Consider the following 129,792-nt stretch of genomic DNA (forward strand, 5'->3'; position numbering starts at 1 on the left):
GAACAACTTGAACAAACTGATTTCTTAATTTTGGGCTCCCAAAAGTAGGGGTCATCTTATACATGGGGTCGTGTTATAAATGGAAAAATACTCTGTGTGTATTGCAGTTTTAGTAGTATTAAGACATATTCACCCTACCCTCCAGCTGAAAAGCCTCCTGGAATGGTTATATAAGATCTATACAAACGTGTCCCTGCCCTCAAGCATCATAAAACTGCTATGTTTTTATACTCACCAGCTTGAATAAAAACAGTTCAGGGAGAACAGGAGCCAAAGGGAGCTAGAATGGTGATAGGAGGCCGTGCATAATTTGTGGTCTTCAGCAAGTGTGGGTCAGTAAAGCTCACTGGGAAGCCTTCAGGGTGTGAATGCTAACAAAAGGCACAACTCTGGGATTTTCACCACGCCTTGCTCTCTGTCCTATAGTGCTTCAGTTCCTCAGAGCTCTTTTCAACCCACAATCTGAGTGAAGACTCCAGCCTTGGCAAGAGTGAATTCCGAGAGTTCTGCCCAACCATCCTGCAGCAGCTGGAGTCAAGGGCATGCACGTCTGAGAACCTGGAAAATGAGGAAGATGAGAGGACAGAGGAGGGGAAGCCCAGTTCCTCAGAAGGTGTGTGTGCAGTTATAAGCCAGCCAGCTAGGCTAGCAAAAGTTTAACAGCTAGTCTTTTAAAGCAAAAGCTTCCTGAGAAATGCCTTCAAATCCTGACCATCCTTGTTCTCCTGCAAGTTGCTGTAGAAATGGAATGCCAACCAGAACTGTAAGCAATTGTTCTTAATGGGGTTTCCTTTTCCAGGTACAGGTTGACATAATGCCCCATACACCCTACCCTTGTTGTGTCCTTGCCTAGGAAAAGTCAGTTGATCTAAAATCCACCCCCCTGGTATGATTTCATTGTGCTCCAAATTGAGCTGTCAGTGCTGTCAAGGCAGCTCCATGCATATGCTTGCTGCTGCATACTTACAGGTGAAAGTGGGCCTTTGGAAGTACAGGTATTGCTCTCAATGAAAGACAAAATTAGAATTGTTTAGGCTGTGGAGAAGAAAGCATGAGGTTTTATTCAGTGTTGGTCGTGCTCAGAGCAGACCTATTGAAGTTAACGGATATGACTAACTTAGATCTATTAATTTTAGTGGATATTCTAAGTAGAACTTAGCTTGATACCACCCATGGTGTTTACACCTTTACACACAATGGAACAGCCTATAGGCTGACTCTCAATTTTACTCCTGTCATTCACAAATTTGTGAATTCACAGATCTTCCTGTTTGTGGACAGGAAATGTGGGTCCACAATTAATGAACCATATATAACACACTTTCCCCTAGTTAGGGAACTATGCCAACCACCAGGTCCTATACTTGCTTACCTGAGAATAAGTCCCTTTAAACTCAGTGGAGTTACTTCTGAGTAGACACATACAGGATTGCACTGTATGACAAAATAGAGAACTTGAAAATACTATCTACTGAGAAGAAAAAGCTCAGTATATAAATAAGAGGTCGTCCCTGCTGGTGGGTATTTGCAGAAGAGCCAGTGATTACAACCGCTTTTGTAGATCTTAAGATGGGTATGAGTCATCATTGAGATGTTACAGGAATATTAAACAAAAAGGCAACAGGATAAGAAACAGTGTACTTTAAATATGTATGTGTGTGTTTGTTTGAAAAAAGGATTTGCTTAGTGCATACATTTTCACTGTTAAGTTTCCACTTTTATTTCACAGACCTTTTGAATTTGGGAGGAGGGGTTCCTTCTACACTTCCTCTGCCTGCTGTGGCTCCTCAGCCCAGCACTGGCAATGTGTCTCACAGGCAAATATGCAGAAATCCACACATCCAGTTGTTTACATACAAACTGCTGCTGCATATAAGGATCTGTGGATTGGGGAAGTAATTCTACCCTATGGTTAGAAGAGGAAAAGAGTTGGCTGCCTCAGACCCTCTCAAAGCCGTCCATGAAGAACATTATAAGAAAGCTTCACCTGCCTCAAGATCATCTCCCTTGCTGGAATCTGGCGCACAAACCTTCCAGATATGGCCTGTCACAGATTTTGAGTAACCTCGTAGATGTATACACACAAAAGGAGGTCAAAAATGACCCTAAAGAGTCTATTGTTGACATTCCAGAAATAAGGAAGTGAGATTAATGTAATATGATTATTCTTTTCAGCTTTCTTCGTGTTGTTCACAGACGTTGCCTGAAGCCAGAAAATTTGGGTCTGCAGTTAATGAGCAACATAAATTGTACACGTTTTATCTAAGGAGCTTTAAAAATGGTTAATCTAAATCTCTTTTTGCCAGTCAGTGAGCGATGGCAAGTTTCAACTTCCAACATCCTGGGTAATCTAAGCAAATTCCTCACTGATGTAACCTGAATGGCAGCATACTCTTCAGTTTTTGTTTTATGAACCTTGTTTTGTATCAAATTGTAACATTTTTAAGCAACCTGAAATCCTAAATCACAATTCCTGCTGCCTCTACATCATGTTTTCAGTTTCTTAATAGATCCTGATATTGAGTTGGTATTGAGTATAGCTCTCAGTACCAAGTTTGAGAAGAACTCAGAGGCTGCGCTTCTGTCTTCTGGCTATCCTAGTGCTGTACATCTTAAACTCCTAGAGAATTGCAATAAAACCTTATTTCCAGTGAGATCAACTTCAGCCTTCCCAGCTTTGGCTGTCTATAGAGGCCCCTTCCTGTTTTCAATTATTTGGGTAAACTGGCCCTCCTTTCTATTTGTTTCACAGTCTGGGGCTTTGGATTTCTCAGTGTTTCACTGATTAACCTGGCCTCCCTACTTGGCGTCTTCATCGTGCCCTGCACCAAGAAGGTCTTTTTCGCCCGAATCCTAACGTATTTCATCGCGCTCTCCATCGGGACATTGTTCTCTAACGCACTGTTCCAGCTGATCCCAGAGGTGCAGTAAGACACAGACACATGGACTGAGTCACAATCTACTTTTCCTGTCACTAAGTTCTCTGCTGATAGGCTGCTCAAAGTTTAGAGCAGGCATCCCCAACCTGCGGCTCTCCAGATGTTTTGGCCTACAACTCCCATGATCCCTAGCTAACAGGACTAGTGGTCAGGGATGATGGGAATTGTAGTCCAAAACAGCTGGAGGGCTGAAGGTTGGAGATGCCTGGTTTAGAGAGGGGGAAGCTTGCCCTGCCCAGGGATTCCTTTTGGGGATGACCTTTTCTCCTCTGAGCATCAGGAAGCTTCCTAAGATCAGCTGAGAGAAAAAGAGCAAATTCTCCTCCATGGTCCCTGTGTAGGCACATACATGAATTCTGTGCTTGCTCAGAGCACATCTTGGGAATTTTCTTGAGCCATAATGCATGTTTCCTCATTTCAAGGGCAGAAGCTTAGCACCACTCTCCTAGTCCTTGTTTCTTGCCGTTCACAGTCATCCAAAGCAGCAGTGTGACTTTAAAGTGCACCTTGTGGGTGTTGGCAGCGCTGGGAGGATTTTGCTTCTTGACCTCCATTCCACCATTGATGGAAAGGGGTTGATTGTGCTTTTAGTGAGAGGTTTCTTCACTTGTGCAAAAGTGTGAAAAGGAATGTTGGGTTTTTTGGTCATATCTGCTAACTAGCACAATATTTCTTTGGGAACGTTGTGAGGGCAACTTCACTGAAACAATGGGAAATAGTACCCTTTACCTAAACCTAGCCAGCTAAAGTAGATGTTGCCTAGAGTGACCTAGAGGAAGAGGTATACATTAATCTGGATCTATGTGTGGGCTGTTTCTGTAGGCTGAGTCCTTCTAGTAGTCAAGTTCATTCACTGGCCTGATGAAAGAGTAGGTAGGGGAAAAAGTGTGGCTGTCAGCTTCAGAGACTGTTTTGCAAAGGAACACCAATATTCTGGAGAAAGATCTTTTATGTTTTTTCTTGGCTTCTCTTTCAATAATTGATCTGATTTTACCAACAACAAAAGAAGAGGTTTCTTGAGCAGTGTTGGACTTTGCCAGATTTAATCTTGACATAATTTTGTTTGAATTGCATGTTCTGGGGCTGCTTAAATACAAACAAGAACACTCTACTTCCTGATTTTGGAGTTTGTAACCCTTGTCTCCTTCATTTGCTCTGTTTTTGTGAGGGCACAGTTTTTGCAGTTCCGCAAGCTTCTAAAATTGTGGGCTGAAATAAGACATTGGTTTGTCCATGGTATGAAAGAGCCACCCTTTGAACCCAGGACCACCTTTGCTGTCTGTCCTGGCCACCTCACCAACTGGCTTCTTCCATTGAAAAAGGCTAAGGTCACAAATCTTAGCAATACTATCCAGAATTTTTGAAGCTCCTATGTTGTATCGCTAATTTACTGCCTGTCCAAGGCATGACGTACTGTATTCCCTCTTGAATTTATGGTATTTTCAGCTCCAAAACTGTGCATCTGATGAGGGGGAAGGAATTTGTTGCTTGAAAACAAAACTATATTTGTGATCAAACTGTAACAGAAATTACTGTATATGCTTCACCTCCATGGTTAGTTGCCTGCCGTGGAAGAACAACTGGTATGCATTTGCATCACTCACTTAGTTGGACTTTGGGGACTTTCTGTAGTTGGGCAGCAGAGACTCTGTAATTCTACGGGTGCCCATCTGCTCGGTAGGTATGGCCACATGCGTATCATATGTACAGGCAAGTAACTGTTCACTCTGGCCAGGCAACAGACCATGATGGTGGGGGGTGTAGGATGCTGAGAGTAAAACAGGTGCTCTTCATGACACTGGAACTCTGGTATTGTCCCTGTGCTAGAAAAAAGAGGGGAAACGTGACTGGACAGCCCCACCAACAGTCTGGAGAGCTAGGGACGTTAAATGCTCTCGTCAGCTATGGTATGGACGTCTTACAGTTGTGATCTGAAGCATCACTTAGGGACGGCTTGAATGGAATTACAAACTTATGTACAAACTAATGTGCATTTATAGAGGCCATTTGTAGCAGGACTGTCTACAGAATACATGAGATATGGAGAGATCCCACTCTATAGAAAGCGAAAGTCTCCACCTTGCTTGTGAAGGGACTGGTCTCCTCCATATCTCATATGGGTGCAATTGTCCCATGATGAAACTACCACCTATTGGAGGTGCACAATTGTCTTTGCTGGAGTTCCAGAGCCAGAGTACACCAGGTACTCCCAGCATACTTAAAGCCATATCCAATTAAACATCAATCACTAATGAAAGTCTCCTCTCTCCCTCCCACCCTCTCTCCTCTCTCTGTGATTTAAATTCATTTCTGCATATTCCTGTGTCCTGACTTCCATGGCATTCATCCCGCCTGTGATTTCACGGGGGGCGGGGGCTGGCATTCACACCGCAGTCTGGGGTTATGGTTTCCTCTGTGTGACTGTCATCTCCCTCTGCTCCCTGGTTGGAGCCAGTGTGGTGCCTTTCATGAAGAAGACCTTTTACAAGCGACTGCTCCTCTACTTCATAGCTCTGGCGATTGGTACTCTCTACTCCAATGCCCTCTTCCAGCTCATTCCTGAGGTATGACTAGGGCCTCTTGGCCTTCCTTGTGTGGCTGTTTTTGTGTCATCTGTGGTGAGAGGAATTCTAGTAGAAAAGTGATATTGTGCTGGTGGTATTAGTCTTGGATGAGTTGTGAACTGTTTGGCACTTGAAAAACTTAGTGGGGCATTTCCTTGGGTTTTCACTCTTTAGAGTAGTGGTAGCCAGCGTGCTGCTCTCCAGAGAATGTTGAAATCTAACTCCCATTATCCCTGACTGTTGGCTCTGCTGGCCTGGGCTGACGGACATTGCAGTGCAGCAGCGCCTGGAGGGAAACTGAGCTGGCTACACCTGCTTCAGTATTACAATGTCAGAAGAAGTTAAAAACGGCTTGGAAGCTAACTCACACCTGACTGTAACAGTCTGAAAGCAAGGCCAGTTAAGATAATGACAGTCCCATGCTGAGAGGTCTTTGTCAATCTCATGCCTTTAAAGACAAGGCTCCTGTGCTAGCACATAAGGCTGCACAGATGACACCTGCTGTCAGGAGCATGTGGAGATTGCAGCTGTCCTCAGTGCTGCTTCCTGGGTGGTGCCATCCAATGCAGGGGGAGGCAGGCTAGAAACGAAGCTGTGGGGGAAGCCATGGGGTTTGGAGCCTCACAGTGCTTCCATAGCCAATATAAAGAGCTGGGTGCTGGTCCCTGGCTTGCAAGCTGGGAGGCAGAGAATAGAAGGGTGAGCAGAGCAAGCAAGGTAAAAACAGAATAAAGGGAGGGGAAAATAGGAGAAGAGCAGGTTGCATTGTCCTAAGGAAACTGAGGCTGAAGGAAAAGACAACATGAAGAACCGAAAACGGAAAAGGACTGCTAATCCTAATCATAAGCCAAAATAAGGGATGGGTGATGGTCGAAGAAGGTAGTTGTGTGTGAGGGTCTAGTTATGGTTTAGGAGCTAGACAGGAAAGTGAGAAGCCATTGGTGGTTGCACGGTGCCTTTGTGGTGCTCGTTTCCTCCTCATAAAATACCTGACTAACGTCAACATTCAACGGCATGTTCTTGGGAAGTTTTCCTTTGTAATGAAAGTGTTTGAGACAAAGGAGCATATCTTATCTAGAAAGGGGAGGGAAAGTGGCCTTTACACCATAAGAAAAAACTATAAGAAGGTCTGAGTCCTAGGAGGCAAGTCAATGAATCAATGGGTCATAGTGGAATCCCTCTTGTTCTTACACCAGGTGAGATACAAATGAGCTCTGGTCAGATGATCTTCTGCTTTAGGAAGTGGTAAAACTTATGCCTGAGTTGCACCACTTTGTGGATGTGGATTTACATGGCTGAATACTACTACATTTTTTTAATGCACCACATATAGAAAACTAGCCAATCAAACAGCAAGCTTCTGGCCTTGCTGACTTCTGTCAAACATGGTTTCTATACGAAAGGAACATGTGCCTGTGGAGAAGCATTCAGCAGTGTGAACCCACATCCCACTTGGCACAGCTGCAACACAGGTTTATTGCTGCCATAATGTGAATTCAGGGAGCAGCCAGCTGCCATCAAGATATACTTCTGTAGGTCAAGTGATAAATTCCTGTGCTCTGCAGCTTTTTACTTCCTCTTAGGCCTTCTCTTAGATTGAAACAGGTGGGAGGCAATGTAAACTGCATAAATGTGCTGTTATTTAAGTATACTTTTCACTTACCTTTTCTTGCCCCTACTCCACAGGCCTTTGGATTCAATCCTCGGGAAGATGATTATGTCTCCAAATCCGCTGTTGTCTTTGGGGGCTTTTACTTGTTCTTTTTCACAGAGAAAATATTGAAGATGCTTCTCAAGCAGAAAGACACGGTGAGGGAGGAACCAAAACACTTACTGATGAGAACTACTTCTGGTGCAAATTTCCCATTACTGTTCTTTTAAACAAATATTTGAATATTGCTTGGCATCAGATATAACAATGTCATAATTTTGAGGGACAGAAAGCTAAAGAAAATAAGACAGTAGTTTTCCCTTTAAATATATTAGAAGCAGAATTCTTTCCAGAGAATCAGCAGTTTAAGATGGTAGCTTGCAAACTTTTATGTGCAGTGAAACTCTTTTCCACACTGACCTGCCTGTTGAAGAGCCCTGATGGATCCAGTACCAACCCTGCACCTCCAGCTGCTTGGCGATGCATTTTGGAGAGTACCCTGGTTTTGTGTGGGGCAGCAGCCAGGCCTGTTGGCTGTCACTATGCGTGTGCCAGAATATATCCAGTACTCTCTCATGGCTGCATATTTCAGGGCACTGTTTGCAGCCAGCTGTTTTTCAGGGAAGCTTATTTGCCAATGCTGATTCCTCCAGAGCATTGCAGATAAACTAGTAGGATGCCATGCTTCTCTCTGCTTCTGACCAATAGCAGACAGCAGGGTGAGGCAGCGGCACTCACCTAACTTACAGTTGCCTGCATCATGGCTGGATGCCAAGAGAGGCAAGACGACAGCAAGGTCAGCACAATACGCATGCGCTAGCAGAGCCTATCGAGCGCTCCTGCCACCATGTGAGCTCGCCAGCACCTCACTTCTCTCTGTCCCAGTATGCAGCGGCAACCAGGTCAGGTGAGAGTCTCTGTCTCATCCTGCCATCGTCCACTGATTCTCATCTCTAGCTCTCAAGGGATCTAGATTGGAGAATAAATGTTACTGCTTCTTAGTCTCAGAAGCCCAGAGTCCATCCTGCAATCTGTCTTGCATCTATTGAGGCTATTCCAACTACATCTGCTCTTCCTTTCCATCTTTAGAGTGCTAAAAAAACCCTTCAGACTTTGTGGCGCCATCATAATGCCTAGCCTTTTCTCCTCCCCTTGCCCCCAGTACTTTGTTTAATATCAAGCCTGATACAGTGTTCCAAGGGACTTGCAAGCTTGCTCACAGTGTTCTGACATTTTGGTTGATGCTAAGAAAAAAATATTACCATACCATTACTATTCTGGATTTTATTTTATTTTGACCTAATGGACCCACATGGCCAGCTACAATTTTAAATGTTAAATAGTAAGTCACCAGGACAAACGGAGCTCTGAAAGAATGCATATATATCACCCCTCTGCCATCCTCGCTAATGGCAGTAATAGCAATCTTTACAAAAGCCTCCAAAGGTATTCCAGAGAGGCTTCCTTTTAGTACCATTCAAGTCGGTCAAAACGATAGTGTAAAATAAAACACTATAAACAGTTTAGAGACAATCCAATTCCTAACCACTTCCCTTCCTGTTCACTTCCTTCTCTTTTTTCTTTTTCTTCTTTTCTTCTTTTCCAGCCCCGTTCGAAGCCCTGTTCACTTCCTTCTCATGCACGCAGCCTTGTTCAGTGGTCTTCCAGGCCTTTCGGTTCAGTCCTTGGACTTTCAAACATTTGGTGCCCATAATAGCAGATTCAAAACAACTGTAGAACATTTGAGTTAGGGTAGTTTGCTCAGCTGCTTTAATGTTAACTGATAATGTATGGAACAGTCAACAAGGATATTGCAATGAGAAAGCATATCTCATAAACAGGGTCATGTCATGGAATGTTCCTTTATAGACGCAAATTAAAGTTGATATAACTGATTCCAGTTGAAAAAAGGCTTTTTATAGCCTACATAGCTAACATACTAAATGGAAAGCTCTTTTATGAATCAGTAGGCACAGAGAGTTGCTTTTCATGACAGAGAAGTCAGCAGTGAACTACCCTAAAAATACTATATTGTGGTGTCTGTGAACTGTGAGATCATAAAACTTGCAGATAAGTGTTGTGGAATTCAGCAAGTTACTAAAGAATTATAAAGAAGTGTGGTGTGTGGTGCCTTACTGGTGAAAAGCCAGAAAAATTTAATGTGAGGAACTGACGCAGCTGACAGTGGGGAGTATACCCTAAGCTGTGTTGGAGCAGTGTGGGGTGAAAGGTTACTTGCTGATCTGGCTGGCTTGCCCCAGCCATCCTGGGTGGCTTCCAACACAACAACATCAAACATTAATAGTAACAATCTGATCCAATATAAAAGTCACAATAACTTTAATAACGTACATCAAACATTCAACATGCATCAGAATCTTATAGTAAACAGTAAAATTAAACACCAGCAAATAATAATTAAACAGTTCACACTTATCAACTCCAATAAAGAATTAGCAATCTATAATCAATAAAAATAACAGCAATTCACATTGCATAAAATACCACAAAACATACAAGACCATCTAAAAGGATCAGACTGAGAAACAAAGACACACAACTTATAAAACTATTTTTTAAAAATATCCCTGAACTCCTCTCTTCCCAGCTGCTGCTGCTGCTGTCCTCAAAGTCATAGCCTGGGAAGGGCTGGGTGGGGGGGTTCAAGGCAGGTGGAAACGCCATTGCCTGATGAGGAACAGAAAGTCTCTCTCCCTCCCCTTCAGTTCTTCCATCTTTGTATCCCCCAGAGTCATCATGGGCACAGCCACTACAGCACTGAGACCCTTCCTTCCAAGAAAGACCAAGAGGAGGGGGTCACTGAAAAACTGCAGAATGGTGACTTGGATCACATAATCCCTAACAAGAATAGTGACCTGGAATGCAAGAATCCATCTGTTGATGAGAAGATTGTTGGCTCCTTGTCTGTTCAGGTACCTACCTATACTACTAATGTATTGCTTCCAGCCCTGCTGGAGATAAATTGTCTTAGTTTGCAAGAATCATAGAATCATAGAGTTGGAAGAGACCACAAGGGCCATCGAGTCCAACCCCCTGCCAAGCAGGAAACAAGAAATAGACTTAATGGGAAGACTGATCCAAGGTAAAGCACCTCATATGTATCTTAGTCTGCTTTTGTTGGGAAAGGGTAGAGGGAGTCTGCCTTTGGCCCATGCAGACATAACATCTGCTTTCATAACCAGTGTGCAGTGTGCTGTGACAGCTCCTGATGTCTGATGACTTACTTCTGCAGAAGCAGATGGATATTGGCACAATCATAGGTGGGTGGTTTGCACTGATGTACTGGCACAACATGGAAAATATCAGCAAACCTGATACCACAAAATTGTCAGGCAAACAGCTTGCTTGGGTAGAGTGGGGAGGTGAGATGAGGCAATGTTGGAAGTCTGTTTTCATTTGACGTTTTGTTGGTTAGGACATTGCTACTTTAAATTCCTTGCTCTGCTCCACATTTCCCAAAGCATCAGTGTGCTTTTGTATCTCCAGTTGTAGGCACTAGGTGGCCGTGTGTACACATTGTATGATGCCGGCTCCATGCAAGTGTGCTCTTGTACTGCAGGAGTTGATGAGAGAACTCTTAATTTCAAGCACTGATCTGCTGCCTTTTCAGGACCTCCAGGCTTCTCAAAGCACTTGCTATTGGCTGAAGGGCGTGCGCTACTCTGACATTGGCACCTTGGCTTGGATGATCACCCTGAGTGACGGCCTCCACAATTTCATTGACGGCTTGGCCATTGGTGCCTCCTTCACTGTGTCCGTCTTTCAGGGGATCAGCACTTCTGTGGCCATTCTCTGTGAAGAATTTCCTCATGAGCTAGGTATGTGCTCCTCAAACTCTGAGATGGGACTGAAGCAAATGCCAGGAGTGTGGTGTCTGGAAATTCTCTTGATGTCTACAGGACAAAACCATGTATACAGCCTTTTCTAAACAGAGGTGCAAGTGGGAGCACTTTCCCCATGCTTCAGAGGGGTGGCTGGGCCCAGCCCTGTGGGACTCCCTTAGACAGGGCCCCTCCCTGCTGAACTTCAGGCTCTTGACAAGGACTTTCCTGCTTCAGGTGGCATTTTAAGGTAGCTTTCTGATTCTGGGATAACTTTCAATTGTTCTTATTCTTTGTATTTTTTAAATACACCTTATTCTGAGTATTAAACAGGATATAAATACCTGAAGTAAATTAATGAGGTTGCAGAGTAGGGCTATTGAAGGTTGTGACCCAGGAATCACTTAATTTAGTGTTGGGTGGGGGAAGTCCCTTGAACAGTTAGTTAGTAGCTTAATATCCGTAGCAGATGGGTCAGAGGGGGCAGGGGAACAAAAGATACAGAAGTGTGGGCCAGATTCAGTTAACAAGTCACACTAGCGGAAGCCCACACTTGTCTCAGAATAAGGTTAGTTGAAACAAGTCACTACCCTCAGGCACAAATGGCTTTGTGGGCAGATGATTTGGGTGGAGGGCGCAGTGAAATTCTGTGTGCTGTCAAAGGATGCTGGAGCTCCTATTAACCATGTGCCAGAATACTATGGGGAAGCAGGCTTAACTCACCACAACACTGCAGGAACTTTGTTATTTTCTCCAAGTGTAGAGAAAATGAATGTGGCCTTCAGGCATCTCCTTTCTCTGGCGGGCCACAAGGAATTCATGGTAGTGTTTGAACAGCCTTCACCCACCTGGCACCTGCCACTTCCATCAGCATGGGCCACGTTTGTGAAGGCTTTGCTAGAAACTAGTTTTATGTACTTGTGTCCCACTGTGAACTGATCCCTCGAAAGGAGGATTAAACCAGACCAGTCAGGTGCTTGGAGGATTGTTAGAGTGGTCAGCAATCCTTCTGTTGGCCATGCAAGCACTGAGTGGGACTTGGGAGACTACAGCTCTCTTTGCAAGCCTTCCAGGTAGTTACCCCCCAAAGTTATCTGGTGATCTAGTTGAAGGAGGTGGTTGAAGTGCTTTAGTGAATTTGAGGTGTCTGAACTGTATATCATATATAGAGTCATTAGGGTTTAATGCTTAACCAACACTTTTGTGCATCACCATAAACCTGAGAAAGTATATCAAACAAATATTTTTGATTTGCAAAATGTTATTGTTGATTGAACAGGAATCTGATTAAACTTTGATCCCACTGACCTGATGCAATCTCTCCTTTTTCACTTCCTTCCCATTGCTCTTGGTCGTGCAGGTGACTTTGTCATTCTGCTGAATTCTGGAATGTCCATCCAGCAAGCGCTGTTCTTCAATTTCATCTCTGCTTGCTGCTGCTATGTGGGACTAGCCTTTGGGATATTGGCGGGCAGCCACTTCTCTGCCAACTGGATCTTTGCTTTAGCTGGTGGAATGTTTCTCTACATTGCATTGGCTGATATGGTAAGTCCTCAGTTTGGTACTTTCCTGTTCAAAGGAATCTTGATTCATCCCTGATCAAATATTATGTGGTCTTCCACCGCAGTTGGACCAAATGTGCCTGCAGTTTCAAAAAAGTTGGTGAGTCCTTGTCTAACCATTGCACAACATTGTTATATCCCATAATTAAAGAAATAGAGGCATTGCACATAGCATCTGGTAGATGCTTCCTCTGCAGACTTTGTAGTCCTAGCAGGTGCCCAATACTGAAGGGAGGCCCTGGCTAGCTGACACAGGTAGGGGCTGTTAACAGAGGGGGCATGATCCCTTGGCTGAGTTAGAATACTGTGGGTCAAACCTCAGCTGCCTTTGTGGTGGGGGGGGCAGGGAGGGAGTTGTAATCAAATCTGGCCCTGTCTGACCCATGTGAAGGGCTGCCCTGCCTTCAGGGGGCCTCAGCTGGGTGGGCAAAATAGAAGGGGAAGTTGGGAGGGGGCTAAAGCGTCACAATCCCACCATGGGGAAATGGCTGGAAAAGCGGTGTCCCAGTTCCCATACCTACTCTTTCCTTTTTTTATTATTATTTTATTTTATTTTATTTTACTTCTTTATTTCATGAGAGGGCATTTATGTGATTTTTGCTTATTCCCGGATCGTAACACCCGCCTAAGTCGGGAGTCACCTGTATCTATTTCACATTCCCATGTTGTGTGCTTCCCTTCAGATGGCAGGCAGACAGGCATAGGAGCTCTAGCTGTGTTAGGAATTAAATGGCATGTGGGTGTCCACATTTTCTGTAATACATCTCTCTGACTAATTTTGAAACTATCAGAATGCAGAGTTGTATCTTGTTGGTGGTGAGCCTCAATCCAGCTAAATTTGTGGCTAGGTTGAATTCAAACCAGATTAGACGATCAGCAAAGTCAGTCCTCAGGGAATGTGCAGGCGACCTTGGAACGGACAGCTCACGGAAGAACCCCGACGAAACCTAAGAGGAGGCGTGTAGTGGTGATAGGGGATTCCCTACTGAGGGGAACAGAAGCAGTGATCTGTGGGCCTGACAAGATGTTTCGCGAGGTGTGCTGTCTCCCCGGGGCTAAGATCCAAGATGTAACTGAACGACTGCAAGGAATCATAAAACCCACTGACAAATACCCTTTCCTCTTGGTTCATGTGGGAACCAATGACACTGCAAGCAATAGCCTCCAGAAGATCAAAAGAGACTACGAGGCTCTGGGCAGGAAATTGAAGCAATTAAATGCACAAATTGTCATCTCATCTGTCCTCCCAGTTGAACGACGTGGCCCAGGGAGGGAGGAAAAAATAGTGGAAGTGAACAGCTTGCTTTGCAAATGGTGTAAACAGGAACGGTTTGGATTCTTAGATCACGGACTGCAGTTTCTTGAAGATGGACTTCTGGCAAGCGATGGGCTGAACCTCACAACAGTTGGGAGGAATGTTTTTGCCAAAAATCTCAGAAACCTCATCAGGAGGGCTTTAAACTGACTAATGTGGGGGAGGGAGACAGTGCTCCTGAAGGTAGGAGTCTATCAATTGATGAAGATGATCATCCAAATGTCATAGACCAAATGGAGCAAACAGCATGCAGACCTAGTGGTGGGAGGAAAAAATCCTTAAATAAGAGACACGGGGGAATGATTAATGGACTTCAATGTCTGTACACTAATGCGCAAAGCATGGGAAATAAACAAGATGAGCTTGAGCTCTTGGTACAGCAAACTAAATATGACATAATAGGCATCACTGAAACCTGGTGGGATAAGTCCCACGATTGGAATGTAATAATGGGGGGATACAATCTATTTCAGAGAAACAGACCAGACAAGAAAGGAGGAGGAGTGGCGTTATATGTCAGGGATGTGTATACCTGTGAAGAGATCCAAGATTTAGAACCTCAAAGCCAAAGTGAGAGCATTTGGGTCAAAATTAAGGGAGAGAAGAATAACAGAGACCTCATTGTGGGAGTTTACTATAGATCCCCAAGCCAAACGGAGGACATATATGATGCCTTCCTGGAACAAATGGCCAAGCATGCAAAAGGAAGGGAGATAGTAGTAATGGGGGACTTCAATTACCCGGATATTTGTTGGATGTCAAACTCAGCCAAGAGCATAAGGTCAAACAGATTCCTCACTGGCCTTGCATACAACTTCATTGTCCAGAAAGTGGGAGAAGCAACAAGAGGAACAGCCATTTTAGATCTGGTCCTAACCAATGTTGATGACCTGGTTAGTGGGGTAGAAGTGGAAGGATCATTAGGCGCGAGTGATCATGCTCTTCTGAAGTTTACTATACAGCGGAAAGGAGCAGCCAAGCATACTAGGACTCAATTTCTTGACTTTAAGAAAGCCGACTTCATAAAACTTAGGGAAGTGCTGGGTGAGATCCCATGGACAGTAATACTAAAAGGAAAGGGAGTTCATGATGGCTGGGAGTTTGTTAAGAGGGAGATAGTAAAAGCACAACGTCAGGCAATACCAATGAGATGGAAACATGGAAGGTGCTTAAAGAAGCCAGGGTGGCTATCTAAAGAACTTTTAACTGAGTTAAGATTAAAAAAGGATGTGTACAAAAAATGGAAAAGGGGGGAAACCACCAAAGAGGAATTCAAACAAATAGCCAGCACGTGTAGACACAAAGTCAGAAAAGCTAAATTTTTGCACAGAATGAACTCAGGCTTGCTAGAGAGGTTAAAAGCAACAAAAAAGGCTTTTATGGGTATGTTCGTAGCAAAAGGAAGAACAAAGAAACAGTGGGGTCACTCAGAGGAGAAGATGGTGAAATGCAAACAGGGGACACAGAAAGGGCTGAACTCCTCAATGCCTTCTTTGCCTCAGTCTTCTCCGATAAAGAAAACAATGCCCGACCTGAAGAATTTGGAGCAAATGATTCAGCAAAGGAAACACAGCCCAGAATAAGAGGCCTGAGGGAGGCTTCCGGGACACTGCTGCTGCTGCTCTAGTGAGTTTGGGGTAGCCCAATGCAAAAATCCTGAGGATCCATGTGGATCCATGCTTTGTAACAACGTTTTTGCGCCATTGTGGCCCCATGAAACAGTGGGTGCGTGTGTGTTTTTGGTGCAGGCTGTAGCCATGGAAATGCTATGTGATCTGATGGTGAATTTGGGGTGACCCAGTGCAAAAATCCTGAGGATCCATGTGGATCCGTGCTTTGTAACCACGTTTTAAGTGGGGAGGGAAGGAAAAGAACTCAAGGAACAAGGAGCTTTTCCGCGGGGAGGAGGGTGGGAAAGAGCACTGTTGCTTTAAAGGTATACTTAAGGTATTTGCCCTGTGCCTGGGTTTTTGCCATTTAACAGTTTGCAGCCTTTTCCTTCCGCTCCTTGTTTTGAGGCAGAATAGATTTGAGCAAGTGAGGAGGACTTGGATTCCAGGGGATTCACCATTAGCTGTGTAAAAGTGCTCCTCCTTGCAGCCTGAACGATAAGCAGCCACCAGCAGCAATAGAATGGAGCACAAAAAAGCGGTAGGGGCACTAGGACCCAGACAATGCTCAAATCTATCCTGCCTGAAAACAAGCTGCTCCATCCCAGCCGATCAGCTGAGACACAGGGGGATTTGCGAAGTTTCCCCCTCTCCCTCATGCCCTCCCCAGCCTTTTTTTTTACTTCCTGGTTTTCACTGCGCTGGCTCAGAGCTCGAGGTGGGTTTTATTTTGCTTCTGGTTGTTTAAATTTTATCTTTCCTGCCGTCCCTCTGCAGCCTCATTGCTCTGATTAGAGAGCGCGCAGACCTTTGCTAGCGTCTCTCCCTCCTCCCGTGTAAGCGGCTGCTGCCGGCTTTGCTGCTATGGCTCTCCTTCCCTCCCTCCTCCCGGCTCCAGGTCGCTTTAAAGAAAGCAAAGTGAGAGCCTCGTAGAGCGTGTAAGCGGCTCCCGCTTTGCTTGACTGACGGCAGCCATGGCTCCGATCCGTGCATTTGCTCCATAACACGCACAGGCATTTTCTCTTACTTTCTCGGAGCAAAAAAGTGCGTGTTTTGGAGCGAAATTTACGGTAAGTTGGATAGATTGGAGCTCTCTGTCTTGAAAAGACTTGGTCCTGCATAAAATTAAGTTTTTATATCTGGTAGGAAATACTGTATAGCCTCTTGGAAGATATGGCTTTGTGTTTGCTACAAAACTAAATGTAATTTCTTTCTTCTCCCAATAGTTCCCAGAGATGAATGAAGTCAGCCGAGAGGATGAAAGGAGTGGTGGTGCTCTGATTGCCTTTGCCATCCAGAACGCAGGACTGCTGACAGGATTCACCATCATGGTGCTGCTTACCATGTACTCGGGTCAAATCCAGCTTGGATAGAGACATGCATCTTACTAATGGAAGGTGTATGGACTGTGTAAAGCACAGAATCTTCTCCAAAAATTACAAAAAGAGGCACTTTGATTAAGCCTGCTTCATGGATTCCTTCCTGGTTGACTTGCAGTGACTGATGAAACGCCCCACTGTTGGGTTAAGTGACCTAAGGACCACTTTATTGTGCTGCAATAGCATTCCCTCCTTCATCTTCTGAAGAACTCTGGAGGTGGAGGAAAGCTTCTAGCTTCTTTTTACCTCCTTAGGGGACTCAACCAGAGGGGTTCAAATACCCCATCATTCTTGGGCTGACAACAGACTGCTGTGTACACAGGTCTGTGGCAGTGTGGTTTTGATAGCAGAGAGCTCTTCCCACCTCTACATGCCCAAATTGCTTGAAGTTAGTAGATTAGAGTTTTAAATGGAGTATTGATGCTTAGTCAATTGGTTAGTTGGTTAGGTTTAAAAGATGGCTCAATTTTAAAAAGGGTAATACGGCTCCAGACTTCAGATAAAGTAAATAATACAAGAACTTACAAAAATAATGGGTGACAGGTATCCTCTTAGAGAAGGCATTTGAGAGAGAGCGAGAGGGAGGGAGAGAATGTGCTTGCCATGGAGCATGCATGTATGATCTAAACATGTAAGAATATTTTTATTCTAAAATACTATGCTTCATACAAATTATGCAATATGAGTAAGGTTCGTATGACTGACCTTAGATTTCTTTAATCAGGTAGCAGCGTTAGTTGTAAACTGTTAGGGACATATGAATGACTGTCCCCCTGGTTTAGGAGTCCTTCTTAACTCCCTCCGCTATGTTTTTAAGAGTGCCCCTTTTCCTTGGACACTGTGGGGCAAGATCAACCTTCCTCTTAATCTATTCTGTCTTCCTTTTGTTAGCCCACTGAGTTGCTTCTCTTGAAGGTGAGCTTCTGCAGGGCAAATGTGGCCGGGGTGAGTGCATTTATGCCCAGCAAAGAATGAGACATAAAGCAGTTGATTTGCATCCTCTGCTTGATGTGAAGGCCTTGGAGCAGTCTATGAACGTGAACCCCAGATTTGGAGAGGGGGTCTTAGGGAGGTTTCCTCCATGATTAGACTTTCCCAGAGTCACTAGGTGAACCAAAGTATGATTATCATATTGATAATATCAAGTCCTTCAGCTTAAGTGTAGTAAATTTTCCACCTCACAAATTCTCGTTGAGAATTTGTGAGTGTCTCATCACCAAAAGGAAAGCCTCGTTCTTTAGCAGAGAACAGCCATTCCTTGGTATGACTCCTAGAGTTTTTAATCTTTTGGGGCAATGCCTCTGTATCACCCTGTCTTGATGCGTAACGGAATGAATGTTGTCCTCTCTCTTTTCCTCTGAAAGGGGTTTGAGATGCAGAAAACAGTTGGATCACTTCCAATATGTTCCCCTATTATGGAAAGGCTGTATTGGGGCTGGATTCCACACCCACCAGGCCCAATATATTGTGGTGCTTGGGGTGGCAAATCCAAATTCCTCTTCCCTGGCAGCCACAGGAATGTCCTTCTGCACAAATGATTGGAAGCTTCTCAAGAGCCCTTAATATGATGCTCAACTTTGCTTACATGCTTTCTCTCATTGTAAGGCTACCTCTTCCTTCTTACCCAGGAATCAAGAAACTGAAACACCTTTATACTATTCTGAGGTCTAACGAACTCCTCCTCTTTCCAAGTAAAATGCAGATTGATTAGAAGATAGTAAGCGTTACCAATAGTCATGCAAGATTGGGACATGATCCATGGGTAGAATATAGCTTTTGCATTTCCAGTAAGGGGTGGGTTTACTATGCCAACCAGGCTTGGCAGTTCTAACCGGCAGGCAGAATAATTTGCACTGTCATTGGGCAGAGGGGGGAAGTGACTGCTGAGGATGTCTCTCTCCCCACCCCCGGCCTTTTGAACACTCGGCTGTGATGAGGGCTCAAACACCCACCATTTTTTGAAGGCTGCTTCTTAGGGCTTAATAGCTCTTGGTTTGTTGTTTGTGCCAATGAGCTTGGAGAAGAGGGGTAGATTCCCTCTTTCTGTTATAGGGCTCTTAAGGCCCACATGGGTGGGGCAGGGGAAAAATGGGACTGATGTTAGAAACACCATAAGCAAGCTCGGCCCCCCTGAAAACATTATAATACTATGGATTTTGATGTTTTTGCAGTACTTTTTTGTGATTCTGCAAATGTAACTATTGGTTAAAATTGCTGTTCAAACTTGGAGCATGCCTAAAAGTTGAGGCCCATGATAGCACAATGTGGAGAGCATTTGCTGGGGCATTGCTTATTGTCATAGTTAGGGGGGCACCAATTTGAGTTTCCCCATGGAGTTCTATTGCATAATGCTGCATTAGCTTTTAGAGGCATTGTGTATTCATTTTTTTATTAGGACAACTGGCCGTAATATAATAATGAGTTACACTTTCCTGCACAAAGAAAGTAATGTTTACTACTCTGCTGTGACTCTTGTGGATATTTTGAAAAAAATAGATGTAGATCAGAACTTTACAATATACCTGCATGATCAAATAGTCATTATGTCTTGAACCATCTTGCGTTGCTAAAAGGCATTAGCAACATTTCATTCAACAATCCATTAGTTCCATTTAATTCAATAATCACCATTTTCCCCTTATTGCTGCCACATTATTATTTCTAAGGCACCTTATATATATTTATGATTGTTATAGGATAAAATCTTTTTGATCATCACTTTTTAGTTTTGACTTGTCTGTGTGAGTCACTGTGAACAGGGAAACGCTCATTCAAACCTCCTGGTGGGGTTTGACTCCTCCCCTCTGGTACATTAAAAAAAATCAGACCAAAATGAAGGTCACCCTTTGTTCCTTAAAAAGTCAGAAATGAATTGCCCAGTACCCACTTTACAGTCCCCTATTTTGTTACTTGACAAGCAAATTTAGGAGGTCTGAAGTGATCATTCCAACATCTTTCTTCGTGGTTTTCATCCAGGAATTAACTGCTTTGAACAAATACAACAGTTTTTTCAGACTAGTAGCAGGGAGGTGATTTTCTAACCATTAAGATAGTTTTGGCATCCCTAAATGCAATAGTATGTATGTTAAGGTTCCTCCCGAGATCAGTCCAGTATTTAATCTGGATAGGATCTGTGTCCAGTATCTTCATCTCAACAATAATAGATTCCCCTTTGCAGCAACTTTCCGCTGTTTAATTCAGTTGTTTCTGTAGCCTCTAGCCTACTTTCTGTGTGGAGCTAATTAAATTCATTTTGTAGCAAAGGGGTGTTGGTCCTACTCTTGACAGCTGGAACAGTATATGAAAGTAATTATGAGATCACGTGCCGCTGGATCCTCAGAAGTTGGTCGTCCTGAGTTCAGTAGGGCCTGCTCTCAGGGAAGTGTGTGTAGAACTGCAGCCTTAACTCCTACGGACCTTAAGGAGGCTGTGGGTGCCATTATTGTACATGTAATTTTGAAGAATGGAAAGAGAAGGTACCATGTCTGTAGGTTATGCCAGAATAATTTGACCTTTGAGGGGAAAGGTTTTGAGAGGAGAGAAAGCAAAACTGACCAAACTTCAATTTGTATTTGTTTCTTTAATATGCTTGGTTTTCTAACATAATTTTCCCATCTCAGTATTTGAATAACTCAGGAGTTGTAAGAAAGTTTGTGGAAACAAAGAACATAACTTATGACACATGACTTGTAAAGTTATTTGTAAAATCCATAAATAAACTATATTCTGTAATGATTTTGTGAAGTGTGCTCTCCCCCCCCTTAGATACTCAGAGGAGAAGCCTGGAAGAAAGTCATTGGTGCTTTGTTACCTAGACACCTAAAAATGATGATTCTGGTCCCTGTAAATGTAAAATATTTTCCCAGCTTTGTTACTGAACAATGAGAAAAATATTCCTGTAGATACCCACTTGAGAGAATAGATTTAGAAAGTTGCATTTGGTGATGAACAAGTTCCCTGAAGGGTTTCTTTAATTTCACATTTATTTATTTATTTTTGGCACAAACATTCTCAGGAAGGCTAATAATAAAACAAAATCATTTAATAAAATGGCAGAAGACAACCAGGAATAGCAGAAAATGTCACAGTGGTTTTAAAGGGCAAAATAAGATCTTAAAAGTCTGGGAAAATAAAAAGGTGTCTGAATGGTACTGAAGAAGAGGTGAGCCTCTTTGGGGCGGGTATTCCAAAAGTAGGACATCAAATGGAAAAAGCTGCCTCCCCTGCTGCTACCTGCTTCAGAAGGTAGGAACAGACACAGGGAAGCCTTGGGTGGTGACTGTGGTGGGCATGCAGATTGCTGCTGGGAGGGGACCATAGCTGATGCCATGTATATCACATGTACCAGGCTCAACACTTCAAAACTCCAGTCAAAATGGTCCGATGACAAAGACCTTTACCTAGCGGGGCTTAAGGAATTCGGTCTTTGTAAATTCTAGTATTAACTGGTTTTCATAGCATCATACAATCTTCGAGTTGGAAGGGACCCCAAGGGTCATCTAGTCCAACCCACGGCAATGCAGAAAAGACTTTGACCTGTGCCTCCTTTTGTGCAGGCCAAAACATAGTTATCTTTCAGATTTCTTACTTCTCTAAATCTTGCAATGCAGTTTTCAGCTCAAAGAATGTGTCAAAATGCATCTTTTGAGATAAAATAAGTTCACAAATGCATTTTTGGGGATGGATTTTTAAAAAACATTGCAGATTAATGTGGAAACAGGGCTGAATGGACTTAGGAGCACATTCAGAACTGCAATTAACTGGAAATAGATTGTTCCACGCATCACTACCCTTGCCTCAGGCCCTGTAGAGTCACTGCCAACTAGTGTAGACAATACTAGGCTAGATGGACTACTTTCTAAGACCTAGTGTAAGTCGGCTTTCAATGTTCCTAACCACCAGCGCTTTGAACTGAGCTCAGAAACTGACAGGGAACCAGTGTGCTGAAGCAAGCAGTCTTGCATTACCTGAGTGTACGAAGTGGTAGAACTTTAATAGTCCATTTCTGCAGCCTTTATTATTAGTTATTTACTGCCCATAAGGAAACTGGCTTTGGTTGTAGTACTATGGTTTAAACAAAAGATGGCAGCAATGACTGTGTCTTAAAATCCATGTCCTTAGAGCATGAATTATGTGCACACTTGTGTCATGTATTTTATATATTTAACAGATGGTAGAGTATTACATTGAATAGCAATTGCTTGTTCTAAGGATGCTTCCAGATTTTCAGGTAACTGCTACATCAATATAGTGGAACCAGCAAATACTGTCCAGCATTTCAGATAGTAAGAGGAATACTCTTTTGTACTAGCATTGCCCCTGCTCTTACAATGGACATGGGGCCTGGTCTAAACATGCTCTTGCTTCCACCTTAGAGAGTGAAAGACTAGAGTGGTATCAGTAGTTCCAGGAACCCAGTTTGTTGTGAGATTTCAGGGCGGGATGTGCGTGTGTGTGTGAGAGAGAGAGAGAGAGATCTGAATTTGTTTGGGCCCTGGGTTGAAGCCAGGCTGGATGGGTGATATGGAAAAGGGAAATGTGTCAGAAGAAGGAATTTATATCCGCATTTATTACTTATTATTTTGTATTAATAGTTGTGTATATTTGTGACATTTGTTGTTGCTTTCAGTTTGCTGTGTACCACTTTTATAGATTAAGTAGAACAGAAATTGTCTAAATAAAGAAGACTCCCATCACTCCTGGAGAGAGAGGTCAAATGGGCCTTAGAAAGCACTGCTAATAACAAGGCCAGTGGAAGTGATGGTATTCCAGCTGAACTATTTAAAATTTTAAACGATGATGCTGTTAAGGTGCTACACTCAATATGCCAGCAAGTTTGGAAAACTCAGCAGTGGCCAGAGGATTGGACAAGATCAGCCTACATCCCAATCACAAAGAAGGGCAGTGCCAAAGAATGCTCCAACTACCGCACAATTGCACTCATTTCACACGCTAGCAAGGTTATGCTTAAAATTCTACAAGGAAAGCTCAAGCAGTATGTGGACCGAGAACTCCCAGAAGTGCAAGCTGGATTTCGAAGGGGCAGAGGAACCAGAGACCAAATTGCAAACATGCGCTGGATTATGGAGAAAGCTAGAGAGTTCCAGAAAGACATCTACTTCTGCTTCATTGCCTATGCAAAAGCCTTTGACTGTGTTGACCACAGCAAACTATGGCAAGTTCTTAAAGAAATGGGAGTGCCTGATCACCTCATCTGTCTCCTGAGAAATCTCTATGTGGGACAAGAAGCTACAGTTAGAACTGGATATGGAAAAACTGATTAGTTCAAAATTGGGAAAGGAGTACGGCAAGGCTGTATATTGTCTCCCTGCTTATTTAACTTATATGCAGAATTCATCATGCGAAAGGCTGGACTGGATGAATCCCAAGCCGGAATTAAGATTGCTGGAAGAAATATCAACAACCTCAGATATGCAGATGACACAACCTTGATGGCAGAAAGTGAGGAGGGATTAAAGAACCTTTTAATGAGGGTGAAAGAGGAGAGCGCAAAATATGGTTTGAAGCTCAACATCAAAAAAAGTAAGATCATGGCCACTGGTCCCATCATCTCCTGGCAAATAGAAGGGGAAGAAATGGAGGCAGTGAGAGATTTTACTTTCTTGGGCTCCATGATCACTGCAGATGGTGACAGCAGTCATGAAATTAAAAGATGTCTGCTTCTTGGGAGAAAAGCGGTGACAAACCTAGACAGCATCTTAAAAAGCAGAGACATCACCTTGCCAACAAAGGTCCATATAGTTAAAGCTATGGTTTTCCCAGTAGTGATGTATGGAAGTGAGAGCTGGACCATAAAGAAGGCTGGTCGCCGAAGAATTGATGCTTTTGAATTCTGGTGCTGGAGGAGACTCTTGAGTGTCCCATGGACTGCAAGAAGATCAAACCTCTCCATTCTGAAGGAAATCAGCCCTGAGTGCTCACTGGAAGGACGGATCCTGAAGCTGAGGCTCCAATACTTTGGCCACCTCATGAGAAGAGAAGACTCCCTGGAAAAGACCCTGATGCTGGGAAAGATGGAGGGCACAAGGAGAAGGGGACGACAGAGGACGAGATGGTTGGACAGTGTTCTCGAAGCTGCAAACATGAGTTTGACCAAACTGCGGGAGGCAGTGGAAGACAGGAGTGCCTGGCGTGCTCTAGTCCATGGGGTCACGAAGAGTCAGACATGACTAAACACCACCACCCTAGGCCATGCTACTTTGGTGCTGATTGGAGTTGGAGGCACACAACACCTTGAGATCACCTGGGATGTTTTGGAGGAACATTTCAGAGCCAGGTATTGATTCATCTCAGCAATGTCTACATTAACTCGCAGTGCCTTTCCAGGGATTCAGGCAGGAGTCCTTTCCAGCCCTACCTGGGGATGCTAAGGACTAAACATGGCACCTGCTGCATGCAAAGCGAGTGCTCTATGACTAGCAGAGTGCCCTAGGCCATGTTGCCCAAAACTCAAAATGAACCTTGCTAGCTGCAATATATGAAATACACTACATGGGCCCATATAGTATCACATACAAGCATGTGCATTAGAAATAAAATGTCTGTCACTCCATAATTTCCATCCCAATATATAATTCCTTGGGAACTAAGTGTGGAGACAGCTATCTACAGGTTTAAATCTAATTATTTTTAAAGGGCTTATTTCAAAGGCAAACAAAGGAGCGAGAATAAGGCTATGTACACACTATGCATTTTAAAGCACATGTGAAACATATTCTTTTCCTCAAAGAATTATGGGGACTTACTCTTACAATTCCCAGCAACATTAACAAACTACAGTACCCAGAATTCTTTGAGGGAATGTTATTTGAATGCGTTTTAAATGTAGTGTGTGTATACAACAAAAAAGAAAGGGGGAAGGGATCAAGCCCAGAACAGCATGACTATTAGATGTTGGGATTTATTTTTATTTATTAATTTATCTGCCATCTCACTTTTCATACAGATATTATGATTCCCAGAGCAGCTCACATTTCTTTATTTAGAGAGAGGCTGCGTCCTAAGGCTGACAAGCTAAAAAGCCAAAAAAACACAACAGATCGGAAATGGAAGGAAAAGGTAGAAGAGGAGTTTGAATAAACTATTCCTATCAGACAAGAACATAATTTCAGAATAAGGCACATAGAAAGCTGAAGGTTTCCCCCCACAACAACAAAATGAATTTTGTTAAATGAAACTGATACTGGGGTTTTTCCTTCAATGTGGCCCATGCCAGAGGGGAATAGGATAGTCTTGTTAGTCTGCTGTAGGGAAAATGGCAGCAGTCTGTGACAGCTCACAGTGTAATATTGCTGGTGTAAGCTTTTGCTAAGCCAGAGCCCATTTGGGCAGATGCCACCTCTGTGAGGTTACAAGGAATTACCACTGATACATGTCAGCAGGAGCAGATAAGTGGAAAGCCATTTTCCAGATGGGTAGCCCTGTTAAGTCTGTTACAGCACAAACACAAAAGGAATCTTCATGGGGCAGCAGCATTAAGTCTGCGGCAGCAAAAGAAATGAAGTCTCATGGCATTTTAAAGACTTGAATTTATTGCGGCATAAGCTTTGGTGGACTGCAGCCCACTTCACAGCTTAGTAGACTTATTCAGGCACCCATTTGTGGACTGGATCCTGTTTTCTCAGCATTTGATTCTCAATTTGGTGCATTTGTGTTATGTATACGGAAGCACTCTCCACCAGTAGCAGTCAGATTCAATCTGATCTGGATGGTGTACCTCACATCCATGGTTGCATCAGCCTATTCAATGAATAAAGCACAAGAAACCAGTAATTTTTAAACTAAACATGCTTATTTACAGGGGCATCAACTTGAATAAAATATGGGGGGGGGGAGGTAACTCCTGCCCCACATAATCGACCACATGACACGGTGCACACACATCAAGGGGGGCTCCCTCAAATATTTTAGGGGGGGCTGGAGACCCCTAGGAGTTGGCTCCCATGCTTTTTTATATGTGCAATTATATATATATGCAATATAGAAACTCTCTCCCCGAGCGTCAATCAAACAGGATTGCCAGCATCTTCAGCAGCCTTGAACCAAAGCAGAACAACCATTTGCAGCCCCCCCCCCCCGTTCCACGCGCAGGTCTCCGTCATCGGAGCAAAGCTCGGGGTTTCTCGCAGACACACCTCGGGCGGCAGAGCAGGAGCCGGGCCCCGGGGGGCTCTGGGCAAGGGCCTGGAGCAGAACGCCTGGCCTGACGGAGGAGCACGGCGCCGCGCGCCCGGCCCAAAGACAGAGAGCGGCGCCCGGCTTCGGGCCAGGCCCTCCGAGCGCGGCTTTCCTCGCGGCTCCAGCGGCGCGTCTCCTAGCAACCCTGCTTCCCTTCAAAATGGCGGCCGGAGGGAGGGGAAACCCGGGGCCGCAGCTTCGTCACGTGACCCAAGGAACCCGCTCCGGCCGCCGCGCAGGCGCGAGCGAGGCCAATCAGCACGGGGGCGGCGGGCCCAGGCCGGGTGGCTGGGCGCATGCGTAACGGCGCTGGGTGCGCGCGGGCGGGGGCGGGCGAGAGAGCGAGCCGGGAAGGAGCGAGGGGGTCGCCTGCGCCTGCGCGCTAGGCGCCGAGAGACGGCGGCCTTGACAGCTTGCGCCTTGTGTGCCGTGGAAGGGGCGGGGGAGAGCGAGCGCGCATGCGTGGTAGGGGCAGCTTCGGGGGGCTCGGGTGGAGACAGCCGCCGCCGCCGCCGCCGCGGCACTGAGAGGATTCCCCCGTCCGCGCCTCCCTCCCTCCGCCCGCCCGGGCCTGCTCAGCCGCTGCCGTTGCCGCCGCCGGAGTCCCGGCCCCTCCCGCGGGGAGGCCCGAAGGTCCCGGGAGCCGCGACGGGGCAGGCGGGACCATGTCCGGGCGCGCCCAGAGCGGCAAACTGTCCACGACGGAGCGCATCGTGAAGGGTGAGGGGCCGGGGGCTCCGGGGGGGGGGCGGACTCGCCGCCGCCTCGCTCCGTTTTTGCCGGGGGGCATTCGAGGGAATGGGAATAATAAGCCGGGATTAATGACAATAATCGTTCGTGAGGAGCTGCAGGATCCTGTGGCGATGGGGGCGGAAGGGCGGCCCTCGGCCTGCGCTGTGGGGCAGCGGGGAAGGGGCGGGCGGCAGCTGCCAGACCTCCCCTCCCCGTAGCGATGGGGCGGAAGGGCAGCCGGTCCCTCGCCCCACAGAGCTGCAGTTTCCCCATTGCTCAGGGTGGGGGATAATGGGGCAGCTGATTGATCCTGGATGGGGCTGATCTGTCGAAGCCACGAAGCAAAGAGATGCGGGGGTGGGAGGTCTCAGGCAAGGGAGCTGCAAGGGGGGCCGAGGAATGGGCTGGGTGGAGGGAAAGGACTGCCTGCCCGCCCGCCCGCCTGCCTGCCTCCCTCTGGGGAGACCACTGCGAGGATGTGTGGAGGAACAAGGAGGTGGAGCTGTGACATAAATTAGGGGGCAGGAAGGGCTGATGCAGAACTGGGGAGCTGCATAGAGACCGGACTGAGGGCTGGTGGTGACACCCTTGTGTGACAGTGACATTTCAAAGCCCTGTGCTACTTACAGCAACCTTTTTCTTTTTCATGTCCTTGTGGGGTGTTTGTGTAGCTGTTAAATGGGTACATAGGAGCAAAACGTGAAAACAATCTGTGTGGCAGATAACAGCTGGGATGGGTGTGTGTGCATGCGCTCAGGCGGGGTCATCAAGTCCCCATTACCAGTTGACTATGGTGCTTACAGGCATACTGCAACCTTTCTTTGCTGTTACTCTTTAAACCTTCCAGCTTTGCTTCAGCATGCTTGTTAATTTAATGGTCAGTGACCACCTAAACCCCCCTCCCCCATTTGTGTGCCTGAAACAGCACATGCTGTTTTAAAATAGCCAGTGATACTGGAAACAGTTAATAAGCAGGAGGGCAAAATGTTAATCGAGAAGCTGTTGGATTAGTGGGAGGCTTTTACAATGTAGATTTAGCTGTCCTAATTAATCTGTTGCCAGCTATCATACCCCACGTATTGGGAAAAGATCTTTCATACACTCATTTGTTTAAATGTGCACGCTGCACCCTGCTAGCTGTTCAAGATAAACAACTTCAGCAATGCAGGTACTAGGAGAACTTGGACATCAGAAATTGTTATGACCAGCCAGTTTAGCTTTGATCTCTTCTGTTGCAGGTGTTAACTAGATCTCTGCCATGTTGTCTTGTAAGTGTTGTGGTTCATTATTCCAAGACTCCTATTGTTATCTGTTTTTCAAGTCCCAGTTTGAATGCTTGTATTGTATACAAGGTGTTCACCTCTGGTAAACAGTATTTTGAAAGATAGTTGATTGTTATTGAGCTGATGGGGTCTTGCAGTAATGCTGTAGTTGGCCAATAGGTGCAGAATTCCAGATAAAGGACCCCCCCCCCATTCCACTTTTATTTCTGATCCGCAGTCTCCCCTCCTTCCTATCATATGCTTATGAAGATTTTTAAACACTTTTTTACACTTTACTTTTTGTGCTGCTGATGAGTGAGTAGTAGAAATTCAAGACTAATCTTGAGTATGTTCACTTGTTCTTACCATAGAATTTGGAGCTCTCACTTCAACATTCATTGAAAAAATTTAGAGGTGGGGAGAAAGAGAAATACTACCATTGAGCCTTGTTGCATTCACCTTGCTTGTGTAAACAGAGGATGGCTTAAGAGTGGCAAGAGCTAACTACCGTACTTTTCTGTCTATCAGGCACCCCCATGTATAAGACGCCCCTATTTGGGGGGACTCAAATTTAAGAAAATGGGGGGAGATGGCACAGAGTTGTTGAACTTTTTTGTAGAGGATTGCCCAGAGTTGTTGAGCTTTTTTGGGGGGGGGGATTGCCGAAAATCGCTCACCCACACGCGTCGCTAAATCCGCCTCCTGTCTGTCCCTGACGCAGCAACCAATAACACGCACAATAGCCGCTGACAGCCAAGGCAGCAACCAATCAAACGTCCACCCTATGCACCATCCATGTATAAGACAACCCCCGCTTTTTAGCATGATTTTTAAAGAATAAAACATAGTCTTATACACGGAAAAGTACGGTAATTGCTTTGATGTGACTCTGAGAGCTGTTTTGTGTAAGACCATAGGAGAATATAATACCTGATAGACTGGTCCTATGCATTCATGCTTGGAAATAAGTGTCATTGAATGCAATAGAGGTTACTTCAAAGTTAGCATGCACAGGATTGAGCTCTAAGGATGTGAACTTGGAGCTTGGAAGCCTCTTGTGTGGTGTTGGGGAGACAGAATTTTGGACTTGGACCAGAGATATATGTGTTCAAATCCCCACCCACTTACCCGCTTGGTGGTCTGGGGTAGTTGACAACTCTTGGCCTAACTGCTTGTAAAAGGAAAATGGAGAGGGAAATAGACTGCAGTATAATTAATTTTAGTCAATAAGTTTATGACCAGTTGTGGCCTGATATATGTCTAATGCAGGGGTCAGCAAACGTTTTCAGCAGGGGGCCGGACTATATTTTTTGGGGGAGGGGAATGAACGGCTGAGGCAAAGGAGAGATGGTGGCTCCGGAGAAGCGGCACCAGGTGTGTGTGACTGGGCTTTAGCGCTGGGTAAACCCTGAGCCACCACCAACACAGGTGCCTTCTTGCAAAAAGGGAGGCAGACTCCCAAGTCCCCCAGAGACCCCTTTGACCATATCCACCCCTGACCTTTACACACTCAGAAAAAGGAAGAAAAAAACTAGGACTTCTTTAAAGCTGCTGCAACATGGACTGCACAGCTCCTTCTGCAAAAAGTAGATGAGGGTGAGAGAGCGGCCAGGTGAAGCCTGAGGCACACATGGGAAGGTGCTTTTAAAAAAGCCCCAGTAGAGAGATACGCACCCCCTCCTGCTTGCACACAAGTAGGAATGGGATTGGGGCTGCTCCGATAGGCAGCGCGAAGCCTCCCTTCCCAGCTGAGGGATCCCAACCCGAGAAGCCGTACGCACATCTCCGCCTCCTGAGAGGGCAACAGCTAGAGCGGCGGCGCCTGCAATGTTTCCTGCGACGGAAAGGGACTTGGGGTCTCTGGCGCCCACCTGCGCGCAGCCCCTCCCAGGAAAGGCCCTCCCCACCCCGAGTAATTCCTGACTCTGCAGCAAGGCTGCATACCACATGGAGCCGCCCGAGCCCCGCTGCTCACTCCTCTGTAGCACCTGGGCAATTGCCGGGCGCCAGATTTAGAATCCTGCTGGGCCTGATCCAGCCCAGGGACCATAGTTTGCCGCTCCGATCTAGTATATTAAGTAGTTCCAGAATTCAATGAGAAAAAAGTCACTATACAAGTGTACAGTGCGGAATGAGTGAAGCAGCATTTGAGATATAGAAGCATCTTAATGTTGTTTCTGTCTTCATCATGAGTTCCAATGTGATGAGTGTTTTGGTTCACACTCCTTCCTTCCAGTGTTGGCAGCAGACCCTATTTGAAGTAATTTTGGATGCCCGGGGCTCTATTTCTTTTAAGGCAAAATGATTGCAAGGTAATTTACTGTATCTGCTAAACTTACATTTGAGTTCTGGGGAGAAAGCCAGACTTTGATCACTTTCTGGACTGAAAATGTCCGTCTTATTAAATATACAAGACTGTATTTGCTCCATATATTAATTTTTGCAAGTGACTTTGCAAACATTAGATCTTCTTTAAGCTATGCTATTTCTATCCTTTATGAAAACCAACACTGCCCCCATCAATTTACTTGGGCCCCTTTTCACATTTCTCATTCCAAGCACTGACCTTAGAAAATTCCATGCTGAGGATCAGTATCTTGTTTTGCCATTGTCTTTATTTTAAAAAATATGAAGGAATATCTCTGCGGAGGTTTTTGGGATCTGACTCTTACAGAACTGATTCTACAACCTTGATGTAATTCTTGCAAACTTGACACTAAAAACATCTGACTTGCTGAACACTGAATAGAAGAAAGCAGCTCAATAAGAAACTTAATGCTGATTTCTCCCTTCCCGCCATTAGTCCTGTGGACACCTAAATCTATTTATATATCCAAATCATTTGTGAAATTTGGTGGAACCTTAGCACAGTTGCAGAAACTCGCAAATGCAAAGGACTAGCAACATATGTAAGCCAAGTTAAAATAAGTTTAGTAATGCCAGATGATAAAGCCACTGTCTTCATTCATCCATTCATTTCAAACATGGGGCTTAAAAACTGAATAGACCATGAGTATGGAGTTTCCTCCCCAGTTGGTAACTGCCCTCCTCCAGGTGAGAAAAGAACATCTCCTTATGGATTGTCTTATGACAATCTCAGTGTATGATAGCCATGGTTTTAGGTTAGTGTGTGCTGAATTCCAGCCACATTGGTGCACAGCAAAACTGTCTGAAACAGCAGGGTTTAATCCGTTTGACTTTTCATGTGTTTCTACAGGCATTGTCCTTGACCCAACTGTCTGCAAATCAGAGATGATTGCATGAGGAGACATTTACATACAAGGTGGACAAGAGCACAAGATAGAGCAATAAGCATTACATCCAACCTGGGAATTGTGGTTTGTTGCACTGAAACCACAGTTGAAAACCCCAGAACAACCCCTGGCTTCGCATAATGGTTTGTTTAGAAGGAAAGAAACCATTATCTTCATTTCAGATGTACTGTAATACTAAGTTAGGAATTGTGGTCTGTTAGGGAGGAGCAAAGCAGGAGCCATCTTGGCACTAACTATGGTTTACAGTGACATGCAAACATAGTCACTGGTTCGCCAGAAGTGGCTTAGTCCTGCTGGCCACATGACCCGGAAGCTGTACTCTGGCTCCCTTGGCCAGTAAAGCGAGATGAGCACCACAACCCCAGAGTCGTCCACGACTGGACCTAATGGTCAGGGGTCCCTTTACGCTTTACCGTAAAAGGGCACTTTTGTGTATAACTCCTTCGCTTATAAAACATGAGATATATTCTGCAAATTAGATTACTCATGGTATTGGTTTTCATATGCAATTGTGCAAAAGCGGATGAGAGAAGATTGAAATTCCATCCATGCTGCAACATCTCAAAGCAGTTTTACTTGTAAGTTTTGTAAACTTGTAAAAGTATTGGGTTTTGCTTGGTCATAACTTAATTATCGAAATATGAAAGGCTTGATTCTTTATCAGTTATAGTAGGCTTCCAGTAATTCATTGTAAAACACTGGAATTTGGCTGCTATAGGCAAATGCTGTATCATAAATTGATGTTATAAGACATCTACTGTAACAATTACGTTTGAAACCAAAATTATTCCAAGTGCCACTGCTTAGCTAGTGAGTTTTAGTTTTTAAACTTTTCTGACGGCCTTTTCTGTAATGCAGCAGACCTTTAGTGAGCAAATTGGTCACCTAAAATATAGTTCCATATTACAATGGAGCTTAAAAATGGCTTTTTTGGAGCATACTTGATTGAGCAATAACACCAAGTTTCCATTTGCTGTCATTTCAAATAACCAGTGAGGGGCTCTTGATTGAGTTGGGAGAGGGTTGGGAGTCCCAGATATTAGAACCAATCAAAGAATCATAGTCAGAAGAGATATTGGAGATCATCTAGTCACCCAGCTGCTCAGCACAGAGCTGGAATCTTTTTATTGTTTGATTGATTTGAAGTATATATACACAGGTCTTCAGTCCAAAAAGAGCCTTAACAATGATCAATAAATAGACCTATGGTCTTGAGTTTATAATCTAGGTACAACACAAAGGGATTTACAGAGGTAGCAGGTACAGTGGTACCTTGGGTTACAGATGCTTCAGGTTACAGACGTTTCAGGTTACAGACTCCACTAACCCAGAAATAGTACTTCGGGTTAAGAACTTTGCTTCAAGATGAGAACAGAAATTGTGCTCCGGGGGCTTGGCGGCAGTGGGAGGCCCCATTAGCTAAAGTGGTACCTCAGATTAAGAACAGTTTCAGGTTAAGAACAGACCTCCAGAACGAATCAAGTTCTTAACCCGAGGTACCACTGTATAAATCAGATTTAGACTCTATTTCTTAGTTTTGCTCCATAATTTAGAATGCTATAGTGCTAGACCACCCTTTCTAGGAACATTGTGGCAAAACTGAAACATTTTGTGATACCGGTTAGTGGTGTCATACTGAGGGTCATTGAAAATCAAAAGGGATGCCCAAAGGCCCATTTCCTGCCTTTTCCCCTGACAGGGACTCAAGGTGGCTTACAGAAAAAAATAGGAATAGCTATGACAGAGGGAAGGGGAACAATAATTAACAAACAGTTAAACATTAATAAAATTAAAATCATCTATCTATCAGATCTATCTATATCTATCAGATCTATATCTATCTATCTATCTATCTATCTATCTATCTATCTATCTATCTATCTATCTTATCATCAGATCTATTAAAACATATACATACGGTAATTACCAGCCCTTTCATTAAAAGCAGTCAGTTCCGAAAAGCCTGTTGGAACAAGAAAGTCTTCACCTGCTAGTGGAAGGACAACAAGGAGGGAGCCTATCAAACTTCTCTATGGAGGAAATAAAAAAATTCCTTCCTGTAGCACCTTAAAGACCAACTAAGTTAGTTCTTGGTATAAGCTTTCGTGTGCATGCACACTTCTTCAGATACACTGAAGATACACTGTGTATCTGAAGAAGTGTGCATGCACACGAAAGCTTATACCAAGAACTAACTTAGTTGGTCTTTAAGGTGCTACAGGAAGGAATTTTTTTTATTTTGACTATGGCAGACCAACACGGCTACCCATCTGTAACTTTTCTATGGAGGGAACTCCAAAGTCCAGGAGCAGCCACCGAGAAGGCCCTCTCTTGCATCCCTACCAAGTGTGCCTGTGAGAGTGGTGGGACTGAGAGAAGGGCCTCCCTGGAAGATCTCAGAGCCCAGGCAGGATCATATGAGGAAATAAGCTCTTTCAAATAGCCTGGGCCTACGCTGTATTCTTCTTTTTCTTTGGTGATCACTTGTAGCCGAGTAAGATTGTCTTCTATGAACACGGTCTTAACGGTGTGTCCGCAAGTGACTGTGGAGGCCAATTCTGGATCCACATGTCATTCCACAGTGGGGACATAGGTGCCTTCATCTTAGCTCCTTTCTTCCTTTTGTCCTGAATTTGTGCTTCTTCAAAGTCCATGATGCCTTTGGTAGAGGCTGTTCTCCAATTGGAGCACTCACAGGCCAGTGTTTCCCACCCAATTATCTGTGCTTATACTTCAGTTTTAAAGATTTGTTTTTATTTAAAGACACTTGGGAGTGTCTTTAAACCTCTTTTGCTGTCCACCAGCATTTCACTTTCCATTCTTAAGTTCAGAACAGAATGCAGCTGTACCCAGGAACTTCCTTCAGCCACTCAGAAGCTGCGCTTTGGTTTTCGAACGTTTTGGAAGTTGAACTGACTTCTGGAATGGATTCTGTTTGCCTTCCAAGGTATGACTGTAGTTGTTTGGAAAGCCATAATCAGGCACCCAACAACATGAGCAGTCCAACAAAGTTGATGTTGAAGAATCATTGCTTCAACACTGGTGTTCTTTGCTTTTTCCAGTACACTGACATTAGTTTGCCTGTCTTCCCAAGTGACATATAATTTTTTCCAGAGACCCCGTGGATGGAATTTTTTGAGGAGTTGGAGATGGCATTTATAAGTGGTCAATGTCATAACCAGCACTTTAAATTGTTCCTGGAAGCAGACCAGTAGCCAGGGGAGCTGTTGTACTGAGTGACTGGGATGCTGCCTACAGCCAGCCCTGGCTAACAATCTGGCTGCAGTTTTTTGAACCACTTGAAGTTTCTGAGCACCTTTCTAAGGCAGCCCCAGGTAGAGCGTGTCTCAGTAATTCTAACGGGATATAACTAAGGCATATGTCACTGTGGCCAAACTGTTTCTATAGCAGTGTTTTTACATCACATTGTTAACCATTCACCCTGGTGCAGATCTTAGACCCTAGATTTATAGCTAGAAATGAGGACAGAATTGCGATTATATATGACTAAATTAATAAGCAGTACTTTTAGGGCTTGAAGTTGGAAAATTACATATAAATGTTGCAAAATACAGAACAACTTTGTGTATTTGGTCCCGTCAGGCAATGGCTCAATTGCAATGGCAAGGATATAACCAACATGCTACCCTGCTGTCGAAAGAATTGCATTGGCTACTAGTTAGTTCAAGGTATTGGTTTTGGTGTATAAAGCCCTACACATCTTGGCACCAGATACCTGAAATGTTGTTTCATTCGCCCCGAACATACTCAGTTGATCACTGCATTTTAAAATAAAGGTCTCTTGCAGGTGCCATCTTATAAGGAGGTCTGTTCTGCACAAGGTTAGAATCAGTCCATTAGTGTTGTGGCATCTACCCTTTGGAATTCCTTCGCCTTGAATATTAGTCATGTTCCATCTGTGTTGTCTTTTCAGTGCCTACTAAAGACCTTCCTCTTTCAACAAGCCTTTTAAGCTGTGATCTTTGCCCAGTCTGCATCTGTACTGAATTATTCTTAAGATTTTTTGTGTGTGTTTGTTTTTTATTGCTTATAACAAAATCCTTTGGGAGGAATGGCGGGAAATAAATAATCTGTCACTCTCAGCCCAAACTAGAATGCTTATGAAAATAAAATGATAATGGAGAGAACCACAAGTTATTGAAAGAGGAGCAAGATAAATATATTTGTGACAATGAACAGAATAAAAAAGTTTTGGCGATGATTGATAATATGTAATGAGATGGATTGGGATATAAATAAAAAATGGCTTCAGGATACACTATTTTGTCTAGTTAAAGACATTTGCTGTGTATGATTATCTAGTATTGAAGAGGTCAGTGGTGATAAAACTTAACCAAATATCCATGGATATATTGCTACTCAATTGCATGAAAACCTTGTTTATTTCTGGGGTTTTTCTGTTTCCATTAAATAATGTTGAGGGTACTGAAAATCCAAAAAGCTGCTTTAGTTCTGATTTCTTTTTTATGTTTTACAAATTCATTGGGATACAAGCTCCTGTGCCATATGACATAATGCTTTTAGAACTTTTTGAAACCAAGAAGTTCTATGAGCAAAATGTCGTATGGCGACTCAGGTGGAGGGCAGCGATTGAGGAGATGGAGGAGACAACTCACTTTAAAAAACCCCACTAGACTTCCTTAACTGTGAAGGACAATTTCTGTGATGCTTTGAATTCTGGATAATAAAACTTTCCTTTTGTTTGCTATCTTAAAAGATGACAATAGAAACCATCATTCCCCCCTCTATTTTCCCAGCTGGCAAAAACAAAGGCATCATTGGATTATCTTTAAACCACAGCAGTTTGCAGCTCTATCTCTAACACTGGGTATATATTTAGTCATTGTTTGAATGTAGTTTTACTTTTAAATTTCATAAATATACCACACAGTACAATTTTATTTGCTACCTCACTTACTACTTAAAGTAGTAGTTGTGGTTTGATAAGAAAGTTTTGCTTACACTTCAGTTTTTAACAAAATGTCTGTGTTGCCCCCCCCTTATTATTATTATTTTGATATTTGATATATTTATGTGTAGTACATTAAAACTCCTCATCACCACCACTTCTGACTACTTGACATGCTTCCCAGTGTGCTTCAGATTATTATCCTGGGTCCAGAAAAGAGATTTTTTACTTGCACTGTGAAGTCAAAGTAAGAAAGAATTTCTGCATGATGCCTTGAATTTAGCATTTCCTGGAAAACGTATCGGGTAGAAATTGGAAGCTTCTAACATAGCCTTCCCAAACCTGATGCCCTCCAAGTGTGTTGGAATACCATCCCTAATCATTGGATGTGTTGGCTAGGGTAGTGGGAGTTGGAATACAAAACACCAGGAGATGCCAGGCTTGGGAAGGCTGTTCTAAACTGTATCTAGTGATGCTTGGTGAGCTGAAAAGAAATTGCCAAAAGGGCAAGCAGCTCTAATCTTTCATTAGCTGAAGGAAAAGGGAAGTCCAAGTAACTCACTTCAGCTGCTGAGAAGAAATGCAGTAGGAAATGCCCCCAGGGGAAACTGAAAGCAGCAGTTTTTTTTTGTTTGCAGATAACATTGATTTTGATGTCTATAAAAATTCCACAAACATGTTGTAATAAAGACAGAGTATAAACTTAAAAATATTCCAGTAATAAAGGGCTTACCCAATATTTGCACCGATCATCAGACGGCAAGGCTGGTACCCTGTCAGAATGGTGTAGAACAGGCTGATGTTGGAACAAAAACAGTCTGGTATTATACTGTGCTATCAAAAGAAGAAAAAAGGTTGGATAGATTTATTAATTAAATTAGGTTTTATCCTACTCTTCCACTGAAGGACCCGAAGGCAGCAACAAAAGAACAATAAAAGCAATACAAAATTTAAGAACAAACCAAAAATATTCACAACTATTATGTCAAAGTTGTTGGAAACAGTGTATTCAGCCCTAAATACTGAATAAACTGGAATCTTTGTAGAACAGTTGTTTCAAAGACTTGGAATATTAGGGTGAGCCCAGAATACCCCTTCTCTGTTCAGGAGTGAAATAAATAAATGTCCTGGGTGATATTGCCATGTAGGAAGAAGTCTATTTATAGAGTATTATTATTAACAACAGTAAGTAATAATAAATAATAAAGAAAATGCAGGGGAAATTAAATGTAATGCTTGCTTCGTTTTTTTTAAGGCTAAAGCACTGTGTAAATGTGAAAGGTATGGGCAAGGACAATCCAGGGGGAAAACTTTGAGGAACTGGAAGGTTAGCTGAAAAGGGTTTAGAAAATCTACAGCTTTGGTAAAAACATGAATCAGGATTTGGATTAATGTTCACAAATTAATGTATGAAAGAGAAGTTTAATCTTACTAGAGTTTTAATGTTAAACAAGGGATATAAAAAGGAAGTCCTGAAATTGGCATATATTCCTGGATATGTAACTTGATGTGATTTTGTAACTAAACATATCATAAATCCAAAACAGGCAGTAGAAGACACTGATACTCAGTTTTCTAACAAATTTAACTGGTATAAAAAGACAGTTTCATGTTTGTTGAAAACTTGGAAAGCATCAGCACTGAATAGGAAACAAGATTATTGTTGCAGTGGTGAAGCTAACAGATTAGATAGAAAAATAAGAAGGAACAGAAAAGCAGACAGATTTGTGTCAGCTTCGTGTATCAAAATAATTGAGTGCCATTTAATGATGGTCTTAAACATTTGTAATAACTTTTTATCATATCTATATGCAGTATATTAATTAGTGTACCACAAGTGTAGTATGGAACTGGTGACTGGCTTGATTTTTAGATTTTAGGAATGTTGGAGTAACGAGCCAAGCTCTGTAAATATTAAATTTATCTATACTGGATTAATATTTGTATATTTACTGTTCTGTTTGTGAAACAGAGAACCAAGTTGTATGGTCAGTTTCAGTGGTAGTGAAATGAGATATGGTTTGCTTGAATTGGTGCTACTTGAACAAGAAGGCTGGTGTATTGGCGGGACTCTGATAGCTGTGTGAACACAAACGTGATTTTTTTCAACTACAGTCGTATCTTGGAAGTCAAACGGGATCCATTCCAGAAGTCCATTCGACTTCCAAAATGTTCGAAAACCAAAGCATGGCTTCTGATTGGCTGCAGGAAGTTTCTGCAGCCAATTGGAAGCCCCATTGGACGTTTGGCTTCCAAAAATAGCAAACTGGAACAGTCACTTCCGGGTTAGCAACGTTTGGGAGTCAAAACGTTCAGGACCTAAGCTGTTTGACTTCCAAGGTACAACTGTACCTTTGAGAGCCAGTGTGGTGTAGTGGTTAAGAGCGGTAGTCTCGTAATCTGGTGAACCAGGTTCATGTCTCCGCTCCTCCACCTGCAGCTGCTGGGTGACCTTGGGCCAGTCACACTTCTCTGAAGCCTCTCAGCCCCACTCACCTCACAGAGTGTTTGTTGTGGGGGAGGAAGGAAAGGAGATTGTGAGCCGCTTTGAGACTCCTTCGGGTAGTGATAAAGCGGGATATCAAATCCAAACTCCTCCTGCTGCTCTTCTTCTTCTTCTTCTTCTTCTTCTTCTTCTTCTTCTTCTGTACAACATAGAATGCCAGCATGAATAATGATAGATCTGAATGTAAATGTGTACAACAGATTTCTTCAAAGTGGAACTTTTCAGATGTTTTGAACTCCCAACTCCCCACCAGTCCCAGTTAGCATAGCTATTGGTCAGGGATGGTGGAGTTGTAATCCAGCTGTCTTTGGAGGACACCATGTAGGCAGAGGCTAGCTAACAGGGCTGATACCAAGGCCTGTGGTGAGAAAGAAAGTGGCGAGACTGATTTACAGACCAAGAGAGTGTCTGTTCTTAATAGGTTAGTTGCCAGTAGGGCATCTGGAAGGCACATGTGTGGCCTTCCCTAAATCCTGAAGGGTCAGCTCCCTGCCCCCCTCCCAGCTGAAGAGAGGCTTGAAAGTAGTACAGCATTCAGTTTTAGCGCAGTGTGTGCATGGGGCCCACAATAGTAAACTGTGTTTTAACAGCCAGCTTGTTTTAGCTAGTGCCATAGCTGTCAACGTTCCCCTTTTTTTAAGGGAAATTCCCTTATTCCGAATAGGAATCCTCGCAAGAAAAGGGAAAAGTTGACAGCTATGGCTAGTGCTTGTGCCTATGCTTGATGAGACCATTGAAGAAGTCAGGCTGTCCGCTGCCATGTTTTAAGCCAGCTGGAAGTGCTTCCTAAGACCCATGCAGTAGTTTTTTTGTGATAGCTAGCATCTTTCACAAACTGCTCTTGCACGATATAATCAATGGCTGATTATCAAGACATTTTTCATGATGGACAAAAGAAAACTGTGGGTGGTTTGAAGGAAATATGCATTTTAATGCATTTAGGATCCACTATGTCAGAGACCATAAGATTTAGTTGGGGAATCTCCTAGGCTATTTAACTGTATGTAGTAACAACAACAACAACAACAACAACAACAACAATTTCTTATTTCTACCCCGCCCATCTGGCTGGATTTCCTCAGCCACTCTGGTCTGCTTCCAACAGAATATTAAAATACAATAGTCTATTAAACATTAAAAGCTTCCCTAAACAGGGCTGGCTTCAGATGAATTCTAAAAGTCTGGTAGTTATTTTTCTCTTTGTCATCTGGTGGGAGGGTGTTTCACAGGGCGGGAGCCAATACCAAGAAGGCCCTCTGCCTGGTTCCCTGTAACTTGGCTTCTCACAGTGAGGGAACCGCCAGAAGGCCCTCGGTGCTGGACCTCAGTGTCTGGGCAGAATGATGGAGGTGGAGACGCTCCTTCAGGAATACTGGACCAAGGAAGAAGAAGAAGAAGAGTTTGGATTTGATATCCCGCCTTTCACTCCCCTTAAGGAGTCTCAAAGCGGCTAACAATCTCCTTTCCCTTCCTCCCCCACAACAAACACTCTGTGAGGTGAGTGGGGCTGAGAGACTTCAGAGAAGTGTGACTGGCCCAAGGTCACCCAGCAGCTGCATGTGGAGGAGCGGAGACACGAACCCGGTTCCCCAGATTACGAGACTACCGCTCTTAACCACTACACCACACTGGCTCTCTCAGGGCCGTTCAGGGCTTTAAAGGTCAGCACCAACACTTTGAATTGTGCTCGGAAACGTACTGGGAGCCAGTGTAGGTCTTTCAAGTCTGGTGTTATGTGGTCTTGGTGGCCACCCCCAGTCACCAGTCTAGCTGCCACATTCTGGATTAGTTGTAGTTTCCGGGTCACCTTCAAAAGTAGCCCCACATAGTTTTAACCATTCTTTTCTTTTAACTTAAACATTACTGCTATAAACCACTTAGCTTCTAAACCATCATCATTCTAACATTTATTAATTTTGCCGTGTTTCTCAACCCTTTCTTCAGTTTATTTTTGGTAACCTTATTTTCATTTAGTTTAGTTCATTTAAAAAAAGAGAAATCCAGTTTTACCTTATCCAAACTTAATCATCGAACTTATACCTCAGTTCATATTCTTAAAACATTTTTTCTAAGGTCGACCAAGATTCCCTTCCACGAATTTCCCAATTTACATAGCAATAATAAAAAAAACAAAACAACAAAATAAATTGTAATTATGAACCCTTTGGATTCCCAAACTCCACCCCCCCTTCCCGGTTTCAGCCCCCCAAAATGTCCATCAGTCTTAATCTACTATCAGCCTGGAGATCTCACGTCCGAGGCACTTAATTGTCTTTCAGTTCCTCTCTGCCGGTCTTTTTGATAGACCTTGATATTAAACACCAAATCTCAGAGACGCTCCGGCCCAACAGGATCCATGTTTTTTCCAGCTAGGCCTCCATACTTAAAAGTAGAGCCCATGGGGTGTTCCATTTCTTGTTTCTTGCTCCTTTCCAGTCCAAATGTCCCCAAAGCTCTAACTTCCACCTTAATCACATTTGTAATCCTTAGGTCTTCTGATCTCCACATAGGAAGATCTCTCCATTTCTCAATCTCCAATTCAGGCCGAGCTTTCCACATCAGATTTTTATTTACCTTCATTGCCATCATGTCAGGCCTCAAAGTAAAATTCTCTTTTAGCATCTGCACACCAACTCCTCCTTCCTTTTCTTCAGGGGCGACATATGTCTCCTTCATATTCTCAAAACTCTCGGATTTCTCTATTTGTCCAGTTAAATAGGCTCCTTGTTCCCAAACCTTATCCAATCCAAGAATGTTGTTTACTGTTGAGTCCAGAGTTGAAAAATTTGTAGCCATAACAGCAAACTGACCTTGTAACTTTCCCAAGAGAACAAATGCTCTGTCCAATTCAGCCTGGATTTTCCCTCCTCCAGCCATTTCTGTAATATTGCTAAGTCCCTCTAGGGGGATTTTAGTTCCTTAGTATTCTTTTCAGCTCGAGTCCGGAAATCCAGTTATTTTGTAACAGCCCTTCCTTATTGTCAACAAATTGTAACAAATTATAACCAATGTAGCTGGCAGAAACAGCCAAAAACAGAGTTTTCTTTTTTCGTCTTGACAGCTGACTTGACAGCTGTCAAGCACTTCAATACTTCATCATCAGGCTCTCTCTCGGGGCGATCCCGGGTCCGGGGGGGGGGAAGGAACTTCAGCTCTCAAAATCAGTTCTTAATCCTCCAGTAAAAATTTTGTAATATCAAACCGTGAAATTAAAGTCTTTTACAAGAGAAAAGAGAAATTTTTTTACGACCTTAGGTAGCAGGTCCTTTGCTTTATAATGTTTACAAAGAGAGGGGGGGGGCTTCCTTTTTAACCCTTCCCCGCTCATTCCTGATTCAAACAAATTCAAACTAAATGAAATTAAGGGAGAGGACTTGCTGAATAAATATTTTGAAATTGGAATACAGAAAGGGGAGGTAGGAGGAGGTCAGCGAAGTAAGGCATAAGAAAATAAGGGACTGAAATTATACTTGTTTTTCGTCTGTGTTTTGTTTGTTTTCTGTATATAATTTTTGAAATTTTAATAAATATCTATTACAAAAAAAAAAAGTAGCCCCACATAGAGCGCATTGCAGTAGTCCAAGCGAGAGATAACTAGAGCATGCACCACTCTGGTGAGGCAGTCAGAGGGTCTCAGGTAGGGTTTCAGTCTGCGTACCAGATGGAGCTGGTAGACAGCTGCCCTGGACACAGATTTGACCTGCGCCCCATGGACAGCTGTGAGTCCAGAATGACTCCCAGGCTGCGCACCTGGTCCTTCAGGGGCACAGTTACCCCATTCAAGACCAGGGAGGGTTTTTTTACCGTTAGTTTTTTTACATTTGTTTTTTACATTTTACTTTTTTACATTGTTTTTATTACATTTATATCCTGCCTTTCTTTCAAGGAGCCCAAAGCAGCATATGCTTCCTTCTCCCCATATTTACCCTCAGAGCAACCCTGTGATGTAGGTTAGGTTGAGAGGTATTGACTAGTCCAAGGTCTTCCAATTCACTTTATGGCTTAGTGAAGACTTGAACCTATGTCTCCCCCATTCTAGTTTGACACACTAACATTACACCACACTGGCTGTTTTAGTGAGCTAGGACTGTGTGAATGCTCAGGCTCTTCACACATAGAAGGAAATAGGGCTGGGCACCATTAATGTCATTTATTGGCACATGGTTGGATGTCTCTAGTTTGGCCAAGACAGGTATGGAATCCAGGAGTCTTGCTTTCTGCTGTTGCCTGGTCTGCAGAGCAGGATCTTCTGACTGCTCCAGCTCCAGCCCTCAGTTCAGTGGCTGATGGAAGGGACTTTGATTGTGCTCTGACACGATCTTTCACTTCTGAGGAAGACAAGGCATCCCTTAACAGTTGTTTGGCAGCTAAAGGGCAAACTTCTTACATGTTCTACATGGCCCCGAAGTGTTTGAAGATTCCTTCCTAGTGCTGCCAATAATTTTAAGAAGCTCCTTTCTCGCTCTTCTTACAGTATTGTGAGAAAAATTGGCCAAGAAATTAAAATGCATTCCGCAGAAGCAATAAGGTCACATGATAGCCAGTGTATTTTAAAGGGTCACGTATTGGAATAGATATATGCTGCATAGCTAGTGCCAACTGCATATATAGGTGGAGTTGTAAAAATCCAAAGTGACCAAGAGGGATGATGTATGTGTCCAAACTGGTTTCTGGCTTGAGAAAATAGGAAATACAGTGGCAGTAAAATACACAAAATATAAAACATAGAACAAAAACATAAAACATAGAACATAAAAAATCGGTATATAATTTTTCCGTAAGTGTGTGACTTCTATATCTTGTGTATCAGCTATAAATTAATTGATGTTTCTTGAAAACAAAATGATGAAATATCTTTTCCACTTTATAGCTAGAAAGGCCTTCATGACTGAAATTGCAGTACAGTTTCTAATGTTTTAGTTCACACAAATGAGCTGCTTGTAGATAAGAAGCAAAAATATTTGTTTGTTTTGTGAATTTATACCCCACCAGTATTGCTCCCAAAATCTCTCAGGATAACCTACAGAATATAGCATTCATATGAAGTTTGCAGTAGTAAAATACCATATATCAAGGTAAAACATATACCTTGTATACATGGTTGTAAAAGTCCCCGGCAGCAGCAATTTCCCACTGAAACCTTAATAAATTATTATTATTATTATTATTATTATTATTATTATTATTATTATTATTATTTCTATACCACCCTATACCCTAAGGTATCTTTGAGGTATATGTCTTAAAAAGAAGATATAACCTTCTTCTAAATGCTCATGGAAACTAGACTGACTTTGTAAAGACCAACAACAAACAGGTCTGATAAATCTTTCAAGGCAGGGACTTGTTGAATAAAGGTTCTACCCAGTGCTATTTTTATAGAAAAAGAGGTTCCAGAACTCCCCATGAACACCTCCCTTGTTCTCTTATAATGGCAATGGCGCCCACTTGAGAGGTGCTGGAACTGAGTTCTGATGAGTTCCAGCAGAAAAAAAGCCCAGTCGACCTAACACAGAGCAATCTTGCTTAGAAAGCTAGGTGGTGTTGAAGACCTCTTGATGAGGGAGCTTGTCGACTGCTACAAAGGATAGAACATTTGAGTGGTGGAACCAGGGCTTTTTTTTCTGCTGGAACTCACCAGAACTCAGTTCTAGCACCTCTTAGGTGGGCGCCATTGCCATATTGATGGTAAATCTCCATATCCAGAAAGATAACCCAAAAGTAGTTCATGCATTTGATATGGAAGATTTGGGGGAGAAAGCGGTGTGCTACTGGTGTTGGAGGTCTAAGAAGTTTCCATTGTCCGATGGGTCTCATACAAACCATAATGTTGAAATGGGAGACAATGTGGGACCTCTGATCAACAAGAGAAAAGATGCATAAATGATGAATGATCTGGACACCGCAAAAACAACCATATTGCAGTGTTTTCTGCTCACTTGTAATTGGTGTAAAAATGAGGTCTTAAGTCATTTCACTGAAGCTTTTTAGATGTGGTATGCTGCAACTGATATAATTCATGGTGTTTGCCTTGTTTAAACACTACAATGTATGTTAGGAATGAATACTTGTGACCTTGCTCTTTTTGTCTTATAAAATGTACATTCTCATTAAGTGTTTTTTTTAAAAAAAGACCTTTAGAATGTACAGCCGCCCAGAGTGGCTGGGGAAACCCAGCCAGATGGGTGGGGTATAAATAATAAATTATTATATTATTATTACAGTGATACCTCGGGTTACATATGCTTCAGGTTACAGACTCCGCTAACCCAGAAATAGTACCTCGGGTTAAGAACTTTGCTTCAGGATGAGAACAGAAATCATACAGTGGTGGCGTGGCGGCAGCAGGAGGCCCCATTAGCTAAAGTGGTACCTCAGGTTAAGAACGGACCTGCAGAATGAATTAAGTTGTTAACCCGAGGTACCACTGTATTATACAACCCAGTGCCAAATCAATCCCACCACCTGTTTTTATGACAAAAGTCACTGTGCATGGGGCTACTAAGAGGAGGTTTATTAGTTTTTAGCTGGTCCATATTTAGCTGCTTCTGTTGAAAGCAAGAAGGAAGGAAGGCTCCTGGCTTAGGAAATGAACCTGTAGGAAGTAGGGCAGGGTGCTGGCTTAAAATAGTCTTGAAGACTGGCCTGTGTTTATGATGAACTGATCTATTTAGGTAAATCCTGGAGTCATTGTGGGGGTAGAGCTGTATGCTAATCTAAAGATGTTATTAGCTAACAGACCAGTGCAGTGAAGGCCTGGGTTTATCCCTTGCTTGCTTCCTGTTGAAGAGTTTCCAATTCACCCAGGAGTGTTGGCTGCTGCCAGCTCTGTTTTCTAGTTATTCAGCAAGGTCTTGAATAATAATGACATTAGGTATTGATTAAGCAGCTGAAGCCAAAGGATCAGCCTATGTTAAGGCGGCAGCAGCAGCAACATTAGTTGATAAGGCATTCCCTTTCTGCAGGGCCAGACTGATGGCCCAGTGTTGAAGACTGTGCAGGCAAAGATTGTTGCAGGGGTACCAAAGGGGAGGGGTGTGCACTGCTTGCTTGCGCTGCAGTGGAGGCCTCTGGCAGGCAAGCCAAAGCTTGGTGGGATAGCAAGATAAAAAGCACAAGTGGGAGGGAATTTAATGTGGGCAGAAGATCGCAAAGGATGTGGCAGAAGTTGAGGGGAGGAAAGATAAAACACTTCTCTGCTGTTCTTAAATTCTTTAACAAGTGGTGGGCGGGAGCGTTCCTTGTGCCATCTAGATTGCTCTTCTGTTTTCCAGTCACTGAAGGGTAGTAATTCCCTGACATGTCTAGTAACTTTTTCGTCTCTTACTAGAATGCTAGACTAGAGGTTGCTGTACTCCTCATGGTTCCAGTGGTGAATGTTAGTTATCTTAAATGCTGTCTCACTTGTTCATTTACCCAGACCTGAGTCTTTTAACTTAGGCCCTGTTTTTCCTTTTATATGTTCAAGGTCTTTCTGGAGAGCAAACATCAAATGTACAGTGAAGATCCCTAAATCAGGGGTTCTGCCTCATCCCTTTTCTTTGTCCCAATTACAAATAATTGGTTGTTCAAATATTCACTTAGTCATTATTTCTCATATGTTGTATGCTAGTTCCTTTGGGCAGAGAGCACAAGCATTCCTTTGGGCAGAGACTGAGTATAGACTGAGTATACCTTGCAACTTCAATGACCTTGGAGTGAGCAGGATGCCAATAAAATACTGGGGCATCTTGTTGTTTGCATCCATCTTTCTTGAGAGACAATGGAAGAGTGCGCCTTCAGGGGTGAAGTCAAACCATTGGAAAGTTACAGCACCTGCTGTGGCTGTAGAGATTGATAAGGAAGAAACATGTTTTCTTGTAGGTGGAGCAGATGAAGGCATCCAGTTTTGCTGCTACAGTTGCACCGTGGCTTTTATTCTCTGTATGCTTGATGAGTCTATATAGAGCTTCCTTGGATCTTGTCAGGACTGTGTCATCTGCAAGCAACATACCTTGAATAAGCACCCGCTACACTTTTGTTTTGGCATGGAGACATGCCAGGGTGAACCAACCCCCGTTGCTCCTTGAATGCTCCTTAGTACACACCGCCTTCAGTCAAGGTGAAGGCATAGGAGAACAACAGAGAGAAGAATATGCCAAAGAGAGATTGAGTCCCGTTTCACACCACACTTCATAGGGAAGGCATCCAAGGATGAGCTACCATACTGGGCATGTAGAAGAACAACATTTTTTTAAAAAAATAATATTTATTAAAAGTTTAAGAATTACAGAAAGAAGTAAAAAAGAAAAAGTAAACAATACAAATCAATACATTACAGTACATATAAAAAAACAAAAGACACAATACATCAAAACAAAAACAATTAACCTAATATCCCAACTGTTAGAGAATGGCAAATTAAATTATGCAAGTATATAGAATTAGCAAAGATGACACAAAAAATCAGGCATCAAAAAAGTGTAAACTTTATTAACGATTGGAACAAATTCATAGCATACATAGAAGCACATTTAGGGAATATTAAAATCAGAGTAGGTGTAACATAAAGCCTGTGACGTAAAGATGAAGGTTGTAAAATGATACCGCAGAAAGGTACTGTAGTCACATAGCCCAAAGCCGAGATGGAGGGAAGTCAAGCATTGTTATGTTATGAATGGATGTTGGTTTGTTTCTTGTTTGTTTTCTTTGTTTGATGTGCTGCTTAGTCTTTTTTCTTTATTTTACTGTGTTGTTCGCTTCTATGTTTTTGTTCCCCCACCCTGTATGTTTTTGTCTCAAAAAAGAACTTAATAAAAAAACAAAAACAAAACAAAAACAAAGACAATTAAAAACACATCTAATATTTCCATATCTTTATCTTTCATTAACTTGTTTCATCGACCTCCTCACACCTCCCTTTTTGTGTTCTAGTTATTAATTATTTCAGCAAATCCTTTCCATCTTTCACTGTTTTCTGTCATTTAATTATCTTAATTTATTTTAACCTTATCTTACCATTAAAACCCTAAAACTTATTTATACTTAACTCCTTATAACATTTCTACTAAAGCTGTATAATTTCATTCCAACATTTTTCTAACACTCATTAATTTTGCAATATTTCTCTAAATAATTTTTTAAAAACTTTTTCCCAATCTTCTTCCACCGTCTCTTCTCCCTGGTCTCAGATTCTGTCAGTCCTTTCTATCAATTCCATATGGTCCATCAACCTGGTGATCTTCTGTCTGAGGCTCTTAACTCTTTTCCATGTCCCTTCTGCAGATCTTCTTCATATTTATACATGCACTTTACTTTATCTTCTGCTGATCTTGTTCTTAATTTCCTTCCTTTGGCACTGAGGAGTAGATCTCGGGGAAACTCCAACCTAACAATGTCTTTATTCCTTCTCGACAGGTCAGCCCATTCTCCATAGTCAGAACTAAAGTCCAAAAGATATTTCAGAGTGTGTTTCAGAGACCCTCCAAAGCTAAAGGCCCCCACAACTCCAATCTCCCCCTGACCCAAATCCAGATCCCAAAAGCCAGAACATCCCTGCATAAGGGGATCTATCCAACTTTCCTTCTCCAATCCAAGCGGGGCTCCATCCCACCAAATCTGGCTTTCTCTAGATTCAATCGTAAAAGGCAACAGCTTATGTTCATCAAATTGCCTCTGTAAGGCTCTCTCCACTTGAATTACTTGAGGTTCAACAACAACTTTCTCCTTCGTCTTCTCCATAGCTTGCCATGTCAAAACAGATTCCTGAATCAATTCCTGAGTAGTTTCTGTATATGTATTCACTTTTTGTCCCAAATCAGTCATTTTTTGTCCCAAATTGTCAATTTTAATAATCATCACATCCGTCTTCTCATGAAGCTGTTCCAATAAAGCACTTGTCTTGCAAAATGCAATCACTAAGGCTTCTTCTGTCAACATTCTTGTCCAAGGTCAATCTCTGATTCTCACGGTCTTTAATCTCTGCAGCTGGAAAATTCCCCAGCTCCACTCCTGCAACAGTTTCAAAAGCTCCCTCTAGGGGAAACAATTTCTATTTGTATCCATCCTTTTAAGCGCAGATCCAGCAACAAAGTTAGTTTCAATTTTCAGTTACTTTTTTGCTCCTTTTTAAGTGCAAAAGGAAACAATGGAAACAATATATTTCTCTTATTTAACTATCTGTCAACATACGTTTTATTCACAGTCAATGAACTTTCCCAAAACGTCAATCTTACTGGCAGCCCGTTCCCAGGTTCAAAACGGTGGTAATTTATCTTTCTTTACTCTCTCTCCTGCAGGCTTAGGCGATCTAAAATTTCCCCCTTCTTCTCCTGCTTCCAAGGGGGGTTTAGTAATTTTAACCGATGGAGATTTAATCCTTTACAAAAGGCTTTCCAGACTTTAGCTTACAACGTCTTTGCTTCAATCTATTTACAAAAGAGGAAGGCGGACTTCCTGTTTGAAACCTTCCCGTTTCGGTGCCAAACTAAGATGTTTAGAAATCCAATTTTCCGTTCTACTCACGGGTAGTTGTTTAGAGTCCAATTGTCCACAGGAAAAAGTCAGCGCTCTCCGGCAACAGCAATGCGGCTTCACTCCGTGAAAGAAGCAGTCGATTTGAAGCACCGCACTGCTCACCCCACGAAACCGGGTTTCTCTGCAAGTAGGGGAGGCGCAAAAGGTGCCAGCTGAATCCCACGTCCACAGGCTTCTCCCGCCTATGGTTTTTAGTGGGTCTCCGCCTCGCCGTGGCGGTCCAGACCCTGATTTCCACGGAGCGGATTCCTCCCGATCAGAGGAAGTCCGCCATTGCCGGAGGCGCTAACCCGGAAGCTCGTAGAAGAACAACATAAGCTCTCTGCAAGATTGGGCCAAGGGTCCAGCATCCTGCTTGCAAGCAATACCAACCAGATATTTGTACAAAGGCAACAGCTCACCTTTGTTGCTTACCCCTTACCAGATAGCATTCACTGCCACTGGATCCAGAGGGTCCTATTTAGCTATTGTGACTAGTAATTATCAATAGACTTCTCTGCTTTGAATTTGTTCACTTTCTTTTTACAGGAGACAGTCATTTTGCAACGGCATTCTGTTCCCAGCTCCCATGCGCGTCTGTGGAGCTTGTGTAAGCGCATCCTGCCCTGTTCTACCCTACCCCATTCCACTCCGTCCTCATTCTGCCCCCTTCTTTCCTCTTCTGGGTCCAAAAGAACCACACATTGGCAATCGTGTCAAATATTGGCCTTGTTTGCACATAACACTAAACCCAAATTGTGGCTTCGTGTGAATGAGCAAGTGTGCTGGAACACAGTGAGAAAATTGTGGCAGTATCATTCCTCTCTTCTCTGCTGCTGTCCTGCTAGGAGGAGGTCAGTGATGGTTTGGCTTAGCATTGTGTCTGAATCTGGGTTTGTGGTTTGACTTGGTTCCTGTTAACATGGCACCAGCAGGAGCAGGATAGGAGTGAAGCAGCCAATATTTTCTCAGTGTTCACCTGCATGCGTATTCAAAATATGTAATACCAAAAGTTTACCGTACATACTTACTAGATTTGAAAGGATCTCAAGGAATACCTTGCTTTCAGTGCCAAGAAAATGTGGACAGCTAATTTGAAAACTTCTGAGGTTTTTACAAGCAAACAGATTTGCCCAGTCTTGCTATTTCACACACTGGCAGCCTCTGTACAAGAGGAAGAGAAATTGGGATGTCTGCCTTGGATATGCTGCATATTCAGAAATGGTTAGTGGAAGCACTCTATGCCACTTGTTCTTCGCAACTCTTCCTTCAAAGCTTGTTGACTGGTCCCTGCCTCCTTGTCTCAGATTTGGCACCGATCTCCGAAGTGCATGCTGTTGACTATTGCTTTGTTTAGGTTTTTTTTCCAGAACGGGTCAGTGTATGTCTTCAAGCTGGCTTGGCTTTTATGGCAAGTACATTATGTGCAAAATCATCTTCACTTAAAATACCTTCTTTAAAAAGTGCTCTCTATTTTCCACATCCCTGTCCCTTTCCAACTCAGCTGCTGTGAGAGCCAGAATTGCATTTTTTAGCTAGTGGGGAAACTCATTTAAGGCAACAAAATGTCCCCACTATTGTTTTAATACATGTCACATATATATTCACACACACAATCTATTATTGGACTAGCAGTCACCTTGCTAACCCTATGATAACAGGTGGTGAGTTTCTCTGCCTGCTGACATCTAGGAATCCCCCACTCCTATCCTTTGGCTAGCTCCCTTTTATAAATTAGATGCAGCTGTTTGCTGTAAGCATTGGGCACTATACCTCTCCACCTCTTCCCGCATGTGTGCACACACAAACACACGCACGCACCAAGGCCAAGGTTAGAAAAGTTGGCTGGGGCAAACATCCAATTGATCAAACTGATGAAAGGAAGATGACGGATCTGACACTGATACTGGTTGGCAGACTGTTGAGTGATTGTTGTAGCGTGAGCAGTATATTTTTAACTGCGAAAAGGTCTTGGCACCTGTGCAGTCTCAAAGATCATTTAAAAGCTACACACCAGGTTTTCCTTGGCTGTTTCTTCAGGGTAGGTGGCAGTTTGAGATCACAGTCAAGGCTTTCTGATAACTTTTTTAGCACGGGCAGAATCTTACCATTTACTAAGAAAGCTTTGTCCAAAAGGTTAGAATGGTATTCTTTAAGCTACTGTGAGTATTAAAAAATATGAGACAAAATAAAGAATAGTACAGTGCAATCTTAGACCCTTTGTGAAAATCAGACAAAAGAAATACAAAAATCTTCTGTATTGATTAATTAAATTTATATTTTGTGTTTTCTTCTAAGGAGCTTAATTTTGTATACACGGTTCTGGTCCAAAGTCACCCAGTGAGTTTCATAGCTGAATGGGGATTTTAACCTAGACCTCTTCAGTCTTCATCATACTCTAAGCACACCAGCACACTGACTCCTTCATGTTTCCCTTTTCCTTTATGACTTCTCCTTGGATTTCTAATGCCAGAACTGCAAGTATCAGCAGGCAGGGGCTTCAAGTGCCTCTATGTCTCCTGCCACACCCTCCTGTGTTGCTTTTTCCTGACCTTGCTCCTCACCTGTCTCCCACTTCCTAGGCTTTTCTTTCCTTCCAGTCTCCCCAGTCCTTGCTAAGCATTTTCTGCTTTCTTCAAACATATGTACTTGTGTTTCTGCCACAAAATGCTGTTGGCCTTTAGGGTGCCTCAAGGCTCTTTTTTGTGTATGTGTTTTTGCTGCAACATACAAAGGAGCTAGCCCTGTGGAATATGTGCTTTTCTGTAGCTGAAGTTTTTCAGATCGCCAAAATGGGTTTTCCTGATGGAGATATTTTTTTTAATTACCAAGTATACATGTCCCTTTAACTGTGTTTCAGGCCTTTTGGAGTCTTCGTGAGAGAAAGAAGCTTTACGTTTTGTGTGTTTTGGGCATGTCCTGACAACCAAGCTTTCATAAATTCAAGAGGTGGACAAGCCAGAGTATGAGGAAGCTATTGGGGAATATTATTTGTTTCCTTTCCCAAAAGTGTGGAGAGAGAAGTAGGTGTTTTTCTGGAACTCTCTAGCTTTCTCCGTAATCCAGCGCATGTTTGCAATTTGGTCTCTGGTTCCTCTGCCCCTTCGAAATCCAGCTTGCACTTCTGGGAGTTCTCGGTCCACATACTGCTTGAGCCTGCCTTGTAGAATTTTATGCATAACCTTGCTAGCGTGTGAAATGAGTGCCATTGTGCGGTAGTTGGAGCATTCTTTGGCACTGCCCTTCATTGGGATTGGGATGTAGACTGATCTTGTCCAATTCTCTGGCCACTGCTGAGTTTTCCAAACTTGCTGGCATACTGAGTGTATGGTTTTCGTTGCTGCCTCCTGTATAATGTTGCGAGCCTCCACCCATAGTTCTTCAGGCACTCTGTCCACCAAATCTAAATCCTTAAACCTGTTCCTCACTTCCACTGTGTATTCATAAGGGATTTGACTTAGATTGTATCTTACCGGCCCAGTGGTTTTCCCTACTTTCTTCAGTTTAAGCTTGAATTTTGCTATAAGAAACTGATGATCTGAGTCACAGTCAGCTCCAGATCTTGTTTTTGCTGACTGTATAGAGCTTCTCCATCTTTGGCTGCAGAGAAAATTATCAATCTGATTTCGATGCAGCCCATCTGGTGATGTCCATGTGTAGAGTCGTCTCTTGTGTTGTTGGAAAAGTGCATTTGTGATAACCAGCTTGTTCTCTTGACAGAACTCTATTAGCCTTTGCCCTGATTCATTTTGAATTCCAAGGCCAAACTTGCCAGTTGTTCCTTTTATCTCTTGACTCCCTGCTTTAGCATTCCAATCCCCTATAATGAGAAGAACATCCTTCTTTGGTGTCATTTCTAGAAGGTGTTGTAAGTCTTCATAGAATTGGTCAATTTCAGTTTTTTCAGCACCAGTAGTTGGTGCATAAACTTGGATTACTGTGATGTTAAAAGGTCTGCCTTGGGTTCGTATCGAGATCCTTCTGTCCTTTTTGAGATTGCATCCCAGTACAGCTTTTGCCACTCTTTTGTTGACTATAAGGGGCACTCCATTTCTTTTGCGGGTTTCTTGCCCACAGTAGTAGATATGATGATCATCCGAACTGAATTCGCTCATTCCCATCCATTTTAGTTCACTGATGCCCAGAATGTCAATATTTATTCTTGCCATCTCATTTTGACCACATCCAGCTTACCATGGTTCATGGATCTTACATCCCAGTTTCCTATGCAGTATCTTTCTTACAGCATTGTACTTTCCTTTCACTTCCAGGCACATCCACAACTGAGCGACCTTTTGGCTTTGGCCCAGCTGCTTCACCAGCTCTGAATCTACTTATACTTGTCCCCTGCTCTTCCTCAGTAGCATGTTAGATGCCTTCCGACCTGAGGGGCTCATCTTCCAGCGTCATAACTTTTATATGCCTGTTGTTTTTGTCCATGGAGTTTTCTTGGCAGGGATACTGGAGTGGTTTGCCGGTTCCTTCATAGAATCATAGAATCATAGAGTTGGAAGAGACCACAAGGGCCATCGAGTCCAACCCCCTGCCAAGCAGGAAACACCATCAGAGCACTCCTTCTCCAGGTGGATCACATTTAGTTAAAACTCTCCACTATGACCTGTCCATCTTGGGTGGCCCTGCACGGCATAGCTCATAGCTTCTCTGAGTTATTCAAGCCCCTTTGCCACGACAAGGCAGTGATCCATGAAGGAGGCTACATACATAGCTTAAGTTTTTTTCTTCTTCTGTGGTGGCTGTGAGAGTCAGTGGAGATACAATTGAGTACAGTATCATGGGGATACAACACATCTAATCTCAACCAGATGATAGGCAAGTGCTTCCTATATTTCTGCATAATGAGTTGGTAATGGAAATTGTTGGTGGGAACTCTTATAAGACCAGATGGGAATGGGATTGAGTCTGTTAGGCTGCAAACTGTAGTAGCACTGCAGTGCTATTACTTCCTGGTCTAGAGAGCAAATCTCAAGTTGTCTCCAAAGCAATCCCAACAGAAAACAGTTTTGAACATCTGAAGTGTGATGTAGCCGAAAGAAGCACTTTGGGGCACAGTGGAGGTAAAATAGGTAAAATACAAAGTAGCATTGGTATCTGGCAGTACTGAAAGGTTCCTAGAGAAGCAGAAAGCCCATTTGGAAACCTGGAGAAATTGAACAAGAGCATTCAGGACTTCAGAAATAAAACTTAAATATGATAACCCACAGTATTTCAGTGCACACTTTCTGGTTAAACTTTAGCTGAGAATCCTTTTAAGTTTTATTCTGTTGACACCTTGCCTTATTCCAGAATAATAAAATTACTTGAAACTTGACACATACCAATGAATAAGAAAAGCAGTAGAACCAGCAGTAGAACCAAAGGGCTAGCAATAAAATAAGCCTCACAGCATTTTTGGAGAGTAGGGAGGACTATAGACTCATGCTCTTACTCTTGGACTAATCAAAATGCACGGGAAACTGATCTTTGGAGTTCTGTGAAGAGGCTAGTCTTTGCTGTCCGGATAAGGGTAGCCTGCTTTCCACTTCTCAAACTCCACTCCAATTTACTGATCACATTTCTTCTTCTTTTTCTCCCCTCCAATTTGTAATTGGTATTTTGAAGTAGTGTGCCAATTTTTCATTCTAGTCATATTCTTAATTGAATTTTGCAAAAATTGTGAGTATGTATTAACTTTACCACTTAATACTAGATTGGGCTGCTGATGCATTTTACTCACCAAAAATTTGCCTTCTGCTTCATGTGGTTACTGTCAAGTTTACACTGAAATGCAATATATCCGCTGCACATGAGCAATTTATATTTTAGTATATACTTGACATAGCTGTTGTACAGAATTCCTTGGCTTTAGGGGTGTGGGGAGGATCTTAGTGTCACTTAATGTTCTAGGCAGAAGAAAGACTTGGCAAGGGATTAAGACTTTCAACTAAGGTTGTTGCTGCTGGCAGGGATTATTTATACCCAAATAAAGAGTGATGGGAGGATCTGGCTTGTAGGTGGATCTTAATTGCTGCATTACAGCCTGCTGGAGGGCTAATGCCTTGCTTTTATCAGTTTCAGGTGGTTCAAAAGCCATCAGTTGAAGGGCCTCAAAGTGCAAGATTGGCTTAATACTTTTAAAAAGCATGCTTTCTGAATTAATGGCATGCAGTTCCTGTCATTGTCGAGTTACTTTCCACAGTGCAGCCATGAGGATTAAAAACAGATTTGGAAATAGCTGTTTTCTCAGTCACCTGAGGCAAGTAAGAACCTGCTCTAGGCTATCAGGTAAAGAATCTCCCCCCCCCCCACACTTTCAGCCCACACTTTCCCTAAATGGCTGCAGACTCTTATGGACCTGTATAGCTACACTTAAGGTTAACAAAAGCTGTGGCCAGGCAGAGTGTCCCTGCATTCCTTCATGGCACATTTTATATGACAAGTCTCTTCCATAATGTGTATCTGAGATTATAGGTTGTACACTGAGGTGAAGAAATCTAGGGTACATGATAGGGGATTATTGCATTAGTTTTCCTGGTTATAATGCTAGTGCCTCTGTTCCAGTTCCTAACATTCCTTTTAATACTGCATTACCTGTTACATTATGGAACTATGGATTTTTCATCAATATACAGGCAACTCCCCATTTGCATGTGATTGGCACGCGTATGACTTCTGATGTGTGTGCCATTTTCAGCACTGCAAAGGAGTGAGGCAGAACGGAATGGGCTTACATGCGTCCTGCCAACGCATGCAGTGCCCTGCGTAAATGGGGAGTTGCCTGTATTGCCATGTTGCCCTAAATTTCATTCACACTAGTGGGCATGGTGTGACACAACGCGTGCTTCTGCTGCCATGTGGGAATCCCTTGCAGTTGATTGTAGTGCCTGGAGACAGTCAGGTTGTGTATCCACAGCAGTGACCAGAGGAGAAATGACCACTAGGAGAGAAGAAATGCCATGGTGCAAGAGCAAAAGCAGACTCCTTCATCTGTCCCAGCTGCAACAAAACATGTCTCTCCCTTATCACTCCACAACCACAGCAGGTGCTGTAGCTGTCCAAAGGTTTGACTTCACTCCCAAAGGCGCACTCCTCCATGGTCTCCTAAGATGGACGGATACCAACAACAACAAGCGTCTTCTGCTTCCCCATGATTCACCCATGAAAACAGTGGGGGGGGGGGACGACGACTGTAGGCCAGAATACGCCCCAAATTTCTTACCATGTTTTTCCATGTTAACGGAGTTGCAAACGTAATTTTTCTGGAAGCAGTTAATATGGACATAACTTTAACTAGATTCCACTAGATTTCCATAAGCGGCTTTTACCTCATATGAAAGATCACATAAAACATAAAAGTTACAAGGTAAAGAAACATCAAGAAAAAGGAATAAAGTGCTGCATGTGAAGCTCTAGATTTGCATCTTGACATTATTTATGCATTTAATGCATTTATCAGTCAAACCAACTTACACAACTACAAATACATGTATAGTTCTTGGACTGATGGGCATGTGTTAATAGCGCTATTCTTCAAAGCCCTAGATGAAATGGAAAGCCATTAATGAGTTGGGAAGTGGGTAGAATGCCTTATGACACCATGGACTAACGGTTGCTTCAGAAGGTAAAGTTTATTCTTGGGATAGGGGACTTTAGCTATAAATACAGCAGCAAATTAAACACAGGTTTGAATTTGACCAGCTTAAATGTTCAGGGTCAGACTGGGTTCAAGTCATTCATTCAATCTGGCAGCTCTAAAGAATTTAGCATGGTTTCAAGTTCTGCTTTAGCCTGTAGGCCTTGTCAAGCTATTGTCTGAGAATCAGTTGAAGAACAGCCTGTTAGAAAGCACTTTGTTGCCTTTTTTCAATCAACCTGTTACACATAGCTTTTAGGATGTAATCCTATAGTGAACTTCATGGAAATTCTGAGTAGACATGCATAGAATTGCACTGTTCACCTGTTGCTATTTTTCCAATTTTTCTTTATTTACAGAGTTAAAAATATTACAATATTTAATATTCACAAGTAACAGCTCAGATTAGTAGCTTGAAGTAAGCTACGCTTTCAGTATAAAGAGAATGAAATCCAGCTGGTGTCCTCCGAGTTGCCATAGTCAGAAAGGTTCTGCCTGCTTTTGCTTCTTGTCCCTCCCACCCCTGGCATTTGGCTTCCAGGTGGTTGTCCAGAGGGGCATGTGGTGCTTGGACCAAAAAAGGTCCTCCATCATGGCCAAATTGAGCTTGGGTTTAAACCTTTAACTTTTACACTGTATCTGAGGCATGACTTGGGAGTTTCCCCTGGCAAAATCCCACTTGATGTTCCTCGCAGATTTAAAATTCCTGTCTTGTAAATCCTCCTGTGTCCATCTGATTGGCGCATACAGAGAGTGTCAGACTAGGACCTGGGAGACCTGGGTTCAAATCTTCACTCAGCCATGAAGCTCACTGGGTGACCCTGAACCAGTCACTGCCTCTCTGCCTAACCTACCTCACAAGGTAGTTGCCAGGATTAAATGAAAAGGAGGAGGAAAATGTACGCTACCTTGAGTTCTTGGGAGAAACAGTGGGATATTAATTTAAGAAAGTGCCAGGAGCATGATTCTCTTTTGGTTCATATGCAGCTTGTTTCTTTTGTATGTGACCAACTTGCCCCAAAACATTCCTCGATGCCTGAGAAATTTTTATCTTTCCCATCCTGCGGTCTAATCCATGCATAGAGAGCCCTCTGCTCTGCCTGGATGGATAACAGGTAGCCTTTCTGAAAAAGCCACCTTGGAAGTTCTGGATTTCAACTTCCTACCTAGCAATCTTTTGCCAGACCATACATTTCCCCATGTCATTGGTTCCAGTGCAACAGCTTGCTGTTCCTCACCACTGCCTGCACGCCTATCTAGATGAAACTTTTGCACAGGAACATAAGTTGTCATGCAGCCTACCTGTTAAGCTACAGAAGATGGAGGGAGGTGGCGTAAACCTTTTTCCATCATAGCTTTCAAGGAACAATCCTCACAACTACAGTTGTTTGGCTGTCCGAAGTAGCTAGTCAGGTGCCTTCAAGAGAATTACTAGTTGAGTAACAGCCCTCCCTTATTGTTTGTTCCCCAACAACTGCAGTTACAAGTATAATGCTTCCAAACAAAGGACGATGAGTCGGTGACAGTTACAGTCGTACCTCGGAAGTCGAATGAAATCCGTTCCAGAAGTCCATTCGACTTCCGAAATGTTCGGAAACCAAGTCACGGCTTCTGATTGGTTTCTGATTGCGCAGGCTCACTGGAAACAATAGTGGAAGCTGCACCGGACATTTGGCTTCCAAAAAAAGTTCGAAAACCAGAACACTCACTTCTGGTTTTCAGTTGTTCAGTAGTTGAAATGTTCAATTCCCAAGGTGTTCGGGAGCCAAGGTATGACTGTACTGTATTCAGAGAAGTAAGATGGCTAGAAAGTCTTGTTTTAGTAGATATTAAAAAATTGTGGCGTATGAAAATAAGAGAATATATTGTTTATGTATATTTAACAATATACATTGTTTAGCGTTGACTCAGATCCCTGCCTATAAAATGGGCATAAGAGTAAACAGTCTCATGTGGCCGTATAAATACAGTGGTGCCTCTGGTTACCAACTTAATTTGTTCCAGAGGTCTGTTCTTAACCTGAAACAGTTCTTAACCTGAGTAGCACTTTAGCTAATGGGGCCGCCGCACTGCCACCACACGATTTCTGTTCTCACCATGAAGTAAAGTTCTTAACGCGAGGTACTATTTCTGGGTTAGTGGAGTCTGTAACCTGAAGTGTTTGTAACCCAAGGTACCACTGTACTCTATAAATACTAGCTCGTAATGGAAATGTTAACTCTGTCAAACTGTTGTACCAAAACTTGCCATCAAAGTACTTGTTCAATATTGTGGCTTTGTGTGCTACTAAGACTTTACGCTACTGCCAAAACTGCAAGGGACTTTTGTCATCATTTCAGTGCAAATTAAGGTGTGGGGTTTGGGTTACTATGTTTCAGCAAGTTTAAAAAGATTATTTCAACTGTTGATTGGTGGAATGAAAGCTGGAATGTTTGGAAAAGGAAGAAATCTCAGGATTCAGTTCCTTTTTGATTTGTACTAGCTGTTCTGTGTGATGACTTGCAGTGCTACTTTTCTTGCAGAGAACAGCCATCTGTTCAGGCAAGCAGCTGTAGTTTCCTCACTTGTACAGTCTAGGGAACTGTTTTAGAAAAGCACTAGAAAAAACAGTAGATGTATCTGATAAAGAGGATAGAATGAGGGACAAGCAAATGAATTTGGCACATGCCTTCTAACGCACAACATGAAGCAGATTTTGCCTTTGTATAGTGAGTGAGAATGGAGCAATTAGTCAAGTACGGTAAGTTAGTGTGGAGTTTGCATCCATGGTGGGATCCACACAATAAAGGCATTTTCTAGCTGTTGCTGTTCTTAGTTTTCTGGCTAAACCTAAGTAGCATCTCCAAAATACAGACTCCCTTTCCCTGGGATTGCTCTACCCTCAGACTCAAACTACATGTTCTGTAGAATTTCATGAGTCATGCCTCCATATTTTTCCTTTTAAAATTTGTAGTGACCTGAACAAGATTACCATATTTTTGCATGTATAAGACTAGGTTTTTTTCCTTTAAAATAATGTCAAAAATTAGGGGGCGTCTTATATATGAATACATCTCGCCCCATTTTCTTAAATCTGAGTACTCAAAAATAGGGGGCGTCTTATACATGGGGGCATCTTATAGATGGAAAAATACGGTACATCTCAACAGAAGGCTGAAAAAGACTGCTTAACTTTTTTACCTGTAAAAGAATATCACACTCTCTAAGCTATTCACATCCTAAGGCTCTGGGTTGATGAGGAAATAGTGTTCTTGTATTTTCCCCATTTGTTCCACATTACTTTTGAAAACCAAGGTACCACTGTAAGGTACCACATTAACACATTGTCATGTTTGAAACCTGGTGGGGGAAGCATGATCAGAAGGGTGATTTAGCCAAGTTTTTGTTACATGTGTGCCACACATGTAGATAGGCCCTTGGTGTGAAAGCTGGCATGTTTCCATTTTGAGTCTTTCTTTCAGGTATGAAATCTTATGTGGCTTTAGATAAACTACAATATCTCAGCTTTCTCTTTACTCCTTCTCCTGTCCTTCAAAAAGGGGTGATAATACTTAGAGGAGGGATGGAGAACCTGTGCCCTTTCAGAGGTCTGCCCCAGCCAGCATGACTCGATGGTCTGGGATCATATTAGACCTATTTGCATATCTAGCAACCAACTGATTTTTTTAGTTTTATCCCTATAAGTCACTTTGGGTATAATTCATCACTGAAAAGATTTGCTGGTGGTAGTCGTGATGGGAGTTGCAGGCTAACAACATCTGCGGGCCTACAGGTTCCTTATCCTTGTCTTACAGTGTTTTAAGAATTTCTGAAACAATGTGTGAAATGCTTTGGACTTAGCATTGCTCTATGAATACTAGTAAATACCTGTGAAGTGCCTACCTTCCCACCTGAGTTGTAAAATATTCTCCTTAGTAAAAATGCTACAGGAATTCTTGTCAATAAAATGGCTTATGTAAAATTTGTATCTGAAGAAGTGTGCATGCACACGAAAGCTCATACCAAGAACAAACATAGTTGGTCCATAAGGTGACTTATGTAAGTTTCATAGAGCCGATCCAAATGTACAGGGAGACGTGTGATCCAGTCCTGCGCAGGCTTTGCCACCTTTAAATTGTAGAGGTGCTACAGTGCCTTGCAGGACTATACTATGAATCAGTACTAACATTTAAATTGGCTCCTGTGTGGTGTCACCAGCATGCTCAGAAATAATAATACTGAAAATGTAAGATAAGCAAGTACCTTCAGGAATAGATATTAGGAGCATCAATAGGAGTATAGCATCTAGATCAAGGGAAGTAATAGTGCCACTGTATTCTGCTCTGGTCAGACCTCACCTGGAGTACTGTGTCCAGTTCTGGGCACCACAGTTCAAGAAGGACACTGACAAACTGGAACGTGTCCAGAGGAGGGCAACCAAAATGGTCAAAGGCCTGGAAACGATGCCTTATGAGGAACGGCTAAGGGAGCTGGGCATGTTTAGCCTGGAGAAGAGGAGGTTAAGGGGTGATATGATAGCCATGTTCAAATATATAAAAGGATGTCATATAGAGGAGGGAGAAAGGTTGTTTTCTGCTGCTCCAGAGAAGCGGACACGGAGCAATGGATCCAAACTACAAGAAAGAAGATTCCACCTAAACATTAGGAAGAACTTCCTGACAGTAAGAGCTGTTCGACAGTGGAATTTGCTGCCAAGGAGTGTGGTGGAGTCTCCTCCTTTGGAGGTCTTTAAGCAGAGGCTTGACAACCATATGTCAGGAGTGCTCTGATGGTGTTTCCTGCTTGGCAGGGGGTTGGACTCGATGGCCCTTGTGGTCTCTTCTAACTCTATGATTATATGAGTAACTAAAGTTCTTTAAAGGACGCGGGTGGTGCTGTGGTCTAAACCACTGAGCCGTCGGTGGTTCGAATCCCTGCGACGGGGTGAGCTCCCGTTGCTGGGTCCCAGCTTCTGCCAACATAGCAGTTCGAAAGCACGCCAGTGCTTCCAGCGGGAAGGTAAATGGTGTTTCTGTGTGCTGCTCTGGTTTTACCAGAAGCAGCTTAGTCATGCTGGCCACATGACCCGGAAAAACTGTCTGCGGACAAACGCCAGCTTCCTCAGCCTGTAAAGCGAGATGAGCGCTGCAACCCCAGAGTCGTCTGCGACTGGACTTAACTGTCAGAGGTCCTTTACCTTTTAAAGTTCTTTAAGTCTGAAAGTCACCTTTCAAGATCTTAATATGTTCAAGAGTTTCAAGAGGCATCCTGTTGTCTCACTTGTTGCTTCTACCTGTCCTTCCACCTTTCAACCATAGGCACTAATCTTGCATCCCTGGCCTGTCCTGTGATTGCTTGCACATCCTTGCTTTGAAACACCCTTGCACATGCTGCCTCCATTGATTCTTGCTCCTCCCACAATCCCTGTGTCCCATCATGTTCATTAACTTCTTCTCTTCACTTTCTTAAACTATTACAAAATAAAAAATTCCTTCCAGTAGCACCTTAAAGACCAACTAAGTTAGTTCTTGGTATGAGCTTTCGTGTGCATGCACACTTCTTCAGATACACTGCAGTGTATCTGAAGAAGTGTGCATGCACACGAAAGCTCATACCAAGAACTAACTTAGTTGGTCTTTAAGGTGCTACTGGAAGGAATTTTTTATTTTGACTATGGCAGACCAACACGGCTACCTATCTACTACTTAAACTATTACAGTTGAGTTGATGTTAGAAGAGCCACATTGGGTCATCCTGTGGGTGTATGTAAAAATTTATCTTATATCGATTTATGTTGTCACTTAGTTCCCCTGTGTCTTCTGGTAGAAGAAAATATGAGAAGTGCAAATTAAGCTCCAATGTATTAAAGGAGGTTTATGGATTTAGTGGATTCTAGTAAAGGCTAGAATCCTGATGAACAATCTTATGTTCATTCATGCAGTGTTTTGATGCGAAACCTGTAGCCTTAGTCAATATTCTACATAGTGTTCCCAGGGCTGGAAATCTCTTAGTGCCAGGAATTTATTATCCCCAGTACATTTCTTTTAGGGTTTGCTTGTTTAAAGCATTTTGTCCCACTATTTTGCCAAAAGGTTACTAGAGCAGCTTAAATTAGTAGTAGGACATAGAATCATAGAATCGTAGAGTTGGAAGGTCCCAAGGGTCATCTAGTCCAACCCCCTGCAATGCAGGAATCTCAGCTCAAGCATCCATGGCAGATGGCCATCCAACCTCTGCTTAAAAACCTCCAAGGAAGGAGAGTCCACCACCTCCCATGGGACCTGTTCCACTGCTGAACAGCTCTTACTGTCAGAAAGTTTTTTCAAATGTTTAGTTAGAATCTCTCTTCTTGTAACTCTTGTAACTTGAAGGTTCAAGTCCTACCCTCCAGAGCAGGAGAAAACAAGATTGCTTCCTCTTCCATGTGACAGCCCTTAAGATATTTCATAGAATCATAGAGTTGGAAGAGACCACAAGGGCCGTCGAGTCCAACCCCCATATTTGAAGATGGCTATCATATGTTCTCTCAGGCTCCTCTTTTCCAGGCTAAACATACCCAGCTCCCTCAAGTACTCCTCATAAGGCTTAGTTTCTAGACCCTTTATCATCCTGGTTGCCCTCCTCTACGCATGTTCCAGCTTGTTAACATCCTTCTTAAATTGTGGTGCCCAGAATTGGACACAGTATTCCAGGTGTGGTGTGACCAAGGCAGAATAGAGTAGTACTGTTACTTCCTTTGATCTGGACACTAGGCTTCTGTTGATGCAGCCTAGAATAGTGTTAGCTTTTTTTGCAGCTGTAGCACACTGTTGACTTACGTTAAGCTTGTGGTCCACTAAGACTCCTAGATCCTTTTCACATGTACTGCTAGTAAGCCAGGTGTCCCCTATCCTATATTTGTGAATCTGGTTCTTCCCGCCTAAGTGCAGAACCTTACATTTGTCCTATTGAAATTTCTTAGCTTGTGCCCAGTTCTCCAAGGTCATTTTGAATTCTGCTTCTGTCTTCTGCGGCATTAGCTACACCTCCCAGTTTGATGTCATCCTGCAAATTTGATGAGCCAGTCTCTGTTCACAGGCTTGTAATCTAAAAGAAGGAAAAGAGGATGGGGAAAGAAGAAGGAGAGAGACACAAATTCAGGCACCAGCTGGGATGGAAACAATTCAGAAAGCCTGATAGTGTGGCTCTCATTGGGTGACAGTTGAGAGAGGACGAAAGCCAATTGATCTCTCTGCATAGGCAATGGAAATAACCTTGTTTCACTTATCTCCTTCTCTGCAAACAGGTATAAAATTGCAAGCAGGTGTACAGTTAATTCATATCAGGTTTACTACAGAATATATTTGCTGTTACAAATTACAAGAGTCATTATCTCATGCTTATCTCTCTTAAACTGGTGAAAGGAATTACATGCTTTATACAGAGCCAGGCCACTGGTCTTTCGAGCTCAGTATTGTCTACAATGATTGACAGAGGTGCTCTAGCACTTCAGAAAGGATTTTTCTCAGACCCCCCTGGAGATGCCTAGAATTGAACCTGGAACCTTCTGCAGGCAGCACATGCTTTCTACCACTGAGCTATATAACCCATATCAAGCCAATTGTCTATCATATTTTGGCAGAAACCAACCATAACCCTGAATTCTTGCATAAGTCAGCTTGTTTCCTGGCAGCATGGCAAGAGCAGTGAAGAAGTGAAGTGACTGTGATTTCAGCAGTGTGCACCTGTGCACTATGTGTTCACATTAAACACTAGTTTATTTTAACTACTGTATAGCTTTAGGGACGCGGGTGGCGCGACTGGAAGGTCAGCAGTTTGAATCCCCGCGATGGGGTGAGCTCCCGTTGCTTGGTCTCTGCTCCTGCCCACCTAGCAGTTCGAAAGCGCATCAAAGTGCAAGTAGATAAATAGCTACCGCTCCGGCGGGAAGGTAAACGGCGTTTCCATGCGCTGCTCTCGCTCAGCAGAAGCGGCTTAGTCATTCTGGCCACATGACCCGGAAGCTGTATGCCGGCTCCCTTGGCCAGTAAAGCGAGATGAGCGCCGCAACCCCAGAGTCGTCCACAACTGGACCTAATGGTCAGGGGTCCCTTTATCTTTACCTACCTTATAGCTTTAATGTAATGTGTGAATGAGAAATATGAGGATTGCTGAAGGGAGAGGCTAAGTTGCTTCCACGGCTAACTTTGAAACATAGCTGTGACACTATCGTGTCCCAAGGCTGAATTAAGCAGTGGGGAACCAATGAAATTACTTGTCTGTAATCTTCAAGAGAGAAAAATTATATAAAAACTATGCATTAGTGCTGAGTTGCCCAGGACTTCAAAGTCTGTCAGTTTAGGATAATTAATTGGTTGATGTTCAGTTTTGGATAGGAAATAGAAAACCTGTTTGGGGTGCATATGTGTGTCCCACATGGGAAAGATCCATATCTCTGTCACTTTTATATGCTGAATCTTTTATTGGTATTGAATCTCTATTGACTGCATTTTGTCATGTGTTTGTAAAGCCACCATAGCAAATTCTTTTGAAATGCGCGTTGTAAATCCATTCAGTATGTAATTTAAGAAGGATGAGTATTTGATGTGATGAAATGTGATGCTTGCACTAGGAATTTGAAATATTTGTTTAGCTATGTCAAGGGCTGCTGTCTTAAAAATATATATTTAAAAACTCTGATGATGGATTACAGGAATTTGTATCTGGTGCTTGGCATTTGAAATTATTTTTTCCTGCCTTGAATATCCTCATGATGCATTTCGTACTTGTATTCAAAATATACTGCATGTTACGTTTCTTCAAACTCCATCTAGATCTGAGCAATTTTCAGTATGGTCCTTAACTGATCATTCTCTCTCTTGTTGCCCAGGTTAGAGAAACCTTTGCTGAAATCCGATTATAAGATTTATTGGTCTTTGGAGGAACTCCCTTCTTAATGTTTGTGTGTTTCTGTCTCTCTCCAGCTGTCCCTTTCCCTCCTACGCAGCGGTTAACCCTGAAAGAAGTTTTTGAGGATGGGAAACCCAGGCTGGAGGTCTTAAGAAATCACTTGGTGAAAGAAGGGCGTCTGGAGGAGGATGCAGCGCTGAAGATAATCAATGATGGAGCCTCCATTCTGAGGCATGAGAAGACCATGATTGAAGTTGAAGCTCCAATCACAGGTCAGAGAATGCTTTATTTTGTGGCTTGTTGTTTTCTGAGGCTCATCTGGAATGATTGGCTGCTAAAGCCCAGCAGGTTTCCTGTTGCATGTTCTTTCCACTGAAGTGTGCTCAAGATCAGAAAGCTTTCTATACCTCCAAGGGGAAGAAGTGTTTTTGTAGATTGGAGATTTGAGTACAGGAGCTCAGTATAATCCAACAATTTAGACTGAAGCAATACCATGTTCCCTATTGGTTCTGTGACCTTTCTCTTCTTAGCATGTAATCCTGTCCCTCTTTTTGCTGTCCTTCCTCCCCTAGTGTGTGGTGACATTCATGGGCAGTTCTTTGACCTGATGAAGTTGTTTGAAGTTGGAGGATCACCCAGTAACACGCGCTACCTCTTCCTGGGAGACTACGTGGACAGAGGCTACTTCAGTATAGAGGTGACAATTCAACTGAGCCTTTGGGGATTACACTTTAAAGTTTGGGCTGAGCCTATGGAACCTTTTCTTCTTCCGCTTTGGTAGTTTATGCAGTCTAGTACAATTACAGAGAGTTAATATGCAACAAGGCTTATCTTTAAATCAGTACAAATTTATTTTTATGTTGGTCAGGAATCATGATGGCAAAGTGGCTATATTGCAGTGAAGGACATTATGGGTTCAGGTCTGCCAAGCCTCATTCCAAATGCTACCATGTTCCTCCCCCTTCCCACAAATAAAAATAAATTATGATGCACAAGAGCAACTGACCTGTCAGTTTGCTAAGGACCAATAAAGTAGTCTGTGTTGAAACTTGTTTCTTTCTTTGCATGTTATTTGTATTAAAATATATAGGCCAATTTTCAACCAAAAGGTATCCCAACTACAGAAGACAATAAAAATGATAAGCTGTAGACATCTGAATACCATTATGGACTGCTTCAGTTGTGTAAAAATGTGTGATAGCTAAACAAAATAAAAGTTTACCTCTTCTGTTCTCACCTGGACATCTTTATGAGCTCTAGTTGCCCTAATGCATCTTCAGGTTAATCTGGGCTTAAATACAGTTTATTAATATTTCACTGCCTAAATGTTTCTGTGCTTTTTTGGGGTCCCACAGGCCAGACAACATATATTCAGAATTCATAGTTGACTCCAGTCTGCTAAAACAATCCTACAAAAATGGATAATTAGCTAGGGAGGGGTGAGCAGAGGAGGAAACAATCACTTCACCAACTCACTTGTCATTCAGATGGAAATAATACTTCTGCTCTTACTACCAGCTGGCATTCTGAAGGGTTGTACAGGAATGGATCCTTAATTGCATTCAGACTGGCTCCTATTGGGTGGGAAAAATGAGTTCTATGCATTCTGCATGAGGGAAACAGAGGATGAAGAATTACAAGACATGATCATATGTTAAAGGCTGGGATTCTGAGCATGGACCTAGTGGACCACTGCTGTAGTGTTAATTCAGGAGTTATAGTGTGGAAAATTTGTGAGGGTAGAGAGGTTGCTACTTTCAGTTGTTAATAGGCTAATATTCATAATCTATCCCAACAACCTTTTGAGAAAGTTTCTCTTTGTCGAGGAGGAATTCTGTGGAATCATGGCTCTGTTATGTTTTATGTTAATTTTTAGATTTCAGTTGCATGGTTTGAGCATTGAGGGAACAAGGATTAGCCTCCCTTGGCCACTTCTGCTATTGATACAGGGCACATCAATGAACAAAGACAGCCACCTCCATGTGCCATCACTCAGAATAACAATTGGCAGCATCAAAGGGGGAGTACCAGCCCCCCACTTCCCATTTTGTATCATTTTAGTAATTACTTTATGAGACGCGGGTGGCGCTGTGGGTTAAACCACAGAGCCTAGGACTTGCAGATCAGAAGATCGGTGGTTCAAATCCCCGCGACAGGGTGAGCTCCCGTTGCTCGGTCCCTGCTTCTGCCAACCTAGCAGTTCGAAAGCACGTCAAAGTGCAAGTAGATAAATACCGTATTTTTTGCTCTGTAGGACGCACCGGACCATAGGAGGGGGAGAACGGGAGGGGGGGAAATTCCCCCTCTCTGCTCAACGCCCCTTCAGCGAAGTGGCAGGAGAAACGGAGCCCATTCTATTTCTCCTCCCGCTTCGCTGAAGGGGCGCTGCACAGAGAGGGAAAACTGTGCAGTGCCTCTCCAGTGAAGCGAAGCCTGGAGAGCAAGAGGGCACTGACCCCTCTCATTCTCCAGGCTTCAGGCGGCTATCCGCAAGCCTTCGGAGCGCAGCGGGAACTCCTGCTGTGCTCCGAAAGCTTGCAGATAGCTGCCTGAAGCCCCTGGAGCGCAGCGGGAGTTCCCTACGCTCCGGGGGCTTCAGGCAGCTTCAGCAAAAGCAACGCGAAGCTTCCGGAGCATGGGGGGAGCTCTCCCTCTGCGCTTCGGAGGCTTTGCGTTGCTATCGCTGAAGCCAAGGAGCCTGCATTCGCTCCATAGGATGCACACACATTTCCCCTTCATTTTTGGATGAAAAAGTGTGTCCTATAGAGCAAAAAATACGGTAGGTACCGCTCCGGTGGGAAGGTAAACGGCGTTTCCGTGCACTGCTCTGGTTCACTAGAAGCGGCTTAGTCATGCTGGCCCCATGACCCAGAAGCTGTACACCGGCATTTGAAAACCAAAACGTTTGGCTTCCAAGATGCTCGGAAACCAAGGTACCACTGTATTTCTACTAGAGTTTTCCTCAATCAGCTCGAAAGGCTAATGAAACAATTTGAAGCAATTAACAATTTAGCAATTTTAAAAGTTACAGTAACAATCAACAACACTACTAAAGTAGTTGTTGGTTTGATATTTTCCTTCACTGAGCAATTAAATCCAGCAGATGTCTGAAAAGTCTGAACACTGGTATCGTTGGAGTTTAAGATAAGTTCAAAATATTGGAAGAGCTGCTGTCATGTCCTTGACTCAAGTCACAGGTGGACAGTCTGAAGTTCCTGACCTCATTTGATGGAGCCCCTGAGACAGCCCTGTTCTTCCATCCCATCAGAATTCCTACTTTCCTTTAGTTTCTTCCTCAATTTTCTTGGCTTTTTAAATAATCTCCCCTTTCTGTCTAGTTTCAGGATAATTGGAAGAGGCAGTATTATTATTATTATTATTATTATTATTATTATTATTATTATTAACCATCTGGCTGGGTTTCCCCAGCCACTCTATTTAATTTGATAAAATATGTGTTGCTTTTTTTAGAACTCTCCCTAGAGCTGTCTGTGAACAAATCAGTAGGCTTCTGCCATGTGTGTGTGCACATATCACACTGATGTCAGAAAGGAATTACTTTTACTTGCTTTCTAGAACCATAGCTGTATTGGTCTGTTGAACTAAAAAAATCCTGGTATATTTGAGAGGATTGGGAATTGCAGTCTGAGGTAACTATGCAAAAAATTGAGGCAAGGTGGTCTGTGTATCTGATTTAGTTAATTAGCAACACATTTTCCTCCAACTCCATGAAGACTGCAGCCCTTCACAGAAAAAGATGTCCACTCTGTCGTAACTTTTAGCAACCTATAGTTTTGACTTACAGGTGTCTCCCCACTTACTCATATTCAACTTGTGTGTGATGCTGGGAAATAATTAAATAAATTGATTTAAACTCCAGAAAAGTGTGAAAATAGCAAAAATGGCCCGGAAAGAGCAGGAAAACATCTTGCCTTTGTGTTTGCAGGCCCATGAGGTTTTGAGGGAGTTGTAGGAGGATTTTTTTGAGATGACACCCAAACGCGAGGCATCATCATCTTCCCAGGCGCTGAGAAACCCAAGAAGCAACAAGTGATTTAGAGGGTGTTTACAGGCTATTTAGATCATGTTCCCACTAAGCACGATTTCACATATGTGCACGGTACCTGGGAACGTAACCCCCACCTGTACGCTTGCGCTTTGTTGAAATTAATGTACACTCTTCAGGCATTAGCAATCCAGTGTATGAAGAACATGAAGGAGGCCTTGAGGACAAGCAGGATAGCTTTGCTCTCAAGTCACAGAGGGCAACACCTTGAAGTGAGGAGTGTCTGGTATCCCTTGAGGCTCACTGCATGTTTTGGAACACTGATTTCCCAGAGTTTTAAAATGCACAGGGAACCTCCATGGATGGCAGGAAGCTTTCCTGGTGGCGCTTTCCACAAGTGAAGATTGATGGAAGAGACAACAGGAAAGAGACAGTGCTAGCACACTTGTCCTCACTGACTTTCCTCAGAATTTCTCTCAGATCTCAGATTTTAGAATGTTGTATTATTTTATTGTTGTTAGCCGCCCTGAGCCCGGCTTCGGCTGGGGAGGGTGGGATATAAATTATTATTATTATTATTATTATTATTATTATTATTATTATTATTATTTATTATTTATTATTATCATTTATTTGCCTCAAATTTTGTTTTATGCACAATTTCATTGGCAACACCATTTGTGACTTTTAGAACTTTTATTTTTTTAAAGAATTGAAAGCTAGAATTCTCAAGATTCAAAGGGAACTGTAGGCTTCACAAAGGTCCTCTGAGGAAATCTTCATGTTTCCTACCTCTGTATTTAGTGAGAGAAGGTGGCTTTAATGAGCTGCTAGGAACTTTGGGGTGGTGGTGGTGAGGGAGATAAAATTGTGCTGAGCTGTTGGGATTTGTGGAGGGGGTGGAGATGATTGTGCTGAGATGATTGTTTGAAGTGCTACTTGGAAATTATATGCAGTATGGTACAAGGAAATATTACAGGGACATGCTGCACAAACTAGTATTTGGAATCCTTGGCAGTTGCTTGAAATCGCCATCCTTTGTACGCTGTCAGCATGCGGCCCTTTCATGCTATTCTTGGCCCTCCTCCTCCCCCCCAGCCCAGAATGGAGAGAGAGCTGTGAAAGGCTTGTTCCTTTTCTACCAAGCAGGTATTCATCTTTCACAAAGCAAGGTGGGCTTTGATTAGTACACGCGGGGGCTGCTCCAAATGTCACTTGATAAAATGGAATTGAGAAGCTTTACTTCACTTCTGTGCATGGAGATATGCCTTTTCCTCCTGCATCCTGCAAAATAACTTCTCTCTGCCTTGAATGAAAGATTTTCTGCTTAGGTGTGTTTAGCACTGGCTTCTAATATTGAGATGGAAGCCAGACAGTAGGCTTGGAAGAGAGAAAATGTATTGGCAAATACAGGGCAACATTACCTAAGTATTTACGGTTTTTGTCAAGGCTTGTAATAACAGGACCTAACTGCCTTAAAGAAAGAAAGAAAAGAAACTAGCTGGGGCAATCTCAGATATGGAAGAACCTCATTTTTGTGGACAGGCATGATCTCTTATCACAGATCTTCAAGAGTTTCTGTTATACTTGGCTCCTGCTGTTGCTTGTTCCACTTTGCAACATGGGTGGTGTGTGTGAGAGAGCTTTCATGGGCCTTGTATATCGCAGTTTGAGTTTGTACAACTGGGTTGGGGATATTAGGGAGCATCTGCCTGAGCAGTTGATGTTAATGACCAAACAAAATAAAACAGGATGTAATTTTTATAATTGCACCCTGATGCAGGCAGCCAGGAAGCAGGATGCAGAGCTGGGAGGGAGGGGGGGAGGGGCAAGACCAGTGTTGTCAATGTGAAGGAGTTACCTGCACTGCTATGAACATCTATAGTAGAGTATCATGCTCTGATAGTTGGACTTGCACCTGGAGGACTCAGGTACAAATCCCTCTTGATGAACCTCTCTCGGTGGCCTTGGACCAGTGTCTCTGCCTTTGTTTGGCTTAACAATCAACTCTGTTGGCATGTATATTGTTCTGAACATATATGAGTGTATTAAGTGCTTTATGCTTAGTCAGATCATTGGTCCATATAATCTAGTATTGTCTACTTCATAGCCAGTACTAAACATAGACATACAACTTACAAATGAAGCATCTTACCCAGTGGCCAAGGCAGCTGACTGCAGGTATTCTGTTGCAGGTAGTTCAATGAAGCTGGGATGTATTTTTCAGCCTGTTTTGGATTGCCCACCCCTACCCTTCCAAAACATCAGATTTGCAGCTTGGACATATTATTAGACCTGGCTCTGTCTTTGAATGCCCAAGTGATATCTGTGGCTTTCCATCAATATGACTCCTCCTGGACAGAAATAGTATAGCCACTTCTACCCCTTGCAGTGATCAGTGTCCAGTGGTGCCATCAGCAGAGGGGAGTGGGCAGAGGCCACCTGGCTGGAGCCAGCCAACCTCTGAGGGAGGCGGAAAGAGAAGGGGAAGCATAGAAAGTGGGGGAATAAAATAGGAGGGAGGGGAGGACAAAGGGGTAGTTGAACCTAGAGCAGAACATCTCACAAGCACCTCACAGGAAGGAAACCAAAACCAAACCTAAATAAATAAATAAATAAATAGGAGGAGGAGGAAGCCAGAGAGGGAGGGAGGCAGGCAGCAAAGTGGAGCAAGGCGAGGGTGTGTGGAAACCTGGATAGGAGTGGTGACAGCAGGTCAAGGCTCTCGCAGTGTCCACTGCGCTCTGGCTCAAAAAAGCACTGTGCACTCATTTCTACTTTTTTGCAGAGCAGGGGGACATGATGCCCCTAAATCGCTGCATCAATGGAATCCTGCGTTTTATTTTGTCTTCTGTGAGCCAAGGTTGCTACTCTAAAGTGAGATCATTAAAGCTTCAAAATAAAACAGGAAATCTGGTCTGTAAACACTGTTGCCCCTTTCCCATTCAAAACATGGCCAAAGAAGGACCTCTCCACTATTTTGGAGGAAGTGTAAGATACTTTCCCCCTTTCCTGTTTCTGCCTGTGTTTTGTCCTCGAAGGCCTTGGAACCCTAGCTTTCAGAATTCATCTTCTCCATTAATCTGTCTAAAACAGAGCAGCCCCATGATGTGCATAACCTCCAACAGGGACATCCTATTCAATTATTATTATTATTTCATTATTTATACATCATCCACCTGACTGGGTTGCCCCAACCACTCTGGGTGGCTTCCAACATATATAAAAACACAATAAAACATTAAACATTAAAAATCTTTGCTGCCTTCAGAGATCTTCTAAAGGATGTGTAGTTACTTATCTCCTTAGCTCAGGAATCGCATAACTCCATACCCTCCAACATTTCTCCAATGAAAATTGGAATGTCCTAAGGAAAAGCAGGATATCCTGGGATCAAATCAGAAACCAGGATGGCTTCTGTAAATCTGGGACTGTCCCTGGAAAATAGGGACCAATGGAGGGTCTGAATGTGGACTGTAGTCCATACAGAGAGAACTCCATCTCTGATTATAAGAGGAGCAAAGTGGCCATTCCTGCTTCCAGTCCTTTAATGAAGCTGCATGCCCTTTTATTCTTTCTTTCTTTAAAGGGTCTGTTAGACTTGATAATCAGAACCCACCTATCTTTCGTTTACCATTACCCAAAAGTTGCCTGTACTCTTTATCTGCATTGGTGTCTGCATTCTAAGAGTTATGACAGAGAAGAAAAATCTGTGGGTCATTGTTTGCAGCTATGTTTGATTCTAAAGAGATGTTGCTCAAGAATTCCAGCAGCTTTTGTCCATTCCTCTACAAAATTGGGTTTTTACACCTTTACTTCCTAGATGTATAATAGAAGTGAACTTTTAAAGGAAGAAGTTTTTGGGTTTTGGTTATAAAATTAAGGAAAAAGAGCAAAATGAAGCAGGGCAAAGGCTAATAGAGTTCTGCCAAGAGAACAAGCTGGTCATCACAAACACTCTTTTCCAACAACACAAGAGACAACTCTACGCATGGACATCACCAGATGGGCAGCATCGAAATCAGATTGATTATATTCTCTGCAGCCAAAGATGGAGAAGCTCTATACAGTCAGCAAAAACAAGACCTGGAGCTGACTGGCTCAGATCATCAGCTTCTTATAGCAAAATTCAAGCTTAAACTGAAGAAAGTAGGAAAAACCACTGGGCCGGTAAGATACAATCTAAATCAAATCCCTTATGAATACACAGTGGAAGTGCGGAACAGGTTTAAGGATTTAGATTTGCTGGACAGAGTGCCTGAAGAACTATGGGTGGAGGCTCGCAACATTATACAGGAGGCAGCAACGAAAACCATTCCAATGAAAAGGAAATACAAGAAAGCAAAGTGACTGTCCAATGATACCTTACAAATAGCGGGGGAGAGAAGGCAAGCAAAATGCGAGGAAGATAGAGAAAGATACAGGAAATTGAATGCAGATTTCCAAAAAAATAGCAAGGAGAGACAAGAAGGCCTTCTTAAACGAGCAATGCAAAGAAATAGAAGAAAACAACAGAATGGGAAGAACCAAAGATCTGATCAAGAAAATTGGAGATATTAAAGAAACATTTCGTTCAAAGATTACCATAATAAAGGACAAAAGTGGTAAGGACCTAACAGAAGCAGAAGACATCAAGAAGAGGTGGCAAGAATACACAGAGGAATTATACCAGAAAGATATGGCTGTCTCGTACACCCCAGGTAGTGTGGTTGCTGACCTTGAGCCAGACATCCTGGAGAGTGAAGTCAAATGGGCCTTAGAAAGCACTGCAAATAACAAGGCCAGTGGAAGTGATGGTATTCCAGCTGAACTATTTAAAATTTTAAAAGATGCTGCTGTTAAGGTGCTACACTCAATATGCCAGCAAGTTTGGAAAACTCAGCAGTGGCCAGAGGATTGGAGAAGATCAGTCTACATCCCAATCCCAAAGAAGGGCAGTGCCAAAGAATGCTCCAACTACTGCACAATTTCACTCATTTCACACACTAACAAGGTTATGCTTAAAATTCTACAAGGCAGGCTCAAGCAGTATGCGGACCGAGAACTCCCAGAAGTGCAAGCTGGATTTAGAAGAGGCAGAGGAACCAGAGACCAAATTGCAAACATGCGCTGGATTATGGAGAAAGCTAGAGAGTTCCAGAAAGACATCTACTTCTGCTTCATTGACTATGCAAAAGCCTTGGATTGTGTCGACCACAGCAAACTATGGCAAGTTCTTAAAGAAATGGGAGTGCCTGATCACCTCATCTGTCTCCTGATAAATCTCTATGTGGGAAAAGAAGCTACAGTTAGAACTGGATATGGAACAACGGATTGGTTCAAAATTGGGAAAGGAGTACGACAAGGCTGTATATTGTCTCCCTGCTTATTTAACTTATATGCAGAATTCATCATGCGAAAGGCTGGGCTGGATGAATCCCAAGCCGGAATTAAGATTGCCGGAAGAAATATCAACAACCTCAGATATGCAGATGACACAACCTTGATGGCAGAAAGTGAGGAGGAATTAACGAACCTTTTATTGAGGGTGAAAGAGGAGAGCGCAAAATATGGTCTGAAGCTCAACATCAAAAAAACGAAGATCATGGCCACTGGTCCCATCACCTCCTGGCAAATAGAAGGGGAAGAAATGGAGGCAGTGAGATATTTTACTTTCTTGGGCTCCATGATCACTGCAGATGGTGACAGCAGCCACGAAATTAAGAGGCGCCTGCTTTTTGGGAGGAAAGCAATGACAAACCTAGACAGCATCTTAAAAAGTAGAGACATCACCTTGCCAACAAAGGTCCGTATAGTAAAAGCTATGGTTTTTCCAGTGGTGATGTATGGAAGTGAGAGTTGGACCATAAAGAAGGCTGATCGCCGAAGAATTGATGCTTTTGAATTATGGTGCTGGAGGAGACTCTTGAGAGTCCCATGGGGCAAGAAGATCAAACCTCTCCATTCTGAAGGAAATCAGCCCTGAGTGCTCACTGGAAGGACAGATCGTGAAGCTGAGGCTCCAATACTTTGGCCACCTCATGAGAAGAGAAGACTCCCTGGAAAAGACCCTGATGTTGGGAAAGATGGAGGGCACAAGGAGAAGGGGACGACAGAGGACGAGATGGTTGGATAGTGTCTTTGAAGCTACCAGCATGAGTCTGACCAAACTGCAGGAGGCAGTGGAAGACAGAAGTGCCTGGCGTGCTCTGGTCCATGGGGTCACAAAGAGTCGGACACGACTAAACGACTAAACAACAACAAGAGCATCCTTTGTTTGTTTTTAAAAGTATGTGTTGGATGTCCTCCCTGAAGCATGGATGCCACAAGTTAGCAGAGGCAGCAAGAGTTTGTGGCCTACCTGGGGAGGAGGATCGCTGGACTTGGCTTTGGCACAGTTAGATGTACAGTCCTGCTTGCCATTCCTGTGCTGCACTGGTGTGCCAACTTGGTGGCTCAGTGGACAGGCCACCCCAGGATATTGGAGATGGGGGCAAATCTGCATGGGCTGGAGCTAGAGGCAAAGCTGACTTAGGAGGACACTGTTATAGCTTAGTTGGCAGAACATTAGACTCTCAATCTCAGGGTCAGGGTTTCAAGCCCCACACTGGGCAAAATATTTGTGCATTGCAGGAGGTTGGGCTAGATGACCCTCGTGGTCCTTTCCAACTCTACAATACTGTGATTTTATGATCTCATGTTGGCACACTTGCCAAAAAAGTTGGCCATGCAGTTGGATATTGAAGGTCCTTGTTTCAGTCCCTGGTGTCTCCAGTTAGAAGGATCAGGTAGCCAGTGATATGAAGGACCTATCTCTGAGACACAGGTAAGTCTACCTGGCTAGATGGACAAAATGTCTGACCAGTATAAGGCAGCTTTCTATGTTTCCACTGTGAGCTCTTTGCAGCAGGACCTTGTGGAATCGAGCTTTCTTCCTTTCTGGAAATCCAGCTCCTTGGGCTTATTTCCAGAAAGTTCCAAAGTGCAATTCTCTGCAAATGAATTTTCTAATATGCTGCCTTCGATCACTCTCTTGTAGTGTGTGCTGTATTTATGGAGTTTAAAGATAAACCACCCCAAAACACTTTTCCTGCTCCGAGGGAACCACGAGTGCAGGCACCTCACAGAATACTTCACCTTTAAACAAGAATGTAAGTATGGGATGACTGGGGTAGGCTGTGCATCTGGTTAGGAAAAGCTATGGATGTTGGTGTGAAAGCATCCAGTATGTCCTTGCCCTCCTCTCCTTCAATATGCATGGAAGGGGAGTTTTAAATTCCACAGAGCAGAGAGGCTGTGAGCACTGTTCCTATGGCACTGTCTCCCCAGCAGTCTGACTCCATGCAAGTTGTCCCTCCCACTCCCATCAATTTAGGGATCCAACATGCTGTAATTATAGCCAAGAGCTTTCAGTTCCAAATTGTGCAGCTGGAATCAGAGTTGGATGGAAATTGAGGGCTTTCCCTTTTTAACACAGATTGAGTGAAACCCAATCACCTCATGTAAGTGTGTGTGAAGTTAAATGGGCAGACCTTTGTTAGTTTTTTATAGACTGAATGGTGATGGTGCAAAGGGGAGACTGGTCACTTTGCTTCTCAGTTTCAGAATGTCAGTGCTAAAAGTTAGTTTTTCTCCCTTCATTACAGTTCCTCTTCTCATTAAATATGTTGTGCTGGTTCTCTGACTGTCCGTATCAACTTCAAACTCTGAGACTCTACATTTAAGGCCCTCATCCTCCCACAACAGTATATCCTTTTTCTCTGTCATCCATTACTTGCCTTGTACCTCCTTATCACATTTGCCCTTTCTGCCTTGGAATACAAGTTCCCCTGTTTGAACTTCCCTGCTCCTTTTGGCTCCAGGCTTCCATCAGCTCCTGTAAAAGGAAACAGGAAGGGGCAACTGGCAGACAGATCAACAGCTGTTGTGTAGAACTTCTTGTTCATATTTCTTGTACTTGTTTGTTCTTCCTTCTCTCTCCTAATACCATGCCACATCTGAGGTGCATGTTTGCTTTTAGCTTTTACCCAGTCCATGTACAGTTTGCCTTATTCCAGGAAAAGCTGGAAGTACAGTGGCCATATGTGCAAGAGAGCCTCATGTTTTGGAAGTAATTGTAAAGATAGTCCATATTCTTATTTTAATCCTTCAGAAGCTTAATTTTCAAGAAGTAGTGCATTTGCTAAAAGGATGATGCCATAACCAAAAGATACAAGCCCAGGTATCTGGATTTGTATTGTCAGTCATCATTATGCTTCTAGAGTACCGTATTTTTTGCACCATAACACTCACTTTTTTCCTCCTAGAAAGTAAGGGGAAATGTCTGTGCATGTTATGGAGGGAATGCCTACAGGTGGCATGCCTACGGATTTTCCTCCTCTAAAAACTACGTGCGTGTTATGGTCGGGTGTGTGTTATAGAGCGAAAAATACGGTATATACAAACTTTAATATATACATTATGCTGATTAGCCAGGTACTTTATGGGAAGAAATCTTTCTTTGATTTGAAAGCTGCCCTTGGCTTTAGTTGCCTTTCTGGGTCTTATAATCTACAGAAGAGAGTAAACAACACTTTTAACACTATTTATGATACCAATATATATTTCAAACAGTGAAAATCGAGACAAAAAAGTTGTTGAGCTTTTTTGGCAAATTCGCAAAAAAAGAGAGAAGCTTTTGAGCTATCTTTAATCTCCAAAAACGGCACTGCCAACGTGGGTTGCCACACGTCTGGACTTTCCCGGACCTTTTTGTGATTTCCACATGGACACTGCTTTTGACTGCAGTATTCCAGATGTGTTCAGGAATTTCCAGATGTATGGCAACCCTACCAATATATTGATTTGTCTTATAAGAGCTGTAAGTTGAATAACTGGTGTCTGGATTGACTTTAGTAAGTCACTTGGGAAGTCTCTTTGTCTAAATGTTTTAAATAAATTTGCAGTCTTTGCAAGGGCTGCTTTTCATGACAAATTTTAAAGATACTAATTCACCTAATCAGTTGTATAAAGATAATATAAAATGTATAATACATATCTAACTTAGAGCAGGCCTAGGAAACCCTAACTACTTCCAGAGTCTTGCCATGTATAGTTGCTTTCTACAGGAAAGCCTTGCTCAGGACAGTGGTTTTGAAATTGTTTCTTGGAAGCTCATCAGATTCTCCTCAGTGGGAGAATCAGTCCAGGTAAGCAAGTTTTCCTGGAAGATGGCTTGTCCCATCTTCTCCTGCAATGTGCAGAAGCAGGACTAGAGAGCATAGGAGCTAACACTTAGGGGTCAAGATCCCTTTGCCCACCCAATAAAATGTTTGAGGGGGCCAGACACCCCCCCAAGTTGATGGGCATTGCCATTCATATGGTGTGTGTGTGCTGTATCATTGATTGATTGATTGATTGATTGATTGATTGATTATGTGGGGCTTACCTGCCCCCCCAAATATTCTATTCAAGTTGGTACCCGTGCTAGAGAGTACGTTCTGTTGTTCACTCCCAGTTCGGAGTCCAGAATTTCCAGGACATACAGTTTTCTGTATAGATATTCACTGTTTGAAATATAGCAACTCTATGGTGAAGCCTAGCATAGATGGCTACAATTCTATGTGAACTACATGTACACCATAGAACATGTCCAGTAATCTTCTGCAATGGACAAGGAGTCTACAGGAGATGTACTGCAGTTCCTTGGCAGACATGTTGGTGTGGAAAGTCTCTGAAGCAGGAAAGGAGGAAAAGTCCTGGCTTAGAGAGAGGAAGAGGCAAGGCAGTTGTATTTCTTAAGTCCACATGACTGGCAGTTTTCTGGGAGCCTTTTTATTTTTTATTTTTTATCTTTTATAGTTTGCATAAGTCATTGCAGTTCTCTTGCTTCTGTTTCCTGCAGGTCGAATCAAGTACTCCGAGCGGGTGTATGATGCATGCATGGATACATTTGACTGTCTTCCACTTGCTGCCCTTTTGAACCAGCAGTTTCTGTGTGTGCATGGAGGGCTGTCTCCTGAAATCACATGTCTAGATGATATTAGGAAAGTAAGTGGTGCCTCTTTCTTTTCCCTCCACACCTCCCCTCCATAAAACAGCACAGGTATCGTAGTTCCAGTTAGGGTCTTCTTGTAGGCTTACCTGTCCCCATGCTGACAAGGTTCCACTCCAGGGTATGTTTCCCCACCACCTTTTCTTTTAAGGCTACCTAAGACTTGTTGAAGGGGCTGCCAGGCATAAAGACATGTACACTTCTCTCTGATCCCAGGCTGAAGTTCTGTAGGGTTGACAGTGGTGGAGGAAGGGGGGCGGTGGGGGCGAGCCACCCTGGGTGTCACCACTGAGGGGGTGACAAAATGCTGGGTGGCACTCACTGCGGGGCCTGCAGAACGCCTGAGCCACACGTCTCTCCTGGGAGAGACGTGGTGCTTGGGCGCATGTAGGCTCTGCTCTGCCCAACGGCGGCTGAGGGGCGGCTGAGTGGGAGGAGGCAGGCAGACTCCGGAGGCCCCATGGTGTGCCCCGCCCCACCACGTGGGTGGCTCACCCCAGGTGCCCAAGCGGCTTTTTCCGCCACTGGGTCGAAAGAGGAAAGGTGCCAACAGGGAACTTGTGTGCGTTCGCGGCATTCGCCCTCCTTCCTGGTAAGCTGAGGCTTACTCTCTGGTTATTTTTCCTCCATGCACCCTTTTTCGTGCCCTGGTGAGATATATGCAGTTCTGTTATTTTCTGGTGTCTGCCTTATGTCCCGTCCCCGTCCCCCCTTCTATGTATAAAGCAAAGAAGGGTGTCACATAACGGGGAGATTCCTGAAGGTAGCAGAAGGAGACTTGCAGGGACTCGGGAAAGCAAAGTGCCAAGCCCTGAACCGCTCCACGGGGGCGGAGAAGCAGTCAGGGAGGTGGTTTAATTTTCAGGACGAATTAAATAAAATTGTGGTCTTCGTAGAATTATAGAATTGGAAGAGACCCCGAGGGTCATTTAGTCCAACACTCTATTGTAGCCAGAATCTCAACTAAAGCATACACACTAATTCAATGTACTGATTTTGGGGTGGGGTGGGGGTGGGAAATAATCACAATAAACACGAACAAACTTTAACAGTCACGGCCTTCCCGCCCTCGTTATGCCCAAACCCCACTTCTTTGACAGTGTCTATGAGCGTGACTTTCTCAGATGCTTGTGCATTTTAATTTATGCATTATATATGTCGCCTTTTATTAGCATGGTCAAGGCCAGAGGAGATGGGGGGGCAGACCACCCAGGGTGTCATCGCTGAGGGGGGTGACATTCGGCATGACACTCGCCATGACTCCCAAGCCTACCCCGAGCCATCGATGGGGGAGGGGGTTTGACAAAAAACAAAATTGCACTTGGTACCACCTGACCTTGCTAGGCCTCTGAGGGTTGAACTTCTTTGTGTATGCTGGTTTATGAACATCATAAAGATTTGGATTGGATTGGAACTTCTTTGTTCTCCTTCAAAGACAAATTAAGCAGTTGGAAAAAGAAATGTGTGTTGCCTTTAATCCAGGGTTTCTCAAACTTGAGTCTCCAGCTGTTTTTGGACTACAACTCCCATCATCCCTAGCTAGCAGAACCAGTGGCCAGGGATGGTGGGAGTTGTAGTCTGGAAGCAGATGGAGGCCCAAGTTTGAGAAACACTGCTAATCCTTACAAAGATTGAATGATTAAAATTTTCTTATATCTTGAGGGGGGAAGTGGATTCCCTATTCGTAAGTCTTCCACACTTAGAAATCAGCGCTCATATAGGCAATGTTTGTTTCTTAGATGTGACATCATAAACTATGTTTATCTAGCACAGATGAGTTTTTTTTCTCATGCACCTTATTTTGGCATGCTCTTAATAACGAGTTCCCTTAATTCTGTATGTTTATATCAATTATCTTTTTTTTTGGCTTTTCTGTGTGTGTGCCTTTCAGTTAGACAGGTTTAAGGAGCCTCCAGCCTTTGGTCCAATGTGTGACCTGCTGTGGTCTGATCCATCAGAGGATTATGGCAATGAGAAGACACTGGAACATTTTACCCACAACACTGTTCGAGGTTGCTCCTATTTCTACAGGTAGGAAACATTTCAAACACAACCCTTGGTTAAGTGAAAAGGTAGTAGTGTGAAGTCCCAGTTGCTGTGCTCAAACCACTCTGTTCCAGGGCTTGTGGTTGTTGCTGTCTTGTGATTGTTGCTGTCTTAAAAATACAACATGTATTACTACTGAATTCCCTATGAATTTTCCCTCTGGTAAAACCGAAAAGCCATTCGTTTGTGGCTTTCTGAGTTGTTTACAAAGTCAAAGATGTGCCTGAAGGATTTCAGAAATACTAGAACAAGTTTGTGTGGACTTATCAGAACTTTAAAACTTGCCAAGCAAGTTTTATTTAGCAAAGCAATATATCTTGAATCTGAATGTTATTTGCTTCACAAGTCCCTCTGAATGTTTATTTGGATGGCCTCAGGGTCACCACAAATTCCCAGTTTCCATAAATGTTAGTTTGATTTCTAGGTGCTTAGCAGCCCTAACAATAGTCAAGTTTTGTTGTAGCCCTAATTTTTTCAATACAAACATCAACCGCAAAAGACACATACAACAAAAACCATAACAACAATAATAACACAATTTGACAATTCAGATTTGAATACACTGATATACCTATGACTACCCCTTTTTAATCAATATTTTCCCACCTCTCTCTCCTTCCCCTACTTCCCACCACTATCTGCCTTATCGCTTAAATATTTGTTCCAGATTTCTTCATATTTATCCATTCTTATTTTGCGATGACATGAAATTTGTTCGTATGTCCATATTATCGATCCATGTGCTCAATGGAATCTTTTTGTGGCTCTTCCATTTCATCAAAACAAGTTTTTTTGCTTCTAATATTTTTTTGAACCCTTGAAATCTCCTATGTTTCTGGAATATAATTTAGAATTAAATTCAGTTCCCCTAAATAACAATTTATTTTTATTACTCTTGCTATAAATATCCTCGCCTCGCACCAAAATGATCTTATCGGGCAGTTAATCAGCATATGTACTAAGTTCGCATCTCCAGCATTATTATTATTTTTTTAAAAAGTTTTGTTGTAGCCCTCACCCTCCCTCAGGTTGTGTAGAAAGTTGGAGTTGGACTGTGGAGATGTAGGTTCAAATCCCTATTGAGCCACAATGGGGCAAGTCAACCTATCTTCAATTCTTTCAACCTAACCTATCTTTGCAAGGTGATTAGAATAATTTGGGGCAAAAGTGGAATATTCCTAACTTGTATATCCTCATCCCTCTTGGGAAAAAGACAGAAAACAAATGTGATGATGACTGCCTTCAGCATGTGTTAATATTGCTTTTTAAAACTTCTTTTTCAGTTACCCTGCAATTTGTGAATTTTTGCAAAATAATAATTTGTTATCTGTGATTCGAGCACATGAAGCCCAGGATGCTGGGTAAGTTCAGAGTCACTATTCTGGTGCTGTGTTCAGCAGCTTTGCTGTCTTTATGTATTTGCAAATGCCTGCCTATGTTCTGCTCACTTTTCCAGGTACCGAATGTACAGAAAGAGCCAGACTACAGGCTTTCCATCCCTAATCACAATCTTTTCTGCACCAAATTATCTAGATGTCTATAACAACAAGGGTAAGATTTTGACTGTGCCCAGATGCCAATGTGAGGTTATTATGAATTCTTTCCTGATGTCTTGATGTGTCCACTTTTAATAGAATCTCTAGCTCTTGCTTACCTTATCTTTTGCTTCTTAATACTTGGTTTCTTAAAATGGATGTGGTTTGTGCTTGGGCATTCTGCCAGAAATGTTGGGTCCCCACAGATTTGCAGGAACAATTCCATGTAAGCGGGGTACAGAAGATGTGTCATCTGAGAGGGATGGTTGGGATTTGGAGCAGCGGTGTCTGCATTCAAATCATTGCTCATTCAGAGGTTTACTGTGTGGCTCAACCTTACTTAGCTATCTTACTATCTTTTTTTTCCAAATAATTTTTATTAAGTTTCTTTTTTTTATATAAATTTTTTATTGGTTTTTCAACATTTATATAAACACAAACAATACACAATACAAACAGACAAAAACATAGACACACACGTATAATTTCAGACACTTTTTTCTTAACCCTGCTTCACCGACTTCCCCATACCTCCCCTTTCTGCATCCCTGTTTCCAAAATTAATTCAGCAAATCCCTCTTAAAATCATGTAATTTTCTCTTGTTCTTCTCTATTACAAATCTTTTACAGCTGTAATCCCTTTTTTCCTATAACCTCGACATTTTAGCACTCATTAATTTTGTAGTATTTCTTAAGATAAATTTTAAATTTCTTCCAATCTTCTTCCACCGCCTCTTTTCCTTGGTCTCGGATTCTGCCGGTCATTTCAGCCAGTCCCATGAAGTCTATCACCTTCGTCTGCCATTCTTCCAGAGTGGGTAGTTCTTGTGTCTTCCAATACTTTGCGATGAGTATTCTTGCTGCTGTTGTGGCATACATAAAAAAAGTTCTGTCTTTCTTTAGCACCGATTGGCCGACAATGCCCAAGAGAAAGGCCTCTGGTTTCTTGGGAAAAGTACATTTAAGTACCTTTTTCATTTCATTATATATCATTTCCTAGAAAGCCTTAATCTTCGGGCACGTCCACCAAAGGTGGTAAAAAGTACCTTCAGTTTCATTACATTTCCAACATTTATTATCGGGCAGATGGTAGATTTTTGCAAGCTTGACTGGGGTCATGTACCACCTGTAAATCATTTTCATAATATTCTCTCTTAAGGCATTACATGCCGTAAATTTTATACCGGTGGTCCACAACTGTTCCCAGTCAGTAAACATAATATTGTGACCAATATCTTGAGCCCATTTAATCATAGCTGATTTAACAGTTTCATCTTGTTCATTTCAGCAACAAATTATACATTCTTGACAAATTCTTAGTATTGGGTTCTAACAGTTCTGTTTCTAATTTTGATTTCTCCACCTGGAAGCCAATTTTCCTGTCCTGTTTATACACCTCCATTATTTGATAATAATGGAGCCAATCTCGTCCTTTAGACTTCAATTTCTCATAACTCTGTAGTCTCACCTTATCCCCCTCTTGTTCCAGCATTTCCCAGTATTTTGGCCATTTAGATCCCATATTGAGTTTTTTCACCTCTTTAGCCTCCATTGGCGACAACCACCTTGGGGTTTTATTTTCCAACAAGTCTTTATATCTAATCCAGACATTATATAATGCTTTCCTAACAATGTGATTCTTAAAGCCTTTATGAGCTTTTACCTTGTCATACCATATATATGCATGCCATCCGAAAACATTATTAAAACCTTCCAAATCTAAAATGTCTGTGTTCTCAAGAAGTAGCCAATCTTTCAACCAGCAAAAAGCTGCTGATTCATAATACAATTTTAAGTCCGGCAGGGCAAGACAAATTTAGATATGTCTTTTTGCCACCTCTTGAAACAGTCCATTTTGTCCATGATTTGCAATGTTTGGAATAGAAATAACATTCTAGGCAAAACATTCATCTTGATAACTGCAATTTGGCCTAACAAGGAAAGCTTCAAATTTGACCATATTTCTAGATCTTTTTTTACCTCTGTCCAGCATTTCTCATAATTATCTTTAAATAGATTCACGTTCTTAGATGTCATATTAATCCCGAGGTATTTCACCTTTTTTGCCACAGTTAATCCAGTTTCATTTTGGAACCATTCCCTTTCACTAACTGTTAGATTTTTCTCCAATACTTTAGTTTTTTGTTTGTTCAACTTAAATCCTGCTACATGACCAAATGCTTGAATTAATTCTAAAACCCTTTTCGTACTAGTGTCTGGCTCTTGTAACGTAAGTACCAAATCATCTGCAAATGCCCTCAATTTATATTGTTTGGCTCCGACCTGCACCCCTTTAACCAACTGGTCCTTTCTAATCATATTTAACAAAACCTCCAGGACTGATATAAAAAGTAGTGGGGATATTGGGCATCCCTGTCGTGTCCCTTTTTCAATTTGAAATTCTTCCGTAACCACATTATTTACAATTAACTTTGCCTTTTGTTCAGAATATATTGCACCTATACCATTCTCAAAACCTTGGCCTACCCCCATCCCATGTAATTTTTATTAAGTTTCCATATACCATACCAATCAAATCATACTAATTATTCCAAATCATACCAATACAAATCATAAAATCCAAATCCAATTACAGTGGTGCCTCGCAAGATGAAAATAATCCGTTCCGCGAAGCAACCCTATTAGCGGCTTAGCGGCTTAGCGCTATTAGCGGCTATTAAAGGCTTAGCGGCTATTAAAGGCTTAGCGGATTAGCGGCTAAAAGGCTATTAGCGGCTTAGCGGCTTAGAAAAAGGGGGGGAATCGGAACACTCGCAAGACGTTTTCGTCTTGCAAAGCAAGCCCATAGGGAAAATCGTCTTGCGAAGCAGCTCAAAAACGGAAAACCCTTTCATCTAGCGGGTTTTCTGTCTTGCGAGGCATTCATCTTGCGGGGCACCACTGTATTTTGCCAAATTATAAATTTTTGTGGGGGGTACCCATGCTTCAAGATCGGTAGGAGTCCAATCATCTTATATTTTCTGCTGCTTTGATGTTCACAGTCCCATCCTCTCATCTCCTTGTCGTTACCCTTTTTCTTCTCAGTCACCTCTGAGTTATCTCCACAAGTGAGTTGAAAGAAACAGTCTTGTTTATATTTCTGTGTGAACTTTGTAATGCTCTCCCGTAATTCATCTCACATAGATCCAATAGTCCGAGTCCCATTCGAGCAGCCGTCGCCATCTTATTCAGTTCCAATGAAATACAGTCTAAATGTCCGCTCGTTAATTTTCTCAGACCCGTTGTATCATAAATCAGTCTTTCCAGGAGGGTGATCGCCCTTTCGAATTTACGATCCAAACCTGACACCAAAACAGCGGCTCATCCTCCCTAAGACTACAAATCTTACAACGAGGTCTGCCTCTCAATGGCGGATCACTTTTGTAACTATGCCACAAAGCAAGCCTCTCTTCTTTCCAGATCTTTTCACGAAGTAAAACCTTTTATATTTTTTTCTTTCCCACACAGTTTATTTTTCATCTCACTTGCAATTAGTTGTTGTGACGGTTCTTCTAAGGGGGAGCGTTGTTAGGTAATCATATTAAAAAAGAAGAAAGTTTTCCCCCCTTTCCGTTCCGTTCAACATACCGAAATGTCTGTAGTTCTTTGATGCTGTCTTCTGTTCCTTCCGTCCCATCATTCATCGTCTCAGTGGTAGAATTATTTAGCAGATAATACCCTCCTGACCTCGCTCGAAGCATGTGCGTTTACTTCTCCAATTTTTTTTTCCTTTTAAGCAACGCAACCAGTTTCACTCTTGAAAGCAGCATTCGGGAGCTCCAAGCCCACATGAGAGCTATCCGCCCAGTGCCCCCACCCCCTGCTTTTCTCAAACTCGGGGGTGATTTATGGGCAACCGTGGGCGAGGCAGCATCATCCCACCCCCTGGGAAGAAGAGGGAGACTGATTTTACTCCCCATAATCAGCCTCTAATTACCTCGTGCGAGCCGGGTAGATGATATTGTCGGCCATCTTCCAAGGCTCCCCCAGCGGCCCCCCTACTTAGCTATCTTATTATCAATGAGGAAATAATTCATGTAACCCTCAGCTCTTTGGAAGAAGAGTGGGTGTAAATGTGATAAATACAATCTTGGAAGGACTGAACCAGAATCAATTAAATGCAATTCCACTGAAGCTTGTATGTTAGAAATAGTGTTTGTTCTAAAGTAGTTACTGACCTAGTTTGGATTTAACACTAACCCATAGTTTAGTGTAAAGTGCACGAGGCTGCTCCCCACTCCTCCAGTGGCCATGGGGAGGAGATAGGAAGCACCTGCTTCCATTTTCAGCTCCGGTAACTGCGGTTTGTCATCCAATAACTTCAGTTAGTTTAACATACTGTGGTCCCCTAGAGTATAACCTCTATCAACCCTCAAGACTGGCTGTGCTGTTCTACAGCATGTGGAAGCCCCAACCTGTCCAAGAAATGCAGACTTGTGGACCGTCGTCTGAATTGTGCTTGTTTCAGCAAACCACAGTAATAATAATTATTATTATTTTCCCCAGCCACTCTGGGCACATATCAAAAAAACATAATGAAAACATCGAGATCAGACTAAACAGCTTGTCCTGCTTCAGATGAAATTACAAGCCAGCACTTCTTGACTACTGAAGGAAGTGCTTCCAATCTATTGACCGCAGCTGTGCTGGAGGGGAAGCGACAGTGTAGGAGTCTGAGGCCTTAAAGTCACGTGGCATTAAAGCATAGGCTAGTGTTAACTTAATAGTAAAATAAATTTTATTTATATGATTTCTCCCCATCCTTCTTCAGAAGACTGCAGGATAGGTAACAACATTTAATACACATTCCAAAATTTAAAAACAACATATGAAATTCACTCTTAAAACTTTTATCAGAAGAAAAACAACACTTGTAACAGTAAATTTCACCTGATGTCTGATGGATATTTTGACATTCCTTACTGCCTCTCTCATAGAGGGTGTCTGATTTTCATAGGGATTTCTTTACACAGCTGTATAATTGCATTTCCTAAGTTGTGTAACCCTGGAGGACAAAGATAAAATCAGCACTCTTGTAATTTCTCTTTCTCCCTCTTGTTTTCTTCTAGCTGCTGTGCTGAAATATGAAAACAATGTCATGAACATCAGGCAGTTCAACTGTTCTCCACACCCTTACTGGCTTCCAAACTTCATGGATGTTTTCACATGGTCTTTGCCTTTCGTAGGGGAAAAGGGTAAGAAGGAGATTGCCCAATAAAATTATTGATAAGCAAAGCAATTATCAAAGGAGCAGGAAAACAGATCCTCCTGACGCAATAGGATTGACTAGGCTGGATGTAGCCTTGGGCGGTCTGTTGCTGCCATAAAGGAGAGATATTTGTGGATTTTGCTAGCTTGCTCACTCCTGAAACAAAGAATTTAGAAAATTCTGCAAAATTTGGCCTTCAGGCACTCAACCTTCTTTTTTTAAAAAATATATATATAATAAAAAATAAGCATGTTAGTGGCCATTATTGTGTCATAGGAAATTTTCAAAATATATTGTCTCAGGTTCAAAAATCAGGGTACTTGTGTGTTTACAGCATTTATGTACTGTTTTCAGCTTTAAAAATCCTTAAATACCCATTCAGACATGAAGCTGACTGGGTAATCTTAGACCAGTTGTACTCTCTCAGGTTGTTGTGAGGATAGCCTTGGTGAAGAATTGACGTTTTTATCCCCCCCCCCAAAAGTTTTTTATTTCAGTTTCCACTGAAAGGAGGCTGCATTTTAATATTTTAATGTTGTATTTTAATCTTGTTTTTTAAGTTGTATTTCAATCAGTTGTTTTATATCGGGTGTTAGCTGCCCTGAGCCCAGTCTTGGCTGGGGAGGGCAGGGTATAAATAAAATTTATTATTATTATTATTATTAAAACGGAGGGCACATGGTATGTGCTGCATCAAACTCCTTGGAACAAAGATTGAACAAAAATGTAATAAATAGTTTATGGTAAATATTAAAATCAATAACAAAACAACAAAACAACTGCTTGGCTACCTTGGGAGGGAGGGATATAATAAATAAAATATTTGAAAATCAGTTTATAAAATGCAAATAATGGGAGATAAATCTGTTTAGATGTAGTTGTACATGCATAACCTTTGTTTCAGCTGAAAGGAGTAGAAGGATTAAGTAGCTGTTCTAACATTTGTTAGGTTTTATGTAACTGAAATTTAATTTCAGTTGAGTATTTTATATATGTGTGTTATGTGCTCCCCAGCCTGCATTTTTATACACGTAATGTCATATTGGCATGGCTCACACCTAACACCAAACTGTATTGCTTTGTTTGCTGTGTACACTGTCTCTGGTTCTACTGTTCTCCAATAATGAATTGGGAATTGGGAGTTCTGATGGGGAAAATTGTTTGGGGACTTTAGGTTATAGCTTGAAGGAGTTTAAGAAGCACCATAACCAGAGAAAATGGTGTTCAGGGATAAAACAGAACTTTTTAAGCGCAAGGCGTAGTTTGCTTTCGGCATCTGAACCAGCAAATAGTGTATGTTTGCCCTCCAAGACAGCATTGCAAATAACAGTTTGAAGTTGGTTTCCAATCCTACTTTGGCAGGCATTGAAACAGAGCGTGTTTGAGGAATAGGAAGCATACAAGCACAAGGTTTGTTCACATAATAATCCATGATGTATCATTATATGTGAACAAGCCCATTCACATGCTGTGGCAGATATAGATACACACATAAACACGCGCGCACACAAAATCTCTAATCTCTTGCCCATTTCTCATTATTTCCTGCAGTTACAGAGATGCTGGTTAACATCCTTAACATCTGCTCTGATGATGAGCTCATTTCAGATGGAGATGAAGCGTTGGACGGTAACAAAACCTTTTTACTTTTTCAGGGTGGGTTAGGTTTGGTTGCTTTCAAGCACTTTTGGAAGAAATGACATTCAAAGCTGGATGTGCTGCCTTGTTCTTAGCACCTTTTTGTTGCCATCTTTTTCATTCATAGTTTAAGCTCACTGTCTTTGGCTGTTTTACAGACAATTACTTCTCTAGCGTAATAAGAGCCACTCTGCGCCCTCCCTCCCACCTCCCACTATGGCAGTTTCCTTGATCCAGCAGCAGTAACTTGGTATTTGTTCAGATGGAATGAAGGAGGAAAGGAGAGTTAGGAAGAGGAAGCCCGACCAGCGTGAGCAGCTGCCTTGTTCAGTTTTCATTTACATCTGCTGCTGCTCCTTACGCCCCAATACAGATGGATGGAGTTGTGAAATTGGCTTGTCCAGATATAACAATCAACTTCCAGTCCACTCAGTTTCACTTCTGAAAGAAATTGCACATTTTTAACTGCATATGTACATATGTAGATATGCACCCATCTTTTATAAGATTTAAAAAAATCCCTCAGTTCCAGAAATAGTCTGAGCCTGTGGGTGGCGGAGCAGCTGATCATCATGGGCACTCTTTCATATGCATCTGTGACAGTTGCAACAAAATGTACACATGTATTTTTACAAAACTACTGGTCATGCTTCTGGGGGCTTTTGGCTTTCCCAAGGTTCAGCCTGAAGTGCTCGAGGAACCCACATAACTAGTTAATTATGTGAGAGGGGGTACAAAGACTGAACAGGCAATGGCATCTCTATGATGCCAACTCTCTGGAAGGCTACCCAACAGTGTGCAGTGTTAAACTAGTGACAACTAAGTATGCAGGAAAACTGAAGACTACTTTTCTGATATTATTACAATTATAGGAATTTTTGCTGTCTTCCTTTGCTGCTTAATTGTTTAAAAAATACTGGCATTTTACACTGCTAGATCAATTCTTTTGATCATTGGTCATTGGATTGGCCTTTCCATCCTTTTTGCACAATCTGCAGAAATAGATCCAACCTCCTCCTTTTTGGCCCTTGCTAGTAGTTTATAGAATTGTAGAGTTGCAAAGGACCACAAGGGCCGTCTAGTCCAACCCCCTGTAATGCAGGAATCTTCTGCCCAATGTGGGGCTCATACCTATGCCCCGGAGATTAAGAGTCTTATGCATCTGAGAGACAGAAGGAAAATTGATTTGTCCATCTGGAGTCTGACAGCCAAGTGAGCATGACACAGGTGCAGAAGAGAACTACCAGCTGACCCAGCGCTAACCTTCATGTCCCATTGCACTTTAAAAAGAAATGTTATTCCCTCCCTCCCATGGAAATTTAAATTTGTTTCTTCTATCTCTGTCTTCATCTCCTTGTTACTTGGTGTCTCCTCTCCCTGAAGATAACTACATTTCAAGCTATCCGAAAGGTACCCAGCTAGAATTTGCTAAAAGCTTAATTCTCACTGCCTGTGCCACCAGATTTCCTTGGAGTGGATTTTGAATAGCTGACTAGTTGAACAGTCTCGCCATTTCCCCCTTCTTCCCCATCAGTTTTAACATGAACGTGGTGCATTTGGTTTTTGTTTCTTTTTTCCAACCCTGTTGTGTTCCACCAGGAACCAGAGCGATGGGGGTCACGTTTCTCTTTGACGTTTGAATGCAGCCACCTTGTGCATGGCTGATCCATTGGTGCATGTCAGTTCTCCAGTTTGGCTTGTCCTGTTCTTAATGCATAGTCGGGCAATTAAAAAAGAAGATCTTAGCTTAGAGGAGATGTATTTATCATTCAGTGTACAGTTGAGCTCCCAGAACCTCCATGCTTTTCAGTCCATGTTTGGTCTGTGTAGTAAAAGGGAGTGTACTTATCCCTAGCACATTGTATTCGTTGAGGACTCAAGCAAAACCACAAGATTCCAGCCATTCCTTTGTCTGCGTCTATGCCAAAGGTGGTGCTTGTGTGACCGCTCTCCCTTCTGCAAGCACAGCCCAGCATCCTGATGTCTTCACCCTCACTTGGGCTTGTAGTTGTGTTCTTGCCTTGCAAAACTGTGTCTCAATGGCTGAGTCATTCATGTTACATCTCATGTGTACTGTGGTCAAACATGTCTGGGCAGGCAAAGAGGTCTGCTGCTCCGATCAACACTTGCCCTACTACTTCTGGTGCTCCTACTTCCCCCTGTTTGGACTGCCTCTTTGTGTGTCATTCTGTCCATCACTTGCTGCCCCTTTCATTCAGTTCATTACCATTCTATGGAATTTAGCTGTAAAGTTGTAATCGGATTTCTCTTTCCTAGAGCCAAGCAGATACTTCATACTGGCATTGCCTGAGCCTTAGTTGTTTTCCTCCCTCATTCTTTTAAACCCTTTTTGTTTTTTCTCCTAAGGAGGCACCACTGCCCGTAAAGAGATCATCAGGAATAAGATCAGAGCCATTGGGAAGATGGCACGAGTCTTTTCAGTTCTTCGGTAAGTTTGCTTGCTTTGGTGAATCTCAGCTTGAGAGAGAGGGAATATCATTTTGCCAGATTGCCCTGGCTGCACCAGGACAGAGAATGAAAGGTCGGCAAGTTTTGGACCAGTGCATGTTAAATGTTTAAAAGTCCACTGCTACAGGACTGATTCATGTGGGACTATCACCTGGAATTTGCACTCTCCCGGCAGGGAGCCAATTCTGTGGGAAAGACCCTACATAGTGGTGGTCTTGTAAATGTTACAGCCGAGCTGCTCCCATTGCAGGACTGTTAGAGATGTAAAGTGTCAGTAGGGATTGTTCAGGGATTTTTTTCTTAGTACATTCATAGTCCACCTTTCTTCTATCATAATTGGGGAGGGGGAACAAGACCTTTGTGGACTTTGGATTTTTGTTTTGATCAATAGATTCCAACCCCCCCCCTAAAAAACCCCAAGATTTGATTCTTAAATGCTGTTTTACACATGATTGGAAGCTGCCTTGTACAGTGTAAAATTGTTTCTCTCTAGCCCAGTATTGTCTGTCCAGAGTCTCAAGGCAAAGGTCTTTCCCATCATGTGAAATTGATTCTTTTAATTCAGAGGTGGGGAATATTTTTGGCCCAGTGGACCAGACTGTTATCTGTCCCTACCCTCATGGGCCAACTTCAACATATTGGTGGGATTAACCCACCTGTCAGTCACCTGATTCAATTATGAAGATATAAGAACAGGCAAAGGACAGGTGGATGTGCCTGCACACCTGTCAAAGGTCCCTTGCCCAGCATCTTCTGAGTGCCTGACAGCCAGCTCATTGTCGCATGCTTGGGAAGGGCAGTGTGAAGCTGGCGAAGCTGCTTTATGCAGGGGTTGACTGCCTGATGGAGCTTCCCACAGAGATTCAGCTGGGTCTCTTCCTGCTCTACACCTGTTGTCAGGTGTGGGACAGGTGGCTGTGGTTTGAGGAAAAAGGCCTTTTGGGCTAAATTGGGACCCAAGGTGAGCCCAACTTGGTCCACAGGCCAGAGGTTCCTCACTTCTGTTTTTATGGGCGATGCCAGAGATGGAATTGGGGACCTGCATGCAAATCATGCTCTGTTGCTGCCCTGTCTACAGGCTAGCAAATATATGCTCAACAGGGAGGTGTATCCAATCCCAGCTCTAAATGCAGCTTTATGGCTCACGTATTTACAAACATAACAATTTCACGCACATTAAAATGTTTAGCAGTTCCCTAAAAAGATCTTGAGTGTGCAGCTGAGGAAACCTAAGAGGTGGGATCAGATATAATTGGTCACTTTGCCTCTTTTTCTTGCAGGGAGGAGAGTGAGAGTGTTCTGATGCTCAAAGGACTGACTCCTACAGGTACTCTGCCCCTGGGAGTCCTCTCAGGGGGGAAACAGACTCTACAGACGGGTATGTATATGTCATAGGTGCCAACTCCCTGGGGCCCTGGGTGCCCAAGCACCCACAAAATTCCCCATGAAGGGCCTCGGCATCCACAAATTTTGGTGCCAGGGCCATGCACGCTGCATGGCACCCACAGCCCTGGGCACTCATGGTTGCGGGGCCAAGCTGGCACTCCTAGTATATGTGCAGGATAAGACCAGGTGTGACGTGTTAAGAGATCATCTAGGTTTTGTGGGGGAGGCACTGATATTTCCCCTTCCCCTTCATAGTATCTGCAGTTCTGTCACCAGAAAAGATGGGCTTTAGATGTCCCCATAAGCTTACAGGCCTTTAACTCTGGCACTGAATGGGGGGGGGGAGAGAAGCTCAGTTGGTGGAGCATGGGACTCTTAATCTCAGGGTTGTGTGTTTGAGCCCCACGTTGGGCGAAAGATCCCTGCATTGCAGGGGGTTGGACTAGATGACCCTTGTTATCCCTTCCAACTCTACAGTTCTTTTATTCTATTATTCTGTGAATGAAGCTTAGAGGAGAATAATAGGAGAGGCTGAGAACACTTGGACTAATTTAATAGAAACCTGGCAATGGGACTTGAGGGAAGGATTTCATCCAAGGCATTTGTATGATGTTGTCATAGCTGGTGATCTTGCTGGGAATAGAGACTTGAAACTTGCATAGTGTTCTGGAATCTGTTCTTTGAACAACTATTCAGATTTCATCTCTTTAACAGCAGTTGCCCTTTAGACTTCTGCTGCTGTGTAAGAGCATGTACAAATGCCACCAGCCTGCTTTTTTGTTCCCTCCTGTACTAAGCCCATCTGTTCTCAGTGCTAACATTGAAAACTAACAGCTGTGAGTTTGAGATTCTCTTTCTGGGTAGGTTTTTAATATGGACCTTTATGCTGGTGTTTCAACTTGTGTGTCCTTCTCAGACAACTTGGGCTGGGGCACAGGCACCAGTGCTTATGATGTGTGCAGACCACTTTTTCCTTGGCTTTTTATGTCATTTCATTCTTGTCCTTCATGGACTGGAACTAATCTATGCACAATTGCCAGCTCCATATACACCCATTGCAGTTTTGATGAAGAGAAAACAAAACTTAAGTTTACACTGTTGCACTCATAGCTGTATACCAGATGTTTAAACTATTAAGCTGTTTCTGGTTGTAGATCATTCTTTCCTACCCTCTAGTATAGTGCCACAGCCAGGTTTAGCATCTACTGAAAGAGATAAACTGAAGAAATTAGATGGATGAGTGCAATAGGACAAATCCACAAACAGCTATTTAAAAAGAAAGAAAGAATCTAGGCAAGGGGTACGAGCAAATACCAGGAAGAGAGAGACATCACAAGACTTGGGTTGAGATTAATTAGCTCAGCACTTTAGGACTCTAGCACACACACACAGTTGATCTTAAACAGGCAACTTATGAGATGTGAATCTGAGATTCTGCTTGCAAGCAACCAGCCAGCCAGCATTGGCCAAATGTGTCTGCAAGGAAGCCCATGTGCACCATCAGGTCAGTGCAGCTTGGATAGTTCTCCCAAATCCCTATATAGGCTTCCTGGTCAGACTTGCTGACAGGTCTGCCCAGTAGGAGATCCAGCTCTTACTGCTCTCTGTTGGCTTTGGGCTACAACTTCCTTGCTCTTGCTTGGCCTTTGCTTCATCCTGCCCTGAAACTGACTTACAAGCTTATACCTCCTGAATTGAGGTAAAAGTTTTTGTACACAAACACGTGTACAAATAGTGACTCATCATGTTGTGCAGTGTTGGCATTTGTCCCTTCCTTTTGTGAATATCAGTGGCAGATTATACAAACAGCAGCCCCAAAACCTACCAGTTTGGATGCATCTTTAGGGAGTTTTCTTCATGCATCATTGTTTGCCTGTACACACTTCCCCATAAGAAAAAGTTTTAGAGAAGGCCATTCTTTTTCAATGACATTTAGTATTGTGACTGTCAATAGCTGATACAGTTCTGGTTTTTTTTCACACCTGCCAAAATCAAAGCAATCAAGAGATCCCAGCAAATCTAAAGAACTCAGCTTTCTTAATGTTGAGATAAAATTGCACACCCAAAATCTGAAGTGTTGGGAAATTGTGAATATTTGCAAATATTTTTTCAGCTCCAGTGTATACTTCCTGTTTTGTCACATGTACACTCTTCCAGAACAGCACGCTTGCTTTTTCCTACATTAAGGTGATATTGTGTTGAATTTTGTTAATCTACTGCAGATAGCACTGAAGGTCAAGCTTTGTGGGCAATCATGACTGGTTGTGAGGTCAGCAAATGAGTTATAGCAACATGTCTCTCTGGAGCAGGGGTCAACAAACTTTTTCAGCAGGGGGGCCGGTCCACTGTCCCTCAGACCTTGTGGGGGGCCGGACTATATTTTTTGGGGGGGGGGAATGAACGAATTCCTATGCCCCACAAATAACCCAGAGATGCATTTTAAATAAAAGGACACATTCTACTCATGTAAAAACACGCTGATTCCCAGACCGTCTGTGGGCTGGATTTAGAAGGCAATTGGCCCAGGCCTTAGTTTGCGCACCCATTCTCTAGAGCAGTGTTTCCCAACCGGTGTTCCGCGGCACACAAGTGTGCCGTGAGACATCGGCTGGTGTGCCGCGAGATGCCTGGAGGGAGGCAGGCGAGTCGGGCGGCGAGAGGCAGGGCAGCGGCAGCGAGGAGAGGCCGCGCCTCCTGCTGCTGCCTGGCGCTCCTCCTCGCAGCCGGCAGCGCTGCCTGGGCGCCTCCGCGCGACTCTGCCTCGCTGGGTTTGGTCTCCCAGCAGAGACGGGTCACACGCGCCCCTCCCTCCCTCCCTCAGCCTGCGCGGAGAGCCAGAGAGAGGCATCGCTCCTGCGCTCCGAGGCGGATTGAGCGCAGCTGAGAGGAGCTGCCGAGGGAAAAAACTTTCACTTTTGTGCGTCCCTCCCGGCGTGACGCTGCGCGCTGACGTCACGGGGCGGGGCTTTAATGGTGGTGTGCCGCGAGATTTTTTTTCAGTAAACAGGTGTGCCGTTGCCCAAAAACGTTTGGGAAACACTGCTCTAGAGCAGTGTTTCCCAACCGGTGTTCCGCGGCACACTAGTGTGCCGTGAGAGGTTGGCTGGTGTGCCGTGGGAGGGAGGCGGGCGAGTCGGGCGGTGAGAGGCGGCGGCGGCGAGGATCCGCGTCGAGCCGGGGACGGCTCCGCGGTGGTGGTGCCGAGGTTTCTCTCTCCATTCTCCCCTCACACACACACACACACACACACAGGAAGATCAGCTGACAGGACCCAGCCAATGGGGCGGCGGCGGGGCAGCGCGTGCAAAAGGGAGGAGCGTGAGACAGCGGACGAGGAGGAGGCCGGCATGTCCGGGCAGCAGCAGCAACAACAGCAGCAGCAACTCCCGGCGACGGCTCCTCAAGCCCCGGGCAACCCTACTCCCTCACCGGCCTCGGCCGCCCTCCTGCTCCACCCGCCGCCGCCAGCCACCTCGGCCCCGCCGCCGCCCCCTCCTCCGCCCGCTATCGCCGCCACCACCACAACAGCCGCCGCCGCCTCAGCTGCCGCCGTCCCTCAGTCCCTCGCTTTGCTGCGCTGCCTCCTCCCCCCCCCCCCAAAGCTTGGAGGTTCCCCGGCAAGGAGGAGGGGAAAAAATTGAAACTTACACTTTCGTGCGTCCCTCCCGGCGTGACGCTGCGCGCTGACGTCACGGGGCTGTAATGGTGGTGTGCCGCGAGATTTTTTTCTTCAAACAAGTGTGCCTTTGCCCAAAAAAGGTTGGGAAACACTGCTCTAGAGGGAACCCTGTGATCTAGTGTTTTAATCCTTTTCCGCTGCCAGCCTTCATGTTTGGCATCGAGCCAGGTGATTTTATTTCTCATCAATGTTGGATGACTTCCTGGTGTACTGGAAAGAGGCTTGCTTTGGCACTTGCTAGCCTAGATTTTAAATTTCTCACATGGAAGAATATTGTAGCAGAATCTTCCATGGTCAAAGGAGGTGGTGATTTCCCTTCTTTCTTGCAGGGGAAGGCTAGACTTAATTTTCCAGATAGTTGAACATGTTTTTTCTCTCTAATGGAATAGGAAGTTGGCAGATGAAGGCATAGGTGTCAAGAACTCCCTTTCTTGAGCTCTGCAATAAATCAGGCTGAACCATGTGCTTTAGAGACTGACTAGGTGTCTAATAACTTGGCTGACTGTTTTTAACTATTGCTACATCGGATTTTTAAACTTCATAGAAACCTCCAAACATAAGCATCTAAAAGCTTCCACTGAAGCGTCATCACACTGAAATTAAGCATATGAATTTTATGAGCATTGTAACTTTACAGGATCTGTTTTGAGCTTCAGTAAAGAGAACACATTCTCCTGCTCATTTCCTCCTGTTTCTCTGTCACATTTAATCTTCACACATACTTTGTTTTCTGCATGCAGTTTCTCCTTCCTTATCTCCCAACCAATCCCTGACTTTACATTTCCCTGCCTTTGTCCTCATTGCCTGAAAACTCTCCCTTTGTACATCAGAGCATCAGCTCTACTCAGGCCTGTATCCTAGTCAGTTTCATACCTCCATTCATTCCACCTTTTTTAAAAATAGCTACTTAGTTAATATAAGCCAAATTATCTCCTTCTAGAATTGTCTCTGAGACCAGTGTTCTAACAGTAACAATGTCTTTGCACACCTGTTTTTTAAGGTTGTGCTCTCCCATGCAAGCCTCTGGTAATCCTGAGGCTGAGAGCTGGCAACTTTACCCAAGGCTGCATAGAGGGATTTGTGGCTGGCTGAGCAGTGGTTTTCACTAAGGTCCAGCACTGTGTTCAGGGAGGCATTCAGTCTCCTTTAATGTGTCATTTGTTGCATGAAAAACAGGACTTGTTTCCTGGATCATGAGATCAGAGATCCTGAACTTTGTCTTGGTCTTCACAAACTTGCATGCTGTAGCTGTCAGGTAATGTTTTAATCCAGCTCCAGCCCAGCCCAGAAACCAAGACCTCTTCGTTATGCCCCCCAAAATGAAGAGCCTCAATAGGGATGCTTTATCACCAGCAGTTCCAGCACTGAGGTGCAACTCAGATCAATCCATGTATTTCATATCAGAGAGTTCCAGGATGAACTCTCAACACTTGGAAAAACGTTTGATGCCATCAAAGCCTTTGAAGATAGTGCCTGGATATGCCAGATCTTGAAAACATGGGAGCTGTGCTCTAGTCATGTATCAGAAAGGTCCCCACCATTACATAGCACATGTGTGAGCAACTGCCAGCCAGGAAGCATGGCCCTTTTGCCATGGTGTGCTTTCACCAAGGGCCTATTGTCCCAGCTGTTGCATCACCCCAAAGCACCATTCTTTTTGAAGCGATACTGTGGCACCACCACAAATCTCTTTCCCAACAAGTTAGGACTTCTGTTTCACATAGATTTGATAAAGGCCGCATTCAACTGAACTGGATTTTAACCTGTGCTCCATTGTGGTTTCATGATATTGATATATATGTATGCTGTGGTTATCTGTTGTATGTGTATATGGTTATTTTGTTTAAATGGGAATTTAGTACACACTTTTATACGCAATTTGGTCTTGTTAGTGGATGATCTGGGTTACTGGGACTCTCAATGTGTTTAGAATTCTCTCCATTGGCAATCTGTCATGTACCTTTGGACAGACATAGGCAAACTCGGCCCTCCAACTCCCATCATCCTTAGCTAACAGGACCAGTGGTCAGGGATGATGGGTATTGTAGTCCCAAAACATCTGGAGGGCTGAGTTTGCCTATGCCTGCTTTAGAAACTCCCAGACAAAGTGAGAATGTAACATGAATATATATTTAAAGAAACATGAACTGTCATGGCAAAACACACTTTACAGTAGTCATATTATCTCTGGCAGTTTGGAACCACACAGGCCAGCATGCAAGAATGGCCCCCTGACATTGCTCAGACATGATCTGTTTTATTTATTTTAAAAGTTAATTTGTTGTATGTTGTGCTAGAATGCTCTGAAAATACAAATCAAAGCTCAGCAAAATACATGTTGCTAAAGTGCTCCTAAATAAGAATTGTTCTGTATTGTTTCTGAAACAACTGCCACAGATCTCCTTGCAGCTGTCTGAGGGCAGCTGGTTCCAAAGGCAAGGGCCAAAACCAAACCAGCTATTTGAAGGGGCATGCAGGAACACTGTGCAGATTAAAGTTTCTATTCTATAGAGAGCTGCTTGCCTTATTGGAAACCCCAGTGCAAAGGTAGAGTGGGTGCTTTTTGATGGCAAAAGCAGAGGATCTTTGTTCATAGGAAATGATATGACATAGTTATAAAACCATTTTGGGAGGTGGGATTGATCTGGTTAAGCAGGTTAAGTCTGGGGCTGAAGCATGGAACAAGCAAGTATCCCTTCTATTATACTCTTTTCTGAGGAAAATATGTGTTGGTTCCAGCCATGTGCTGTTGATTGCAGCTGTGGCTATTAAATGCAGCTGTGTCCACCAATGGGGATATGTTGCTGCCTGGTCCTATCAGTCATGGAAGAAGCTACCTCCACGACATCCATTGGACTCCTGGTTTTGAAAAACCAGTCCTGCCATTTTCTGTTGTTTTTCCCCTTGGGGCTTGGGATAATTAGGTTTAAGGAAGAAAACTATAACTCCCCTCTGTCTCTCTGCCCTATTGCCACCATCCTCTTCCACTGGTTGTCTTCACAATCCTCCTCGGTTGGGACTGGGAGGGTTGTAGATCTCTAACAACCATGGTTATGTTAAAGTTCACTCACTCTTTTCTGTCTTCATTTTTGCATGCCACTGTTCCTTCTGTATTACAGCCACAGTAGAAGCGGTAGAGGCACGGGAAGGTATGGCTAGAATCTTGCAAGAAGCGTGATGGTTTGTGTGTCTGCTGACCCCCCCACCCCCCCTTGCCAAGAACTTTATTCTCAGCAGCAGTACGAACGCTTTTTACTCTTGCATCACCAGAAGGGGGAGAAGGGGAGAGGGACATGGCCTGGCACACCTCCCACCCCTGGGGTCCATCCAGATGGAGAGGATGCACAGAGGCATCCGTCAAACTCTCTACCCTGCTTCTATAATCTCTCCTACATGGTCTTCATCATAGCGTTAGAACTGGGGAGGCTCAAACAGCCATGGAGATATAATGCTCCATACTGTGACATTATTTTTATTTTAGATGAACAAAGCCTACCATTCTATGTTGGCTTCAGGGCTACGGTGTGGAATTGGACCCATCCCTTGAGACTTCTAGCTGTGCTGAGTTACAGCAAGAGCATTGCAGCTGGCTCAACCATGGTAGGCAGACTTGGCAGCTGCCTAGAGTGGCACAACTCCAAGGGAAGCAGCATGCGAGTTGTGTTTTTGGTGTTCCTCTCGAAAGGTATCAGCGGCTGGTGGAAGTTGTAATCTGAAACATCTTGAGAGTAGCCAGTTTGTTGGGCAAGGCTGGCTTATCTGTCCTGCCCCATCCATCTAGCCCAGTATTACCTTCTCAAACTGGCAATGGATCCAGTATATCTCACTCCAGCAATCACCCCAGATCCTTTTCCTTGAGATGCCAGTGATTGAGCCCAGGACCTTTGGGCATGCAAAGCAGGCACTCTCCAGATGAGCTCTAGGAATGTGGTGCAGAATCCTCTGCACTCTCAAAATGACCACCATGAATAGGGCAGCAAAGTGCTTCCAACTGGTCCTGAACAAAGTCGTAGAATGTGCATCTTTGTGACTCTTCCTGCAGAGCATGAAGTTGTTCAGGACATATTGCTGTCCAGTAACCACCTTTGGCCTTCCCTGTGGGTAGGCTTGTCAGAGCTGTAATCGTCAAATGGCTCTGTCTATTTACTTTCTCATTTACCACAGTCATATGGCAAGTACCTCTGTGATCTGCAGACACAATTTTTCCCAATCTTTAAAGAAATTTGTGCTTTGCAGAAAAAAATAACCATTCTAAATTCCTCTAGCTCTTTGCTTTTTCAGAAACAGTGTGCAAAAGGAAATGTGCTCTGCTCTGGAACTGATACTCTGCTCTGGAACTGAACTCTACTCTGATGGTGTTTCCTGCTTGGCAGGGGGTTGGACTCGATGGCCCTTGTGGTCTCTTCCAACTCTATGATTCTATGATTCTATGATGGAGAGAACAAGACTATTCCACATGTGCACCTTTTGAGGCTTTTCTTGGCATTCCCTTCTTGGTCATGCAAGATTTAAAAAATATATCTACTGCTTTTTTTATCCAAAGATTAGTTTCATTCTCCCATTCTTTGTTGTGTTGTGAGTGTGTGGTGTTGTACTGAAGTATGTGACTTTGATTTAGTCCTCACTATTATTTTTTATTTTATGTTTTTCAGTTTTCAAAGCTATGCTGCTGTTTCACTGCACTAATGCCTCGATTATTGAGCACATATCTGACTTGATTCTTTGTTTCTTCCAAACCAGGAATTGTACTGAGAAAAAAGCAATGCTAATGAAAGTCCCTTACAGGGGTAATTTTGCCTAGGAGTTTAGGCTGGAGAGTCAGTTTTAAGAGCATCTGTTCCTACAGTGTATACATGTATATATATTTTTGTCTCATTGTCACGTCTACTCAAACAGATGCAGCAGGCTTTTGAAGCAGTGCAAAAACCAACTGAATGTGTTTTTGAACAGTGACCAGTGGAATGAATGTACGCACTGTGAACAGAAATCCTTCTTTCATAATATCTTCAGCTCTGGGAGGAAAATATTTCCAGCCTTACTTAAAGAGACATCTTTTCACATCAGGGGCATAATAGTTTGTCCTGTCCGGTGTAAAAATAACCCCATACCACCTCCCCCAAGTCAGACGCATGCTCCATAGTCACAGCTCTGCATAGTAACTGCAGGATGGTATGTGTGCACATTTGAGCAACCAGGCTTGGAAACTTGCTCTGATTCCTTTTTCTCGCTCTTTCTCCACCACTCTAGCCATCCGTGGATTTTCGCCACAGCACAAGATCCGCAGCTTTGAAGAAGCAAGGGGACTGGACCGTGTCAACGAGCGCATGCCGCCACGCAAGGATTCCAAGCACCCCGACGGGCCGGTGAACTTAACCTCCACAAACTCTGCGGAAAAGAACGGGATGGGGAAGAAAGCCCAGTAACAGTTCAGGCGCCACCCACTCTGTCTCACTAAAGGATCCAAAACTTAATGAATTCTATTTATTTATTATGAAGGGGGAGAGCGGGGGGGGGGGAACCAACTTAGCCTGGAGGCACATCCATAATCCAGTTTGCATCCATTCTGTAAGAGAGGTGACCATTTTGTAAGTTTTTAAAATTTTATGTTCAATATATAAAAAGTCATCTTTTTTTAATTTAGGAATGGGTCTAAATACTAGTACATATATAAAGTGTTGTTTTGTACAGATTGCCTGTCCTGCCAGGAGGGGAGGAGCCTGTGCGTGTGGCTGGGTGGGGTGGGAGGAAGGGAAGCAGAAACAACCCAGGGCAGCTCTGGGATCTGATTTTATAATGGAACCGTTTCAAGTTATCCTTGTTTTTTAAAAGTGGCAACTTTCATTTGAAAGCAACATTTTTCTCCTCCCAGATTTTGCTGTGTTTCTTCTATTTCACACTGCATCTGATGCTCCAGCAGTTGACTTCCATTAAAGGCATGTTGCATAGGGCGATTAGTAAACTTTCTCCTTTTTGGAATCCTGTGTCATAAGGCAAAGGTTGACATGCGCAGATCAGCTCCAGGTGAATGATTGGAACTGGAGAAAAGGATCTACCTAATCCTGCCTCTGCCCCTTCAGATGTTGCCATTGATTTCCCTTCAGGAATCCAGTTTCAGGAGAGAAATGAATTCTCTTGGAATAAACCAGTAGGTGGGCTTTGATGAATGTGATCTTGCAGTCTCCATTCATCTTGAGTTCACCCAGCTGGTTGCTCATGTCGTTCCATGAACATAACCATATTTGACATCACACAGGTGGGATTTATGTGATTTTCTCTGACAGGAAACTAACCTCCACAGATTGTCACGGACTCATATTCTTAATGTAAAAAAACTGTACAAAATTAGTATTTTAGGAGTGAGATACTTTCCCTTCTTCCCACATAATATTCCTCTCCCACGCTCCATGATGTGAGCTCCAGCACAAAATCTCTCTGTGATATGTCCCCCAGGAACCCACTTCATTTCCAATTCATGGCTTTAGCTCTACCTGGATAGTGTGGGAAACGTGAGGTGCAGGAGGAAAGGTAAAGTTTTGTGCAGAGTTCTGCACATCAGCACTGCTTCCTTTGTCTTTGTGTATCCTATGTGGGACAAGTAGAAAAACCCACAGTGGTTATAAATGGGTGCTCACTTGGGAGTCTCCCTTGAGGGGGGAGTGGGCATAAGTAGACCTGTGAAGGCTCCCACGTTTGGCTCCTGCATACAACTGGCAAAGCTCTCCTGGGCTGACTACAAGGGCTTCTCGGTGATCTCAAGGACACAGCCAGCAATGAACGGCTGATACTCCGGCCCCTGTAATTAGCATCAAAGTGATGCTACAGCGTTTTGTGATCAACAGCGTTTTGGACCAAATTTTCACAATCAAAGCATTTCCCATCAGCATTGGCTCATGGTTCTGGGAGTGCCTAATCCCACTATTTTCTGGTCAATGCCAGGCTGTAGTCAGTTTAATTCTGCTCAGAATAGACCCACTGAAATTAATGGACCTAAGTTAGTCATGCCCATTAATTTAAGTGGATCTACTCATCGAGTGTGGCTAGCTTAGGGTACAACCTCATTGTGCTCCTTTGAAGAGGCAGCATGAGTGAAGAGGCAGGTTGTTTCAGCTTTGTAACAGGAGACACTACTGCTTCCTTCTTCCTCATTACCCCAAAACCTTAAATGTGACGACCAAGAGTAGCTATATGTGGAAAGGGTGTTTGCAAGGAGGCTCACTCGTGGCCAGGAGCCCTGGTGGGCCACAACACATGCTAGGGAGCTTCACGGTGCCCACCTGCCATCATAACTTTGTGTTTACTATGGAAAATTCTGGCATACTTGTGGCAAGCACATTTGCCGTGTAAAATGTGCAGCTCCCAGGTTTGCATCTGGAAAACCTAAACCTGTAACTTTTGCAAAGGGCAGGAGACCTTTGGGCAGATTCCTTAGCACTTCTCTTGAAGTATAATAATAACATGATTGATTGTTTGACAGAATGCGTCAGTCTTGTTCTCTGCCAAGTGTTGCAAAAACCACTAAGGGCTCTACAGATGTGTGCAAAATGTTTACTGCAAGCTGAAATAGGTGACCTGTGAGTATAGGGGGTAATGTACCGAGCCCGTTTTGTAATGAAAGCAGTACGTTTTCTCATACTGCTAGAAAGGAAGTCACAGGCAGGTAGGCTTTACAGGTTGGTGAGAGGGACAAATCTTAAGAGAGAAGATGCAATCATTTGGGCTCTTTTTAGTGTGAGTGAATAGCCAAATTACATTGTATGGAGAAACTTCGGTAGAACTGAGTGGGGTTTTTGAGGAGAAACTGTTTAGTCAGCAGCTTGAGCCTGAGGTCTTCATTCTTTGAGGGATATTTATTCAAGTCAGAGTTGGAAGCAAGGGGATTATGTTCTAATGTGCCAAAGAATAGCAACCAAACAGATGTGCTTGGAAGAAGGGAACCCTGTGTGTAGAATTGAGCCTGTTTAGTTTTTTTTATCCTGACTCTGATGGAAGCCAGGTGTCGGTGGCAATTGTATTATTATTATTATTTAAGCCAAACTTGGTAATTCATTGGAAAGTGGCGCAGATACCTTCCTCCTGGAGTTCAACCATTACCCTTCCGGGCACTGTTTGGGGTATGTCTGAAGCAGTCTTCCACAGGGCCATTCTTTCTTCTGCCCTCTTGTAACTTAGTGACTTAAGCAAATGACACAATCAGGCAGCATAGAGGTGTTGCATAAAAGGATGCCTCTTAATCACAGTGCTGCTGACTATTTTTCACTTTGAACATAGGCTTTCTCCGTTCATAATTATTTCACATCTTGGTTGAGAATTATGAAACGGCTTTGTTTGCATTTTGGAGCAGATGCAACTTTGGGATTATGTACTCATGACTATCCTTTTTACATGAATGGGTGCTTTGAAACAGTGCAAACATTTGTTCCTCTTGAAGATGAAGGGATTTTATTTATGTTAAAGCTATGCACACCTCTTATGGCTTCTGTTGGAGAAAACCATGGCACTTACTCTTTCAGAACAACACTGATAGCAATCTCTTCTAGAGAGATCGCATGTTTGCTGCTTGGTAGGATGCTGACAATCTGGCTTTAAGTGGAGTGTCTTCAGTTTAAGAACTGCAGATTCTTACGATTCAAAGGGAATTAACACCTTTGCATCTACCTGGCTTGACATGGTTGTTGTTGCTGCTGGCTGCTCTCATGATGTTCCCAGGAACATACAGTGGTGCCTCGCAAGACAAAATTAATTCGTTCCGCAAGTTTTTTCGTCTAGCGAATTTTTCGTCTTGCGAAGCATGGTGTCGGAAAAGTTTTGGAAAAGCTTCAAAAATCACCAAAAACCTCAAAAAAGGCTACCACACCACGATCTATGAGTCAAAGTCAAGTCGCAACTGTATCAACGGTGTTAAGAAAAAGGAAACAAACTTGCAAGACGTTTTCGTCTTGCGAAGCAAGCCCATAGGGAAATTTGTCTTGCGAAGCAGCTCAAAAACCGCAAAACCCTTTCGTCTAGCGAGTTTTTCGTCTTGCGAGGCATTCGTCTTGCGGGGCACCACTGTACAAAAACTTCCACCCATGTGATTGGGCTTCCTTGCATGTGTGCATAACATGCATATGATAGACCTTCCAAGCGAGGTGGGCATTACATACATGTTGAGTGAATATGCAAGCAAGCCCAGCTATGTGAACAGAAGTCTCTATATAGCCCAGGGAGCCACGTGGAAGGCACCGCTGGGGGCTCTGGGGTCACAGGACAATTTCTGGGCCCTTTGGTGTAACAAGAATAAAGCTTGGCTAGCACAATCCTATCTCTCTCTCTTGGGAAGATAACAGCCATCATGCTTCTCCCATTCATCGGCTTTTGGAAGTCTAAATTCATGGCAACAATACATGGCCCCTCTTCTCTCACTAGACACAGTTGAAATGTTGCGCTTGGACTGCTGATTTGTTAAAGCGAGAAATATTTGGGCCCTTCTCTTGGCTGATTCTTGCAAAATAGCCAGGTGTGTCCTTCCTTCACCTCCTCCTGCATCTCTTTCTTCCCTCTTTTGATTTTTCTCCTCTCAGGTGAAATAGTAGTCTTAAAAATATGTCCATTTGGTGCCCCTTATGCCCCCGGAGGAAAGGGAGGCTGCTGAAACAGCCAAGGAGGCGCCACTCTGAGGCAGGAGGGCCCCCTTGGGGTCTTTCATGTTCCTTCAGGGTTGCTTTGACACTAAAGAAAAATGTATTCCCTGTTCCATGTACAAAGACATGACTCGCTGGCTGTCAGGCCAAACCTATGCTCTGGTTGCCAAGGGAACGCTGGCTCTGGGGCCTCTTTGCTTCCTCATCACAGCATGCAGCGTTCAGGGGTGGGGAGCTGGAGGGGAGAGTGGGTGTTAATTTGCCCCCCCCCCATTAGCTCATGCGCCTTCTGTAACATGCTCTCAGCTAGCTTCCCCAAGTTTTCATGGAAAGAGTGAGCTAAATTCCTGGTACCCTGAAGACACAGACAGGCACAGTGTCTTGTGTGCTGAAGTCCACCCTTTCTCCCCTGGAGATCCTTGCTGCTTCTCCCCCCCCCCCCCCCTGTGCTAGCAAACTAGAGTTTGAAATGCAGTGTGGAAAGCAGCACTGAAGCCTTGCGCTTCCCCTCTCTCCTCTGACTTGGGAAAGACAGCTGCCAGCCAAGGCTACCACCCCTTTCTGGCATGGATGTAGTACCAGCTTCTCTAAGGCCCAGCGCCAAGGAGACATTCCTTGATCTCAGCCAGGGCTCCCTCTTAACCAAAAATGTGAAGTTGATGAGAACCCAGATGAGAACCACAATAAACGCTGGAGACCCACTTAACCCTTAAACCAAATGTTCTTGGACCCCAGCTCCCATCAGCCCGTGGTAAGGAACGATAGGGCTTTTAAAATCCTGACATCATCAGGAGGGGCACAGGTTCTTCACCCCTGCCTTGAACTATGCATGTGAGGTGGCAAGTGGTTGAGAGGTAGGGAATGTTGCACCCACAGCACCCTTGGAGGTATCCGTAGTCAGAAGATGACAACCTAAGAAGCCATACTCTGAAAGGAGCAGCCATTAACCACATGAAAACGTGACGTCCCAGCAGGCAATTCCAGCTGTCCAGTGCTATAGCTTTACATGGGGGAGTGGGGATTACTGACCAGAGCAGTGGTGGGTTGCAGGGCGGGAGGGGGGCTTAGATATGAGATGGCCCTCTCTAATCCCCCCCCCAATACTGGGGAAATGCTCCTGGGCCAGCTGCCCCATCCCACCTGAGAAACCAGCAGTGAATCTGTCTTGGAGCCATGAATGCCTCAAGAGGCCTCTGCTCACCATCCCACCCATTCTCCACCACTTCGCTGTCATTGTTGTTTTGCTTTTTAATTCCAGGGACAATCATGAGCAACGAAAGCAGAAAAAGAAACATTTTAAAAGCCAAGAAAGCCCGCCAGCCCATGGGACTTCAGTGTATTAAAGGCTGTGTGTGCTACCCCCTTACTGTGAGGTTGGCTATAAGCACCCTTTTAAAAAAAAATAAAAATTGTCTTGCATGATTTAAAAAAGCAAGAAAAAGCAAGGTGCATGTAACAAGGAGGAGAGTCAACAGTGGGTCTTCCAAACTTCAGGACAAAGGTGCTTTCACCTTATTGAAGAGAACCTGTCCTGTCATGGTGCCGCATCCTGCTTGCACCTCCCCAGCTTAGCTAATCTTGATGCTGCTAGCAGAGCCTCATGCCAGCTTGGCTCCATCCCAGAAAAGGTGGAATCACAAACCCCAGGAAAGGTGTGGGTGAGGACTGAGGTTCTTGATTCTGAAGCCGTGTTTGCCCATTGTCTGGAGGCTGACTCCTTTCTTTTCTTGCTCTTTTTTTAGTTGCGTTTAAAGAAGAATGGTGAAAAATGTTATTTATTGGCAGAAATTATTAAATATAATTTCTCTTTTGTGAACAAGGAATGAATTTGTTAGAACTGTCTTACTGTGAATTGGAAAGTCATCTTTAAGTGGGGGGAGTTAAAAATTAAATGACAGTTGTTTGGCTCCGGTGTCCTTTTTGGGAGTTCTTGAGTGGCAGCGCACTTCAGACATTTGCAAAGAAGGCTCTGAACCCCTTTTATATTTCTGACTTCTTCAGGGGTAGCAGGAATATCCTTTGCTGGTACATGGCAGACTGCACTTCCTGCCTTGTTTTGAAATTCTCTTTGTTTGGGTCACATAGTTAAAGTAGTAATGGACCAGTTGAGAAATGAGGCATTAATTACCAAAACATAAAAAGTTCTACCCTCAGTCAACATTGTAAAAATTGCAAATGCAGTTGGCACATCTGCTGAATAGACACCCAAACCGTGGGCTTGGTTTGTTTTGATGTCTTCTCAATGGAACACCCCTGCAAGAATTAGTGGGAACTCAGTACAAACCATGCTAAATTGATTCCCTTCCTCCCTCAAGACAGTCTACACCAGTCAGGGCTGAAAGGTGGATAGCAAATAGAATGTCTGGGTGCAGCAGAATGCCTCCTTCTCGCCTGGGTGCCCCTCTGATTTCTCTGCTGGAGAACGCCTGTGCATTGCAAAGTGTTCTGGGCTATAATTCCAAGGGGTGCTGGCCTCACCACAGTCCTGTACAAATTAAACTTGATGCCTTATGCATGTCTATTTGAGAATGTGTCTGGGTTTCACAAATTACCCACAATTATTGAGAAAGGGTCACCATTTTATTCTTATTTTTTCTTCTCATTGCGCCAGGAGTGCCAAACTGCCTTGGTTTGGCCCTGCTGGCCAGTAGAAGAGAATAAGCTTGATTGGCAGGCTTGAGACGTAAAATGGTGGTAATTGGTTAGGTCTGGGGTGGAGGTGAGAGCAGGTTAAAGGGTGAGACCTGTGACTTTTTAATGGGTATTCATTTTAGATGAGAGAGTTTTTTCTTATTCTTATTTTAAGTAGCTGGGGTGGGGAATGGAAACTGACCTTGCTTTTCTAGATGCAGGACAGCTAGCCAGGCTTTTTTGCTCTCTTAGTTGATTGACAGCCATAGACTCATGTCTTGGATAAAGATTATCTCCATCTTCTAGCAGTGGACAGCAATGGTCTGATTTGCTCTGGACCAATGACCGCATCTGAAACTATGTATTCCAGAGAAGCAGCCAGGTTAGGCGGCGGCGGCTGCTGATGCTGCTGCAAAGACGCCTTTGAGGGTTCTGCATTTCTTACCATCCAACCTAACCAGTTCCTAAGAAGTTGCGTGCTGCAGGTTGTCGACTGCTCTTGCAGCAGTTTCTCAAGTGTTCCTGTCTGAAACCACAATTCGAATTCATTGCAGGGCTCCATAAAGACTAGGCATAGATGATGAATGCTCAGTAAAGAGCCCCAAGAAGAGGGAGGGAGGCTGAATTGTTCTTGAAGGGCACTGTGCCTGAAGGCAACAGATACCTTTGGAGCCCACAGCAGCAGTACTAAAATATCACCAGCAGGTGGCAATGATGCCTCGAAGATGAAGTGTGAGAAGAGCTAGTCAACTGAGTGCATTTAAGGAAACAGAAGGCAGAACAGGTGAGAGAAGGAAAGCCACTACCTGTTTGAGTGGGCTGCGCTAGGCTAGGCTACATGCTCAAAAAGGCAATCCCATAATAGAATCGGAGAGTTGGAAGGGACCCCAACGGTCATCTAGTCCAACCTCCTGCAATGCAGCCATATGCCTGTGGCCCATATGGGGATTCAACCCACAACCTTGGTGTTATCAGTACCACACATTAACCAACTGAGCTAACTGTCCATCCTGGCAGTGCTTCTCAGAACAAGTGCAAGACTTCTTCTTAGACCACGCCACCTGAGGGCTGGCTGCTTTTGCTTCTGAATTGCAGGTGCTGAGTAGCAGGGGGCCCACGGCCCCTCACCAGTAGTTCTGATGAAATGGATGAGCATCCCCAAAGTTCTACAGCGGCAAGCCACGGGGCGTCCACACGTCAGCATGCCTTGCACCGGGCGCAAGTGATGTCAGCACACCGTGGAGCATGGTGATGTCATGCGTGCCTGCTGTGGGGTGTGCTGAAGTTGCGTGGCTCTGGGCCCCCTCAATTGGGGGCGGCAAGGAGGTGCGCATGCTCTTAATAGTATAAAATGTTGGTGGCATCCATCTGCCTCGGGAGACAATGGAGGAGTGCACCATTCAGGATGAAGTCTAACTATTGGAAGGAGACAGGTTTTGCTGCACCTGGGGCAAAGGAGCGTGGCCGCTTGTGCTGCTGCAGAGGCAGCTGGTGTTTCTTCTCTCTGCGCTCCTCCCAGCGCTCATTCCTCTTCTGGTCACTGCTATGGAACACGCCCTGATGGTCTGTCTCCAGGAACTGCAGTTGTCTGCAAGGGATTCCACAAGGCGCATTGATGCCGAGCTGGACAAGCCTAGTGCCAAGGCAGCTCCGGCAATGGCTGGCCTCTCCAGAAGGATATGGGAGAATGGGATGCTAGGTCTAATCCCAAAAAGGAGGTCTACCAGGTGTGCATGATGGGCACGCTGCTTTGTGGAAGTGAGTCATGGGCAACTTACAACCATCAGGAGTGACACCTCAGTGCCTTCCACATGTGCTGCCTCAGAAAGATTTTGGGTATCACATGGCAGGACAGCAAGCATGAAACTGCTATTTTAAAATGTTTTGTTGAAATATTTATCTGGGACCATTCACTTCAAAGTGGGGGGATGGTGTTGGCATGTCAGGCCTGCAGAGGAAGATGTGGGAGAGCAGCACGACATGCCCTTGGGGAGGGCACAGTACTTTTCTTGGGGGGGGGGTTGCCTCAAGTGGCAAAATGGCCCAGCACTGAAAAGAGGGGTGTTCGGATTATTCTATTTGACACTGTTGATTGTTTTTAAAAATATCAAACTCTGCACTTGTATGCAGATTTTTAGCAATGAAGCAGCTTGGTCTGGGACTACTGAGAACACCATTGTATTATGGAACACCCTTGTTAAATACAGGTGCACTCTGTACATGCCCATTCCCTTTATTTATGAGGCCCATAGGTCCTAATTAATTTTCTTGCACTATACCTCGTAAACTCCTTTTCTACCCATAGGCCTTTATTTACCACCCCCTGCACAGTCCCATTGACCCCAGGGCTAGGGGGGCAACACTGACCACTTTGGGAGACCCTCTTTAGTGTGTGCCTCAGTAGCTTCCTCTGGTATGAGCAGAGCCTCTGAGCCCACCCCCTTGCTTACTGCCCCCTTTCTCACGAGGAGGTAAGGTTAGTCACCTTATTTCCCCACCAAGAAGGAGAGAGCTGAAGGAGTAAGAAGAGCAGCTTTCCTTCTGCTTCTTTCAGTTTTATGTGCTTTTTAAGGCTCTGAGCAGCTGTGAAGGGAAAGGAGTGGCTGAGAGGGTGGGAGAGGAAGGGGGGCAATCTAGGAGATGTCCGTGGGGTGCCAGCAAAAGAGAGTCTATGTGCCCATGCATGTGCGTGCGCACGCACACACGCTCCTACACCCCTACATCTGATCCAGTGAAATAAATACAGTGGTACCTCAGGTTAAGTACTTAATTCATTCCGGAGGTCCGGACTTAACCTGAAACTGTTCTTAACCTAAAGCACCACTTTAGCTAATGGGGCCTCCCGCTGCCACCGCGCCGCTGGAGCACAATTTCTGTTCTCATCCTGAAGCAAAGTTCTTAACCCGAGGTACTATTTCTGGGTTAACGGAGTCTGTAACCTGAAGCGTATGTAACCTGAAGCGTATGTAACCTCAGGTAACACTGTACTCCTTAACCTGCCTAGTCTCCTTAAAAAACAAACTCAGATCACAGATTATATCTAATATATAAAAGGATGTCACATAGAGGAGGGAGAAAGGTTGTTTTCTGCTGCTCCAGAGAAGCGGACACGGAGCAATGGATCCAAACTACAAGAAAGAAGATTCCACCTAAACATTAGGAAGAACTTCCTGACAGTAAGAGCTGTTCGACAGTGGAATTTGCTGCCAAGGAGTGTGGTGGAGTCTCCTACTTTGGAGGTCTTTAAGCAGAGGCTTGACAACCATATGTCAGGAGTGCTCTGATGGTGTTTCCTGCTTGGCAGGGGGTTGGACTCAATGGCCCTTGTGGTCTCTTCCAACTCTATGATTCTATTCTATGATTCTATGATCCATCTCCTTCAAATTATCGGTAAACAATGACAGATCCTGTGCTTTCTTGCATGGCCATGCTGTAAAAGCAGAGATCCGAGACATGGATCCTTATTGATCCTCTTAACCTTTACAACGGATTCCCTCATAACCACCATCAAATCATAGAAATCATAGGTCATTCCTGAGCCCACAGGTGTGTTCTGTGATTTATTGGAGGTTTTATTGTCATTGCCTGGGCAAAAATCTTAAAGGTTAAAGTGGATCCTTTACTTGGATCCATGTTTTTCTGCTGCTGGCAAGTGCTGCCTCTGGGACGCCCCCTCCTTGCAGTCTACCAAGGTATGTTTTAATTTTATTGGGTGTGGGGTGTAAAAATCATACAAATTCCAGCAGATTCTATTTAATTCTATGGAATCTGACTTTTACCCTGATTCCATGGTTAAGAAATGAATATTGGGGGCAGGGGCGGGTATGTGTGTTTTTCTGCACACCTGCCTGCTTTCAGTGACCTTCTCCCCATCCCTGGGAGAAGGAAGTCACCTGGGGTGAACTCCCTTAAAATTAGAAACCTACCCAGGGTCCAAAAAAGAATGGCAGCCCCTGCACATTGCAAGGGAATGCTGACATTTTCTCATGGAAGCACAGGGAGTTCTTCCACAGAAACTCCTGGACTTTTCAAGGAGACAGTTTGAGAAATCCCTGGTTTATCACCAAGCTGCAGAGAGTTTCCCCCCTTCTGATGACACGTTCTCCTCCTTGCATCCCTGGGAAGCCTGTCTGAGGCCCTCTCACAAAGGCAAAGCTTAACCCTGGAACTATTCCTGGCAAGAAGGCTTGACTAGCCAACTTTTGTTATGCAAAGTCCTTTCCTTTTCCCTTTTCTGCCTGTATTTGGATCAGCCTTACCTAATTGATGCTGGCGTGGTTGGCAGTTTGTGTTTCAGACACAAAGGCTAAAGTCCATGTGAGTCATATTGCAAGTTCTAGGAAGCAAGCAGAAAACAAAAGGTTGCCGTGCCAGTGGAAGGAGGCAGGGATCTGCTTACAAGGTGGATGAAATGAGGACACCACCGTCCGCTGAGACTGCTGTGCTGCAGGTTTCCTATCCGTTTCAATGGGACTTGCATCGGAAAGCTCCCCAGTGGATTGTCCTATGTTAAACAGCAATTTCTATTTTTCAACCTGACCAAAAAACGAAAAAGAAAACCTTTAGCCCAAAGGATATGGCAAGTTTTGGGTTAGAGTAACATCTAACTCCTCCTTAACCTCTACACTTGAAGACCGTATTTTATCCAGATGGTACAGAGCAATTCAAGACAAAATCCATAGTTTAGGCATTGCCCTCAAGAGCCTCAAAGTATGTGACGAAAATCACACATTCCAATTAATCAAGCAGCAGCACTATGACCACGAAAGACAGTGCTTGTTACCTCATACTCCGAGATCTTGTTCTCCAGAGGCCTTGGGTTTCACAACACCCTACGGAACCCGTGCCAATTATCTAAAGGATCTACTACTCCCTTTCCATCAAAGAGCCTTTATGCTTGCAAGACTAAATGCTTTCCCCTCTGCAGTGACCAAAGGCAGATTCTCACACATTCCATTTCAAGCCCGTTTGTGTGCCTGCAATCAAGAAGTACCCGATTCAGTGGACCACATTCTCTTAATTGCCCTTTACACAGCAGACCTTGCCAACTGATGCTGAGCAAAATCTTGGACATCCGGCCCACAACTCCAAGAAGAAGCCAAGTAAGGTTTTTCCTGGCAGATCGGGACAAAGATAATACAGTGGTACCTCTAGATGCGAACTGAATCCGTTCCGGAGCCTCGTTCACATCTAGAAGCAAACGTAACCAGTGACTGCACATCTGCACATGCGCACGTCTCTTTTTGTCGCTTCTGCGCATGCGTGTGATGTCATTTTGACCACCTGCGCATGCGCAAGCCACGAAACCCGGAAGTAACGCGCTCTGTTACTTCCGGGTTGCCTTGGAGCACAACTTGAACGCGCTCATCCCAAAGCACATTCAACCCGAGGTATGACTGTACTGCTTTAGTAGCTTCCTTTTTAGCCACAATTTTACTCAACAGGGTTCCCAACGAACTATCCTTTCAGGAAATAGACTGGGCGTAGCAGAATATCCAAATGCACACAGCCATAGCATGACCTTATAACCCTTGATAGCTTCACCCTTGTCTTTTTAGTTATTTCAGTTACTTGAAATGTTTTATGCTGTGATGCCAATAAAGGTATTTGATTGATTGAACAGCAATTTCTATTTTTCAACCTGACCAAAAAGAAAACCTTTGGCCCAAAGGATATGGCAAGTTTTGGGTGCTTCCTTGTGTCATCTCTTTAGGTGTGCAAACTCAAAGGGAACTAATGTGGTTTATTTAACCCCTTAATCCAACTCACATCTGCACCCTACATTTAAAGCACCCTGATGCCACTTTAACAGTCATGGCATCTCCCCAAAGGATCCTGGGAAATGTAGTTTGTTAAGGGTGCTGGAAATTGTAGCTCTGTCAGCATTCTGTCCAAAAGGGGACAAGCCTTGCTTAGGAGGTGGGGGCAGTTGGGGAGCCTGGGCCACAGAGGCTGTGCCATCAGGAGGGCGTTGGAGCAGCAGCGTTTTATCCTTTTGACTGTCGGCCAGAATTGGGAGGATGTAATGCTCCAGAAGCTTTCTTCTCGTGATGAGCATGCGCACAAAGGTGGTGGCTGCATTTGTAACAAAGAGCAGCAAAGTTGCCCCTGGCGGTGGTGACTCTCACAGTTCATCATCTCCTTAGGCTCCCTTCCATGCAGGCAATGGGTGAGCAGCCACTGCAGCCCCAATCAAGCAGACTGGCAGCATGAGAGTGTGGTGCAAGACACCAGATTTCACAGCCTGCTTAGACAGGTCCCAGAGGGGCAAAAGGGGCATTCCCCTCATGTGTGCTCAGGGGCCCTTTTAAAAAGAAATGGGGGGGGGGGACTCCGCAGGTGCCCAAAGGCACTAGAATGTTCATGGGCAAAAGAAGACAATAGTACAGGGAAGAGGCTGAGGGCAGGCTGCCTTCTCTTTCCTCTGGCCTGGTTACAGAGATCAGCTTTGTTCTTCAACCTGTTCTGTCTAGTTCCCAAACCTGCTGTGGGCTTTTCAGCTAAAAGGTTAAGCAAACACTCCTGGCAGCTCCCTGCTTCTTTTGTTGGCCTAGATCACTGCCAGGCAGCCTTCTCATCTTACTCTCGCAGTTTTGCTTCCTTTCTCTTCCAAGAACTGTTTGTTTCCTTCCCTTCCACCTTCCACCTTGCCCCTCCCCCCCAACCTCTGAAGGTCGACCCTCCAGTACAAACACCTTCATGGCTAAAAGGGAGCCAGTCCCTGTTTGCTCTTCCATTTCACTTTCCCCTATATCTTTTGCACAGGAAATGCAAGCCTTGGCAACCCCCCCCCCCCTTCTTGCTCAAAATTGCCATGAGCAGGGCCTGCCAGAATGGAGGCAAGCCTGGCTGTCATTGTAAATCCTCCATCTGAGGATGTGGACACACTCTGCATTTAAGGGGCATTTAAAGCTCCTTCCTCCCCCTTCCCACCCCCTCCCTTCCTCCATTGCAGAGGGTTGGCCCTTGAGGTCCCTTCCGACTCTACAATTCTATGATGAAACAATCCTGGGAACTCTAGTTTACCACTCACAAAGCTACAGTTCCCAGCACCCTTCACAAATTACAGTTCCCAGGATTCATGAACGCATTAAATATATGGTGTGTACACAACCTGATACACAAATACACAAATTCATGTGACTGAATGCTTATCAGAAATGCCTAATCCCCTCTCCTTCTCTTTGAATTCCAATATCCAAGATTTCTTTAGGGGAAAATGTAATATTTAAGGGGCTTTTAAAATGTGATTTTGCTTGGTGAATTACAGCAGTGCTTTGCACTTAGGACCTTGAAGGTAAAGGTACCCCTGACCGTTAGGTCCGGTTGCGGCGCTCATCTCGCTTTACTGGCCGAGGGAGCTGGCATACAGCTTCCGGGTCATGTGGCCAGCATGACTAAGCCGCTTCTGGCGAACCAGAGCAGCGCACGGAAACGCCGTTTACCTTCCCGCCAGAGAGGTACCTATTTATCTACTTGCACTTTGACGTGCTTTCGAACTGCTAGGTGGGCAGGAGCAGGGACAGAGCTATGACAGCTCACCCCGTCGCGGGGATTTGAACTGCTGACCTTCTGATCGGCAAGTCCTAGGCTCTGTGAAACAGCTTACCGGTAATACCCCTCTTCCTCCCCTCACCCATCATAGACAACCTTGTTGTCCTGGGACTAGTAGAAAGAGAAGGTGAGTGACACCTGCTTACATATCACTGTCAACCTCTAATCACAGTGTTCATAAATTGGATCGGAAAGGGTCAAAGGCCAAAGGCAGTTTCTAGCAGAGCAGATGTAGAAGGCCCCTAAGGCTAGACATAGGTTATTCATCCTTTTCCCATTTTCTCTCCATTAAATATGTTCTCTAGCGTTTGGCAACCATGCTCCCTGGCATAATCTATTAAGTTATTAAGAGCTCTGTCATTTCTTTATTCTTTGGCCATGAAATACTATAATTCATCTGTCCCTTATCTCACATTGTAGCAGATCAGATCACCTCTCAGCTGAGGGGGAGTGAATTAGGTCACAACCACAACGTTCGTTCCAAACACATGGATTCTCTCAAAGGATCCTGTGAACTGTGGCTTGTTAAGGCTGCTGGGAAATGTAGCTCTATGAGGGGAAACTCTAGTTCCCAGGATTTTGTGGGGACAGCTAAGTGCTTTACATGATGGACAGAGTAATGTGGGCAGGAAATAAGGGTTACAGAGTCTTGATTTTCCCTGAAAGCATGAGATGTGCTGGTCTCTTTAAGAACATTTAAAATCTTTTTTTAAAAAATAAAATAAAATCCCACCCTTCCTCCAAATAGCTCAAAGTGGTGGTGCACATGGTTTTACCCCCACCATTTTATTCTCCTGACAACAACTCTGTGAGAGAGGATAGAAGATAGACTAACCCATGAAGACCTAGTGTGCTCCACGGCACAAGTGGGAAGGGAGGGCTCTTGAGGATGGATGACTGCACCTCAGCACCAAACCAGCAGTAAGGGGACGTGTTGCGCTTTTGCCACTCTGTTCTTCAATATTTTATTGCAATGTAAGAAGAGTACAGTAGAGTGGAGGGAACGTGATGTGGAAGATGGTGCTGTTGCTAGAAGAGACTCAGAGGCTGCGCCCACTTTGCTGATTTCTAGAAAAAGAGATGAGTGCCTCTTAGAATGGCAATGGCACCCACCTGAGAGGGGCCGGAACGGAGTTCCTGCGAGTTCTAGCTGGGGGAAAGCCCTGGCCCAGGGGTGGGTGAGGAGGGTGAGCTGGAGCCTTTGTGGAGCCAGGGGTGGGGGTAGGGAATTGGTAGGAGGAGCCTGGCTGGATCCAGCCCCTGGCCCATCTACTCCAGCATCCTGGTCTCACAGGGGCAACTAGAAGCCTCTGGGAAGCCTGCAAGCAGGAGCCCAAGTCAAAAAGCCCTCTGTCCTCCTGCGGTTCCCCACAACTGGTATTCAGAAGCATCACTGCAAAGATGTGCTCTCCCAGGCCCACAATCCCAGCCTGTTGGCACTCCTGCTGTCTTAGTCATGTCCGCAGCCTGGAAGATGGCAGGACCCCCAGGGCATGCGCTATGGAGAGCTGGCTTCAGGCACCAGGCCCATTGCAGACCAACTCTGTGTTACAAAGATGTCTGCCCACGTGGCATGAAGGTTTGCAGCATCAGCCCCGCCATGTGGGAATCCCTTGCAGGCAACTGCGGTGCCTGGAGACAGTTTGTGCATCCAAACTGAAATAAGAGAGAAATTTAAGAAAGAAACATATTATACAGCAAGGTACATTGTTATTATCGCTATGTGTACATAATCAAAGCTTGGTGTAATAAAGAACCAGACTTTAAAAATAGTAAACATTGTAAGGTAAAAAATATCCATGACTTCTGGGTCTGCGCCATCAGCAATGGCGGATTTCCTCTGAATCAGAGGAATCTGCTCCGTGGGAATCGGGTCTTGCCGCCGCGGCGAAGGCGGGGACCCTTCAAAAATCACAGGCGGGTGAAGCCTGTGAACGTGGGATTCGGCGGGCACCATCAGCGCCCCCCCTACTTGCGGGGAAACCCGTTTTCAGGAGTCCGGAGCGAAGTGGGGTGAGCGGCGCGGTGCTTTGAAGTGACTGCTACTTCCACGGAGTGAAGCCGCACAGCCGTTGCCGGAGAGCGCTGACTTTTTCCTGTTGACAATTGGATCTAAAAGTAATCACCCATGAGTAAAGTGAAGTATTGGACCTTTAAAAAAGTTGATTTTGGCAACGAACAGGGGAGGTTTAAAACAGGAAGTCTGCCTCCCTTTCTTGTAAATAGTAGGAAGCAAAAAGGTTTAAACTAAAGCCTTGGAAAGTCTACTTCTAACGTTTAAATCACCGGCATTAAAAATAGTAAATCTCCCCTTTGGAAGCAGGAGAGGAGGGGGGAGAGTTTTTGGACAATATTTGCCTGCTAAAAGAGAGGGAAAGAAGCGAAATTTCCACCGCTCAGAACCTGGGAACGAGATAGCATTAAGACTGTTGTACTTTGGAGTTCTGCATAGACTGTGACTAGGCTGCTCACTGACAGCCAGTGAAACAAGAGTGATACATTGTTTTACCTATCCGCTTCTGACCAAATAAAAGGAACTGAGTAACAAATAGTTGAGATTTGATACTAAATAGACTGGTGCAATTGTTCTGGGGGAAAAAGTGACATTTTGGATTAATATAAGATAAACTGTTAGGTAGATTTATTGCTTTAGAGTTTGGCGTCCGGCACACTTCCCCTGCACGCCTCTGCAGGTCGTAAAGCAATTAGCAGATAGCAAAGTTGCACAGCGGTCGTGTGATTTGAAAGAGCAGTAAAAGAAGTCCCACACGTTTCTTCTGTCCTAATATCTCTTTATTTGCTCAAAGTAGCATATTTTCAAACAAGCACTTCCATCTGAATCAAGCTGCATGTTCTCCCTCTGTTTGCAGCTGCGTAACAAAACTGCTTTCACTTTTCACTCAGCTCACAGCATTCCAAGCTGCTTTCGTCACGTCCTGGCTTACTTCCCTTCTAAGCGCCTCCTCTCAGCCTCGAGACACAGAAGGTTAACCCTTCACTACACCCAACATAAACAGTAGCCATTTCCCTCTAGAGGAAGATTTTGAAACTGCTACAAGGTTTGGAATTTTCCAACACCAAAGATAAGATTCTGGGACTGGGAAATTGGCCTTGAAAGGATTAAGTGTTATGGCAGATGGAAAAGAAAAATTAGATCCGCCAAGTCAAGACAAAACAACAAGGTCTGGGAAGGTTTGGCAAAGAGCTTCCACATCCGGCCCTTCTGCTTCTTCTGTGACTGTATCAACTAAACCAAAGGCAATGATTGCAGATGAGGCCCTGGCCCTTGCTTTGAGTAAAATTAATGAATCTTTGGAACAAATGAATAAAAAATTAGACCAGAATACACAAAGTATAAATAGTTTGGGACAAAAAGTTAACTCAAATACAGAAGCTATTGAGAAATTGATCCAGGAGTCTAACTCAACTCGACAGATCGCAGAGGAAGCTAAGGAAAAAGTTGTGGCTGTGGAAGCAAAGGTATCTCAGTTGGAAACAGAGAGAGTCCCAGACCTTCAAAAACAACTTGAGGACCATAGGCTGGCGCTCTCTATGGTTGAGCTCAAGGAAAAACAGACAAATTTGAGAATTAGAGCTGTACCCGAATTGAAGAAAGACTCCCTGATAGACTATCTTATGGAGCAATTTGCAGAAAATTGGGAGTTGGATCTGGAAAAAGAGGAATTTAAAATTGTGAGAGCCTTTAGACTGGGAAGAGGAGGGAAGAAGGAGAAGACCAGAATAAGAGATTGTTTGATTACCCTCCGGTCTAAAGAAGAGAGAGACAAAATCTTGGGCTGGCATTACGAGAAGACTTTGGTAATAAATCAATCAAGAGTGGAAATTTTTAAGGATATCCCAAAACATCTTTTGGACCTCAGGTTAAACTTTGGAGATTTGGTTTCCTTGTTGAGAGAGAACAAGATCCTTTTCAGGTGGGAATTCCCTCAAGGCCTATCCTTTAGCTTCAAAGGAAGGAAAATAAAAATAAGATCAATAGAAGAAAAAACAAAATTTCTGTATAAATACGAAGAAGATCTACAGAAGGGAATTGGAAAAGTCCCAACAGCATTGGACAGAAGATCACCAGATAGAGGATCAGAGCAAAGAGCATTGGAGAAAAGATCAGGGAAACATTGGACATAACGAGACTACCTTTTGGATTGGACCCCCCAGCGAACGTCCCAACATTACTACCAACAGAAGAGGAGCATGTATTGGGGGCAGTTGGGGGGACACCAAAGTAACTACATGATGGGGCTGCAGGTCTTGAGTTGGAATGTGAATGGACTCAACAGCCCGGAAAAAAGGCGGAGAGTATTTCATTTATTGTAAAAAGAGCATGTGGACCTGATTTGTCTACAAGAAACACATGTGACAAGGTTACACAGGAAGCTACTGAATAATAAAAAGATTAGGTCAAGAATTTATCTCATCGGATAAAGTAAAAAAAAGAGGAGTAGTTCTCTATGTAAAGGAGAGTCTATCACCAAAATTTATTTTCAAAGATGATCAAGGAAGATTTATAGCAATAGAAATTCAAACGCAAGGAGAATTTTTTTTGATAATAGGTATTTATGCACCAAATGAAGGAAAATCGGAATTTTTTAAGAAGCTACATGAGACTCTGACGGACTATATGGATCACAATATGATTTTGATGGGAGACATGAATGGCGTTGTGTCCACAAATATGGACAAGGCACAAAGACAGATAGTAACTAAGGATGGAAGACTACCAAAAACTTTCTTTGATATGGCTGAAAATATGGACTTAGTTGATATCTGGAGAACGAAGAGAGGGAACTTTCTCCTCCGAGGCCAAAATGACATGGACAAGAATTGACCAAATTTGGGTAACTAGAGGACTGGCTCCGAAGATTAGTAAAGTTGAAATTTGCCCTAAGACCTGCTCCGACCATAATGCAGTGAAGATGGAGATGAAATTGATGCCAGTTGGTTCCTTTAGATGGAGGATGAATGATACTTTGTTTAGGAATGAAGAATTTACTAAGAAGGCCAAAAAAACTTTGAGAGACTATTTTGAGCTAAATATGAGCACTGCTGTGGAAAAAAGAGTAATCTGGGATGCAAGTAAAGCGGTCATGAGAGGATTTTTGATACAACAGAATGCAATTAAGAAGAGAATGCAAAATGAGAAAAAAGACAAAATTTTGGAAAAAATAAAGGAAGGGGAGAAGAAATTGAGGGCGAAACCAAAGTCCCAGGAGATTTGAAAGAGATAAAGTTATATCAAGTACAATACATGGAAATGACCAATCAGGAAGTAGAATGGAAGATTAAACAGATGAGACAAAAGACATTTGAATCAGCAAATAAGTGTGGTAAATTGTTGGCTTGGCAAATGAAAAAAAGACAAAAACTTAACACTATTATGAATTTGGAAGTAGAAGGAAAGAACATACAAAATTAGGAAGAACTTCCTGACAGTAACAGCTGTTCGACAGTGGAATTTGCTGCCAAGGAGTGTGGTAGAGTCTCCTTCTTTGGAGATCTTTAAGCAGAGGCTTGACAACCATATGTCAGGAGTGCTCTGATGGTGTTTCCTGCTTGGCAGGGGGTTGGACTCAATGGCCCTTGTGGTCTCTTCCAACTCTATGATTCTATGATTCTATGAAAATCCAGTGGAAATTAGAAAGTGCTTCCAGAGATATTTTAAACTACTTTATACACAGGAGAAGCAGAAAGAAATGGACATTGACAAATTTTTGAAAATGAATGGACTACAAAAAAATTCTCAAGAAAAAAAATTAATGTTGAACTACAAAATAACGGAACAGGAAGTGGAAGGGGCCATTCAGAATATGTAATTAGGTAAATCTCCAGGACCGGATGGACTGACCTCAAGATATTACAGAGCTTTGAAAGAATGGGTAATACAACCTTTAAAGGAAGTCTGTAATGAAATACTGGAAGGGAAAAGGGCACCAGAGTCATGGAGGGAAGCTTACATCACACTTATACCGAAAACAGAGACTGAAAAGACACAACTTAAGAATTACCGCCCCATATCATTGCTTAATGTGGATTATAATTTTTTTGCAGATATTTTGGCTAAAAGATTTAAAAAGGTGTTAACGGAAGGAATTCATAAAGATCAAGTGCGCTTTCTCCCGGGCAGACACTTATCTGACAATACGAGGAATATAATTAATATTTTAGAAAAACTACAAGTGAAGATTAATACCAAAGCAGTTTTGATATTTGTGGATGCGGAGAAAGCTTTTGGCAACATTTCTTGGAGTTTTATGAAGAAGAATTTATTGGGGATGGGGGTGGGTCAAGGTTTTGGAAACGGTATAAGTGCAATTTATTCAGAACAGAAGGCCAAATTAATTCTGAACAATGTAGTGACGGAAGAATTTAAGATTGAGAAAGGAACACGACAAGGTTGCCCAATCTCTCCATTGCTTTTTATATCGGTCTTGGAGGTTTTGTTAAATATGATTAGAAGGGACCAATTGGTAAAAGGTATACAAGTGGGAGCGAAACAGTACAAATTGAAGGCATTTGCTGATGATTTAGTATTGACTTTACAGGAGCCAGAATCTAGTACTAAAAGAGTATTAGAATTAATCCAATAATTTGGTCAGGTGGCAGGTTTTAAGCTGAATAAGAGGAAAACTAAGGTATTAGAAAAGAACTTAACAGAGATTGAGAGAGAGAAGTTTCAGAAGGAGACAGGACTGACACTGGTCAAGAAAGTGAAATATTTAGGGGTTAATATGACTGCTAAGAATGTGAATTCATTTAAGGATAATTATGTTGGACTGAAGTGAAAAAAGATTTAGAAATATGGTCAAATTTGAAGCTATCGCTGTTAGGCCGAATTGCTGTGATAAAAATGAATGTATTGCCAAGAATGCTGTTTTTGTTTCAAACACTGCAAATTTTGGACAAAATGGACTGTTTCAAGAAGTGGCAGAGAGATATCTCCAGATTTGTCTGGCAGGGCAAGAAGCCTCGTATAAAACTTAAGATATTAACTGATGCTAAAGAAAGAGGTGGATTTGCCCTGCCAGACTTAAAACTTTATTATGAATCAGCCGCTTTTTGCTGGCTGAGAGAATGGATGCTTCTTGAAAACACGGACGCTTTGGATTTGGAAGGTTTCAATAATGTATTTGGTTGGCATGCATATTTGTGGTATGATAAGGTTAAAGCACACAAAGCGTTTAAAGACCATATAGTAAGAAAAGCACTGTTTAATGTCTGGATAAGATATAAGGATTTGCTAGAAAATAAAACCCCAAGATGGTTGTCACCAATGGAAGCAAAGGCTCAGAAAAAACTCAATATGGAGGCCAAATGGCCGAAGTATTGGGAAATTTTGGAACAAGAGGGTGACAGATTAAAACTGCAGAGTTTTGAAAAATTAAAAAACAGAGTACGAGATTGGCTCCATTATTATCAAATATTGGAGGTGTACAATTTGGATAAAAAAATTGGCTTCCAGATGGAAAAATCAAAGTTGGAAACAGAACTGTTAAGACCCTAAAGTTAAGAATTTGTCAAGAATGTATAACTTGCTGTTGAAATGGAATACTCAAGATGAAATGGTGAAATCTGCTATGATTAAATGGGCACAAGATGTTGGACATAATATTATGATGGCTGACTGGGAACAGTTATGGACCACTGGTATGAAGTTTACGGCATGTAATGCCTTAAAAGAGAATTTAATGAAAATGATTTATAGGTGGTACATAACACCAGTCATGCTTGCAAAAATCTATCATTTGCCCAATAATAAATGTTGGAAATGTAATGAAACTGAAGGTACATTCTTTCACCTTTGGTGGACATGCCCAAAGATTAAGGCATTCTGGGAGATGATCTATAATGAAATTAAAAAGGTATAAAAATATACCTTTCTGAAGAAACCAGAGGCCTTTCTCCTGGGCATGGTCGGCCAATTGGTGTCAAAGAAAGACAGAACTTTCTTTATGTACGCTACAACAGCAGCAAGAATACTCATTGCGAAATACTGGAAGACACAAGATCTACCTACCAGGGAAGAATGGCAGATGAAGTTGATGGACTATATGGAACTGGCGGAAATGACTGGCAGAATTCGAGACCAGGGAGAATAGTCAGTGGAAGAAGATTGGAAAAAAATTAAAGTATACTTACAGAAATATTGTAAAATTAATGAGTGTTAGAAGGATGCGGGGATGAATTAACATGGTTTTAGTAGAAATGCAACAAAGAATTAAATAAAAGTTGATTCATATTGGAAAAATTTAAGGTTAGATCGTTAAAACTATAGAATCAAAATTGAGAAAGATGGGAAGAACTTGCTGAAATAGTGAATTGAACTAGAATACAAAAAAGGGAGGTGTGAGGAGGTCGATGAAATAAGTTAAGGAAAGGCAAAGACATGGAATATTGGGTGTGTTTTTAGCTTCTTTTTTGTCTTTTTTTGCTGTATTATTGTATGGTTTTTATATGTTTTATGTGTTTTGTTATTGTTTTTTTCTACTTTATTGTTATTTCTTTTTTTCTTCTGTAACTTTTAAATTTTTAATAAATATCATTTTTTTAAAAATCCATAACAAAAAATAGAGTAATGTGTGGTTTAATAGTTCATCACTTGCTTCTCAACTTTTCTTACACAGATCATTTGCAGCATATTGAGCTTATGGTCCTACAGTCTGTTCATAGAATCATAGAGTTGGAAGGGACCCCAGGGGTCATCTAGTCTAACCCTCTGCAATGCAGGAATCTCAACTAAAGCATCCATGACAAATGGCCATCCACCCTCTGCTTAAAATCCTCTAAGGAAGGAAGCATTTTAAAAAAGAGGAAAAGATCTGCACTTCTTGCACTCTGCTCCCTCTTTCCTCCTGCCCAGGACAGCCTTGCCCTCTGCCTGCCCCTCAGAGCCAGCAGGGGGCTGGGGGGGAGGGGGGAGAAGCCTCTCCTCCTCCTCCTCGTCTGTTCTCCAGCAGTTGCCCAAGGGAGGAGGCCAGCTGTGGCAGCCATGGAGAGGCAACTGAATATTCCCTTGCAGCTCCGCTCAGCCTCCTCCCCAAGCTCAGGGGCAGCAGCACTCATGGGGGAAATAGGGACACTTGGAGGGCATGCAGCCGTGCATATAACAGTTACAGGATTTCAGCAGGATGTTACAGCACATGCACTGATGGGAAACAAAGCAGTATATTTGCCCTTAAACCTTTGCAGGAGCAAATAGTATTGCAAGTGCATCACGTATAGCCACCCAGTTCCCACCACTGCATTTCAAAGGTCATTTGCACATCGCTGCACAACCTGGGCTGCTGAAACTAAAGAGGTGAGTCCTTGTGTGTTCTAGCTCTGGTTCTGGCAAAGGAAGAACTCTCATTATTTTCCATAGGAACATCCATGAAGCACTGCCAAGAGCCAGAGAACAGCACACTGCATCCACAAGAATGTCTAGCTGCCTGGCTCAATGCCCCCTGGGCGTTTAACTTGGACTGCCTGTTGCAAACACCTCCATTCTGAAGGCAGGGTCAGCTGGAATGAGAACAGAAGGGAAAGATGAGATAATACTCGCTGTGAATAACAGCCTGGCCAACCATCCCGGGCAATTCCTGTTCTGTTCATTTGTTCCATGAGTGCAGTTCAGGGAATCTCTCAGCTGGGATAACAAAACTATGGAGATCAGCCAAGGCCCAAGGAGGGACGGAGGGAGGGAGGGCATTTTGTGTGTTGGGGGGCAGAACATTCATTACTCATCTGAAATCTGCCACTTAAAGGACCTGGCTTGCATTGGGGCTTCAGCATGTCTGAAAGCCTTATCCCATCCCAGATGGAGAATGATTGACATTGCTTAGGGGTAAAGGAAAGGCAGTTTGCACATGGTCAGCCACAAAGCAAGAATTGTGCAATGATGTGAAGAGAACCAGCCCTTAACTCTGTAAGCACACTTAACTTGCACATGGATGCTGCATAATTGGTGTATATTTGGTCACGTTTTCTTTTAAGTATGATTGCATGTATTTATTACGGCTACCTCTTTGGTCCCAGGTGTTTTTGCACATGCATGCATTTCTATCACCAGGTGTGATTTGTACAAACAGGCACACTTTGCAGTTACACACGTCTGCACAAATGCACAAAGTGGTGCTTCTCTGTTTGCAAACTTCTGTGAAAATGTGTATGTCACAATTCCTCCTTCTCTTGGGTTCAGCTGAGCTTCTTTCTGCTGAAGCCTGAGGTATATAAGGATGCTGATACGGAGCCAACAGGAGACTTACCTTGCTTAAGTACATTATGTTGGAGAGTACGAGTAACACAACGTCTGGTCTCAGACATCTACAAACGACTGATAAACCTTGAGGAACGTTCAATAAATGACCTTCCTATGAGTTGGGAGCAAGATCTTAAAGTACAAATAGATGATGGATCTCACTTTGGGATAAACCTTTTAAAATCAAGTTCAGCATGGATTAAGGAATTGTCATTACAAAAGCTCTCTCTTAGCAGCCCAGGATCCATTCCACTGTGTTGAAGAGTGTGTCAGGTTATTGGAAAATATCTTCACTTGTGGTGGGGATGCCATGAAGTGTGGGATTCATGGGTGTTTTTTATAATGCTATTAGTTTTATTACACAATGGGCTATGTAATTCTCTCCACAACTGGCTCCCTTAACTTTATTTTTTAGGGCAAGATAGAGAGTTGTTGTTTTTAAATATTTTTATTGGGTTTTATAAACAAGATAATCTTATACAAATAAGTATACCAAGTTTTCTCGTGTCATTTGTATATCACAAAAATAGCATAATAAATGTGGAAAAATATCTACAACATATGTTTCATTATTAGTGGTCAATGTATAGATTCTTGAATTGGTTCATGAATTGGTTTTAAACAATTAGGAAGAAGAGAAAAAAGGGGGAGGGGGAATGGCAAGGGGGGTGGGGTGGTTATGCTTCTATTATTCTACTTAGTGTGTGTGGGGGGGGGTTGTGTCAGCGTTACTTGTATGGGTTCTCTTACTATTCTCTCGCGTGGCAAGGCCCCAGTCCCCGCAGTTCCCACAGAAATAAACACACAAACACAAATATGTTGGGTTAGTGGGATAAATTAGGCCAAAACTTTATTGGTTACAGATGTGAGCAGTTTGGCTTAGGCAATTGGGTGAAGCCAGACTATATCCTGACTCCTGCCCGTCTGCAGGAAGTCTCAAAAGGGTCAACCATCAATAGGGGGAGCCCTATGATATACCGTATATCAGACATAGGCAAACTCGGCCCACCAGATGTTTTGGGACTACAACTCCCATCATCTCTAGCTAACAGGACCAGTGCTCAGGGATGATGGGAGTTGTAGTCCCAAAACATCTGGAGGGCCGAGTTTGCTTATGCCTGATATACATCAATTAAGAGCTCCCGCAGGGTCCCCAATGGGGTCATGGCATGGCCCTGGCCCACGCCCAGGCTTCAGACAGGAACCACACCCCCGGATATGGGATACCCTTAGCATGGAGGGGCAGACGGAGGCAACAACCTCCCCTCCCATAACAAGGCTTACCCAATACCAAGTGGAAAAAATCCTACCCAGTCCCCACAACCAACATTAGTCATAGCAAGGCCATAGTCAAGCAACACAAGAAAGCGGGTGGGCGGGCTGGGAGATCCGCCAAAGTAGACAAAGGAAGGCTGCCCCCAGCTGTGCCGTGGTTTAAATGGCAAGTAGCCATGCCCCCCCCCAGCCAACCCGATTGTTCAACCGGGGGGCATGACGCGGCTGGGCATCCTCGTGACATGGGCAGCATCCCTCTGCCCACTGCTGGGTAACACAGGTCCCGGACCCCCCCCCCCCGGAAAAGAGGAGCTGTCTTGTTGTATTTCCTTGGTGAGGTTGGGGGTGGCTTAGGGTGTGGTTGGCTGTCTTTGGTTGGCTGTGGCAAGATAGAGAGTCGAAGAGCAGGGAGCTGATAAGTCATTTCTAATCAGCAGCTATTGCAACAGTAGTGTGACTTCCTTAGGATAATTTGCAAATCAGTTGCGCTGCAGAAAGCATGCTGGGGAGACCACGCATTACAAGGAATGCAAAATAACTTTAGCTAGAAAAAAAAACTCCTTTACACTAAATATATCAATAAGCATGACCGACCAACCCCCAGGGTACTGAGAGAGCTAGGTGCTGCTCTTTATATACTATACCCAACTGCTGACACAGCTTGATTAACACAACTTAACAGCACCTGCTATACGGCTTCACAGCTGTAAAACCAGGTCACGT

At 43.5% G+C, this 129,792-nt stretch overlaps 2 protein-coding genes and 1 long non-coding RNA gene across 6 annotated transcripts in view; 2 read left to right on the forward strand and 1 right to left on the reverse strand.

The window, feature by feature from the left end:
• The window catches only part of SLC39A14 (solute carrier family 39 member 14), a gene marked incomplete at its 5' end in the record, with an annotated part of 20,680 nt that extends 86 nt beyond the window's left edge, over positions 1-20,594 (forward strand). The window contains 7 exons of the mRNA XM_083481254.1: positions 427-613; positions 2,753-2,922; positions 7,190-7,312; positions 9,905-10,087; positions 10,786-10,993; positions 12,357-12,541; positions 16,710-20,594. Of these exons, the coding sequence (XP_083337380.1) occupies positions 427-613; positions 2,753-2,922; positions 7,190-7,312; positions 9,905-10,087; positions 10,786-10,993; positions 12,357-12,541; positions 16,710-16,856 (1,203 nt within the window). The 3' untranslated portion in view covers positions 16,857-20,594. The remainder of the gene's footprint in view (positions 1-426; positions 614-2,752; positions 2,923-7,189; positions 7,313-9,904; positions 10,088-10,785; positions 10,994-12,356; positions 12,542-16,709) is intronic.
• Positions 20,595-25,393: 4,799 nt separating this feature from the next.
• LOC310695877 lies at positions 25,394-26,105 on the reverse strand. The gene is made up of 2 exons (XR_014520326.1): positions 26,018-26,105; positions 25,394-25,622 (listed from the first exon to the last, which is right to left on the reverse strand). It is a non-coding gene; the product is annotated as an uncharacterized lncRNA (long non-coding RNA).
• A 316-nt stretch (positions 26,106-26,421) lies between these two features.
• PPP3CC (protein phosphatase 3 catalytic subunit gamma) lies at positions 26,422-103,686 on the forward strand. Of its 4 annotated transcripts, XM_083480552.1 has the most exons (15): positions 26,516-26,780; positions 65,832-66,029; positions 66,330-66,454; positions 76,782-76,893; positions 79,626-79,771; positions 81,667-81,806; positions 83,105-83,182; positions 83,278-83,372; positions 88,426-88,551; positions 90,117-90,194; positions 91,587-91,613; positions 92,571-92,652; positions 93,953-94,050; positions 100,857-100,886; positions 102,985-103,686. In XM_083480552.1, exons 1-15 carry the CDS (start codon positions 26,726-26,728, stop codon positions 103,158-103,160), a joined length of 1,566 nt encoding a protein of 521 aa, XP_083336678.1. In that variant the 5' UTR covers positions 26,516-26,725; the 3' UTR covers positions 103,161-103,686. The 4 variants fall into 4 exon arrangements, with proteins under 4 accessions (XP_083336679.1, XP_083336678.1, XP_083336680.1 ...); XM_083480553.1 differs by lacking the exon at positions 91,587-91,613 and having other exon boundaries at positions 26,422-26,780; XM_083480554.1 differs by lacking the exon at positions 100,857-100,886.
• Positions 103,687-129,792: the final 26,106 nt, after the last annotated feature.

The sequence above is a fragment of the Podarcis liolepis genome, assembly GCF_965112155.1.
Source record: "Podarcis liolepis genome assembly, chromosome: 16".
NCBI classification, from domain to species: Eukaryota; Metazoa; Chordata; class Lepidosauria; order Squamata; family Lacertidae; genus Podarcis; species Podarcis liolepis.

Excerpts from the sequence above, each read along its gene's own strand:
- PPP3CC (XM_083480552.1), top strand. The coding sequence starts at position 26,726 with ATGTCCGGGCGCGCCCAGAGCGGCAAACTGTCCACGACGGAGCGCATC. Across the intron at positions 83,373-88,425 it reads AGATGTCTATAACAACAAGG|CTGCTGTGCTGAAATATGAA; the intron begins GTAAGATTTTGA and ends GTTTTCTTCTAG. Across the intron at positions 100,887-102,984 it reads AGCGGTAGAGGCACGGGAAG|CCATCCGTGGATTTTCGCCA; the intron begins GTATGGCTAGAA and ends CCACCACTCTAG.